The 144,179-nt window shown below is 40.2% G+C and overlaps 5 protein-coding genes across 10 annotated transcripts in view; 1 reads left to right on the forward strand and 4 right to left on the reverse strand.

Annotated features, from left to right (window-relative positions):
• Positions 1 to 21,842: 21,842 nt before the first annotated feature.
• nova1 (NOVA alternative splicing regulator 1) lies at positions 21,843 to 45,662 on the reverse strand. Of its 2 annotated transcripts, none has more exons than XM_047379051.1 (4): positions 45,408 to 45,662; positions 37,195 to 37,338; positions 23,466 to 23,632; positions 21,843 to 22,862 (listed from the first exon to the last, which is right to left on the reverse strand). In XM_047379051.1, exons 1-4 carry the CDS (start codon positions 45,595 to 45,597, stop codon positions 21,843 to 21,845), a joined length of 1,521 nt encoding a protein of 506 aa, XP_047235007.1. In that variant the 5' UTR covers positions 45,598 to 45,662. The 2 variants fall into 2 exon arrangements, with proteins under 2 accessions (XP_047235007.1, XP_047235008.1); XM_047379052.1 differs by lacking the exon at positions 45,408 to 45,662 and adding an exon at positions 39,763 to 40,119.
• Positions 45,663 to 51,010: 5,348 nt separating this feature from the next.
• On the reverse strand, positions 51,011 to 68,121 carry kptn (kaptin (actin binding protein)). The gene is made up of 12 exons (XM_047379948.1): positions 67,806 to 68,121; positions 67,641 to 67,723; positions 65,625 to 65,709; positions 65,483 to 65,537; positions 64,380 to 64,458; positions 63,952 to 64,025; positions 61,471 to 61,577; positions 56,717 to 56,821; positions 56,562 to 56,625; positions 56,349 to 56,484; positions 51,868 to 52,041; positions 51,011 to 51,490 (listed from the first exon to the last, which is right to left on the reverse strand). Exons 1-12 carry the CDS (start codon positions 68,005 to 68,007, stop codon positions 51,329 to 51,331), a joined length of 1,326 nt encoding a protein of 441 aa, XP_047235904.1. The 5' UTR covers positions 68,008 to 68,121; the 3' UTR covers positions 51,011 to 51,328.
• A 10,397-nt stretch (positions 68,122 to 78,518) lies between these two features.
• On the forward strand, positions 78,519 to 81,339 carry crx (cone-rod homeobox). Its single transcript, XM_047378483.1, has 3 exons — positions 78,519 to 78,945; positions 79,719 to 79,870; positions 80,086 to 81,339. The coding sequence occupies exons 1-3, from the start codon at positions 78,846 to 78,848 to the stop codon at positions 80,722 to 80,724; spliced, it is 891 nt and encodes a 296-aa protein (XP_047234439.1). The 5' UTR covers positions 78,519 to 78,845; the 3' UTR covers positions 80,725 to 81,339.
• A 6,897-nt stretch (positions 81,340 to 88,236) lies between these two features.
• Positions 88,237 to 92,283, reverse strand: h3f3c (H3 histone, family 3C). The gene is made up of 4 exons (XM_047379308.1): positions 92,130 to 92,283; positions 90,720 to 90,863; positions 89,547 to 89,700; positions 88,237 to 89,465 (listed from the first exon to the last, which is right to left on the reverse strand). Exons 2-4 carry the CDS (start codon positions 90,845 to 90,847, stop codon positions 89,337 to 89,339), a joined length of 411 nt encoding a protein of 136 aa, XP_047235264.1. The 5' UTR covers positions 90,848 to 90,863; positions 92,130 to 92,283; the 3' UTR covers positions 88,237 to 89,336.
• A 4,561-nt stretch (positions 92,284 to 96,844) lies between these two features.
• Positions 96,845 to 144,179, reverse strand: part of arhgap32b (Rho GTPase activating protein 32b) — a 154,972-nt gene continuing 107,637 nt past the window's right edge. For 3 of the 5 annotated variants that reach the window (XM_047379304.1, XM_047379302.1, XM_047379306.1), the window contains 20 exons: positions 137,423 to 137,509; positions 135,816 to 135,953; positions 133,963 to 134,055; positions 133,407 to 133,529; positions 131,775 to 131,852; positions 129,381 to 129,462; positions 128,246 to 128,296; positions 127,859 to 127,933; positions 113,962 to 114,111; positions 110,282 to 110,384; positions 108,863 to 109,007; positions 106,785 to 106,867; positions 106,236 to 106,343; positions 105,085 to 105,230; positions 104,793 to 104,994; positions 104,362 to 104,507; positions 104,212 to 104,286; positions 103,252 to 104,088; positions 102,379 to 103,043; positions 96,845 to 100,558 (listed from right to left, as the gene is read on the reverse strand). In XM_047379304.1, coding sequence (XP_047235260.1) covers positions 98,342 to 100,558; positions 102,379 to 103,043; positions 103,252 to 104,088; positions 104,212 to 104,286; positions 104,362 to 104,507; positions 104,793 to 104,994; positions 105,085 to 105,230; positions 106,236 to 106,343; positions 106,785 to 106,867; positions 108,863 to 109,007; positions 110,282 to 110,384; positions 113,962 to 114,111; positions 127,859 to 127,933; positions 128,246 to 128,296; positions 129,381 to 129,462; positions 131,775 to 131,852; positions 133,407 to 133,529; positions 133,963 to 134,055; positions 135,816 to 135,953; positions 137,423 to 137,509 — 5,604 coding nt within the window. In that variant the 3' untranslated portion in view covers positions 96,845 to 98,341. Of the gene's footprint in view, positions 100,559 to 102,378; positions 103,044 to 103,251; positions 104,089 to 104,211; positions 104,287 to 104,361; positions 104,508 to 104,792; positions 104,995 to 105,084; positions 105,231 to 106,235; positions 106,344 to 106,784; positions 106,868 to 108,862; positions 109,008 to 110,281; positions 110,385 to 113,961; positions 114,112 to 120,312; positions 120,464 to 127,858; positions 127,934 to 128,245; positions 128,297 to 129,380; positions 129,463 to 131,774; positions 131,853 to 133,406; positions 133,530 to 133,962; positions 134,056 to 135,815; positions 135,954 to 137,422; positions 137,510 to 144,179 lie in introns of those variants that run through there. The other 2 variants (XM_047379305.1, XM_047379307.1) reach the window with 2 other exon arrangements.

A 144,179-nucleotide genomic window follows, 5' to 3' on the forward strand; every position in this document is an offset into this window, starting at 1 on the left:
ATATTCCATTTTAAGATTAACCTTTTCAGGCAGCTGAACCTGCCAAAAGACGCTTGGGGATGGATTTTGCTCAGGGGGCAGAGAAGATGGACGAAGACAATCAACACTTAGGGTCTACATTAACTGATTCACATGATGTTAGACAGAATTTTCTGCTGTGCTTCAGACTGTTGTCCTTTCTCTCTCTTTTCTCTAAATCATACACATACAGGTTTGATGGGGTTAGTGTTGTCTCCACTAGGTGTATAAACTGTTGCTTAGACACAACCAGGGGTCTACCGGAGAGATTCCTCTTTGGGGGGGTGGGGGGTGGAACCACGTGACAGCTGGAAGGAGATTCCCTGGTCATATATAGGTTTAACACACACACACAGAGTTGAATGATTGTTTCGGGGGGTGGGTACCCAGTTGCAGGTGGTCCACTACCCAGTGCCTAGGGGGTTAACTGATCTAAATTAGTGAGGTGCCTTTAAATGACACCTCATCAGGGGGGTTGTTAGGAATAACCTTTATTAATATGACTCATAGCTGTTTTTCCCATTTATACTATAGTGAAATAAAGTATAAGTTCTAATGTTTCCCTTTTGTTAGAATAGGATAAGAATGCTCATCGACACACATTACAAGGAGAAATGGCCCAATGACCTGAGGCTGGGGCACTGGGGTTGATAGTGGAGCAACTGGTATAACTGGTTTGATTAGAAAGCCTCAACACACTTAGATTAAGGATGGACACCCGCTACTACACAATCTAACAGATAGACACCACAATGGTGACATAGTCTACTGATAATCACTGAGGGAGGGCACATCCATTGCATTGGAGTGCCAGATATAAAAAAACATGTGATCTTCTATAGGGGCTCTTCGTCATCCTTACTCAGACGGCGACGGTCTGAGACGGGAGCCTCAGCGCTGATCTCTGGTATCATTCCTCTGCCTTAATTTAGATTAAAAGAGCTAAAAGTTAGAAACTGGTTGAGAGTAGTTCCTTTAATAGTCTTTAGATAGAGTGAGTGACTGTTTCCGGGTTTCCAAAGGACCGGCGGGGCTCCGTGGCGTCTGACCGCCAACAGGGTGCGGTAGCTCAGACACATACAAGGCTTTAACCCCCTTTCCTAGACTAAATGCCATTTTAATCCAAGACTCATTGAAATTTCTTTCTCAGAGAAGGATTCAATGCTTTTAGTCTTAGTCCTAGTCTGGAGTCAAACAATATCATTTCTTAAAGCAAGCGTAGAATAATCTAGTTAACAAAGAGGACTGAAATTAAACTTGGCCAGAGGAAGGTGTACTGAAAACCTATTAGATAAAGTTCCCACATAGTGTTGCTCAGGCCACCTTCAATGTACCGGTTATGGTTATGGAAAATTATGGAAACTTCCCTGGAGTAATTAGCTGAATGAATGGATGTCACATTCCCTCTTTAAAAGATGGTGAGTTGTACAGGAATCATTTTTAATAAACATAGAAGCTATGTTTACTCCCACATGCAGTTCTCCTATATGGTTGCACAGTGTAAAGGTTTAATTCATGGACTCCAGGATTTTCCATAACTCCAATGTGTGTGCTCAGTTTAAAGCCTGACTGCACTTGGGGATTCTGCTTGGTGGTAGTGGCTATGCATTATAACCTCTTATTCATGCTTCACCTCGAGTTGTTCTTTTAGGTATAGGACATGTATTATCTGTGTGGTATGAGAAAGCACGCACACCTTAAAGTGATTTGTAAAACCAGGCCAACATAAACAAAAGAAATCAATCTGAAGTTTTCGGAAGATCCAGTTGGTTATTTTTGTGTTGGAGTTAAACTCATTCAAACCTGGAGTCCATTCAGATTTGGTCTCTGCGGTTAAATTATGCAATTTGTTTTCACCTATTAAACTTTTAAATAATTACAATTAAACATGTCTCTCTCCATCTTTTTCCTTTTTACGATCTGCGATTACATCACAGGTCAGACTCCAGTTCCACACAAACACTGTTGAGACCTATATGGAAAAACTCCCCTCCAGGTTTTCCGAGCATCTCTTGGAAATGTTAATGCACCTTGTTAATTTGATCCATTTTGTTCTTCATTACTTTAGTCTTAGACTCTAGTCTGTAAGTAAATCTAAAATTAACACCACAGAAAGACATTGGATTAGTTTGGGTTATTTTACACCGGATTATTTTAACCCAGACTTTATTGAAGGCCCAAATGTGAAACTCGCCGATAGAACAAGTATACACTGAACAGTGCAAAGTGTAGTGAAAAACAATAAAGGAGTGTAAACTAGGGCTGCATGATATTTGTAAAACATGTTATAATATTGGTGAATGCTGTGTTATCGTCATTATTTCCATCTCAGCGCCAAGGTTTCACTGAATAAATTGCTTGTTAGTTTCTTAAGGACTTAACCATTTTACTCCCACTATACTTTCTGAATAAGGTTATGTCATAAAACATAAAACATTTGGCAGTAAATATATTACAGGTATAGAGAGTTTGACTGCACGGTACTCAAATAATTACCTAACATTTATTGCAGTCCAAGCTATTTTTTTCATATTGTGTACGGTGATACTGCAATAATGCTAAATTTGTGATATATAGTTCATTGGCCTACACTTTAAAGTGGTCAGAAGTTTAATTAGTTTTTCTTTTAAAATGAAAAAAAAAGACTGGGTTTGGAACTTTAGTAAAACCCTTCCAAGCACTTACTTACAGTTAAATGGGCAAAGACAAAGCTGGTAACCTTGTCCAGTAGTAATGTTAACTTCCCTGGGTTCAGAAGCTCCTGGAACGGATCATCATAGAGTGAAAATGCAGATTGTGGGCAAGTTACTATTTGAGATCTTAAAGAAAACTGACATTGTGTAAAACCTAAATTGCTTGATGAATTGGTATCCTTACTGCCATGATGCATTTTAGGTGAAGCCATGGCAATGTAGTAAAAGTGTAACCATTACAACTGTTTCGCAAAGGTTTTGAGAACCTAAATTTAGGATTGGATGTCGGTTAACCAATGAAATTGTTGAGACAAAGCATCCCATACAGTGCCTTGCAAAGGTATACATAGCCCTCGAACCATTGCACATTTTGCGACGTTACAACAACAAACCTCAGTTTGCTTTATTGAGAGTTTATGTCTGCTTTTTAAATGTTTTAGAAATAAAATATATGAAAAGTGTTGCATGCAATAATATGGACTTCCTATTTACCCCCATACCCCTAAGTAAAATCTGGAGGGCATTAGACAACAAACAGTATAATGAAGACCAAGGAGCACAGCAGACAGGTAGATGTCATTTAGATGTTAGAAGTTTTATAGCAGGGTTAGTTTCTAAAACAACATCCTAAGCTTTGACAGGCAGGCTAAACTGATGGAGAAGCAGCCAAGAGCCCTATGGCAACTCTAGAGGAGGTGCAGAGAGTCACAGCGGATGTAAAAGAAGGTGCTCTGGTTTAAAGAACTGCACATTACCCTGAACACACCATCCTCTTGGTGAAACATAGTGGTGGTGCCATCATGCTGTGGGAATACTTTTCTTTAGCAGGGACAGGGACGTTGGTCAGAGTTGATGGAAAAATGGATGGAGGTAAATACAAGACAAGTTACGACTCCTTGAATCAGAGTCCTTGTAAAATTGAAAACGTTTTATTTTTGTCTCTGCATAACATGTGGGGGAAACAAGCAAAACAAAACAGGCCCTCAGGGACATTTATTCTAAATGAAACCAAAGAAAGAAAAAAAACCTAATATCCTTCTCTAAGGATATTACATTGATGGCACCAACCTACCTACCTGGTGCATCTAACAGAAAGAAACCTACGTGTGACAAATGTACAGGGTAACCCAAACTTACCTAGTCCTCCCACAACCTTTAAACAACACAAAATGCTCCAGAGCAGCAACCCAGGTGTGCCAAACTGTCATCAGCCATCAAAATTCTCCATCAAATCACAGCTCAAAATTCCAATTTGGCACGAGCCTGCATTCTGAACCTGAGGAGAAACAAAAAAGGGAAGGGGGAAAACACAAACAGTCTGCCAGACACAATCCTGGAAGAACATCTGTTACAGGCTTCAGAGGATATCAGACTGGGTCAGAGGTACACCTTCCAGAAGGACAACGACCCTAAACATACAGCCAGTTACAATGGAATGGTTTAAATCAAACCAAATTTATGTGTTAGAATGGTCTGATCAACGGCTTCACATTAACCCAGATGAGAATCTTTGGCAAGACTTGAAAACTGATCTTTACTGTCAGAGTCTGAGCTTTTTTGCTTAGTAGTTTTGGGCAAACATTTCAGTCTGCAGGAATGCAAAGAAGATAGAAAAATACCACAAAACACCAGCAGCAGAAAATGGTTCTTCAAAGTAATGAAGTCTCATTCCTTCCACTTCACAATTGTGCATAAGCTTTTGTTATAATCATAAAAGATCTCAATAAAAGTGTGATTGTAAAGTGACACAATGTGAAAAAGTTAAAGGAGTGAGGATACATTTGCTGGATAGTGACTGGATAGTGTATGTGTGGTTGATTTGAGTAAAACATTTTTTTGTCCATGTAACAGTGTTGCTAGATTTGTTGTATTCTAACCATCGCTGAGATCTACTCTAGGAGGATTCTTCCTGATCATCATTTGGCCTGAAACAACTGGATCTCCGTTAAATCAGAGCGGCTCTTTACGTTTCACTGGAAGTCGCTGCATCTGACAGCTGCAGCTCGACAGAAGTTTCAGCAGGATACCGTGTGTCATGGATCATTCGTTTTCATATCAAATATTTGCTAGGAGTGAAACATCTCTGTTACAATTTCTAGCAATTTTGCAACCAATAAATGAATCAACACAGAACATGTTTTAATATGATAGCACCACACACTGACTAATTAACTACATCTTAATGAGGAGAGAGAGCAAATTGGGTTTTCATTTATTTTGACAAAATCCTATTCTCTGGTAATTGGATTATATAAGCAGTGATTAGAGCGCACTTGTAATGGATTGTCCACAGTCTCCTTTTTTTGGACTTTGACATCTTAGGAAATTGCTCTGGTTCCTAAATGCCTTCATTAATAAAACTGTTACATCTTCATTGAAACTGAGCATCCATTCCTGACCAAATTTGAGGTCTTTGGAGTTTCTGTTTTGTCTATCCCTGTTATCAGTGTTAAATCACTCAGACATGTTGATCACAGAGACACATCAAACAACTCATTCAAGGAGAAAGATTCAATGCTGTGTAAAAGCATTTGCCTTCAAATTAGGTTTCTGCCAGCCGGCCAGCGTTCAATTTATTGTTGTCCTTTATCAGGGAAAAAGTCCAAAAAGCTCAGCTTATGAGAATGGGATGAGAAGGTAAATACTGGATACATTTGTGTGTTAATGAATTTAATGAGGTTTTGAGAGCTAAGTGTGTCTCTCTTCCTCCTGCTTAGTGCTGCCTCTAAAGTTGTTGCTGCATCGCCCTAGGAACTTTGCAAGTGCTGAATATATCCAGTAGGTGGAGCCAGAAAGCATTTGAATGTAAATGAACGTAAATGTAGTTCCTTTACCTTAATGTAACCACTTATAGCCACATCCCTGAGAACACCTGCTTTTAGCATTTAAATATTTTTTAAATAAAACATATTTTTTATCTGGAGACAGGAGACACAATTACCAATTTAAAAGATATAAACTAGTTTAACCTTTTTTCTATTTGTTGACAAATAAGATAATCTTCCACAAAATGTAGCATGATTAGTAACCACTTAATCTTGAGCCATGGTATCACTTACATTTTAGTGATCCACTTTTAAGTGCATCTCATTAAACCCCATCTCCAATAAAACTAACAAAAATAATTCCACCCTTATTTATCAGTCTGCTCTCATAGATTTTCCATAAATTCTTAATGCGTATATCTAGATAAGCATTCTGCCTTTAAATTCATTAACAGTAAAGCCTCTTGTGCCTTGTCTAAGAACAGTTCTGTCTTCATCATACATTCATCAGCATTGGTCGGTGCTGTGGTGGTTGCCTCCTCTTCTTTCTGCACTGTTAAAACACCTTAAAATTACCACAGAAACAGAAACATGGCTTTCAAACATCTTGTGTCTGCAGCTGAAATTCTCTCACAGTGAAAGGAAAGAAAGAAGTGTTGATGATAAGATGATTGTTACAGTTTAGATTTTCTTTCTTCACCTCAAATGAACCTTTCCATCTTACTTTTGTGTTTGCTAACAGAACATTTAATGTCAGTATGTATCTATTGCATTGCAGTCTGTTACGTTGATTATTGCTAAACAATGCACACATCTAAACTGTGACACATCTAGAATATTTGTGCTTGAATTCATACAGAGTTCAACATGACGTTAAAGACATGATAATAGCTGACATGGAGGGAATGATATGTTTCCCTCAGATCCCACTCCAGCTAAAATTACTCCATCCATGAAATAAAGGTATCCATGGTTACTTCAGGAGCCATGTTAAAGGATGCCTCAGTGTATCTCTATTCTCCAGCACTTTCCACCTCTTTTCTCATTCATCACTTGAAAGAAATCGCAGAGCCACCTCAAGGTTTCCGACAGCTACAATTTGGCTTTCGCAAATGAGATCTGCAGAGAATAATCTCAGCGATATTGATGAAGATAGACTGACCATTAGAGAGCTCTGAATTATGAATGCAAAGGACATTACATCTGCAGTTACCTGGCTCACTGTACGACAGTGAAATGCAGAGCTTGTGTGGTTCACTGCTACATAGGGCTGCTGGGGGAAATATTGTATAGGAGCATCGCCAAAGCGACATATTTGCAGTCTCCAGAACAACCTGTTACCTTGACAACGCAATTTTATCATTCAAGCCCACTGCTACCTTCTCTCACAGCAGGAATTAAATGTGCCTTAGACGTATACTGCTGCAGGGTTTACTCCTCATTTCAAGGGAGGACAGAGAAGTCCAATGGGTTGAGATGTGTGCAAATTCTTGAAATAAGATTACAACCCATTGTTGTCAGAATTCTATAATTATTTTCTGTCCTTTAAAATGTTTGCATAGTGTTTTTTTTGTGGGATGTGATTCATAAAAACATTGGATCAGATATGATTTAGTCATATCCTAAAAGGTAAGCTGATATTTCATTAAACTCCTAGAACATCATCTGCAGCGAGAACATTTTTAAAAGAGGGATAAACTACTGAAAGATGGGTTCATCCATTTAAACTTACAATATATGCAGTGTTTTGCAAATGTATTAATTCAATGTTTTATTTTTGCCCCATTTCAAATACAAAAGAAGCAAATGATTGTGAAGTGGTGAAGAACAAAAATGGTGCATGGTTTTCTGAAATGTTCACAAATTGTTTTTGAAAATTGTGGTGTGCATATGTACTCAGCTCTTTTGATACCCCTGAATAAAATCCAGAACAACCAACTGCCTTCACAATTCAACTAGCTAGTAATAAAGTCCAGCTGTTTGTTGTATTTGTTCAAATCATGGGATAATGCTGTTTAAACCTATAACCTATCTGGTATGTCTCTTTGTCTTCTAATGTTCTCTAACAAACCTTTGCTTGGAAAAAAAGTTGTCTCTAGATGTAAAAAACTGGTAGAGATAAACCCCAGAAGACTGTAATAACAGCAGGCGGATCTAAAAGGTATGACTCTGGGGGTCTAAAAACAAATGCACAGATTTTAATTGGCAAAATAAAAATCTACCCACTTCCAGTATAATTATGCACTACTTTGTGTTGGTCTGTCACATTAAATCTTTATTTAAAAAACCTTGAGGTTAGGATTATAAAATTAGATAATGTTGAAAGGTTCAAGGGGTACTGATACTTTTGCAAAGCACTGTAATTCACCAAATAGCAGTAGCCTCAGGTTTGCTTATTGTTATTGATTTACCCATAGTTGTATGAAAATGCCAGATTAATTAGGCATTCTGAAAGCTGTTATGCAAGCAACCGGACATGTAAAGATTTCCTGTGGTAATTCCATGTGCTTCTGTGTCTATGCTACAGAAATGTACAGGCGAATAGAAAGAAACTAAAATGCTGTACTATGTTTTTATTTGCTATCTTTGCTTTAAGTCAGAATTCAGAACCCTCCACTTGCTTTAAACAATATAATCTTTGCAAAAGCATAAACACCAAGGCTATCATCTCAGCAAAGCTCCAGCTTTTTATAAATGTGTGATGTACTCCTCATTGCTTGTGCACTCGAGCTCAGAAGATTAGGAACACATTCGATAATGAACAAGGTCAAACAGCGTGGGAGGAAGAGCTGGGTGCATGATGGCTCATGGCTGCCAATATGTAAGAGTCGTGTAGCCAAACTTGAACTGTACCAACTAACCCACACTGAGAACGTGCCCTGTTAGATTTAAAACCAAGCTCTCTACAAATAAGCACACTTGTGGTTGAAACAAACATGTTTGGTTGCCAGAGGAAGGACTGAATTTCACTTAGTAGGAAATATTTTAGCAAATCAGGCTCTTTAAGAGTCAGTATATAGAACAGACACATTTCTATTGGTTATAGTATAGACTAATTTAGGTTGTGAAACTGTATATATGTAAATCTATGTAGTGACTAAAACAGTTGAACAACAAGTTAAGGTTCTGCTTCCTTGTGTGAAATCATGAAAACACAGGGAATTTGTGGAACTCCTTAAGTCTGGTTCATCTGTGGGAACATGTTTGAGATGCCTGAATGTGGCATGTTTATCTGCTGAAGCAATTAGGCATATGTGCAAGCCCCAGAATGTCCTAGAGATGAACAAAAAGCAAGAGAGCTTGTTCAGATATTAGCAGAAGTTGTTAAGGCAGTGTTTTTATCTACAGTGTAATGAGAACCGGACATGGGCTGAAAGGTCACTCAGAGTGGAAGAAGTCATTTCTCCATAAGCAACATAAGCATAAGCAACATAAAAAGCCAGATTATAGTTTGCTAATGTACACAGAGACAAAGACCTTAACCTTCGAGGACATGTTCAGATATATTCTTCCTCAGAAACCTTTTTAACCAACTTTAATGACAACCTGAACCTGGCTGCATTGTTTTATAACTAGGATCAATTAGGACTGTGTGTATTGACTTTAAATCTGTCTGGATGTTTGGGCTGAATATTTTTTTATTTCCTGGAAGGTGCCACAAAACAGCATTTGTTGTTTTGGGGTTTTTTTAGATTTTTCTTGCTGCATTACTAGCCTTTATCTTTTCCACTATAAATGTTTTCTGAAAGTCGGCAGAGAAGAAATGGGGTGGAGAGACAACGAAGACATGCGCCACATGTTGCCTTGGGCCGGGACTCAAACCCCTGACAGCCATAATGACCATAATTACATTTGGATGAAAAAGGAGGAAGATTGCAAGCCAGAGAACACCATCCCAGCTGTGGAGTAAGGGGTTGGTAGCATCATGATGTGTGGGTAAATTGCTGCAGGAGCGACTGGTGCACTTCACAAATAGACTGCATTATAAGAAAATAATATTATGTGAAAATATTTAACCAACATCTCAAGACCTCAAGCAGGAAGTTAATGCTTGGGCACAAATGGGTCTTCCAGATGGACAAATCTGACTCAGTTACAACAGTTCTGTCAGGCGGAATGGGCCAAAATTTCCACCAATCATTGCCTGAAACTTATAGAAGGAACCCAAAACATTTGACCCAAGTCTTACTGGATGGATGGACAGACGGATGGATGGATTCATGAATGTGCTTCCTACACATATGGACAACATCATCCAATATTCAGATGTAAATGAAGTGACCCGTTGATCCATGATGGAAGCAGAAGAAAATCAGGAGGCCTGGTGATGTGTTCTGGAAGCAACAAGCTTTCTTCCTTTAGTGCTGTTAAAATTAAGGAGGGGATTCAGGACAGGTATAGCTGTAGGTCACAATGCCTCACCTTAACCCTCAGAGAGCTGAAGCAGAGATGACCGGCAGTTTACAAAGAGAGTGAGAAAACATCCTAAATAAATTCTACAGCTGCATCATGGAGAGCATCCTGACCATCTGAATTACTGTGTAAGGCAGCACCACCAGAGCCTTCAAGCATCTGCAGAAGGATCAGGCTTTCAAAGATAATTTTTGAAGAACAAGGTGTTTACGTGGAACACTGAATAAACATAGCAGTGTGGACAAAAGTGTTTTGCTCTGAGTGTTGGCTCAATGTATATTTTGAGTGACATTTATCTGGGCTCACTGAAAGACTAAGAAACAAAGGAAAAGCTTGAGTGTTACTACAGTAGAGAGAGAGTTGGCCACCAAGTAACACAACCAGACCATAACCCAGACCAGCAGGTATGTAAATGTTTTTATTTGGCCTGTGTAACAAGGCACGTAGAGCATTAGAGGTGGCATCAGGAGTGGAGCAACAGTGTTGCGTGACTCTGGACACAGAGAATGCATCGTAGAGGCTCAGTGGTCATTATGAGCAACTGCCAAGCATGTAAAGTGAATTTTGCAACACAGTGCTGGATAACAACATCTTTGGGGATGTCCTCGATGCTGGTTCCAGAATTTAGTCAAGGTGACATTTCTGTATGTCAGGTAATTGCGCAATTGAACCCACCCTCATACATGACTAACCTATTACACTCCATCTTTGTCTAGTGATCTTCAGTCACTGCTCTGACTGACTGTCAGATGCTCCAGTAACTGTCTGCAACACTACATCACTGATTATAATGGCACTCATACCCTCTGGTGCCCATTCTAAACATGCCTGCTATTTACAAATCAAGTCAGATGTAGCATCCAAATAGCTGAACTTCATGTGTACACAGTCATGTTCATATCATCACTAAAGGGTTTATGTCAGGATGTGTTTATAGTGGGTTCCTTAAGGAAAGCTTGTACAACCCATCTGAATATCTTTCCAGCATTGTTGGTGTTCACTGATCATCATACAAACACTGATTTAATTGGTACAAAATTGAATCAGAGTCAGATTTATTGTACCAGTATTAACTTGCAATTAATTATAGGATAATACCCAAACTGTTGCATTGGGGAGTTTCTCTAATTACAGTTGTAGAGATTACTTAAGAAATAACTCATTTAGTTTGATTAAACAATAAAGGTTTATTGGTTTGCAAAACACATTTCTACCTGGATAACTGCTGTAATAGACAATTCTACATAAACAGAGTGTTATTACACTGCAGGGTGTCGATTGAGAGTTTGAAGGTTTTCTGCCATGTTTGCATTTTGTCTGTGAGGATGGTATCAATCTTTTTTTTCCTGTTTTCATCTTTTCATTTCTACCTGGGACTTCCAGTACTGTGAAAACATATCTGTCTCTAAAATTTGTTAAAATGCTTACCTTATTAAATCATGTTGATTCCAGGAAGAGTTTGTATTGGTCCAATTAGAAAAATGTAGGAACAAATAATGTGTGGCAGTTTGATGAGTACAACTGCACATGCTACAACCAAGTACCCAACAGTCAGAGTGGCCTGGGTACCCGTGCTTACTTTTAGCCACCACTAAAAGTATTAACTATCATAAACGGAGGAGTGGGAAAAAAGGGTGTCTTGTTGTGAAGTCATCTAACGCTTACTGTTACCTGTTTACTCTACTTACCTGGAGAGGACAGGAGGCAGGACACACAGTTAAAAAGCAAGGCGAGCAGGCTGCCCAATATTTCAAGTTGTAATCTATTTGAAAACCTGAATGATATGCTGGACAAAAGCTAAATGAAACTTACAGGAAGTTTCTTATATCACCTGTCCTGGCTGAAAATGTGTTAAATGCTTACCTTATTAAATCATATGTTGGATGTGAGATAAACTATTTGGAAATGCTTCAAACTAATTTATTTATAAAACTTATTATTTATAAATATCTTACTGAATTATTTACATTTCTTAGAGTGCATCCATTAAAAGCGTCAGTTAGTGACACCTGGCAGCAATATCTGACTTAAAGGCATGGGAGATAGTAGCAGTCCACAAAATCCAAAATCCAGAGACCGAACTGTGGGGAACGTGCAAGGTATAATAAGGGACTGGGCCTCATTTAGGGAATAAAAGTGGGATTATCTCCCACAGGTAAAATAGAAAATGTATTGTTCTTTGGCTGACAAGAGAGGGGAAGAAGCAAACATCGGTGCTTGCCTGAATTAAACCGCTTGCAACGTGTTTAGATAGGCTCTAATAAAGAGCAACAAGATAATTAGGTACTGAATGAAGTCGCAATTAAATCAAAGCTTGCCCTGAAAAACAAACTCCATCAAATAAAATCAGTGACAAAAATGAAGCACCAAGTCAAGTCCCCAAATGAAAGAGATCTGAAATTAGTCCTCATAGTCCTCATTCACATTAGGGATGGTGATGTGAATGACTTGATGTCCAAGGAGCTGGCACATGTAGAACAAGCTCTGATGGACTGATTGCATAACAGGCAACTGCTGGAGCCTCTGGCAGTTTAACATGGATTGCCTTGTGAGTTTGTATGAAGCAAGTAGCATGGTGCTGTTTGTCATGTGCCTGTAATGCTGGAACTAGTTGATATGCCCACCTAGACTGACAGGCCTGGGAAAGTAGAAAGAAGAACCCCATTGCTTAAAGAAAATCACAAGTCCTGCTTTTCAGAAAGGTGACACAGCAAACATGTGAAAGAAGGTATTGAGACCAAAACTGAAGTTTTTGGCCTACATGCAAAATACTCCATGTGACAGAAAGCTAACCATAGACATGAGCCTAGACACACCATCCCCATGATAATAATAATAATAATCATCTTTATTTGTCATTGCAATTGTACATTCCAACGAACTTGTCCTCTGCATTTAACCCATCCCTTAAGGAGCAATGGGCTGCCATTGTGCGGTGCCTGGGGAGCATTCAGGGGCTAAGTCCCTTGCTCAGGGACACAGTGGCAGGCTGTGTGATTCTAACCAGGATACATGTGGCCTCTCCGAGACGCAAATGCGCTGCTCTCTAACCATTAGGCCGCCACTCCCCGGTACATGGTAGTGGCAGCATCATGCTGTGGGGAAACGGGGAAAGGAAAGCTGATCACAGTTGATAGGAGGATGAATTGAGTTATTTATAGGTGAAGCTACAAAAGACTTGGGCAGAGGTTCAACTTTCAACAGGAAAAAGATCTTAAACATGCAGTCAGAGCTACAATAGAAAGGTTTAGAGTTAAGCATATTTCACGTGTTAGAATAGTCTAGTCAAAGTCCAGACCTAAATTCATTTGAAAATCTGATGCAAGACTTGGACATTGCTGGTAACAGACCCTCCCCATCCTATCTGACTGAGCCTGAGCTAGTTTGCAAATAATGGAGAGCACACCAAAAGACGTGCAGCTGTAACTGCAGAAAAGCTGGTTTTGTTCATGGATGATGATGCACGGGCAAGCTACAATTTTCAGATTGTTGTAGGTAGAACATTTTGAAAGTGATGCATGTTGTTCACAGTTATGCACTTCTTTGTGTTACATAGAATCCCAATAACAAGCATCAAACTTTTTGGCTGTAACATTACATAAACTGTGAATTACTTGTGAATACTTTTTGCAAGGTACTACTGTATATGTAAACCAGGTATAAAATCTACAGTGATTGCAAACAAGATTGTTGTCCCCTCATTTTATTTTACTTCATACTATGTCAGCAATGTGTCTGTATAACAGCAGTGACGTATAAATGTGTGGGTTGCTGCTGCATACATCTGACCTTTCATATAAGACCAAACTGAGGACGAGAATAAAAGAAACAGAAGACAAGTGATGTTAAAATGAACATTTATAATGACTCTTTGTTGCTGTCGCAAAAATAATCTTTAAAAAACAATTCAATTATTAACACTGAAATGCTGACTTCACTGGTAATCCACGAGTCATAGAACACAACTCACTGAATTTCTTTTACAAACACAGTACTACAGTTACATTAAATAGTCATTACCGTTAAATCTATTATGAATGATGCTCAAATAAACAAACAGAAACAATGATGATTAAAATCCTCTTTTTCCCTCACCATAGTAGCTGTTGTCTTTTTATAGAAAATATCCTGCTTCTGAGATATTTCTGACCAAAGCAGAAAACAGACTGGCAGCATAACAATAATTGTACATGAGCTCCAACATTGCACAAATAGGGTGATGTTTTTTTATAGGGGAGCGGAACTGGGACGGGGTCATCCCACAGATCCAACAGTTATGACGGCTGGCTGCCTTTTGGCTCAGTATGGAATTATTTGGCACTCTGATTGACAAATACTTGCCACAAAAAAGCTTTCTCACTTTTTTTTCTTAAAATGGCACAAGAAGGCATATTCTCTTCAAACCACGTTCAAAAGACTCGTATAAATGCTCTCAGAGAAAGCCCTTTAAGTAGTTTACACTGCAGACTTTCACAGATTCTCCTTGTTTGTCACAACAAAAAGACAACTGTCCTCATTTATATCAACGAGAAATATACCCAATGAACAAAACATCACTTTGCTCAAGCCGGAAATATTTGATCTTATGCTGTCAGTCCATTTTTTTTCTGAGATGGAACGAACAGAGGTTAAATAACATCAAAGCAAAAAAAGAAAGAACATGAAAACATTTGCAAGGTACAAATGTGCTTCCTTACGTTTGCACATAAGCAAGCATTCAATCAAAGAAAAAAAACAGAACAGTCTTCCAGAATTTAATCTTCAACACACACATGGGCTCTGAAGATGCAGAAGGTCAAAAACGTTCATGGGAGGTTCCGAGGGTCAAACACAGAAATGGCCTCATGTCTGGTTGGCAAAGAATCCTATTTTTGTTTTTTCCCAGAAAAGCCTTAACCCGTTTAAAGGGTGGACACAGTTGCAGGTTCTCAGAGTAATGAAACACAACTCGTGGTATCGTGCAGACTGAGAAAGCGAGATTCAGGTAGAATTGGTTCAAAGAGAGGAGTGAGCAACCGTAGCCAGTTTTGTAGCGTTTCAAACCAATCCTGGACTTCTGGTGAAGGGACTCCACAGGGGGGGCGGATGAATGTCCAAAACACGTTTGGAGTGAAAATCAAAACCAACAAAATCACCCTTGGAATGATGCTGCCAATTGGTCTTGTGCTCAGATGTGAAACACAGAACAATGTAACAGATAAATCATTGATACAACCAGGCCTTATCCAATCACAGCTCTCCTTTGTGGTTTTCTTCCATATGAGGTGGCAGAGTCACTCTTCACATTGCTGGTGACAAAAATGTCTCTCAGATCTGATTGTAACATCAGCTAGATGTTTAACCCTTCGCTTCAGGGATTCATGCCAAATTCTCTGGCAAAACAAGAAAAAAAAACTAATTTGGAATTTAAAAACAAAATGGACACAGGTGTACAGTCAGTCCTTAGGGTCTCTGCTGTGGGGAACGTGGCAGAGAAGCCTTAGCGAGAGGAAACAGGTGCTACTTTTCTATTTTGTCTGAGATTCAAGCCATTCCCATCATTCTCGAGACCCAACACAGAAAAGAAAATCAAAATTAGAACAACAAAGGATGACAACAACATGGTTGTGGAAAGCCAACACGGTTTGCTTCATTTCCCACCCGGCGATCAATAAAGTGCATTTATGCAACACCAAACAAACAGGAAAATGTTGACAGCAAATCGGAAGTTGTGTTCGCATATCTGGTTCATGACTGTGGCCATGTGAGGCCTACCTGACTGGAGCTGTATTAACGTATTAACTTTACATGTAGTTGTCATTCCTGCCGTGAATTTACATTAAAGACAGATAGACATTCAACAGAATTTTATCAAAAAAAGAAAACAAGAAATGAATACATTCATAGGTTAGATATGAGCTTTCAAGCTGTGACAGAAAAATGTGGTTAAAGTATTTATGAGGTTCTAACTGAGATCCTAAAAACACAAAGAGCCAATGCACTGAGTAACATTTTCACGTTTGCTTGTTTCACATTTGTAATACTCCTCTGGATCTAAAAAATGAAAAATCTTCTCAGATGATGGTCAGAGAGATGAATTTGACCCATGAGAAATCCAATCTCAGATGTGTGTTCGTGTTTGTGTCTTTTTTTTTCTTTTCGGGCCAACATGACAATAATGAGCTCCTTCCCAACTCACAACAGAAAGATCAACAGTTTAAACATGAGGTGAGTTCAACTTAAAGAGATATACATTTGACTGCATGCAGCGTTTATGTCTCTGAATGTTGCGAGACTCCTCGCAGATTTTTAGACTTTTTTTTTCTATTTTTCCTCCATAATTTTACTTTGATACCATGCAATAGAAGACGTGCAAAAAGATAACACCGAACTCCACAAACACATTGTTTGATTGTTAATGGCTATGTTATGGATGCTTATAACATGTTATGCTTAGTCCATGCTGGCCTATAGAGACATTTGTGAGAAAACAGCGGTACTTAAGCCACAGGTTAAACAAACACACAAGGGATGCATGGAGTGTAAAACAACATGGATCCATAAAAATCACAATCTTTAACTCTTACTCTATGTACCTATGGGATAAAACAATGCACAAAAAGTTCTTTGTCCTTTGTTTTCTTAAGTAATGTATTTGATTATCTTTTCTTAACTTAAAAGATAGTGTTTGATTGGCACTTGATCAGCACTTCTAAACAAGTTATTGATATCTAACATTTGATCGCACATCTACAATTTCAAAAGCTGCGGAGGTCTAGTTTGGCACAGGTCATACTATGGAGTCTATTATTACTTTTACTATCTTACCGATAATGTATAGCATTCTATACACGTCAGTTTATGCTCCACCCTGTCGGAGCATGTCTCTAATCAACAGACCAGACATCTTTTCCACTAAAATATTTTGTATAGTTTACTTATCAAATAGCAGCATTTTCATAACTTACAAAAAGAAGTACATGTAAACCTATTCATTCAAAATCTTAGTAATTTCAAAGGTTCATACAACAGACATAAAACACAAAACAGGACAACATGCTACTATATTGCTTCCAATATTCTTAACATTTTTCTTACTGTCAAACTAAATCATCAGTGACAGAAATATGGACACCACCGCTCAATGATAAGTCATCATAATGCACAAACAAATTGCGAAGCTAATCTTAATCAGGCTTAGTTGGCGCTTTCGTCATCCACACAAATATAACATAGTTTCACATTTTATCGACAACGCTGGACTGCATTTGGACTACAAACTAGAATAGCTACAATAAAGTACATTTAGATCATATGACATGACATATTGTATTCCACAGAAATGAGCTCGTCATTTTCAGATAACAGGATATGCATAAAGGATGTCACTGTTTTGGCTTGAGGTCACAAACAAGTTCCACTTTTCTCTCTCTTGCTGTCTTATGCATTCTGTCCGAAATATTTTGTTTAGAGCTCGAGCTCGGCCATCATATACTCATTCTACCAAGATTTGCCTTAATGTGTTGAAAAAATAACAAACGATATTTTCTTCTTTTAAAAGGCCAGACCTGTCCAAATCTTTCTTTGTTCTTCCCGCTGAGGAAATTTTACACTTTGAGCTAACGTTGCTGGTTGGTCTCGGTGGGTGTCACAGTTTTGGAGGCAGGTGTTTTCTGTGCATTTTAGCTTTGTGAACTCTGCAGCCGGGAAAACATTTTCATACCCCTACGACCCGTAGTGCATAACTCCCACCCACAGTGCGTCCGACACATCGCCAATGAGACGACAAGACAAGAGGAAGGAGAAAGAGGGGGAGAGCACAGTGTCGGAAGGAAGGAGAAAAGACGGAGGGTCTTAGGGACACAGGGGGAAACTCAGAATGGAGAGAGAGGACATTTAGGGGAATAAAATGTTGAGAGAAAGAGGAAAGTTAATGAAAGGAAGAAAAAATGCATTTTGGCACAATGTATCGATCAGGGAGCTCTGAAGGAGAGCTCTCTGGAGTCCAACAGTCCCGTTGCATTGATAAAACACCCCCTTGTTTTGTGCTTATCTTATTATATGCTAAAATTTTGGGCAGTAAAAGGTTCTCTTATGCAATGATTTCACAGGTGGCCAGATTGTAGGTATGGATGACTGTAAGGCCTTCCAAGCACATAGTGAAAGGACGAGATTTGAGCTGGGAAGAAAGGCTCACTGCCTGTATTGCCACGCAGAATGTTGACACACAGAGTTGCTTGAAATACTTTGAAATCTGCTAACTTTTACACATGAATCGCAAAAAACATAACATCCATTTATCAGATTCTCCTAAAACCAGGAGTGCCTGAATTTTTTGACACAACTCAGCACCAACCCTCACAGCTTTGCATTAAGGAAGCTGATCATAGAGTTTGGGTTGATGGTGACTACAGGAAATGTCCTTAGAGCAACAGGAAAGTATATATACGAGGACTAGAGAGTAAACTGCAGGGAGGTGAAGTTTAGTTTGGATTGATAAATGGTCACTAATTTAGTTGATGGAAAGATCAAAAGACGTTGGAGTAATAAAAATGCATGTGGAGAAATCCCCTCTGTTGATTCAGTTAGGCAGAGCCGGCCCAAGACTGTATGGGGTCCTAAGCAGAATTTGATTTGGGGCCCAAGTCCAGTTAAGCCCAGCACCAAGGCAAGAAAAGGATCTTTTTAAACAGCCCAAGCTTGATTGTTTTCTTTTTGTTGATTTAACATCAAAATGTTCCATTCTTTGCTAATAAGGCTATAAATAAATTACCAGTTAATCACGTAAGTTTCATTCAACCTTCAAATGATGTACCTTATTCACGTTATTTATCTGTTAAACTCCAACATGGACAGAAGCAGGCAAAACGACTAACAAACAATAAACTAGCATCATTGAATTACGACTGTTAACTCGGGCTGGGACTTGAACATGCTCATTTTGATTAATTACTTACAGGAAGAAACAATCCATAAAAAATAATAATGCATTTAATTGCATATTTATAAGTTCCCTAATTTTGTGGAATACCGCTAACAGTGATGCACACACTCCAGTCCAGTAGGTGGCAGTAATGCACCTTAGGTCTAAAGCCAATGGACAGGAGGCATTGAGTGAGCTTGGTGAACAGTGGAGGATATGGGTTGGTTATTTGGACAAAAAGGGATTTTTGTTTAAAAAAAATATTTTTTAAACAATGGCAGCTTTAATAAAAGCATGCTTGTGTGCAAATTGTACAACAAAGAGCGTACTGAGTACGGCATCACCTCAAAGTGAGTTGGGGTCTTCATGTGCAAACACCACGACACCCCTGGTAAAAGCCAACGGTGCTTCCAGCCTACTCCAGCCCAAATGATGGAGTTCAGAGACAAAATAAGCAAGTTTATGTCTGATATGACCGTTTAAGTCCATGCATACATCTATTCATTGACTCAGTAATCAAAAAAAAAAAAATTTGAATTAAAAACCATGCTTTTTGTGAAAAATATTGCTGATTGAAAAAAATTTAATAATCAGTATTAATTACAAAGCCTCTAATTAATTTGAATATTCACGTTGCACCACTACTGTTAATATCAAAGTGCATTTTCCTCTATATGATTACAGTTACTAAAATCAATATTTAAAGCATTCATCTTCTTTTAGAAATTGCTATTTTTCTAAGCAATTTAACAGAGAGACTTATGCTTTATAAACATTTATATTTGAAGTTTGACATCTTTCTGAGAAGTCAAGAACTCTTTAGGGCCCTCTGCTGGCCTTGGAGCTCTATGCAGCGGTTTAGTTTACTTATGTCATCCATTCCCATAACAGTTTGTCGAACAGATGGAGAAAAGTTGGCGTTGCCTTGTATCTCGTCAACATGAAAATGTGGTTAAAAAGCTAAAGGTGAAAAGACATCTACATAAGGCTGTCCATTGATGTCTACACGTGGTTGGAAGGTTGTTAGGTCTTTGCTTAGGGCTAAAAATGTCCAAAATTCAATATTTTCTTAATAAGTTAGCTCAATAAAGACAAGGACTGGCCAACATTAAATAGCCATAAAAGATGTCCATGGACGTCCAGTTTTTGGAGTGTTGGGCCGGCTCTGCAGATAGGTTTTGATCTTATGACATTTATGCGCATAAAAAGATGCATTCGCACTCCTAGCAGGACAGACACACGTTACATTGTGGTCTAAATGCCTCACAGTGCAGTCTTTAGAGAGCCAGCAGACTCAGGATGTAGCTATGGATAGCAGCACAGAGGGAAAGCAAAATATTCTTCGAGAGCTTCAGACATTTGGCCTGCCACTTTCAGACAAACCAGCAGCAATAAAAGACAACAATTCAAAAACATTTTATGTTTCATTATATGCTCCACTTAAACATTAACGTATGTTGGGAACAATAATATTCTACTTAAATGAACTGGAGAATTGTTTTTTTTTCTTGTCTTGATGTAAATTGGGAAGCATGGCTCACAGACAAGTGACTCCAGAACCTCTTTCTGGTGTCATTCTGCTCTACGTTTGACTATTTGGTACCCTTACACAAAAGGCATTAGCTTCTTTGTTCACAGATATAGGTTCTTACAGCTCTTCTTATCAAAATGCTTTTGTAGTGCTTTGTTCTCTTCACGAACTGCCACCGCTTTCAGTAAGTCTGTGCCTTTAGTTAATTCTTGGATGTTACAAATGTCTGGCTAAGGCAAAAGTATGTCAGGTGTTATCTACTGCAGGATGTTCAGCTTGTATTACAAAACAATAGACTTGTATTAGAACAGCTGGACTGCTTTTAATCACAAAATTCTGAAATTAATTGTCATTAGGTAAGAAGCTGGGTCAGATCCAGAGAGCTACCAATGGCTGGACGACACATCAGCTACTTTCGATCAAGTAAAAACTCAAGTCGTGGAAACGTTTGATTTCCACAGCAAAAGAGATACAAATCCTATAGCACCAAGAAAGGGTTCTTCAACAACATATTTCTTTGTGTTTGTAGCAGTGGCTGAATATGAAATTATGTTCTGGTGTTTGTGCATTCATGGGAGCATTCTCTATGTGTGTTAAAATATAGTTATACATTCCTGTGTGTCTCCTCTGTCCTCTCACATTGATTCTTCTACCCCTGAACTATACCTGCAGACAGCAAGGACACAGTTCAGACTGGGTTTGAGTTATACATTTCTATCACTGCAACACAATGTTTGATCCCTGTAAAGAAAAATAGCAATAGGCTAAAATTGTTTCTACATTCAGATCAACCTGCATTCACAGGTTTAAATAATCTACTTGTGTTTGAATGAGACAATGTCAATAAGTTAAAGGATGAAAATATAAAATACCCAAATTTAGTCATTATAAGTATGAAATGAGCTAGAATTCAAAACATGTCAACATAGATGTGATTTTGTTTGTTTGTAAAGAAATTATACTTGGATTGCTGCCCTAAATAGCTGAGATGAGCTCAGGTGCTTGCCATAAAACCTCTCACATGTTAACAATGCCTTCTGCATTGAACACAAAGAGCAAGGTTTGTAAAACAGCTCAATTAGCTGGCCGGATCTTCATCTGAAACGCTCAGCTCACCGGGAGCTGAGGTCTCAAACTGATTTAAATCCAACAAAAACAACAACCAAAAGAAAAAATTAAAACAGTAATGAGGTTTTAGAGGAGGGTGAGACCCCGTGGCCTCACTCCTGAATCTGCAACTTGGCAGTGGACCAGTTCAGCTTACTTTGATCACCATTGTCAAAAGGCCTTGACACAAACTTTTAAAAAACATCAGGACTTTTGTCCTAAAAACACACTCACAATCACACATACTTATCTTGGTTGTCTCCCCCGCCTCCTCCTTTGTAATTCTCTCGTTTGATACTGAAATATTGAACATATATTTGGACATTTCTTTTTTTTATTCTATTCATCATGACTCTCTTAATGCCTTTCTATCTCTGTCTTCATCCTTTCCTTCTTTCCTCTTCTATTTCATTTTAGCCCACTTTTTGTGGGTTGGTAGCGCGCACGCCCTGCTCATACGTGATCCGCTGGCTGATCAGATACTGCGCTGCTTGTGTGGCGGCTGGCGACCCTGTTATGGTGACTTTACGGTTCCGAGTGCCGGGAATGAACTCCCCTTTTTTGGAGATCTGGATGCGGGCTCCTGTCAGCTCCTGGTACTCTACCAATGTTTTCCCTCCTTTCCCCAGGATGGCTCCCACCAGATTCTCCGGCACAGCGATTTCAACCACGTCCTTGGCCCCATCAGCCAGCTTCTCTGTTGCCAATAGGGAGGAAGCCATCAATGGGGATGAAGCATTTAGGTAACCATTGGAAGCTCCAGTAGCAGCTGCTAGTGAGCCCAAGGAGAACCCACCGAGGCCTGTAGCGGGGTGGCCAGCACTGCTGGAGGCATCATTAGCGTAGGAGGCCAATAGGTTAGCTGCAGCAGCAGCAGCTGGGTTAGCACTGGCTGCAACTGCAGCGAGAACTCCAGAGGCAGCTGCAGGGTTGAGACCCAGGCCCAAGGTGTTAGTGTTGTAGCCATAGCTGGCCAGTGTATTCAGGGCTGAGGTGATGGCCAGCAGATCATTGCCAGAGAAACTGGACATGGTGGCAGGGAAGGCACCCATTCCTGTCAATCCAGCCTGACCCAGAAGGCTGGAGGCAGTGGCTGCTGCTGCGGCTGCATTGGGCAGCACCTCGGCTGTGTTGGCATAAGGGGAGCCGGTGGGGTTGGAGTTGGCCACTGGGCCGGAGACGTTGGAGTAGCTGATATTCAGGCAGCTGCTGCTCTGAGGGTCCTCCTGGATTTTCTGCACAATGATTTCCACAGCTTTACGGTTCTGTTCTGGTTCCCCGCTGATGGTTACCACTCGCTCCTGCAAGTTGATGCCTTCTGGCTTCTGAGAGAGCTGCACCCAAGCGCCCGACTGCTCCATCACCGCTTTGACTGTGGCACCACCCTTACCAATGATCAGCCCAGCTGTACTATTGGGTACAATCAATTTGGCCTGCAGAGAAATAGAAAGATTGTGGTAGCAAAAACAGGAAATATAAGGAGGATTGAACAGCATTAATGATTAACAGATAGAGTATCTCTAACTGAGTCAGATTACTACACCAGCCCTCGTTTTACTCAGCGGTTTGTTAATCCCAGGGGTTTAGGCTGCAGCTGCCACACTGCCTCATGGTTCTGTCTAGCTATGGAAGACTGCAGGTAAAAATAACCACATACACTCACATTTTCCTGACCCTACCACACTGTAGGTCACAGACCACTGAACAAGTAGGATAGGTAACTGGTACACTGCTTTATGTTCCTATTTGTTACAAACATTTTCAATGGAAACCTTTGGGAAAGGACAGCTGCTTTAAATAACTGCTCATCATATATTTGGATGATTTGTTTGTATTCCAGAACTAAACTACAGTGAAATATTATTTAGTTCTCTGTGATTTTTGCCACAACAGGAACCACACCAAGGTTTTTTAGTGACTGCCATTATTCAGTCTCCACTAAGGATACAAGAATAGGGTTCCAGCTGTTTGTTTCTTTTCAAGGGTCCAGTTGTTCATTGATGTAAAATGACCTCAATGGCCGCACGGAGTCTTACCTGTTTGACGCGGTCAGGGTTAACCGTGGTCTGTGGTTGCAATATGCTGACAGGTTCTGGTTTCTGGGCACTCTGGGGCATCTCACGGACTTTCTCCGCAATGAAGTTGTGGACACTATTGAGGGCTTCGACAGTCCCCTGTATCAGACAGACTCTTTCAGTTGTTCCTGTGATAAAAGAAGCAGAAGAGGACAAGTATAAGCAGTGGATAACAATTAAGTCCTCTGAGTGGATACTTGGCAAGAAGATTCAAGGGATTTGCTTGTGGCTAAGCTAAGATCTACATTTATAATAGGAAGTCTTTGCTACAAATAATGGTCTTCTACATTAAACAAAGCTATTCTTCTCTCCCTACATTTACACAATCAACTGAGAAACAGCTGAAAGAGTAAACACTGCTTAGTTAGTGAGCCACAGGGGGGGAGAAGGATTCCTCTTCAATGATGTAACACTTACAGTGCTGTGATCCTGAGCCTGTCCTTGCCTTGAAGCGTTAATAGACTAAACACACATTTGTTCTTCCTCCAGGCTTTTTTCTACGCCCACATTGACAACGCAGCTGGCATTCAGTTGCCATGGTAAAGCGCCCAAGCCGAGCAAACAGGTGATGCGACACTAAGTCTTTTATATTGGTTAGCGTGATTTTTACAACACTCTCCTTTTCATGTAGCCATCTTCCTGTCTTGCTCTTGGCAGCATCTGCCTTTTCTTTGTGAGAATGGAAAATGTCTCCAGAATTTATTTTTTTTGTCAGCTTGACTTACAACTTAAATCTGTGTGCAACCTGAAAAAAAAGTTTGGATTCTGGGTGTGATTGAGTAAAATCTGTAAAAAGACCACCTGATGAGATGATATTTAAGAGATTTGCTCTACAAGTCTGCATCTATCTTCTATCAATTTACATGCACCAAGGATTGAACAGAGAGAAAATGTCAGATTCAACTTGTGTAATGCTAAAAATATGTTGGATATTGGATGTGGACAGACTGTTGGCCAGTTTAAGCATCACAAGAACTGATAAGAAAATGTCTGTTCAAAACTTGAAGCAACACACAAAGCATTTGAGTTAATTTCCTTATTAAGCTCTGGATGACAAGAGGAACATTATACACGTCAAATAATCTTTTCAGATCAGATCTAGTCTGCAGTGTTATCGTCCTTTCTGCAGGATCTGTGGACAGTCTCTCTTGTGTTTTTCTCTATACACCTGCTCACTAGCAGCTTATGACTCCTTGCCCAAGGAACATTTAACATAGAGGAAATGAATAGCCAATGTAAACGTAACATCCTCTGCATCACCAATCAATATACTGTCTGCAATAATTATCTGCTAAACAGTTACCATGGTGAGAAAAGAATATGCATGACTAAACAAGATTTTTTTCCCATAAATTTTATCGAGTCATTTTGCAATGACATGTGGAAGTTTTTAAACTTTCTAACTTCCTGTAGCAGTGCTGCAACTTCAATGTTGGCTTATGTGTAAGCAGACAATGGACATCAGTTTTTAGTTGTCTTAGTTTGATTTTCCTCCTCTCTTTGCAGAGCAATAATATACAGCTGAAACCATATGTTTACATACACAGTATAAAAAGACAAGTTAGTTTTTCTCACTGCCTAGGATTAAATCGAAATGTTTTAGCTCAGCAAGGACCAGCAACATTATTTTTCTTTGCTAAAGGCTAGAATGATGAGAGAGAAGATTAAAAAATACTAGGTCAGATTTTTTAGGCTGGTTTGCTCTCACACACAACTTTTAAGCTCAGCCAACAACTATTCTTTGGGACTTTGTGACAGCCAAACCTTAATATTGCCTCTGATGTTTTTGAAACTAATTTGGTGGTTTGCTTAGAGTCACTGGATATTTAGAAGACCCATTTGTGCTAAAGCTTTAATTGATGAGTTGTTTCATTATTTCCGCATAATGTTTCCTCTCATGAAGTCATGTGTACCATGACGTGCAACAGCCCCTTCCAAAGTGAAACACACAAAACATGATGATGCCTCCCTCGTACTTCACAGTCGGGATGTTATTCTTAGGTTTTCAAGCTTCCCCCTTTTTTCTCCAAATGTGATGTTGGCCAAACACTTAAATTTTAGACCACATGTCTTCAAAACTTTGTCCCTTAGTACATTCGCACACTGCAATCTGGCTTCGTATGTAGCTTTTAGAGAAATGGCTTATTTCTGTCAGTCCATATGGATGCAGGACTCATTCCACCGTCTTATCAGATTCAGCCAGCAACTTCACAAGGTCTTTTGCATTTCTTCTGGGGTTGATACGCACATTTCATACAACAATACATTCATACCTGGGACACAGAACCCGTCTCTTTCCTAAACAGTTTGACATTCACGTGATCTTTTTACTGTATTTGTTAGAAAGTATTTCAACAGATGACCATGGCCTCTACAGGCATTTGAAAATTATGATATGTTCTTTGCTGCGGTTTATTTTAAGTATACAATTTCAGTTAAGTTTAGTTACCTTATCCAAAAAGGGAAAACACTTACTGACTGCCACAATATTTCCTGTTTGTGTTTTAGTGTTCTTTTAGAGCCTTGTATAATCAGCAAAGTACTCTGACATAGTGCTGTCCCTCCCTGTCACTAGAAGTAAAAATGGAACTTTCATGTGCATACAAAGGTTCATCCACTAAATTACTACATAGGAAGCTCTTTAGATGTTGTGTTTTTTCACACCAAAATGTTTAAAATGTTGTGGGTTCTAGATTTTAAATGAATAAAGTAAGTTTAACACTGTTATTTTGTAAGAAAATGAATCATGATCCACTACGGACGGGGTACACCCCGGGTAGGTCGCCAGTTCATCACAGGGCAACACAGTCACATACAGAACAGACAACCATGCACACACACACTTACACGTAAGGGCAATTTAGAGAGACCAATTAACCTAACAGCTGTGTTTTTGGACTGTGGGAGGAAGCCTGAGTACCTGGAGAGAACCCACGTATGCACAGGGAGAACATGCAAACTCCATGCAGAAAGACCCTGGCCGTATAAAAACTACAACAAACATCCCTTTTCTATTAATGTAGGGTAAGAACAAAATGCATAAAGAAACAAAGCAAAAAAAAAATAAAATACATGACTTAGTAATTGTCTCACACTGAGCAGTGTGTCTCCATGCCCCCTTGGATGCTGAAGAATATGAATTGGGTCATCTTTAGCTAAGCAGCACAGAGAAGATGCATAGCCCTGAGTAATCTTGCTTATTGCTTTTCTTCATTTTTCCAGCACTAAATGCTGAGTGAGGAAGTTGCTTTGCTTGGAACAGTAATTTCCAGTTACACATCTATGCAACCCAAAGGCTTTCAAAAATGGACATTATATCCCCCCCCGACAATAAAAGTGTTCAAGCTGAAGCAGAAACTATCATATGTTTCAACAACCTTTGCCGTTGATGAGACGCATTAAGAGGACATGAAACTGTCTGGATCTCAGAATAATCTCCATCCGTTTTTCACTTCCTGAAATGTTTGCATCAGCTTTTGCCTTGCATTTGTCTTTAAGAGTGAGGAATTTTGTAGTAATAGGTGTGCACGTTGAGTCCCACTCAGAGTTTGCTCGTCCTTTTGCTGTCATGAGGGGGGAAAAATGTGTCAGGGCCCCAGAGAGCGCACATCTCTGGCTTTAGCTTTCCCCACAAGACCAAAGCCTCTCACGTTTTCTATCTTGATACCAAAGTGCAAAAGTTCCAACACTTGTCAGCCAGCTGGCAGACGGTCTCAGAGATGAAAATCTAGCACAGAATGAGCTTTGTTTGATTTATTAGGACTACTTACACTGCCACACAAAGAAAAGCCCCCATAATTACTGTCAACACAAACTGAGCTGAAACATTTTTATTAGAAATGTCAATGCTGAAAATATTTATCATGTCACATTGTTGTCATATGGCATATCTGTAAAATGTAAGCAGTCATTTCAAACTGTGAGACCTTATTGCAGTCTTCCATTTTCAACAAGTTAATCAGAAACATTTGCGGATTACATCACACCCTGGCCAGAGGTTTGCATATTTCATGTGACCTTCTATGAAAATGAAACATAAACCAGCATATTTATCATAGCCATTTGTTGTCACGTAGTCCAGTGAAATAGGTCGCTAAATTACAGATGGATTTGCTTTATATTTTCTAACAAATCGTATTTTTCATTCATAAACAGCAAGTAAATGGTTAAATTTCTTTTTTTTGGGACGTTTTTTTTTCCTGCAGGACAGATTATATCGATATCTGGTCAAGCACTGCACATAAAGGTTTGTATAAATCTGGCTATTTAAATTATATGTTGTATTTTCCATAGCTATCTTTGTGGTGTATAGAAGAGCTTTGTCTGTAAGATGTTCCTTAATCTAAAACTAATGAAGTCATAACAAATAACAGAATTTCTCCAATCAAGATGCTTTGAGTTCTGATTTAAACCCAATATCTGGTTATAAATATTTTTTACACGTACCTTCTGCTGTATTTATGTTTTTTGAATATGTATAATTACATAACTCTCAGAAACATCGATTTATGCCTACTTGACAGCTGACAAAACTGTAAATCCGAAATTTAAATTTTAAAGAGGAAGGAGTGGAACATGGGGTAACAATGACCTTTCAACCTTCCAAACACAACCGGGTAGCACTAAACACCACTTTCTGCAGTGTGGAAGTTATAACTAAGAAAGTAAGGTTAGTGAGGTGTATAAAAAGGAGCTGCTGCTGCTAATCCTTTGGCTTTTTGTTGTGTCAAATGTTAGTAAATTGGTCAGGAAGGTTGCAACAATTAGCAACAAAATTATTTGGTATTTAACAAGTCTTTCTACCATGACCAGTCTTAAAACATTTATGGGAAGACCATGCAAGGCCATGTGTTTGCGTACATGAGAGAAGTCGCACCAAATACTTAGGAGTCTATTTTTTACTTAAACAAAGCCAAGGATATACTTTCTTTAAACTGTTTAGAACATTATTAGTAATTAGCACCGCTAGGGTAGTTAGCATCACTGACTGTAACAGCAGCCTCTCCATGTATACTCTAGATTTAAAAGATTCACATGTTTTTTCTTCTAACAGACCAATATTTCCAGACCCTACAAATTCCATGGCAGTTAAAGGAAAGTTCAGAAGGAAAACACTAAATAACTTTCTGTAATCCAGCTAGCCTCCCTGTTGTTTGCTGAAGCTCCTTGTTGCTCATCGTATAACAAATGTCTTTTATTTTCTCTCTATCAACATTGAAATATTTCCACAGAAGGCCATGCAGAGCATCAAACTGTTCATTCTGTTATTTACAGTAATTTAAAAGAAACACATTTCTGCCTTGGCTGCTCTTTCACGCTGCTACAGAGAGCTAGGCTTCAGCAAGTGCTGGTCATTTCGCGCCTTTGTCGTTTTGTACCATTGCAGTTTTGGTCATTTTGCACTGACTTTGTTAGGTACAAAAATGAGCCGTCTGCTACATGATGTCAATTCGTACCAGTTTGGGGAAATTTTATTGAATTAGCAAAAGAGCTAATTGATCTGGAGCTGACTTCAGCAGATTCCAGGAAGGCTGAACATATTACAGCGAAGCTGCTTTGTTTTGTTCCTTTGGGCTCCAAACCACTCTCTGTTGTGAAACATACTGTCAGCCTTCTGGAAGTCTCAGAGTTAAGGTAAGGATGTACATTCCCTTGGGAATACACACAGAGACTGATGTTTACAGTTAGTTATGCCTACTGCTAACACAAGCCATTAATAACCCAAAATGACAACTTCAAATAATTTTGTCATTGTTTAAAATGAATAAAACAAAGTTCAACAGTGACTTCTCCCACAGATACAGTGGAACGTCACATTGCTCCTTATATAAATAATTAATTATATATAATTAATTAAATAAATATATTAATTAATTAATTAATTAAATTTTTAATCAACAGCATTTATTATTAAGGAATGCTGTTAATTAAAGTTTGTTAAAATAAAATGTGTTAAAATTGACAACAGCAGGAGTTTTACAGAGACAGACACCAGAAATTGGCCACAGACGTCTGATTGGTGTATCTCTAGATTAAACAGCTATATTGTTGTTTTTGCTGTTGCCTCAACTACTTTGTGAATGTCATCTTTCCAGCCTGGAACTCAGAACAAGACGTGAGGTATATTCAATGAGTGTGGTTAAAGTTCTCTTCTAAGAAGAAAATTGAATTCACCCTAATGTTGGAATTCCAACTTAAAGTCAGAGGGTTATCACCAACCCCAACCTCAAGAGCCAATATGGCTACAGCGAGCATAAAACATGGCTACAGTAATGTTTCCACTTTTCACTAAAACAGCCCCCCAGAGAGCATTGCACAGCCTCTGTTGGTGAACGTTTTGGTCTAGGGTTTGGGTGTACAAAATGTTAAGAAATATTTTCTTACGGTATAATGTTGCCATCAGCCTTCTCATTGAGAACAAATGCTGGCAATTCCCACAGGTTTCCTGACACGGTTAAACTGAGTATGACATCATTCTACAATCTGGGTTCCAACGTCTGAGGTAAAGCAAACACACCAACAACCCAATATAATACAGCTATGCTCCAAACTAAAGTAATTTCCGCTCTTCCTTCTTTAGTACAGCGGCTAATGGTAAATTAGCATTCCTAAATATCTTTATGAAAAACAGGACTAAAGCAGCAAAATCCAGATGTTTAAACTTTAGGTTTACATTAAACACTTTTCCTAACTCCACCATTCAAGATAATTTTATAAATGTTCTGTTAAAAAGTCATCAGGTGGAAACTGAATAATTTCCCAGGGGGATTACAGCTGCTTCTGTTTAAGGCTGTCACAATCATGTTATTTTAGTAGACACTTAATTGTTGTGCAAATTATTGCAATTAACTATTCAATTCTCTTTCTTGGGAGCCACTATTATGGTAAAAACCAACTAACAATTTATTGATTTAATTCAGCCTTATAAGAAATAACTGTTATTTACTGGAAATGTATCATTCAAATAAGTTTTTTTTTTTGCCTTTGAGGCCTTGTAGAAAAATAGCATATTCAGAGTAAAAGTCGCAACTACATGCCGTCATTGAAAAGGCAAAATGTAGAACTTGTCTATTTCTGGTTGTTTTATCCGTCTGTTGCTATGGAACGACATGAGGATTAATATGCTAATTAATATCTTGGCAATTAGTATTTCAGAAACGCTGGTGTTGTGTCACTTTAATCAGTACTTTACCAATCACAAAGAAAAAATCAATAAATGAAATAAATGAATCCCAGCAGTTAATGTGCTGAGTACTGCATTAAGCTCATACACCAGGTCAGCGGACAGTCTTTCTCTCTTAAACAAGATGTTAGCGTCTCTTGGAAGAACAACAGAAGGATGCAACAAAGTAACAACTGCTTCTGATCAAAGTTGGACCACGATTCACCGGAGGCCCAGACAAATGTGGGGAAGTAAAAGCTCGGGTTTCAGTCCATTTAAAATCCCTACCCATGACGTCCTCTTAGAAGTAAAACTGCACATAAATGAGCATCAAGACAAGCTGCCTTCGGAAAAATTTTTAAATAGCCCTCCTTTTTCTCTGCTTTGTTTTACAAAACCTCACTGTTTGATTGAGTTTTTATGGTGTTTTTATGACATTCCTACAACCTTTCTGAATGTTGTGCTGTAAAAAATAAATAAATGCATGTATTTGGCTGGTGGCAAACTGCAGAAGCCAAAAGGTTAAAGTTCAGTTTCTATGTTTAAGTGCAAATGCAGAACTCCCACAGCACTTTTTCCAGCTACTTAAATATGTGGATCTGTGTAAGTAGGTGTATGTAGGTGCTTGCATGAGCAAAATGCAGCGTACAAGTGGGTGAATGCGTAGTGTGTCATGTTTATTGCATCTCCAGTAACTCAACAATGCACCAGAGAAGATGGGCTCGAGCCAGATAATGAGAAGATATCAAAATTAGCACCTAGGTGCAAAAAGAAACCATGCAAAAAAGAAAGAAATAAAAACGTAGGTATGACATCATCCCACTTGGCCCAAACTCTGCTAACTACTAGGAACCAAATCTAAGCAGAACAATGATCAGCAAGAAGGAAAGAGGAAACTTGGCATGTGTTCGAGCAGCTTGAGTACTGCTCGGAGAGGCTATTTCTGGGCCTGCCCCCTGTCCCCTTACTCTCCTCATGCATCATCCACTCCCTTCACTCTGTCCATTCATCCATCTCACTAACTGCAGGACCCAGTTGTACACTTCCCCATTATGACATTTAATTCATGTTTGATTTCTTCTCCTGATGGGTGGGTGATGTCAGGAGGGTGGGAGTCTAACTGTGAGCCCTCATAGAGAGATTTCAGGAGAAAATGGCTGCATTGCTTTTTGATCCTTGATTGGTTTGGTCTGCTGTCATGAGAGTGATCGGTCAGGAGTATGAACCCTGTTAATATATAATTAGAATGTTTGCTTTTAATGCCAGAGATGCACCAACCTAACTGGCCTATTTTTCCTTGATAGACTATAATCATTAATCAGGAGGTCAAATACTGATATATGAGAATGTTTACCCTATTCTTCAAATACTTAAAAAAAGAACTCTGACAATTTTCAGTCTATTAACACATAAACCAACAGCCTGTATTTTGACGCACTGTTTTGAGTTTAATAAAAGTCAAATAAAGTTGACGGACATGTGCTTTGGTGCATGAACTGGGATAATCTTGTATTAGTTCATTTTGTGGTGGTCTGTCTTGTTCTTGGTCCCTCTCTAGCAAGCTTTTAGCTTTAGCCTCCAGGACCAACTAATCTTGATTTATACTAAATGAAGAGTTATCGACTGCAGGTAAGATTCTAACTGCATATAACATTTTAACAGCAACTCTTTTGAAAATTCTGATCTATCCCTTTAACTCTGAATTTGTATTTGCAAAAAGTTTTCCACACTAGAGTTTAAGTTATTATAACTCATACACCTGGTACACGTCTTTCTTTTTTCTCCCAAAGTTTTCAAGCTGCCCATACTTGAGACAAAAAGGTTTAGCCTGCACTGACTCCCACAAAGCAGTACTCTTCTGTACAGCAGCAGCTGTTTCATTTTACTTGTGTGGGCCAGAGTAACCACCCAATCAAACTCCCGCCAGCTCCCTCTCCCTGAACTCCTCTTCTCACTCATCACAATAATGAGTCGGGGGATGGTGGTGAGCAGGTGGTGGCCTATGAACAACATTCATGGCTTAAAGTGGGAAATAAGGATACATACGACTCCTTTTATGTGTTCAGTATCCGTGAAGCCTTCCCTTAAACATAGCTCTCCTCCCATATGCATAACACCCTTCATCATGGCGAACAAAAACATTGTGGAAGATAAAGTAGAAGAAAAGTATCTGCAAGCACATAGCCTTCTTGTCCTCTCCCCAGTGATTCCTTGTCGCAGTCCAATCAGTGCAACAAATAATGCGCACTTTCTGAAAGAACCTGCCAGATTTCAATTATGTTGTTTTTTTTTATCCAGTAGGTACTGTTATATTCTTTTCCTGCAGATAATAGTACAGAGTAGGGATAGGCCAGTTACTCGTATCAAGGTATACCAAAGTTTTAAAAGGTAAGGTGTTAAAACCAATACAATTTCCTACTGTTCTGACAGTGTAAGGTACTTTTAAGGGATTGCTAGATAAAGTGCCAGAGCTGAAGCATTGTGATGCTGTGCTGCCACTTTCCGAACCCCTGCTGCGCACTGCCAGTCAGCTATCTGAAAGAAGGCACTTTCTCCTGGCTTACAATAAAGAAAATATGTGTAGTTTGTAAATTAGGATGGTCACAAATAACACAGAGAAAGGAAATTTTAGGAGCAAGACATATCTATCTTAATAAGACACTTATATTGGTCTCAGAATGTTTAAGAAATGTAAGAGACAATCTTCTTTTGAATATAACAATCAATGTGCTATTTGATTTTAACAGCAGTAGGAATAATTGTTGCCTTTCTGCTTTAAAAATAGCAAATGTATCATTCTTATTTTGTGTGTAAATACTGTGATGCTGTCATATTTTTATCACAGCAGCCCATGCCTACTACAGAGGTTCATTACTCAAAGCAGTCATTTAGAAGGCAGATTGCATTCTGGGAAACAGTGTTTTTTGCCTTTGTGACCCAGTAGCAGTAGACATTTCATAACATGAAAACATCTGGATTATGTCCTGAATTGATACCTCATTTGTTAGCATGGTAACAAATTACAACTACTTATTTCTCACTTTAAGCATCAGTCTTGCGTTGTAAATGTACATACAGTTAAAAAAAGTCTACTACAACATAATGATTATTTGCTTCTATTTGTTATACAGAGAACATCTGGACCTAATAAGCAGAGAGGCGCTTAGCACCTGTTATTTTCAAAAGACTCACAAGCCTCCACTGAGGCATGAAGGACGAACTGGCAGGCTCCTCTATGAATCAAGTGTTTGGTGTTTGGAGGATAAGATGTATCGGTAATGACCTCCACGCTGACAGGGGTCACTGAGCTGGGAATCTTTCTCCTGCTGCCATATTTGAGTGATATTGTCAGGTAAAATTAGTCCTTTGGATATACACCTCTGCATAGCCAAACAGTGACTATATTTAGAGCAGTATACAGTAACACTCAGGCACAGATATTTGGTGGATTGTCAGGCAGCTCTTTAAAATGCATAAACTCTGCAACCTTGATGTAAAATTACTAGTTGTCTTGGAAGCTTCATGACTAGGTCACAAGTGTGACAGCAAGATTAACAGTTTGATACATGCAATAGTTCTCTTGCTGTCAGGACCCACATTCTCTTTGTTGAGGAGTTCCTTTTTTGGACCTTAGAGTCCTAACATGGACTCATCAGTCAGTTTAATTAATGGCCTTCAGGCCCTCAGACAGTGGTCATGTGTGTGTTACAGTTTCTCAAAGAAGCAATTGTTAAGGAAATCATGGAGAAAGCAATGGTGCAGGATTTAGCTATCAGGCAGTACTTCAAATAGGCATAGGCGGGATTCTGATAACAAGCATTAAAAAGGTACAGTTTTACAATCAATAGAATATTCCATCATACTTTCCCAGCAATTTAAAGTCACTTTTAAGAAAATGCCAGAGCAGTTTTTTACATTTATGTAGATTATTAACTCCCCTTCCCCCACCTGTTGCTGAACACCACCAGTCAACAGGCTGGAAGAAGTCTCCTGAATGTCTCCCTTGCTTACAGCAAAGACAGTTAAGCTGTTTGGTAATATTTCTTGCTGCAAAAGACAAACAATCATGGTGATGTACACGAGGTGCATCTATTTAAGGTGCCAATTGCAAGCAAGCTACCCGACCAAATAGCCAGACTAATTATCTGTCTAACATCAGCTCGTTATGCTTGTGTACAAGAGTATTAGGGTCATTGTATATAAAAATATAAAAATAAATAATGTGGCCACGGAGTAAATTTCTGCCAAAAAACTCATCTCTAGATTAATTTCACATATTTACAAAACAAATTTGGAGATTCTCTAATGTCAATCAGTTATTTTCTACCACTTATTCCATAGTGGGTCGCGGGGGAGCTGGTACCTATCTCCAGCAGTCTATGGGCGGGAGGCGGGGTACACCCTGGACAGGATTCTCTTATGTCAAAAAGTAAAAAATATGCAAGAAAAAATTGATAATCTTCTATGATTAAAGACATTAGTTTATGCATGTGGCGCAGACTTGTTGCAGCTTCTTCCTCACAGTCTCAGGCGTGTATTCCGGACCTGGCTTGAGGTGTTCATGGCGAGTCTGCACCCAGGAGGTATCTTTCTGATGCAGGAAAAATGTGGATGCACCACATACACTTTGAAAATAATCCAGGTGCACATTTTTGGCGGACATTTACTCTTCCGTGGCTACATTATTTTTTTTCTTGTATCTACAATAGCCCTAATGCTCCGTCATACTTGTGTTACTCTTTAAAGAGCAGAATGGAAAAATGTTTTGTCTTTACAAAGACATTTCTACAAAATTTAGTAGGTCTTTATTATAATTATATTAATATCAGGTGTATGTATCAAAATCAAGATAACAAATATATGTTACAGCCACAATTATTATCACTGTAATAATCAAAATGGTAATGTGTGCAGCCACAGGAATACTGTAGATAACATTCCACAGTAGAAAAGACATGATACTTTAAAACCATGTAATTTTTACATCATATATATATGTCAGATGGCTGTTTGAATATATCCGTGGTGTGGAAGGTAAAGGAGTGCCATTCATCGCTATTACTAAGGTAACACTGTTTTGAAGCTGCTGGCAGCTTAAACGAATACATAACCAGGCTAACAGCATTAGTTTGTTATGTTTTACTTCATAAAGGGCAAAAATAAAAACAAAAATATTTACCTGTAATATTTAATATTGGGCGGCACAGTGGAGCAGTTGGTAGTATTGTTGCCTTAAAGCAAAAAGGTCCTGAGTTTGAATCCCTGTCTAGAGTCTTTCTGCATAGAGTTTGCATATAGAGTTTGCATATAGTTTGCATGTTCTCCCCATGGATGTGTGGGCTTCTCTGGGTACTCCAGCTTCCTCCCACAGTCCAAAAACATGACAGATAGATAATTTGGTCTCTCTAAATTGCAGTTAGTCTTGAATATGTGTGTGTGCATGGTTGTTTGTCCTGTGTGTCAATGTGTTGCCCTGTAATGGACTGGTGACCTGTCCAGGGTCTACCCTGCCTCTCACTAAATGACTGCTGGAGATAGGCTCCCCCGCCACCCTGCAAGGATAAGCGGGGAGTATAGAAAATGGATGGATTTTTTAATTTTTTAATTGTTTTAGCAGCAGTATAATTAATTGTTGCTTTTCTGTTTTAAATAAAACACATTAGCTCATGTCATACATTTTTGCTTTGAATTTTTCATCAAATACACTGAAACCGTGATATTTTTACTTAAAGTAATCATACTTGGAGAACCTTATACCACACAATGCCTGGATTTTGTTTGCAATTTAAAGGAAAATTAATAAGCAAACCAAAGGATATTACTGATACAAATTATGTTGAAAGTTGATATTAGGAGTGCAATACCATGCCATGGTATTTCAGCTCAAGGTTTGAACAATGGGCTCAGCTGAAATGAACACCCCTCCACTTATTGTTTTTGAACATATGATAGATGATTAGATGTTAAGAAAAATGCCATGGCGCTGCAACAGACTGTCACTGGTGAAAGCGAAGAAAATGAAGCGGCCTGTCAGATTCCCTTGAGTAGCTGATCACAAGTCAAATTAACAAATCTCTACTGTGTGTATCTCTCTGGTAATGTTACGCCAGCAGTTCAGACAGTTGATACACATTTGAAAGCGATAGATAGTTGCTTCTAGATCCCAGCTGGTCAGATCACAATTGTAAATTCATATAATGACACCAACATGTTGAATTGTCCCCAGATTGATCGGAAGTCAACATACTTTGTACAGGTAACACATGCAGATCCATATTTAGTCTCGGGGATGTGAAGATGCTTGGGTTTACATTGTTTATAATGGCTGTTGCATATAAAAAAAGGCTGCCTAGGCTTCCTAGTAAGCTAAATGATGAGAAAATATTTGAGGCCCTCTTTTACCAAGGCATCACTCGCCCAGCTGCCTGATGAGTTGGAGGACTCCTATATAAATCCTGTATCCTATATCTTGTATATAAATCTTTCTGATTTATCAGTTTAAACGAGCGAGTGAGTGTTCGTTCTTACCGGGGTAGAAGTCTTTGGATTTGGACAGCTTAATGGTGGCACCCGTCTCTTTCTGCAGTTGTACGATGGTCTGGCCACCCTTGCCAATTATAGAGCCGGCTGCATAGCTGGGGATCAGCACCTTCAGGAAGTACTCACCCTCCTCTGGGGAAAAGACACACAAAGTGAGAAAAGGGCCACATCGTCTACAGCAGCTCTACACATGATCATATACATCATGTACATAAATAAACATAAAAGACACATTATCTTCAAAATATGTTTAATGTCATGCATGAATAAAGGTAATAATATATTCATGTTTTTCTAAAGAAGAAATATTTTCAAGTATTTTGAGCAGGAGTATTTGTAGCTTTTACATTCTATTAGCGATTGGTTGCATGTTCTGCGTCCTGTCCCAGATTTTCATGTAGAGTAAACGATGACCTCCTTTCCAGTTTGCTGAGGTCTAATTTTAACCATTTTCAAGGAGTTTTAGTAACACTGAATAAATACCCGTCCGTGCTTGGTGTCAGTAATCCTGCTTTATGCTGGAACCAAATCCCAGAAACCAAAAAGTCGGAATGTAAAAAAAAAAAATATCATTAGATGCAAACTATCAGGACAAAACACAATCAAATGCAACTCTTCTTCAAGCGGCTCATGAGTAGTCACAAAGAATTATCCGTTGTAATTAACCGACGTGTGGAGAACATATGGGGAGCAATCCTGCAGATTTGTTCAAAGAGTATAGAGCCAAAATGGTTTAAATCTCCTCCATTTTGGAAGGGCTTTTGTGGTTTAAAGTGGCTTTTAGCAGTCACTGATTGACAGTGTCACTGTGCAGCAAAATGTGTTTCTCGCCTTCGCTTGGGAGAGCTCCTTTTTCTGCAATCTTCTGCATCCCACTTAGAAATCAGTAAAAACCTAGAAACTCCTCATCACACTGAGTGCAAACTACGAAGGAGCAATCAGCCACATTTGGCACTTGTGCCCAAACGTTATTGATTAACTTGACAAGAGGGCCATAAAACCAGATAACATTGTGAGGTCATGGTGAACATTCGACAAAGGTGCACACTTGAACTCCAGCACAGACACAAACAATCTCCTCTGCATGCTGATATGGATGCAATGACGTCATGTTCAATCTTTCTTAACTGCCAAAAGGGTTGACGTCAGTAGAGCGGGCAGGGATGTTACAAAGCACCGTCCACCTTCCTGACCACATTTCTCCCACCTTCTCTCCAGTGTTACATCTGACATTGAGTCGTCACAGTCTGTCACCATGTTTTGTACTTTTTGGAATACATTGAACACGGAGGCTCAGCGGGCGTGCTGGAGACATGGAGGATGTGGGGGGGATGGGGGTTGGGGTGTGTAGGTGGACTGACACAACCTGTTGCCTCAATAATGCACTCATTAGATCTAGATGTGAATGAACATGGCACTGTGACATAGGGAAATTTCACAGACCACATAGCAGATCTTCTTGTTGCATTAATATGCTCCTCATGTTTCATTCAGATGCAGGTTTGGTTTCGTGATCACTCGTAATTACTGGCTCTGACAAATATTCACATATTCTGTGCCATGATTGTTGGTGGAGTTTTAGTTTGGAACTAGAAAAACTTACCAATCTCAGTATGACAATCTAAAATAGAACATTTTTGGGATATTTCATGTGTGGAGAAAAGCTGCTAAATCGTTTTAATAAAACGAAAAGCAGATACACCTAAATGTATCTGATCAGATTTCTTGCTGTTATCATCCTTGATCTCTTTTTGGATACCTTAATCTTGTGCAGTGTTGCAGTCAGCTCTTTCTTTTTCTCTTAACATAAAACACAAAATGACCTTGATGGAAAAATAAAATAACAGCCATTCGCTGTCACTGAAAACCTCCCGTGCCCTTACTCCTATTGCAAGATAAGTGATGGCTTGCCAGCAGGAAAAAATGTCATTAAATGATTCTTGTTACAAGATCCCAATATTCCAAGACCTGTTGTTGACAGACAAGCCCAAACCCACTGCGTAACTTTCTGCTCATCTTCAGCCGGAGTGAACCCAGCAGGGGAGAAAGCCGCTAAGATTCCCTCTTTCACCCTAACAGCGACGTTTGGTGTCATTAGTCAATGATTATTTCTGTCCCAGTGTCTGAGATCACACTAACAGGTTTTAATGGCGTCATGTGGTAGAGTAAACATGGCAATTTGTCGCCAGGGAACGAGAGCAGTGGGGCACATTGGGAGGGTGAGCCAGTGGGGTGTTAGTTCAAACCCTTGCTTTCAGTACTGGAAGGATGGCTGGGAGGAGAGACACGGTCTCTGAGCCAAATGCATTTAGTTAAGTCACTCAAGGGGGGTGGGTCAGGAGGAAATGCCTTGTGACTGTCCTCCCCTCCTTCTCACAACCCTTCCAAGTACCCATTCTGCATTTCAATGGACTAACCTGCTCCTGACGGGGAGCAAAGACGATGGAACAAAAATGAGTCGTAACGAACAAATGAGCCTTAAGATGTATGAAACTACTCATGGTGCAGCCTGATGGATAAATTCAACAAGTCAAACAATCAGAGTTTGAAGCTTACCCATTCTGAGATCTGCTGCTTCTCAAGTCCTCTGTCAGATCGCCATCAATGCCGGGGCACAGACTCTAATGGGGTTCCTAACATTAGCCTAGGCATAGGTGCAACGGTAGTGTTGAGGAATGCGGCCAGTCGACCTTTTTTCACCGAGGTCTTATTCATCAGTGGGTGCAGAAAAAGAGATTTCACCGCAGCATCCAAGCCATGCCTGCAGCTGGCCAGAGCCTCAGTTGTCTGAGAAAATGCTAATGCAGGCTCAGAGTGTTTTCAGTGAAAGACGGCACGCATTGTTCAAGCCTGCATCGGTTTGAAGGGGGGGGGGGTCTTCCCTGCCGCATCACCCTTTTCACTGCTCTCATCCATATTCATCGAGTAGCCTGTCCGTCTGCAGCAGCATGCAGGACTGACAACTCAGGCAGCCAATGGCTGGCCCCTATCTTCAGGACGTCATGTCCCCACCCCCCCGACGCCGGTCCCAAAAAATTGAATTTTCTCTTCTACTCCGCCTCTTTTGACGCAGCACTATAAAGTACAGCAGTCCATTCAGTCATTCTTTTCAGAGAAAAGTAACAAAGGTGAAGTGGCTGAAGGAGTGGACGGCAGCGGCGAATGAGGAGGCTCGCACAATAACCTTCAGAAGTGGCTGAAAAGGTGCATGGAGAACATAGCCAGATGATGGAGGAGGTGAAGGAGGAGTGATCTGAGACGGCGTGCTTTACGCCACCCACCCTCCATTCCTCTTTTCCCCCACCCCCAATTCCTGAGACGGCCATGTTTGAGAGGGCGGAGGGGCTCATCAACCATTGCAAATGGCAGTGCCGCAGAATGGTGGTGGGGGGTGATGAAGCCAATCACTACGCCTATAAATCTTACACCGAGAGGTATCTTAAGTGACTGAATGAGTGTAAAAACTGCAGTGTGTTGTGTGCATGTACCTGTTAGTGGACACGGGGGTCCGGCTTCGTTTAACAGTGGATTCCAGGGAACCTTCACACAATGAACTCTCTCCTAGTGGGTGCTGATCAGTTGTATCAAACCTTAACATTGTTATCCATTTTTTTGGTGTTGAAACAAACACCTTCCAGAGAATTCTAGCAGTCTTACTGACAGAGAGATGCTCCTCTACATAGCCTCAGATTCCCTGTGGACTCCACTTTGTCTCAGGGTCTATCTGGCTCCTCTTTTCTCTTTGCTTTGCTCTGTCTTCATTACTTTCGCGTCCTCCTATTCTCTGTTTTGCTGCCACCTGGCAAATTCACAGTCTGCTCACGTCACATCGCTCTACAAGGGCACCTGTGTCCTTCCCTCCAAAAAAAATAAAATAAATAAACAAATACAAACACAGCTCACATTACTGTGCCAGACTTTCTATTAGCAACATATCGAGATCATAGCACCCCCAAGCAAACAACCTTTCGGTAGGCGCGTGCTTGCCAGCAACGTGGGCTCACAGTATGGATAATTTAGAGAGAAAAAGAGTGAATGAAAGATGTTCATTTTGAGGAGAGAAGGGCGTAGCTGATAAAAGAGGAGTCATTTCCCTTATTCAGTGTCCATGGCTCCTAATGCACTGCGAGGGGGGCTCAGCTTTGAAAGAGCACAGGCTTTCGTCTCTTTGTTGTAACTGCCAGTCATGGTAATGATTAGTTGGGTTGGAATAACGTGATCAATATCAGACGCAGTCTTGGGGCTGGTGATTACAGGGGTGGCTGAGGATTAGCAGGCTGTCTAACACTGTTGTCAGACAGGCTGAAGAAGAGCACGGCCGCATTAAAATACAATACAAAGATCACTGTATGAAAATGATTTCCTTTTCTTCAATTTGTTTTTTACTAAATGACAAATTCCAGTAAATATTTAAAAATTTTAGGACTGCTCCTTGTAACTCTTTATTCTATTGTTAATGTTACACTATATGCAAAATATGCATTTAAGCAACCACCTGAAATACCAACTCCAAATTAATTTAGATGTTAAAACAGAACAGGAGAAAGTTTCTGACACTCTGTACCTGAGCACAGGCAAAATGTTCCCTGTTAAATTAATAGCATGCAAGTTAGGGAAGAATAAATAAATACTCATCAAAATGAATTTGAAAAGTTTTTCAAATTTTGAAGCTATTGTAAAATTATATTTTAACTTATAATATCCACTCATCCTCCAAACTTTCTACTGTGCAGGGTCACTGAGGGGTTGCAGCAGTCAATGGGCCCAACAGGGAGTACACTCTGGACAGGTTTCCAGTCAGATACAGGGCAATGCAGAGACATCCGAGACAAACAACCAAGCAAACACATTCACACATAAGGAACGTTTAACCCAACATGCATGTTTTTGGACAGCTGAAGGAAACTGGAGTACCTAGACAAAACCCATGTACACACAGGGAGGACAAATTCTGCACAGAAACGCCCAAACACATTGTTTGAGTCCCAGGACTTTCTTGCTCGGAGGCAACAGCATCAAATCACCAAATATATGGATTATTAAGGTCTTTTCAGTTTTAATGTCAGCTATATCTGTGATTTATTGTTGTTTTGATTTTGATACATAGAGTATTACTCTTTTTTTATGAGGGTCACAAGTATAACAATCTGATTGCTAGTTGATTAGTCTGGCTATCTGCTCAGGTTGTCAGTTTGTAGTGGGCTGCTTGACAGACATGCTGTGCCACAACATGAATGTCAGTGATTTTTGTGACAGTTTAGGCAGTTTTGAACATTACACTGCTACTGCTAACTAGCCCATGCCTATTGCCTGTTGTTCATGCAGACATGCAGAATGGGCTGATAGGTGTCAACAACCAGAGTTGTCTGGTGATATGGCCATGATGTACCCTGCCTCTCACCTCTGGCTGCTGGGATAGGCAGACCTTCTGTAACTATGAACATGATTAAGTAGATACAAAAAAAGGAAGACTAGTGGACATTCCAGAGCAGACCTGTTCTCCTGCAGTGTCCCCTGGGATTGCTGCCAGGCTCCTTGACTGATCTTCTATTGAACATACTGTAGGATAAGACCTTGTTCTGGAAACTGCTCTCTCTTTACCCTGTCATAATTATGCAGCTTGAGGTTGTGAAATGAAAGTGCTGCTAATATTCTACAGAAAAACATGAAAGTGGCAAGACCAAAAAGCCAATAATATATGTGTGAATTATGTTTTATAACGTTCATCAAGCCTTTCTAACACTCACATCACCTGGTAATTGAATTTGAAAATCAGAGCCGAGTGTTGCAGGTAAATGCTGAAAACTCTCTGAGAAGCAGAAACGCCACATAAATTCTCCTTCCGCAGCTGTTTAAGAGGTGTTAATGGATGACATATGGGGTTTGGAAATGTTCTAAAACACTGGCTGGTGCCATCAGGGCTCCCATCGTGCCTTGCTGAAATTTCATTTCTGAGGAGCAGTGAAGTGCAGAAAGGATGCACTCACACTGTCAGAAATATGATATAATGCTGCTGTCACCGAACAAGGTACTGCTGGTGCAGAAAGAGAGAAATCTTAATAACATATGGTGAAAAAAACTGAGTGTTTCTCTGCAGACATCTAATTAACATTAAGTTGTTGAGTAAGTGTTCCCTGTGAGCTGCAGAGCATAACAGCCCAGCATTGAAATAAGATGTAGAGTAGCTGGAATCAACCATCATCCTCTGACTGCGGCTATCTGACATCATACTGAAAAATTAGAACTCATGCAGTGGTTCTTTGTGTTCTTTGTCACCACTAATCCTAACCATTACCTGCCAGTGCATGAAATAATTCCCTGTTTGTAATATCCTCTGTAACAAATGGCTGTCTATTTTGCCATACATCTTCTCTCACATCTTTTTAATAAATATTCCATGATTTCGGATTGGAATTTACCCTCTTGCCCTCTTACCAACAAACCTATAAATAACCATACTTGGATAGAGATCTGCACTACAACCTGTAATGAGTGTGCACCCTGAAGGCTTGTATAAATTGTACCTATTGGTTTTCCTGCTTAGCTGACCTTATGATTTAAGTTTTCACATCGTAAGAGCACATCAGCACAAAGAGTAACTTTTGAATTCACAAAGACCAGGATTTGCCTGAAGTAAGCAGCAGACCTCTGCTGCTCCTCATCAATGCTGTTGGAAAAACTTTTAAAAAAGAAGCTCATTTGGGTATGATTGTTGCACTGAGTAATTATCTTCCATGGGCAAAAGGAGAATAACCAGGACTGGCGCTGACAGGTGAGACCTTCCTTCTAAATGACATGATCCGGTGTTCCGGCATATTCCTGAACGCCAGCTTCACTATACCTTTAGCAGTTATCTGTCAGTAGTAGGGATGCTCCGAGAAATGGTCTGGTGACAGGTTTTTTTTCTGATTAGTAAACACACACCTCAGCTCTAATAGGTCATGCTGACATTAACAACACTATTTGGTGTGGAAGGTGTTACTGAGAGAACAACTCAAACTTTCAGCACCTGTGTTGTGTTTAAAAATGAAGTCAGTGAAAGCAGAAAAGCTGTAAGAAGCTTTGATTAAGGACACTATGTTTTCTATGCAGGCATGTCAGCTGTTCCTTCAGACTGCTACAAACAGGAGTTAGAACTCAGTAGATAATAGAAATATGTATGCATTACAGCAAACTGAGTCTTTTATCCTTTTGAAGAGTCTGATTGTTTCTGTTGTGGAACACTCTGGATGCCTTTTTGAAATCTCACAGCTAAGGGAATGATCTACTGTCCAGTATTCAGTTAATAATGCTAGGCATGCCGGTGACTAAAAGAAGATGATAAAACCAGTTTAAAATGTATATTTAGTTTCTGTATTGAACCTTTTGTGAAATCCTGTATAACTGCAGAGCTGTACAACACTGAAGAGTCTGTTTCACACACAATATGATGAGGCCACTTATAAATGAAAATAATTACAACAGAAAGACTTCTTAAGGCTTCTCTATAGTAACATAAATGACTAAATAATAACCTGACTAATCTACCTATGTGGATTATTATCAGCTCAATATTATTTCAGTTCTTAGTTCTAAGTTTCAGAATGAAAAGGTGTTGGGTATTTTGGCACTTCCCTGGGTGAGTGGGTGTATTTATATTTGTGAGGAACTCCCATGCAAGAATCGCCCCGTTTCTCTGTATTCTCTACGCCTCCAACTCTTGCTGTCAATAAGCAACGTTGTTGTTTTTTTACTTACATTGTTGCTTTGAGGAAAAACAGAATAAGAAAGTTCAAGAAAGATTTCAGTGAGTAATAAATTTGGGCCTATAACAGAGAGAAATCTTATGAACAAAGCTAGATGATTAGACCAATCAGTTCTATGATTCTCTACATATCTCCAGCTCCAGATGTGGAGCACAGGAGCTTTTTGGGATTCAGATTCAAAGCTGACCTGAGCTGAGGAGGCCGTTCTCTGAGTCAGGCAGCCTGTCCTCCCTGTTGGGATATGAAGCAACAGCCATAAACACTGGGGAGGCTTCCAAAGCGCACAGGTGCTGCGCTGGAAAAGCCAACAGTAGGACCCAGCCTGTTCTCCGAGCTTACATGCACTCTGGCTGCTGATACTGAGGGGTTGACTTTAGCACAGATTCCTACACCAACCTGCGCCTTCATGTGGAGGAGACACGGCGGACTAGCTGATTTGTGCTGCGACGTTCTTACCTCCGGTGTTGGTGCGTTTGGTACAGCCGGCCTCTTCAGTCGGAGTTTCCAACGGGCGTTTGCGGGAGTCCGGGTTATCCGCCTCCATTTGGGTCTGCTGCTGCAGGTTGTGAAGGTTAGGGTCTGTGTATATCCCGTTGTGGTCCATAGCTGCTGCTCCACCACCATCTCCACCACCGGCCATCATCATGTTTCTACCGATAAAATGTTCCCCCTGCAACCACCCTCTCTCTTTTTCTGACACAGACAGAACACGCAGCGCTCTCACCACCACATCCCCCCGGCTGGACCGCGGCCCCGACGCTGTCCACAGGGTCTCTATGGGGGTTCAGATGTTAAACAACAACGGGATCAGGGTCTCCTCTCTCCGCCGCGCTGCTGCTCCCTCACAGAGCTAAATATGAAACCCCAAAACGCACTGGTCGTTAATCCCGCATTTTTGCGCCTTCAGATTAAATAAAGCAGAAGCGCAGACGGAGAACAGACCCACGCAGCTTGTAGAAAAACAAGCTTTTTAAACTCTTCCTCACGACACATGTATCTTCTAAGTCCGCTGTGATGAGCGCAGCAGCTATTATTGTTGCCTTTGTAGTGCAAGAGGGGAGAAAATAGTTTGGGGGCTCCAGTGATACTACAGTGCCACTGACCGGCCAACAGGCGGGATCCTGCTCTATTGGCTGCTTTAACTCTGCGTCCGACTGTCCAAACTGATTAGATATAGAGATTTATTTGTTTTGTTTAAACCTTTTTGATGGAAAAATAGCAGAAATCTGGGAAAGTATGCTATTTTTCCATCAAAAAGGTTTAAACAAAACAAATAAATAAATATATATATATATAAACAATTTGAAATGTGGACTCGTCAGACCACGAGGGAAGGCTGGGGACGGGGGGAACCGTGTCCTGTCTGGCAGAGTAGCACTCAGAATTACTGTCTGATTATTGTCTGAGTGCCAAGAAAAAGCCCAACAGATTTACTTTCACAAGTGGAGCATAATAGCTAACGTTTTAAAGCTCTGCTCGATATTTATAAGAGAAACTTTATTAGAAACTGCTTTGGGTTTATTTCAACTGTTACGGAAACAGAAACGAAAAGGAAAAAATAAGAAGCAAGAAAAAGAGAAAAGGGGGGAAAAAAGGAAAAGGGGGGAGAAGGAGAAAAGACTGGAGGAAAGAAAGAAGGATGAAGAGATTACAAAATAACACCCTAGAATACTGCTTCTACACCTGCAGAATCATACATACCACATGACGTCGGTTTGCAGCGCCTCCTGAGGGATCAAAGGTCACAGGCATTCAATGGTGGCTTTTGGCCTTGCAGAGATTTCTCCAGATTCTCTGAATCTTTTGACATTATGAACTGTAGATTATGAAATCCCTAAATTCCTTGCAATTATACTTTGAGAAATATATATATACACGGTACAGACTAAAAGTTTGGACACATCTTCTCATTCAAAGAGTCTTCTTTATTTTCATGACTATGAATATTATAGCTTCACTCCGATGGCATCAAACTATGAATTAACACATGTGGAATTATATACTGAACACAAAAGTGTGAAACAACTGAAAATATGTCTTATATTCTAGGTTCTTCAAAGTAGCCACCTTTTGCTTTGATTACTGCTCCGCACACTCTTGGTATTCTGTTGATGAGCTTCAAGAGGTAGTCACCTGAAATGGTTTTCCAACAGTCTTGAAGGAGTTCCCAGAGATGCTTAGCACTTGTTGGCCGTTTTGCCTTCACTCTGCGGTCCAGCTCACCCCAAACCATCTCGATTGGGTTCAGGTCCGGTGACTGTGGAGGCCAGGTCATCTGGCGCAGCACCCCATCACTCTCCTTCTTGGTCAAATAGCCCTTACACAGCCTGGAGGTGTGTTTGGGGTCATTGTCCTGTTGAAAAATAAATGATGGTCCAACTAAATGGAAACCGGATGGAATAGCTTGCTGCTGCAAGATGCTGTGGTAGCCATGCTGGTTCAGTATGCCTTCAATTTTGAATAAATCCCCAACAGTGTCACCAGCAAAGCACCCCCACACCATCACACCTCCTCCTCCATGCTTCATGGTGGGAACCAGGCATGTAGAGTCCATCCTTTCACCTCTTCTGTGTGGTTGGAACCAAAGATTTCAAACTTGGACTCATCAGACCAAAGCACAGATTTCCACTGGTCTAATATCCATTCCTTGTGTTCTTTAGCCCAAACAAGTCTCTTCTGCTTGTGGCCTGTCCTCAGCAGTGGTTTCCTAGCACCTATTTTACCATGAAGGCCTGACTCACACAGTCTCCTCTTAACAGTTGTTCCAGAGATGTGTCTGCTGCTAGAACTCTGTGTGGCATTGACCTCTTCTCTAATCTGAGCTGCTGTTAACCTGCGATTTCTGAGGCTGGTGACTCGGATGAACACGGATGAAAGGAAAACTCTTGGTCTTCCTTTCCTGGGGCGGTCCTCATGTGAGCCAGTTTCTTTATAGCGCTTGATGGTTTTTGCGACTGCACTTGGGGACACTTTCAAAATTTTCCCAATTGTTCTGACTGACTGACCTTCATTTCTTAAAATAATGATGGCCACTCGTTTTTCTTTACTTAGCTGCTTTTTTCTTGCCATAATACAAATTCTAACAGTCTATTCAGTAGGACTATCAGCTGTGTACTGTATCCACCTCCTGCACAACACAACTGATGGTCCCAACCCCATTTATAAGGCTTGAAATCCCACTTATTAAACCTGACAGGGCACACCTGTGAAGTGAAAACCATTACCTCTTGAAGCTCATCAACAGAATGCCAAGTGTGCGGAGCAGTAATCAAAGCAAAAGGTGGCTACTTGATACATTGCTGATTTTGCAGGTTTTCCCACTTGCAAAGCATATAGACTTTAATTTTTATCATAGGTTCTCTTCAACTGTGAGTGACAGAATCTAAAGCAAAAATCCAGAAAATCACATTGTGTGATTTTTAAGGAATGTATTTGCATTTTATTGCATGACATACGTATTTGATCACCTAACAAAGAGTAAGAATCCTGGCTCTCACAGGCCTGTTAGTTATTCTTTAAGAAGCCCTCCTGTTCTCCACTCATTACCTGTATTAACTGCACCTGTTTGAACTCGTTATCTGTATAAAAGACACCTGTCCACACACTCAATCAAACAAACTCCAACCTCTCCACAATGGCCAAGACCAGAGAGCTGTGGGAGAACATCAGGGATAAAATAGTAGACCTGCACAAGGCTGGGATGGGCTACAGGAAAACAGCCAAGCAGATTGGTGAGAAGGCAACAACTGTTGGAGCAATTCTAAGAAAATGGAAGAAGTTCAGGATGACGGTCAATCTCCCTCAGTCTGGGTCTCCATGCAAGATCTCACCTCGTAGGGCATCAATGATCATGAGGAAGGTGAGGGATCAGCCCAGAACTACACAGCAGGACCTAGTCAATGACCTGAAGAGAGCTCAGACCACAGTCTCAAAGAAGACCATTAGTAACACACTACTCTGCCATGGATTAAAACCCTGCAGTGGAAGCAAGGTCCCCCTGCTTAAGCCAGCGCATGTCCAGGCCTGTCTGAAGTTTCGCAATGACCATCTGGATGAATAAGAGGAGGAATGTGGCCCGATGAGACAAAAATAGAGCTTTTTGTAAACTCGTCTTGCTGTGCTTGGAGGAAGAAGGATAAGTACAACCCCAAGAACACCATCCCTACCGTCAAGCATGGAGGTGGAAACATCATTCTTTGGGGATGGCTTCAGTGTTTCATGATATTAATGTTGCGGTTTGTTCTCTAACAAACCTCTAAAGCTTTCATAAGACAGCCGCATTTACACTGCGATTACATTTTTCACAGATGGACTCTACTTAATATTTAGGTGACTTCTGTAGGCAGTTGGTTGCACTGAATTTTATTTGGAAACCCTAGTAGTTGAGTTGTTATAAGTCTGTAATTAACCAGTTTGCATTTAATTTTATCCACAATGTTTTTACTTGTCATTAAAATATTGTAAATCATAGAGTACCCCTCCCTTTTAACATCTATTAGGAGCTATGCAGAAACAAATGTCTAAAAGCCTCTATAAATTCATGCAACAGCTATCATAAAAACAGAGTGTCAAAGAAATCCACATTGATGTGAAATTAAAAAATACCCATTCAGCACATGTCAAGCTGTTGTTAAAGAGGGTTCTACAGTCTACTAACATTGCTGCAATAACCAGCGTTCTTACACATTTGTCATAAAAAAAAAACTCCAAAGTTTTTCAGATTCAGTTTTCCAGAAGGAAGAACGTGAGTGATGGAAGAAAATAAGTATACATGGTAGGTAGGAGTGGTACAAGGAAAGAAAGAAAGGGGGGAATACAAGACAAAAGAAGGAAGGAAACAAAGGAGGAAGGAAGAGAAGACACAAAGAGAATAAATTAAGGAATAAAGGGGCAAAGGAGAAAGGAAGCAAAGGAGGAAAGAGTAAACAAGAAAGGAAGGACAACCTGAAGAAAGAATGAAAAGAAAACAGGATATAAGAGGAGTGACACAAAAAAGAACATCAAGAAGGAAGGAAGGAAGGATATAATCAAGGACGTGAGAATGAACACGACATTGGACAAATGGATTGGGAATAAAGGTTTAAAATACTAATATTTTCCCTTTTTAACCATATCTGGAAAATTCTGAAATCAAACCCAACAGTCTTTCAGGCTTTTATGGACTGTGTAGGAATGTCTTGTGAACTGAGATGTCCACACATCTGGTTATGAGTTTATGTGTAATTATAAACAGACCTTATTACCTTAGGACAACCAGGTGATCTTGACTGATTTATTACTGAAAACGTTACCTTTTATAAAGTTGTTTTAGTTTTTACGTTACCTCTGCAGAAAGTGTTCAAGGTCAGATGATCCTGAGGGTCATATTAAGAAGCGGTCCCCAACTTTCTGCAGCCAATTGCTACAGACCTGTAAATCTCATGTGGTCATCAGATTGACTAGAAAACAGTGCTTAAGGAGCTTCATGGAATGGGGTTTCATGGTGTATTGCTGCTTCCAAGTCTTACATCATCAACTGTAATGCAAAGTGTTGTATGCATCGGCCTAAAGCACTCTGCCCCTAGACTCTAGAGGAATAGAGATGTGTTCTCTGGAACAGAACATTCTCTGGAGTGACAAATCATGCTTCCCAGGCTGGCATTCTAATGGATGAGTCTGGGTTTGGCTAGTTGTCAAGAGAACAACATTTGCCTGGCTGCATGGTGTCAGAGTTAAGTTTGGTGCAGATGGTATTTTGGTGTGGGGCTGTTATTCAGGGCTTGGGTTCTGCCCCTTACTTCAGTAAAATGAAAGCTTAATGCTTCAGCATACCAGGATGTTTATGCTATCCAAACTTTGTAGAAACAGTCTGGGGATTCCCCCTTCCTGTTCCAACATCAGTGTTTGACCTCATGCTTTCAGTAAAGTGGTAAATGAAGTGAACAGAGCAACACATTACTTTGGCATCTCACACTAGGAGTTCAGTTTTTGGCATTTTTCTATCTCCACTGACAATCAACATTCTTTCTGCAAGCTGTCACCGTGCAAAGAAACAAAATACACAAAGAAGACCAAGCATCCTTAATACAAATTTGTAATTTATTTTCTGTAAAAACTACACACATTCACCATCGCATGTTCACATCACTTTATTCAAACTGTACTGATTTAGCCTTTTGGAAGAGTGCTCCCTTGCTTGTTTTGCAGCTCACCTGCAGCTACAGAAAACAACATATGAAGGTTTGTCTACTGAATACCAATGTGATGTTAAATGAATAATCAGTCCTCCTAAATCCAGTACACCCCTGAGGTAATCCTTACGACTGCACATTTAATTACAACAAACATTCCACTGTGGTCCACTGGGACTAACATGTAAATATACCACTGGATCTTTGTTAACAAGTAGGAGTCTGATCACCTTCCTGGATCTGAGCTGGAGCATCGCTGTCCTCATTGTCTGCAGCTTCATCTGGCTGTAGCTCAGAGCTGGCAGCTAACGCTGAAACCTTCTGTGAGAGCCTCTCGAGGACCAAATCAGCAGTGCAGGTGAGACTGTGCTGAAGAGACGACCCATAACAACATGTCAGATACATAAGGAGACAGCAGTCATCTTTGGTCACGCTGCTGTGCAGGGGTTTAGATGTGTGAGGAGGAGAAACATCTGCAGTGCAATATTTGTGGTTCAGGGGTAGATCGTTACGGCAAGGAATAACAAAAAGGACTTCATCTTTCAAATAAGAAAAAAGCATATACAGTTTTTAATGTAGCAGAAATATGGACAAACAGCAAAACATATTCCCCTATGCAGCAATTTATGTTTACAAACAGTAGAGGTCAGCAATTATCACTTCTGCAACAATATATTTGACACTGAGCTGCTATAGTCTGACGGAGCCTGACAATCCACAGGGTGTCCTTGACAACAGTGAGCTACCTGTAGGATGTGCAGTCCTTTCAGTGTGAGGACAGCCAGTTCTCTCAAACCGTCTCCGGTCAAGTCAAGATAGATAACGGACAGCAAAGGACTCATGAAGCTCCGCCTCCACTGCAGCTGAAACTGTCCGTCTCGCCCACTACCTACCGGCTGGAATTTGTAACAGAGAAGTTCCTGAAAGATGGAGAAAGAGAGCCTTTATTATTAAAAGCTCACAGTTCTTATCCAATGAATAAATGAGACAATGACTTATCCTGTCTTTTTTCACATTGTTCAGACCTTGGTAAGGTTAATCAGGATAAGAACCATTTCAGCTCATGGCCAAAGGTTTTGACACCAATATTTTTTTCAAACTTTGAAACTCATTTTTTTGTAGTAACCAAACCCCCTATTTTAGAATATTGTGCAGTGTGATTAGATGTATATTAAATCATTTTAGGTCTGCATGAAATGTGCTTAAATCATTAATTTATTGTGTTAGCTAAGGTTACTTCCAAAGAAAAGCATGCAGCCAGCATAATTTTACATTAAAATGGCCTCATGTATGAGAAACCTGCTGCTGTGACTAATGGCATGGCAATAAACACAATTGGGATCAAAACATCCTTAAAGACCAACTTCATCCAACAATGGGGGGATAATCTGTACATCTGAGATACAGAATGAGATAGTAATGAATCAAAAAGTAAAAGTGATAAAGAACTGACTCAAACATTAGTACACTGAAATTTTGACCAGTGGTAAGAAAACTAGAATAGCAAGTTATGAAAAAGAGTTGTGTTGGAGTCATCCATTAGGTCGCACAGTCGAACATGCACAGCTCAACAGACATCGCAACTCTGACGTCACCCGGGACTGTAAAACAGACAAAAAAGTTCGCAGGCAAACTTTTTCTCCACAAGACCATTCCCGGAAGAGCTTAAAAGCTGGAAATCTGTCTGATACAAGAAGGTCAGAAGATTCATATACCGATCGAAGACCCCGCCGATACCCGGCGCAGGTGAAAACCCACAGAGGTTTTATTTCCAAGGAGATGAGTTTCCTCCTTGTTGATTCAGTCGACTAAACGGTTCTTCATATTTTCCCCGTTTTGGACGGATGAGAAGTTTATCGTTTTTTTTTTTTTTTGAGTTGATCATGGACGCGTGATCCCTCCTCGTTCTTCTTCAGACCTACAACCCATCCTCAACCGGTGGAAAGAAGAAATCAACGTCAGCGTAATTTCGCTCTTTTTATATTAAATTGGATAGGTGCATTTAGAGGTCTGGGCAGGATGAAGCCTAGTGAAGGTGATTTAGAATCACTAGTAGTTAATCCAAGGTATCAACTTGTTGCACACAATACTGATGGAAGTATTTTATGCTGAGCTGTTTTGATTTGGCGCGCAAGCGCTGATGAATCGTGTGTGTTTATGTTTTGTCCGGCTCATCTCAAATCAGCCAGAAGTTAGATGTTGGACTTTTACAGTTTTCCATTGAAAACAACTGAGGTCTGGGCCTCGCCCAACCACTCTTTGTTCCAGTTTATTTCTGGAGTTTTTCCACTGAGTTCCTGCCTCAGAGTTTTATGACTCTTTGTTCGAGATTTGGGGCAATCAGCTGCTAGAGGCTAAAGGGGCGTGGCCCTACCATTTACCAGCTGATCACTGCAATCGAGACATCAGCCCACCAGGAGGATTTCTTTCCATTTAACCCAAATTACACATTTTGTCCATAAAACTACTGGTTTGATCTTCATAGACACTCAATGCACATATATGTTTTTCTTTTATTATCATTGTTAGGTAGTCATTTTTATTCCCTGTGTAGAACGGTGCTTGTTAGTTAGGTGAAGGTTTTTGGACCAGAATTATGGTATATCAGGATTATTTGGCTTCAATAATTCTTCATATATATATATAATTAAGAGAAGCGTTTGTGTTTATTTCGTGCAAGAATGATTTATCTGTCAAAACAAGGTCAAAGTTCCCCCAGCTTCGGTGCAGCGGTTGAATAAACAGTGACTTTTTGTGGTTTTGGTTAATAATTTATCAATTATTAATGATGAATAGCTAATTGTAATTATTAAAGAGCTTTGAGCTCATAATCACAACACCAGAGGACATCTTTGATTTCTATTCTTAAGTAATAATTTTGGGTTAAGAAATAATTTTTTTTTTCAAATTATGATTTTAAATTATAATTCTTGATAAATATTAATTTATCAACAATCATAATCCTTACAGTTGGCACTGTAAATAAGAAAACTAATAATTATTTAATCTTGTAAATTTGTCTGTCGTTAGTTTATCATAGTAATATTAAAAAATAAGTTGTATTACTGCGATGAGACGAGGATACTGAGGGTTTTCTTAGAGGTTCTTAATTTTATGAAGCATCTTTCTTTGAACCAGCCTCCTTTATATATATGGTTGTTGAGCGTTTTTAAAAAGGGGACATATCATGGAAAGTCCACTTAGCCTTTAAATACATTTTGTTGTGTACCTGGACTCTGTAGGAGTGCATAAAAGTTGAATTTAGTTTCTCCAGGTGTTGTGGAGACAGCTCTATATTCTGTTTGGGTGATATTTTTCAATCTGTTCAGTTTTCTCTATCATCCGTTACATGTTTGGAACCTTTAGGTCACTTTATATGCTGAGGAACAGCTAAACAAGGTCATGGACTTCTGGCTACCAGTTTCAGCATTTTTATTTCTCTCTGCGATTTTGTGGTTCAAGCTCAAGTATGCTGAAGGTGCAAGTTCGGTTTGGTTATGGGGTGTATTAACGCACACAATTCATACACCCAGCATCAGAACCTCTTCAAAGTGCCAGGTGTTTTTTTTCATGGAAATTTCTGTTTCCCCATTTCAAAGACAAGTGCCTTCAGCAATTCCAATGGTATCAAGAAGGATTTGCTGAAAGACTTAATCTGATTAAGGGATCAGAACCATCTGTCTAAGGAAACGACGGACACATCAAAGTGGTAAGCTGCAAATAACAACCTGAATTATGTTAAATACAATGGAGAAACCAAGGAACATGATCCTCACAGTGCTGCTGGCTTTGTCCAGATGACAGTGGGTTTGTTGAAGCAGGTGTATGATGGCATCTTCAACTCTAACCCAATGATGTGGGATGTCAGGGCAACAGGTCTATAGTCATTAAGGACTGATGGGTGAGTTTTCTATGGTACCGGAACAGGACAGGAGGTCTTCCACAACACTGGGACCTTCTTCTGGGCCAGGCTAAGGTTGAAGAGGTGCAGAATCCCACAGAGCTGCTCTGCACAGGCCTCCAGGACTCATGACCTGCAACATCTATCTGGTTCAGCCTCTTCACTTGCCTCTTCACCTGACGTCTAAAGACACACAGGTGGGAGGGGTGACGAAGGGAGCACCAGCGTGTCCTCATTTGGTTGAAGACAACAATGTAGAAGCAGAAGGGTCCATGACCGAATAGGAATGGTAAAGGAACTGAATTTATAGTATAGTCCACAAAGAACCTTATATAGCAGGTCACACACTCACTCATGGTATTGATGTCCCAATACCATTTTTTTAGAATGAGTACAAGTATGAGTACTTCAGTTTGAGTACTTGTCGATGCGGGGTATATAATAGGTTAGTGCTTCAACATTACACAGAGACTTTTAAAATGCATGTCGTTTATTTAGAACAAGGTGGCTCTCTTTCCCTAAAAGCCTACAGTCCCTCTGACCTTATTAACAAGTCAAAAACACAGCATGTGCTGCTGTATACCACTGAAAACTGCTGGTCATCTGGAGAACTGAACTAGGTAGGAGCTTCAGTTATCCGTTATCTAATCTATTCAGTTATCTAATTCTGCTTTGTGTTTCGTCTTCAAATGCTTTACTGAATTACTTTTGTTGAAAGAGGTATTGTTCACCCCTCCTCTCAACAGTTTAGCTAAGCACAACAGACGGCCTATTTCTAACTTGAAATGTCTCAAAGCTACAGACATTTTCATCCACCACTTTAACTGGTGCATTATTGCCACCACCTGGTACGGAGTGTGGTTCATGCCTCCAGTTGCAGCTCAGAAGAAAAATCAAACATAAAAGTGGTATCGATCTAGAGTATAGGGTTGTTTTTACGAGTAACTGACACTGGTATCGGGTCTGATACGATATCTGGACACCAGTAATTGCGGTCTTCATGTGGTTCACAGAGAGCATCCCAGTCTGTAGCCTCAAAGCAACCTAAAAGGTCTTGTTCCGCTTCCTGTGACCATTTTTTCACAGCTCTTTTTTTACATGTCGCCTCTGAACACAGGTTTATCAACCAAGCAGAGAAAAACAAGACTGTGTTCTGATTTACCAAGAGGAGGTCCTGCATGCATCCCTGACATGTGCATGAAACAAATCTAAAGTTTTTTTTTGGTCTGGTACAGCAGATGAGAAACTGTTAAAACATTGGAAGTTAAGCAGAGATGTGATTAAAATCACCACATTTACTGTATGTGAGTAATGAGTGGTTCTGACCTGTCCGTACGTTCCCAACAGCACCTCCTTCTGCCCATCAAAGTCCAGGTCAATGACCAGCGCACAGAGGACTGCATCCCACTGATCGCTCCCTAAGAGACATGTGGAGCGGGCCAAACCACACTCCTGGACATCTCTGAGGAAACGCATCCAGAATAGTCTCAGTAAAACTGATGATTTCAGGAAAAAATACCCAAGCTCCCTGAAACAAACCTGTAGACCACTGCCATCTCTATGTTACTGGTTATCAGAAGGTTGTAGCCATCAACTTCCTCACCTGGGAAAAGAAACAACAACAAATAAACAAAAAAAACTGCAACAACACTGTGGATTTTGCAAGTCAATCTGCAGCACCATTGGGGACATACTTTTTTCTCCGCTGGCCTCGCTGGACTTGGTTTGGCAGCTGAGTGGAAACAAAAGCACGGTGGAAATCGGACTGTCAAACTGCACCCGCCAGCTCTGCAGAACCTCTAATTAAAACACAATAAAATTAAATAATAGTGAACAACTGAGTGTTCAGCTTCAGATAGGCGTTTCCGACTTGTAACTAACCAGGTTCAGTTGGCTGCTTATACTGAAATCCTGATTGTGAACATTCAGTCAAAAGTTAAAGCAGAATAAATCAAACTGTGCGTGCCTTCAAATGACCAACTTCACTGTGGCAACACTGAAGTTTATGTGAAGTACCTAAAGTTTGCATTACCTCAGGCTTGTCTTAATAATTTGAGCAAAGGATAAACCATTTCTCTTTTTACTATTTGTCATAGATTCAGCAAATAGCATCATGCTGATTCACTAAAAAGCAACTTGCTGGACTGAAGTCTTGTAAATAATTTCTTCAACTAATCCACTAATAAATTGTCCAAAAAGTGTTTGAAAATCCAGTTGGTGCGGTTTTATATTCCAAATCAGAACAGACTATTGTGCTTTACTTCCACTCTGTAATTAAAATAACTCAGGGGATATTTTTTAAATGAAACTGGACCAAGGCAAGAATAAGGTCTTTGCAAGGAGAGAGTGCACAGCAAACACTACTGTCAGGGCTAGATGTGAAAGTGAAAACATTTAATCAGAATCAGCTTTATTGCCAAGATTGTACAGACAAACAAGGAATTTGACTCTTTGCTCTCAGTGAAGATTTTGTTTTGTATATATAATAGTGGAAGAATATCTTTTTAAATGTACATATGTACACAATTGACTTTACAATAAAATTTAATGTGAGATCAGTCTAAGTATGCATGGTGTTCTGGGGGAAAATACTGTCTGTGTGGTGGGTGGTTTTAGCAAACAGCGCTCTGTGGCGCCATCTGAAGGTAGAAGCCTAAACAGTTTGTGTGCAGGGTGTGTGGGGTCTGCAGAGATTTTAGCGGCCCTTTTTCTGACCCTAGACCTGTCTGTATAAGTCCTGGATGGAGGGAAGGTCAGCCCTGAACATTCTCTCTGCAGTCCTGATTATTCGTTGCAGTCTGGACCTGTCCTGTTTAGTGGATGAGCCAAACCACACTGAGATGGACAAAGACAGGACAGACTGAATTATGGCAGTGTAGACGATGACCAGCAGCTCCTGTGGAAGGTTGTACTTCTTGTACAGTCTCTGCTCGGCCTTCTTCCAAACATTGTCTATGTGTGAGGACCATCTCAGGTTTCGAGAAATGGTGGTTCCTAGGAACCAGAAGTGGTCCACAGCAGACACAGTGTTGTTGAGGATGGCCAGGGGGGTATGGGGGTTTGTTATTCAAAGGGTTTGTTATTGGGGAAGCATCTCTCCATTCTGGTGGGGATGATTTTATCCACACAAAAGATTATATAGACACTTGCGTGTCCCAGTCTGTAGCTTCAAAGCAACCTCGCAGAGCTTCTTCAGCTTCCTGTGACCATTTTTCCCCAGTTCTCTTAATTACAGGTTGCCTCTGAACAATGGGCAAGCAGAGAAAATCAAGATTGTGATCTGATTTGCCTCTTTGCTTTGTTTTCTCTGATAGAGCAGTTGACAAACGTTGAAACATTGGAAGGGTAGCAGAGAGTGAAGCATGGTTAAAATCACCAGATATTACCACAAATGCATTGGTGTGTTAGGTTTGTAGCTTAGCAACAGCTGAGCTGATGCATCACATGCACTGTTGCCAAAATTACACTGGTGAATTCTCTGGGTAAATAATATGGACAAAACTTACTGCTAACAGTTCAATATCTGGACTGCAGAGACAACACTTCACAGTAATATGTCCTGGATTACACCATCTGTTGTTCACAAGTACTGCTAGTCCACCTCCTTTATGTTTGCCGCGCTTCTTTAAATCTGTTTGCTCATATGGTCAGAAAGCCTGGCAGAGAGACGCTGGAGTCTGGGATATCATACTGAAGCCATGTTTAAATCACATAATACTGCACTCCCGATACTCTGGCTGGGCCCTTTGTAGGGCTTGGAGATCATCCAACTTGTTTCCCAATGATCTAACATTGCTCATCACAATCGATGGAAGATGGTTTGAACTTCCTCCTTCTATCTCTTCTCTTTGCTCCTGCTCTGCATCTACAGCGCCTCCTTTATAACTCATCAGGGATTTGCGGTTGTAGTTTAAGCATTATTTGAGCTTTTGAGATATTAATCAGCTGTTCCCGGTTGTAAAAAAACAAACCCATTGCCATGGTGATGCATTATAACAAATGTCAGAAAAAATCCTTCCATCCGCACAGCATTCAATACCAGAGAGGATAATCATTCAAAAGCAGTCTATTGAATCCACCATAAGAGGAATTTTGGTTCTTACTAAGAATTCGTCAGAATGAACAGTACCAGAGCTACTCCTGGGAAATTAAATAAGGTTCCCCATGATTACAATCTAACAGATCATTCTCAGTATACTTAAAATCTACTCCTAAAAATAAGTAATCAGTAACATTGCACTCCTTTAGCTTTTCATTGACTGTTTGGAAAAAACGTGTCCGCTCTGCTCCACTGTTGGGAGCAGAGATAAAAATAAAAAAAACATTACATTACAGAGCTCGAAAACAGCAGTAACTAATAAAAGGTCTTCCCTGCACAACTGTCTCCACTCTTACTGATGCTGAGGTAAATGTTTTGGAGAATAAAATCACAACTCCACCACTAAGTGTTGTCCTATGATTTAAGAAGACCCTCCCTTTCCACTCTCTGTTCCGGTCTACAGTGTTGTTTAAATCCCTGTGGGTTACCTGGACTAACAGGACATCTAATTGTTTAAGTTTTGCCGTTCCAAACAACACAACCTTCTTTTTCCATTCTTTAGGACCATTTATATTCAGACTCCCGACTTTCAGTACGTTCATAAAAGGCTGAATAATTTTTAAAAAACAGCAACACCCAATAAAATGAGAAACATAGGCCTGATTAGACTGGTGACCATCATTATCAAAGTTGTTTCTTGATTTTTGCCAACAGTTTTCTTAACCTGTCAGCTTCCTGTTTTGTTAAAACAGACTGAGCTCTGTTGGCACTGTGAAACTTTGCTGAACTGCAGAAGGCCCGTACATCAGGAAAAAACGTCTCCGTGTTCAACCTCTTCAAATTTTTTTGTTTCCTGAAGATTTCTGACCTCTGAGTGCATGATGCCTCACTTGTATCAGAGAAACAGCTTTCGCTGACACTGTCAGAGAGGTCAGCTCTTTTTCTCAGCTGGCTGACACTCTGCCTGATAATTTTAGCTCCAACTCCTGCAGCAGCCTCACTTTCAACCCTGATATTTATTTTCCAACTGCGCCACAGTCCGGGTGGCGCAGGATCCTCATGCTCCATCTCGACAGACTGAACTGCACCATCCACCTCACCAGCACAAACAACAGTTTCCCCTGTTGCCCCTTCCTTTTCACCATAATCCACACAAGTCAGTCTGCCTAACATGTTTGTCACCATCTCTCCCCATCTCCCCCATTTTATTGCCACTACTTGTGGTCAACTCCACCACCTCACCCTCCTACACAACAAATTCATCTCCTGCTCCATCTGCCACGCCCACTAAACCATCTACACAATTTTTGTATTTTTCACGCATCATATTTTTCTGGCTCCCACTTCTCATTTCGGGCCCATTCCTTCCGCTTATCTGTCTTCCACAGCTACCTCCTCATCCTGGCCTTCTATAAACTCCGCAGCATTCAGATCCCTGTTGCTGGGCCTCGCCCAGCACAACTGGGCTCCGCCATGCCAGGGATCCTCGCTAGCAGAGCTCTGGTCCCCCACACCGGAAGATGCTGGAGCAGGCTTATTAGGACACACTTTAAATCATGTCTCCAGCATGGAAAGGCCGCTCGCACCCAAAAAACAAAATGCACAAAAACAAAACTATTCGGCTAAATTAACTAAACTGAGAACACCCAAAAAGAAAAAACCAAAAGAAGGACACAGAAATGTATAAAAAATTACATATTTGGGTCTGTCAGTAAACCATTTCTCTCCTTTGCTTAGTTGTGTTTGTTTCTGGTAAAAATTCATAGGTAGATGGTGAAGGCAGGAAAGAAGTTACAAGTGCACGTTTCTCATATTGCTGCCCTCGGGTGTGTTTTGACCAGTATACCATTAGTGCTATTTGCTTTGTAAATCACACACAGCAGACACAAACTATGAGGATAGTGAATGTGGTCCTGTTTCTTTAAAACAGGGTTCTACTTACAAATTTCCTAAAGAAACTTGAGGAAATTGGTTCTTGTTCTCTTGCATATGCAGATAACAGATGAATACTTTGGGGGTTGGGGTCTTTTTATGCTTAAATGATTGTGTGTTAATTTGTCAGACAAGAAAGCACTATTCAGTAAATGATCAGGTACAATAATTGAACTCCAAATGAACAGGAAAGCAGCCAGCTTTCAAACACCTTTAAAGAGCCCAGAGAAATATGGTTTGCAACAGCTTTAAAAAGTAAATAAAGTTTAGCAGAACCTCAGGCAATGAAGATGTGGTATAAAGTACCACATTGTACCACACTGATGGGGCTTACCAATGCATAGCCCGCATTGGTAAGCCCCATCCTTTCAACATATCTCCTACTGAAATCATCTCATCTACTCTCCATTTTGTTAAGTGCCGTTGGCTTCAGAGCTGCATGTTTCTGATCTGAATTTACTTCCCATTTCTTCTCACCTGGTCTGGTCTGGTTCACCAAAGCCAGTCCAATGCAGCCATTCTGACAGCCATATGCTGAGAGCCGCTGTCCGACTGCTACACTCACCATATCTAACCATAACACACTGCACAGAAAGAGAGGAGGAAATTAATAGTAAACACAAAGAGATGTACACAGAAATCAGCTTGTGAACAGATGGTTTTTAGCTTGATTGTTAAGGAGGCTTTAGGAGATAGCAGGAGGGCTGTACAGCAAAGTTGCTAGGTTTAATAATTTTGAATATTGGCAGCCTTTTGGAAATTACAGTTAAGGTAAAGACCTCCAATGTCTAGGCAATACAAACTAAGATGGATGTTTACAATTACCGTATTTTCCGCACTATAAGGCGCACTTAAAAACCTTTAATTTTTTCAAAAAATGACAGTGCGCCTTGTAATCCGGAGCGCTTTATATATGGATCAATTGGTTAATTGGTTGATCCATACTGGTTGTACACGGCGCTCTGTCAAAATGTTTCAGTACGACTGGTAAACTACAAAGCCGCACCGCTTGCAGCATTACGGCTACCGTAGTCAGGGGCGTCGCCGAAGTAATAGCAGTAAACACCTGTACTGTGCTTAATCCTAGTCCAACACCACTTGTGTGTGTATAACGACCCCAAAATTGCACCTTTCAAGAGACACGCTTACGATGCTGAGTTCAAACTCAAGGCTGTCAGCTACGCAGTCGAACATGGGAATAGAGCAGCAGCGAGAGAATTCAACAGTTAACGCTACTATATTGTGAATGTACTAACGTTTGATTTAGTGCATCAAACTGTTTCTTTTACGTGTTTACTGAATCAGGGAAAAGTTCCCTTTCACGTTTTAACTAACGTTTGATTTCAACTTCATCTTCATAGACTCCAATGCATTCCTAACGTGCGGTTGGCTCTATTCAATAGAATTCTATGTAGAGGAGACCTTACCATGAGAGTGAATGGAGTTATCAGAACGCTGGTTTGTAGTGTATTAATAAAGTTTGACTGACTGACTTATCTGACTGTTTTGTTGACATTCTCTTTAGCACAGCTCCATCTAGTGGATGCATAACGCAACCCCAGTCAAACATTTGACTGCAGTAGCTTCTATTCTATGCGCCTTATAATCCGGTGCGCCCATATATGAATAAAGTTCTAAAATAGGCCATTCATTGAAGGTGCGCCTTATAATCCGGTGCGCCTTATAGTGCGGAAAATACGGTACCTATTTAGTATCTACATGCTTCCCCTAGCACAGGTTATAACAAATAACATGATAAGTTATCATAACTATGCAGATGATACACAGCTCTACATTACAATGTCACCAGGTGACTATGGATCTATTCCAGTGTTGGCTGGATGCACAGAACAAACTAATGCTTGGATGTGCCATAATTTTCTTTAACTGAATAAAAATAAAACTGAAATAATTGTTTTTGTACCAAAAGGAGGAGCGATCAAGGATCAACACAAAGCTCAAGTTACTAAAGCTAAAAACTACTGATCATGCATGTAATCTGGGCGTAGAGATGGACTCCGACCTGAATCTTCTGAGACACATAAAAAGAATCACTAAGTCACTGGCTCCCTGCATCTCAGAGAATAGACTTTAAAATACTTCTGTTAGTTTATAAATCACTGAATGGTTTAGCAACAAAATATATTAAAGATTTATTGCTGTTGTATCAACCCTCCAGACCACTCATGTCTCCTGGTTCAAGTCTACTCAGCATCTCCAGAATCAGAACCGTACACGGAGAAGCAACATTCATTTCTTATGTACTACTAATCTGGAACAAACTTCCAGAAAACTGCAAAAATGCTTAAATTCTGAGTTCTTTTAAATCAAGGTTAAAAACCCATGTGTTTAGAGTTGTCTTTGACTGTTCTGTTTAAACTTTTAAACAAAACATGATTAATTTCACCCTGTAGTCCAACATTGCCTTCTTTTCCTTTATTATGCCAGTGTTATGTACCTTTTGTATTTTCATTTCTCATGTTTTCATCATGTAAAGCACTTTGAATTGTCTCGTTACGGAAAGTTAAAATGTCAACCCTGTAATCACACTGTCTTCATTTGAAAAAAGCAAAATCCTTTTTTTAGTGACTGCATTCTCACACACATGGCCTGGCATCTCCTCTGCTATCAGTATAAATAATTAGTGACCTCTCATAGCTGGAAGGCTATGAAAACTTAAAGACAAATTGAGAATGGACTAAAAATTACAAAAACCAAACATTGGAAATTTGCCACAAAACACTGATGATGCGTATCTAATTGTTATCCATTTAACTGCCCTCAATGTACCTTAAGGGCTCCCACTTAGGTTGAATGAGTTAACATAATGAAAATAGTGATTAACATAAAGTAGAAACCCTGAATAGATCAGTAATAAAGAATGAAACATACATTACATGTAATAAAGTAAAATGACACATAGGAAGAAACAGAGGATAGAGGCTTAGAAGAACTAACTCGCTGGGCAGCTGTTGTAGTTCAGGGAACAATTTCTCTACTGGTTGCTCTTCAAACTGGTGCAGGGAGGCGTTCTGTGGAAGAACCAAGAGTCAGGCTTAATGTAGACTGCAACACATAGATAACATCATTAGAGGAAAATGTTATCTATCTATCTATCTATCTATCTATCTATCTATCTATCTATCTATCTATCTATACCCTTTTTCAAGAAGATCCTAAAATAATCCAGTGCACTAAATAAAATGGGTCAGATAAATGTTCTTTTGTGACAATTATTTGGAAAAAGAAACAAAATAATATTTTTGAAAAGCTAATTACTTGTATTTTGAAACTATTTTCCACAAAAGTGTGTCCCTACTCAGACCCATTAATGAGCATTAAAGAAATGTTTTTCAGCGTGATCTAAAAACTGGGGATGATCTAACCTCCATGTACAGGTGGATCCTCTGGTCATGGCCGCTGAGCAGAAAAACCGTTTCAAGTCCTCCATCAGCACACTGAACTCTGGCAGAAGGAGGAAATCGTACTCCCATTCAGACACTCATGCATCCATTAGAGTAGGAACAAAGCTGCTCACTGAACCCATTCAGTTCAGTCAGTCAGTCAGTCATTTTCTACCGCTTATTCCATAGTGGGTCACGGGGGAGCTGGTGCCTATCTCCAGCAGTCTATGGGCGAGAGGCAGAGTACACCCTGGACAGTTCGCCAGTCCATCGCAGGGCAACCCACAACCTTCAGCTGGAGTACCTGGAGAGAACCCACGCATGCAAGGAACAACCTCCATGCAGAAAGACACTCGGCCAGGTTTCAAAACCAGGACATTCTTGCTGCAATTCAAAAGTATTAATCAATGTTCCACCATGCAGCCCTAAACTTCAGTTCAATTCAGTTTTATTTACATAGTGCCAATTCACAACATGTCATCTCAAGGCACTTTACAAAGTCAATTTAATCAAATCATACAGATTTCATGTCAGGTACATATATTCCAATTATTCCTAACTATCAAACAGTGCAGTCAGATTCAGTTATTTATTCAAATTGGTAAAAAGTTTTTCTATCTCAGAAAACCCTGCAGATTGCATCCAGTCAGTGACTTGCACCATTCACTCCTCCTGGAGGAGCATGTAGAGACAGTGGACATTCACTACATGTCGCTACATCTCAAGCTTTGAAAATCCTTAAACACATTAATGAACTCTTTTATATGATTTGATTAGGAATTAATCAGTCCCACCGGGAATCATGAATATCTGCAGCAGGAACGTAAAGATTATATTAAAGTAACTGGGTAGTACAATGTAGTAATACCATGGATATACGTCACTGGACTTTTCAGGTGTGCAAAGTAGTTGATTGTTTTATTTTGTTCTGATATACGTAGAAAACCTGAACCTTACTATTCAATTGTTTACTAAATTCCCATTTAGGTCAATTCATGGACTGAAAAGTGTATTTAAATGATTTTGTTCCTTTATGCTGTGATGTCATAACCTGTAAGAAATGTCCCATTTGGGGACAAACTTACTCTGTGTGGTAGAGCTGGAATGGGGTGAACTGCAGTTCCAGATTCAGACAGCTTTCTGTTCAGCAGAACATGTTTACATCAGTTCACATCATCATGAGGAAATGTGTTTGGAGCAAGCAAATATGGACACAGCTTCACTCACGTGCAATAGACTCCAGGTTGAACTCTGAGCCGGGCTCATAGTCACAGTAGATGTTGAGGAAAGGTGTTGCTTTGTCACCAGAGTCCTGCAGTGAGTCAGGTACAGGAACTATTCATACAACGGAAACCTTTTCACATTTTATCACATTACACCCATAAACTTTAATTAGGATTATTAGGATTCTTTGTGATAGACCAACACACAGTAGTCCATAACTGTGAAGTAGATGGAAAATGATACATGGTTTATTTTGTATTTACAAATATAAATCTGTAGAGTGTGGCATTTCTACTCACACCTTTTTTACTGGGATACCCCTAAATAAAATACAGATCTATAGAAAGGCCTTTATAAGTCACCTTGTAGTAAATAGAGCCCAAATGTGTGTAACTGAATCTCAGTATAAATACAGCTGTTCTGTTTCTGTCCCTAGAACATTAGAGAACAAACAGCATCATGAAGACTAAGGAACACAGCAGAAGGGTCAGGCAGAAAGTTGTGGAGATGTTTGAAACAGACTTAGGTTCTAAAACTATATCCCAATTGTTAATTATTGAAACCAATAAATACACCAAAAACAAAATTGTACTAACTTTTTGTCTATATCACCCAGCTCCTGGAAGAAAGTGCTCAGATCAGAGCCCAAGAAGAGACCTAATGTAACTTTATGGCCTACATGGAAAGTGACATGTTTGGAGGAAAACTAACACTGCACATCACCCTGAAAGCACCGCATTTAAACCGTTCTCCTCACAGTGGACCACGGGGGTGGCAGCATCATGCTCTGGTATTGCTTTTTTTCAGCAGGGCCAGGGAAGCTGGTCAGAGTTGATAGGAAGTTTGCGGTGGCCGACAGGTGCAAACATGCAGCCAACGTTTAAACGAGCTGTAAACACATAAATGATGCAAACACACAAAAAAAAAAAAAAAAAAAACACCAAAAAGTACAAAACAATTGCAAAGGAAAAATGTAAACGTTAACTTAAATGCCCATTTGAAACTTGGACAGAAGGTAGAAAAGAGCCACTTTTCCATTGCCTGCAGAAAGCCTCAGGCTCTGTAAAGCCCAGACTGGTCTAGCTGCTAAACTAAGCTAAGCCAACCGGGCAGCTGGACAGGGAATACCCCACTAACCGCTGCCTGATCTCGCCACTTTGGGATTTCCCGCTACCCGTTATCCGTTTGTGGTTGCTGAAAGTAAATATATAGCGTTTAGTAGGTATGTGGTGAATAAGTTCCAGAAAATAAAAACTGAATATTTTTCGCTGGGGACATTTTAAGTTATTGATAGCATTAATTAACTATTTTGCAACAGTTCTGCAAGACAAATGTTTTATTGCAGCGCTGATGATCAGTGCAGTTTAAATTTTCCATGTAAACAAAAAAATACACATTTCCCTAAGATTGTCTTTTCATGTAAACCCAATTTTAAATCTCTAATATTTTAAATTTTTCATAGTTTTATGCAGATGGCTCTGAAGGAGGAGACCACAGTCCCAGGTTTGGATGCAGAACCCCTGTTCATGTCCTGCCATTACAATATTATAGAACACCAGCATATTTACATCCTTAGTATTAGCATTCAAGAGACTCTGATTTATAATAGTTTGCATTTCTCTATTTTCTGTAATAGTAACGTTAAGCACTGTGGCAATCTTCATTGAAACCCATGTGTTGTGATTGAATTTATCTTTAGTTGTTCTTGCTATTTGCAGCATTTTTCTTTTGCATTTGTTTTGTAACTTGCAGTTGTTTTTTTGTGTTTGTAGCTGTTTAACCATTTGCTGCGCTTTTGCACCTGTCGGCCACCGTAGACGATGGATGGAGTACATACAGGACCATCCTGGAAGAAACCATGTTAGATAATCCTAGCAAAATTTTACGGGCAGATCAGAAACAAAAAGAAAACATGTTCTAGTATGATTACTTTTGTAGGGCAATGTATCATTACAGTAACTTTTTGCACCCATATTCACCTCGACATGCGCGTTATAGATGTTTCTGGTTTGTTAATACCTTTATGAAAGTGATCCCCACTACCAGGCCTCTTTTGGGTGAAGACTTGTTGAAGGCATCAATTGATACGATTTCTGCATCAACTGCATAAAGAAGTCAGGATTTAATCCGCGCAGCAGCAAGCAGCCATTAACAGAACACAGGTTTCTTTGTTAGTACCAGTACCTGGTATATAAGTGAACTGGACCTCTTTGGCCACCGGCCGGACTTTATGCTGCAGCTCCTGGTACCTGAAAGACACTACCTTCCCTTTGAGAGTGGCCGCCAGCAGCTCCTGCTCCCCGGCCTGACACAGCCCGTAAATGTTGCTCTGCGACGGGAAGCGGCTGAAACTGTCCTCCACGAAGGGGTAAGACTCCCGGAGCATTCTACAGGCTACAACTAAGCCCTTTTAATGCTAAAACACACGTGGTTAATGGAGCCTGTCTGTTTATGTTTGAGCAGTTCCTCAAATACTCAACTTCAGCTACACCATGTCAAGTTCCGTCATACAAGAACAGCGTATCCGGGAAGTAACTTCAAAATAAAGCCCATACATCAGTATAACTTTTTTTTTTTTCGACCACAACTGCCGTTTTATTTGGAAGAGATTACATTTATAACACTGTGAGAGGTGAGTAACTTGATTCTTTCAAAGCCGCGTTTGCTGTTGGGGAAAACCGCATCTGTTCAGGCGATGGATACTTGAATACCTTGATTTTAAAGTGGTTTTGTGTACCCTTAATGTCCCCCTGGCTTATTTGTATTTATTTTTTCTTCAGAGTTCGTATTGTAGTGTAGGTGCTGGATTTATCTATAGGGGAAGTTGTTTTATGTTGAAGATTGTTATTCTGAGACATTCAGTCACTGAAAATAAGCTCTGTACTGACTGGTTTAACTGGTGTTTGCCAGATGTGATATACGGAAAAATACAGTCCAGATGCGTTCATGTACCTTGTGCTACGATAGGTTAGTTGTATTTACGTGAATGGTGATCACTTAAAGAGATGTTCGGAATTGACAAGGTGTCTAACACGTTCATTAAATGCATCTCATCACTGCAGATGTTAAACCAAATTCTTACTCCAGAGGGCGCTGCTGCCTATGTACTTATTTACTTTGCCCTCAAATCACCAATGAAGCCAGTCTGAAATACAGTCACATATTCTAACCGCTATTATAAGAGGATGGGAGCACTTTAATAACCAAACCTGTTATTATCCCGGTTGATTTTCCATAGTATAAAACAGAGAATACCGACAGACACAAGAAGCTGCACCAACATGTATATGCTCAAATAAAAAATGGAACTTAATGGAAAAGGCTAACATATGGAGTTTTGTTCATCTTGTCATATCAATGGTGACGAGGTTTTGTATACAGGAGACAGAAAAAAACCAAAATAGTTTTTTTTTTATTTTAGGGTTCAAATATTCTTGTACAGCTATATTTTGTGGTAACAGGTTCTTTTAATGCCATTTCTCTTTTTTCATCTCTTAAGAAATTAACATGAAAAAGTTCTGTTGAATAAATATTTAAGGTAATGGTATAGTTAAAGCCAGTTTTCCAATAATAGTTAATATGTGACCAGTAAACAGCAGATCTTACATATTTACACCGTGTCATGATTCATTGGTGTTTGGGATTTTGGTTTTTATTTGTGAATGTTGTTCTGATAATTTTTGGGTTTAAATTATTGTTATTTATGGCTTTCCATATACAGTTAATTTCTCTATTCATTGTTGTTTAGGGTTTGCCATATTAGTTCATTCGTTTGTTTTTAGCTACTTATTTTGGGTTGTTGTGCATTTTAGTTTTTCTCTTGTGTTATCGTTAGGCTGGTAGTTCTTACTGTTATTTGGTTCAGCTCTCTCTGTGTTTTTTAGGTAATCTCCTTCCGTGAGTTCATTTGCTCATACTCTCCCCCAATGTTTCAGGATCCTAACAACCTCTGGGGAGGGGAAACATAATTTGGGTTTGCTTTACTTTCGTTAGAACCGATGTTTTTGTCAACGTGGATGAAGTTATGAATAGTTAAAAACACCAGTCTGCTTTGGTCCGAAACCCTCAGATGTCTGCTAGAACACTAAAGATGAAAGGTCTTTGAATTTTTCAGCATCTTTGTAAATTTAATTATGAATCCAAATCAACAAAGAGATGAGTGTATTAGAGGAAAAAATAAAGGGTTACAAGAGTCAACAATTAAATCTGTGGGTTTACTTAAAGAGAGCTGTGGACAAGAGATATCAAAGCAAAGTGAGCCAACATTATCAAGTCAAGATGCAGGACAGTCAGACCAAAGAAGGCTTAACGTTGAAATTGATCTAAAAGGTGCCTTAACAAATTATTACTTTACGAGTGAACTTTACAAGTTAATGATCTTTCATAGTAATTTCCTCCTTCTAACAGATTTGTTTTTCAGTTGAATTCTACAAGATACACATTGCACTGTCTGTGAAAAAATGTTTTATATTTCTAAATGACAAAAAACTGCTGTTATAACAGGGTACTGTAGCCTGATGAGAGCAATTATCTCTATAGTACCCTGTCTATTCTCAACATGGACAAGAACGAAACTGTGCTTCAAATTTCAATGATTATCACAAATTTGTATTATAAATGTTCTAATAGAATAACATCAAAAATGGAAAAAGCATCAACATTTATTAGAAAGTGAAATAATCAGTTTATTTTAATCCAAACAAAAAAGAAACAGAGTCAATCATGGGAACAAGATTCAGTTTCTGTCCATCAGAGACAAATTATCTCTCTTTCCTCTCCATTTTTTTTTTCATCTACGTGACTTAACTATGGGAACTTGTTAGGCAGACTTGTTAGACTGCTCCTTCCAAGATGGTTCCATCTTAGCAGTCTAATGGTAGACACCTTCTGTGCTGCTGTCATTAGAACCCAGTTACCATCTCAGGGGCCTCTGTCCTTGTCTGACCAGTGCACATCGTGTGAGTTACCTTGTCCTGTACATGTGTCGCTGGGGGTGAAGCAGACGGAGGCGAGGCCCTGCGAGCTGCTGCTCCATATTGTTACAGTTCAAAGGTGGCAGTGTGCTACACCCCCACTTCTCCTAATACCACCTGCTAATCCATCTCCAGGATTACTGTCCACAATAATCAGTCATTCTCTATACTGACACAGTGCAACTCCAGAGTCATTACAAACACCCACACACACTAATACATGAGCATATCTTGCATAAGAAGTATTATGGTTGGTACGGTACAAGAATTCAAACACTGTTTCTTACTTTAACAACTTCATCAGGTGTGAGTTTTTCCACCTTTACAGAGGTGAAGCAGAAAGTGTTTGACATGACAATCACAAGCAAAAAAGAAACAGTTTTCCCTGATGATTCAGATGTTTAGGAAATCCAGATGGAATTCTGCACTGGAATAGTTTGGAGACACGTATCAATTGCACTTGTGTAAGAAGTAAGAGGAAGAGTAGCACCACCAAAGAAAGTCCGACCTGCCCTGGGTATCAGTCAGCTGGGAAGCCTTTCTGCGTCAACAGAACATATATTTTGGTCAGCTAAAGCTCTGCTCTGTCCAGGGGCCAATCCTGAACTGTTCAACAAGGATTTGAATCAAACTCATAAAACTCATTCATACGAAGCAGTAGAAGGACAAATACCATAAAATATTACTGAGCCAGAAAACCACTCCCCATGACAAACTGGTTCAAAAGAAAGATTTGGGTGAAAATATACTATTTTTACAGATCATCTACAAAAGGAAAGCAAACATCTGTCTCTTTACTACAAATATTTAAGTGTTAAAATTCTTATCTGACTGCTCAATCAGTCTCAAATTTGTTTGGCTTTTTTTCTTTCTTCTTTTTTTTTAATTTTTAATTTTAATCTCAGTAAAGCAGCTGTGTTGGGTTCGCAAGGAGATCAGAAAGCTTAATCTTGGTTTCATCTGACCAAATGTTCAGTGTCACCTACATGACTTTAAGACGTCTTGGGATTTTCAGCTGTCTCTCAACAGATTCACCCACAAAACTGTGAATATCTGCTGCTTCTCTAGAGTTATCATGTGGCTTTTGGCTGCTCTCATTGCCTGGTCTGTCAGTTTATGGGTTCGCAGTTGCACCACCCTATTCCATGTACAGATGATGGATTGAACCGAGCTCTGTGAGATGCTGAAAACTTAGGATATTGTTTTCTAACTCAACTAAACGTCCCCACAACTTTTTCCCCGACCTGTCTGCTGTGTTACTTGGTCTTCAAGATGCTGTTTGTTCACTAATGTTCTCTAAGCTTGTCATGGAATATCTGCATTTATACAGAGATTAAGTTACATTCAGGTGGACTCAAGAACTTGAATGAATTAAATGACTTCTGAAGGCAGTTGGTTGCCCTGGATTTTATTTAGGACCATCTGTGAAAAGAGTTCAGGAAACCAAATGCATTATTGGTAAAAAAAAAGAAAATGTTTAGATCATATATTTGTATATTCTTGCCGCTTCACTGTTATGCATTACTTTCTGTTGCTCTAAAATCCCAATAAAATATACTGACGTTTGTGGTCGTGTATAGCTTGACACTATGTAAAATGTTTCTTCTCCTAAGCAATTTCTGGACCCTCTGTGCTTGGCTGGATCATTGTAATTCTCCATTATCTCAGAGTGAGGCGTCCTCAGTTGTTTACTGCTGACCGTAAACTGTTCCACTTGGTCTGCTCTTCACCTGCTGAAGCAGTTGAGTTTGTTCTGTGGTTGCAACCTGATCTTCTCACAGCTCTTCATTTTCCTTGTGGAGTCCTGTAACAGATGTTGTGAACTGGCTGCCATATAAAGAACTAAATTAACCTGAACTGATTAAAAAAGTTGTTTTTATTCCCGCTGGAGGGGGCCAAGATGCCAACGTGGTGTCCAGTATATTTTTCATGTGACGTAGGCAAAACCTGCAACAATGTTATTAACAGAGCAAACAGAGCTTTTTAGACTTGTGGTTTCACCGGGCTGATGAATCAGGGTGACCCTGCTGACAGTTGTTTTCTTTGCTCTACAAATGTCAATAGAGTTTTTAATGGTTTAAAATTGTGACCCTCTCAGTGTACCCTGGAAGCAGGTGAAGTTGTGCCAGAAAGTTCTTAACAAAAAGCAAGCCCATTCTTTTCAGTTCTAAACTTTCATTTTCAGGATACAATAAAAATCATTTGGTTCTCTGCAGGTTAGAAAATTATACAACCCACAACCTTCAGCTGGAGTACCTGGAGAGAACCCACGCATGCAAGGAACAACCTCCATGCAGAAAGACACTCGGCCAGGTTTCAAAACCAGGACATTCTTGCTGCAATTCAAAAGTATTAATCAATGTTCCACCATGCAGCCCTAAACTTCAGTTCAGTTCAGTTTTATTCATATAGCGCCAATTCACAACACATGTCATCTCAAGGCACTTTACAAAGTCAATTTTATTGAATCACACAGATTTCAAGTCAGGTATATACATTCCAATTAATCCTAACTACCGAACAGTGCAGTCAGATTCAGTTTTTTATTCAAATTGATTGAAAAGTTTTTCTATCTAAGGAAATCCGGCAGATTGCATCGAGTCAGAGACTTGTAGCATTCACTCCTCCTGAAGCAGCGTGTAGAGACAGTGGACAGTCACACATATAGTTAGTCACAGTCGAAGCTCAGCCAGTAGCTATGTCTAGGAGAGAGACAGGGTTAAACATTGAAAGACAGGGCCAAGTGGATCATCTGTATAAGGTGAGCATTAAGCTGTTGGCAGCAGAAGCTCAGTCGATGTCCCCCTCCAGGAAGGTGTCACAGTCAAACACAGAGCCAGGTCAGAGGTAGCTTTTAAAAAGAGAAAAAACAGAGAGAGAACATGAAGTTAAAAGCTGAAATACAGGACATAATGCAAAACTGGAGAGAAGTATGAGAATGTAGCAGAGAGACTGAAAGTGGTCATTATGTCCTCCAGCAGCCTAAGCCTATAGCAGCATAACTACAGAGATAGCTCAGGATAACCTAAGCCACTCTAACTATAAGCTTTATCAAAAAGGAAAGTTTTAAGCCTAGCCTTAAAAGTAGACAGGGTGTCTGCCTCACGGACTAAAACTGGGAGCTGGTTCCACAGGAGAGGAGCCTGATAACTAAAGGATCTGCCTCCCATTCTACTTCTAGAGACTCTAGAAACCACCAGTAAACCTACAGTCTGAGAAAGAAGTGCTCTGTTAGGAACATATGGACCAATCAGATCTCTGATGTATGATGGAGCTAGATCATTAAGGGCTTTATATGTGAGGAGGAGAATTTTAAATTATATTCTGGATTTACCAGGGAGTCAATGAAGGGAATCTAAAATAGGAGAAATATGATCTCTCTTTTAATTTTCATTAGAACTCTTGCTGCAGCATTTTGAATCAGCTGAAGGCTTTTAACTGCATTTTGTGGACATCCTGATAGTAAAGAATTACAATAGTCCAGCCTTGAAGTAACAAATGCATGGACTCCTATCCAGGAGTGACACTGAAAATAATGTTAAAATAATAATAATTTTGGCAATATTCTGGTGGTGAAAGAAGGAAATCCTAGAAACCTATTTAATATGGGATTTAAATAACATGTCCTGGTCAAATATGACACCAAGGTTTTTTACTTTAGTACCAGAGGTCAATTTAATGCCATCCAGGTTAATCAATTGACTAAGCAGTTTCTTTTTCAAAGATTCTAAATTTAGAAGCAGAACATTTAAAGTCATCCTAGTTTTTATGTTTTCAAGACATGCTTGTAGTCTATCTAACTGGTTGTGCTTTTCAGGATTTATGGATGAGTAAAGCTGAGAATCATCAGCGTGACAGTGAAAATGAAAACCAAACATTGTGTAGACAAACAAGGTCTATCGGTTCTGATTCTACAGAGAAGCAGAAGTCAAGTGCTGCTAATAAAATGTACTGATTGATTAACTGATCGTCAGTAAGTGTAAAAACCTTCATAAAATAAGATGTTTCTGCAGTTTGCTCACCTGGAACATACAGTTGTGTGTTATAACAATGCCAAGAAGGAAAGACATTAGCAATGTTAGTTGTTCCTGCCTGTGAATGTGGGAAAGGTTGTAGGACCAATAATGAACCCCAATTAGTTTCATTACTCTAAGGTGGAAAAGATTATTCACAAACTCAAACTAATCAAGACTGTTGCTACTTTTCCAAGAAGTGGATCTCCCACTATCTTCACCCTGAGCTCAGACAGGACAATGCTTTACGAAACTGTAAAAATGCTAGAATTACAAAAAACTGTTTGGAAGCAATGCTAGTGGAAGTCTTTTCAGTCTATAAAGAGTCTACAGATTATTTGGCCATAATCCATGTCACCACATCAATGTTCAGCAAAATGATGTAATCCTCAGAACTCCATTTTACTCTACATGCCTCAGTTTGCATAGATAGTTGAATGAAAGGACTGGAAGGAGAAGCATTCTCTCTCTAAAAAGAACAAGGCAGCAGAGCTTAGGTTTGCAAAGTTAAATTTGGGCAAACCACACAATTCTAATAAAAAATATTCTCAAAGAGAAGAAGATGCTGCATTTGCAAAAAATATCAGAATCTCATACTAACTACCAACCATGGTGGCAATGGGTTGATTAATTGGACTTGCAACATAAGACATCAGCACCTTACACAAGCCTGCAAACATAAATGAACTGAACAGCAACCCTCTAAACTAAAAAAGGGTTAGCCAAACATACTTCACAATGATGTCACACTAATCAAGTCATGCACCAGATCACTACTTTCATGTATTGCTGTGAAAGGTAAGCTCTTGAGTCATGAGGTGTACTTTCTTTTACAGAATGCACAGAGGCCTGGGAACAGTTGTAGGGCTGAGTATGGTGCCAGCCCTCCAGAAGTGTGCATAAAAGAGTTGATGGCTGTACGTCTGTAGCTTCTCCCTTCATGTGGATAGTGGTAAATCTTCAGGTCATGTTGAGATTTTTGAAGAATCATCAGATTAGACATGCAATGGGACATATTCATCAACATAATAATCTAGTTCACCACATTGCGGGAGTGACTCTCCATTTGTAGCTGTCTGCTTTATAATGCTGCTTGCTGGTAGCTGCATCAGAAAAAAGGTCTGACATGCGCGAGTTCTTCCTGGGCTGGATGGGGGAGAGGGGGTTAATGGCAGGCTGTGGGTGGCACCTGGCTTGTACAGAAGAGATTATTACTGTGTGTGTGTGTGTGTGTGTGTGTGTGTGTGTGTGTGTGTGTGTGTGTGTGTGTGTGTGAGAGAGAGAGAGAGAGAGAGCGCTCTGAGTGATTGGGGCAGACAGCAGCCTCTGTATTGCTGGCTGGCCTGCGGATTTAGCCGACCTGTTTTAGACACTCTAATCTGGATTAACTGCAGCAGTGTGTCAGTGGGGAGGCGGACCAGAGGCCCCCACCCCTTCCCATCCAACCGGCCACCACCAGCCTCTGCCCCTTCACCTGCTTTTCCTCTATCCCTCTCACTTCCCCTCTCATCTATTCTTTGTACCTGTTTTGCTCCTCCGTCCCATCCTTCCATCAACCTGGCAGCCAGTGCTGCCTGGCTCTGAACGTTTTCAGGCCTCAGTCAGTCCCTTGGTGTGCGGATCACACAGTTTGGTCTTAAAAACAAAAATGCTTGGTTGCATCATTCTGATTGTGTCTGTTTGAGCCCAGTTTTATGGGGGAAGGGCGGTTGGACAGGGATTAAACCAACTCTGTCCTCTCGCCTACTTCCCCATTTGCTGTTAAGATCTATTAAGCATAGATTTCATTGGTGTAATCAAAGTGCTTAGGGTTTTTATGATCATTTTTTATCAGAGAAAAATAAGTTTAATAAACTTTATATTTTGTTTTTCAAATATCATCACACTTGGACCAGTAAATAATTCATAAAAAAAAATTAAACTGTTCTAAAATTTTAAAGCAGACTGAATTTAAACAGTACATGCATGGACCTCCTGCCTGCTCACACACACATGCATACAGTACATACAGTAAATTCACTCGTGAGTGATATTTTCTCACTTTTCAACACTGCACCGTTCCTATTCCTTATCCTGCTTACAGTTTCCCATCTACTGTGTCTTCACCCTGAATCCTTTTTCCTGAACTCCTTCCATCCACAAATCCTTTTCTTATGCTCTGCTTTTCCCTCTGTTTCTTCCCGTTCGTTCTCCACTCTGACCATTCCGTTTACTCTTTGTTTGCTGCGGCTGCCATCATCCTTTCAGCTCCACCAGCTGAATGGATTGCTCTGTCCTTTCTCTCTTTATCTGGAGATAAGATACTTAGTTTTCAGATAAATCATATTATGATAAATCAAATGAGCTTTATCGCTTTGGTGCATCTGGGTGTTTGTGTGCATGTTTGTGGGAATTTAGCATGTGCAGCTGTTCTGGAGATCCATGTTGGTGGCAAGGAATGTGTTGAGGTGGGCTGGCATGGCTGCAGATGTGGAACAGGATAGTTGTCTAGAACTATCAGGGAAACCCGGAAACGAATATATAATGGAGGGTGGGGGGCAGGGGGTATGTTGACACCTGAATTCTTGATGTGAACTGATATTCATTTATACTTGATGTATTTGAAGATGTGTTTGAGAGAACTGAGGTGCTCTGTAATCTGGATGGACATTCTGTGAGTCTGATGTCTTCTGGACTTGCAGATTTACTGGCATCCCCGGTAGAGAGGAAAGGCTTGACATTAATTCAGATTCTATTATAGCATCATCTTATACTGAAAGACATTTAACTTGAGAACATTTACTGTAGGTAGTGGAAAGGAAATCCCCATTAACAAATAAATTATTTGAGCAAAATCACTGGATGTACAATTATTGGAACCTTTGCTTTTAATAGTTTGTACAACCTTCTTTTGCCAAAATTACAGCACCTTGGGTTCTCCTGTAACAGTTTGCAGGCTTGGAGCATACAGAAAGAGGATCTTTGACTATTCATCTTCGCACAATCCACACAGGTTTTCTCCTGGATTTAGGTCTGGGGCTGATATGGTCATTGGAAGAAGGTGTTTTTTTGTATTTGGAGAACCATCTCTGTGTGGTTTGTTTTGTTTATATCTTTTGGATCATTATCCTGCTAAAAGATCCTGTTTTCAGTTTTCTGTCAGCTACTGGTAAGATTTCATGAAGTCATGCATTCTAATAATGTTCCCAAGGCCTTTAGAAGCTAAACAGGTCCAAAGTGTTATAGATCCTCCACCGTACTTAACAGTAAGCATGAGGTGTTTTTCCAAATATCCATCCTCAGTTTCATACCTTAATCGTACTCTCATCCGATCAAAGCACGCAGTTCCAGTTAAAGTTCCAGCAGAGTTAACCAAACCCCATGTCCATGCTAGCGATGGTAGGGCCAAAAAGGCTCTTCTCTGGCATGTGGATAGCTTCCCAGAGCTCCAGATGCCACTCTTTGCTGTAGATCTCTGACAGTAAGATTTGGAGATTTCTTTACCTCCCATACCAGGGATGGCTAATTAGAAGTTTTTAGAAACTTTGATTAACTTAAAAAAAAAACACATTAATTTAAAAATTAGGTATTTAGGACCTTCCGATAATTTAGTAAAAATTATTAATGTGGATTTTCTCATACTGAATAAATGCAATTAAATTTCAGGTCAGATTTTCTAAGTGTGGGATGATGCCACAGAAAATCATTTATTTTTGAACATCTTTACCAAATGTGCCAGTAAATATAACCGGAGTTCCGTATCTAAGGAGTGAAACGTTTGTTTATATCAAAACTGAGGCTGAAACAAACTTTTGGGTCTGGGACCTGGGGCACTTGGTCCAGTTCTGCAGCCTGTGTGCCACCTTGTGCGCGTATGGTGCGCGCGTGTGTGTAAGGGTGGGAGGGGTTTCTGCTGTCACTTGCTCCCTCTAATTAGCAGCGCGTCCTGGAGAAGAAACTCAGAGCAGAGAAGTGTCCAAGGCGCAGAGGCATCCGGGGGCCACTTCACCTGTGAGGTGCCTCTCAATCCGGATGTTCAGCGCGACCCTCCGTCCTCCGCTGCTGAGTCGACGCTCAGCTCAAAGTACAGTTTAAAAAGCAATTCCTGTTTGTTTCTCCTGCGCGTACTCGCATCGCCTCCTGCGTGGGTCCCAGCAGACGCACCGACTGGTTGGTCGCGCTGCTCTCCGAGGGTCCCACAGCTGCCGCGCTGCGTGAACTCCAAGTCAGCGACAGGACTTCAAAAGCCTGCTAGAAGGATGATGTCCTACATTAAACAACCCCACCATTACACTATGAACGGGTTAAACCTGCCTGGTCCAGGGATGGATGTTCTTCACACCACCGTCGCTTATCCCCGTAAGTGCAACCTGACAAATTTTTTTATATTTTTATGCTTTCTCACGTTTGAAATAGATTATCTGTTTGTATTACTTAGCATAACATGTCCTCCACAAGATGCGTAAATGCGCACAGGATGTTTAATTGTTTGTGTTGACGGAAGGTCTGTCTGAATATTATACATGTATGTGATTAATATGACATTGATTTAGGGAGAAAAAAAAACCTTTCAGCATTAGTCCTGGTGGCTTGAGATGATTTAGGAGTCTTCTCCTTTACAAAGTACTCTGCTTTGGAACACAGGCTGTTTTTAAACTTATAAAGGCTAACTTTACTCTCTTTTTGTTATTTGTTTTTAAGGTTCTTGCATACTGAGATAAGCATTAGATATAACTAAAACAAAGTCCTCTGACTTTTTAAGTATTCTCTTCATTAATGTCACACGAGTAAAATGTGGAGGGAACAGCTGAAATGGTCCCTCTGAGTCAGCTACAAATAAAGATGTGCTTCATGGAGAGCAAACGGATTAAATTATAAAATACCTGAGTAAATATAATGTATGTTTTTTTTCCTGCTAAAGGAAAACTGCTTTCTGACATACTTTACACATGATTCAAGTTTATTCAACTTTGTACTGGTAGAAGTCAGTGCCAAAAGGGTTTTTTACGTAATGTGTTAGATTGTTTCCACATATAGTCACTTTAATGCATGCTGTTTGTAATGTCAAGTTCACTGAGTTATGATGATATTTAATGTTAACATAATTGCATCTGCATCTCCTGGGTTGGTAGCCACTCCACGGAAGCAGCGGCGGGAGCGCACCACCTTCACTCGGACACAGCTGGACATCCTGGAAGCCTTGTTCTCCAAGACCCGCTACCCGGACATCTTCATGAGGGAGGAGGTGGCCCTGAAGATCAACCTGCCTGAGTCCCGTGTGCAGGTATGCAGCCATACTAATCTCCTTCTGTTCGGTCTTCCCTGACTGCAATAAGAAAAACTAACTGTACATTTTGTGAATGAGGTTACCTGTTTGATTGTATCAAACCCAATCTAAGTAACAGTTATCTTCTTAACCCACATAACTGACAATCTACTTAAACAAACATTTCCTAGACTGTTGTTTTCTAAATGTTGGCCCTTTCTCTGGACCTTCAGGTTTGGTTTAAGAATCGCCGTGCCAAATGCCGCCAGCAGCAGCAGCAAAGTAGTGGCCAGTCCAAGCCCCGCCCTCCCAAGAAGAAGGCCTCGCCAGTGCAGGAGTCCAGTGCCCCTGATCCAGTTCCCAATCCATCTGGTTCCTACAGTCCCTCTTCAGCTCAGTCAGCCGGGCCCAGCCTGGCCTCCAGCTCCAACACAGGAAACACCGCTGTGTCCATCTGGAGCCCGGCCATCTCGCCGCTGCCCGACCCCCTGGCCTCCTCTGCTCCTTGCATGCAGCGGCCCTCCCCTTACCCCATGAGCTACGGTCAGCCGTCGGCCTACACCCAGGGCTACCCCAGCACTACTTCCTACTTCACGGGCCTGGACTGCAGCGCCTACCTGTCCCCCATGCACTCCCAGCTGTCAGGCACCGGGGGTGCTCTCAGTCCCATCACTGTTCCCTCTATGGGGGGTTCTTTGAGCCAGTCCCCAGCTTCACTGTCTTCGCAGGGCTACAGTACCGCCTCGTCCCTGGGCTTCACGTCTGTGGACTGCCTGGACTACAAGGACCAGCAGGCCTGGAAACTGGGCTTCACAACAATGGACTGCCTGGACCACAAGGACCAAAACTCCTGGAAATTCCAGGTCCTCTAGGAAGCAAGGAACAATGTCCTCCATGAGCGTGTTGAAGTGTGTGACTTAGTCCAGCATGAGAAGATTTGTTTCTGCTGATTGTCAGTTTCATGTTTGTAGGCTGTTTGTATTTTTCTCTCTGAGGTGAGCTCTGTAATAATGGACTGAACTGGAAGGATTTATGAGATGGAGGAACCTGTGTCTGAGCGATGCCGAATGACCCATGAGTCTGTACTCCTCATACTGTGTTAAATACAAAAACAAAAGCCTTTGAAGAGTATGCAGGGTTAAACATTACACACACATAACACTTCTTTTGTGTTTTAAACTGGCATTGTGTTAAGAGGTAAAGGGAGAGTCATTTTAACATGAAGGAACTATAGGCTGCATCCTCCTTCAAGGTTTTTCTCAACTATTTATTATAATTATTTTATGCTGCAATTAGCACATATTTTGCTTTTATTTAGATACTTTTGGGTATTTGTGTTAATTATAAGTGTTAGAGTTTAGTATCGTTTTAATCTGTTTGATAGAGGAAAAAAAAGATGACCAGTTTTAGCTGTGTGATATATTAAAGTGGTTTATTCTTTACACATGTGTGCACTGATACTCATTAAAAAGAATTATAGTTTGGAAGTCTTCTTGTTTCTCAGGGGTTTGGCTGACAGAGATAGAACCTGATCCAGAGTCAGGGGTCAGCTGAAGTGTGGTTCTGTCCAGAATGAAGCTGTCATGTTTCTCATACAGCCTGCATGCCTCTCTCTGCTCCATCTTGGTTATTTTGGTTGATCTGATTCTGGGAGTGTCCCAATCCTCTTAGCCTCCCTTCAGCAGTGTCCTAAGTGAATTAGTTAGGATTACTGCCCTATCCCCCTCTGTGTCTCACCCACCTCAACCTTTTCCACCTCATCCACCCCTGGCTTGCTTCCTTTATCTCTCCACCTCTGTTACTTTTTCCGTTTTGCTACAGTTTTGGCTTTTCCACGCTGCCCTGTATGAACAAACAGGCAGTGATGGAGTTAAAGAATAGACTGTCTTTATCAAGCATCCAGATCCCTGTTCAGGGTTTTCAGTGGGTACCCTTCTCTCTGTCGCCCCCTCCACCATCCTCCACAGCTCTTCGGACAACTTGGTAATCCCCTCATGACCTGAATACTACATAAACGTAGCTATGACCGCAAATATGCATAAAGATTTTAGAGCAGTGTGTGCAAAGATCTTTGTTAAAGGTCAACTTCATTTAGTCCATAATGTTTTTTAAACTAGTTCACTGACCTTAAAGGCTAGTTTGTGTTTTTAAATGTAAAGATAATCTTCCACACTATATCAAATATCATAAAATTGTCAATCAATTTAATTCAAAGGCTTCAGGTGTGGCTGTTTATAATGAGAAATATGGCATAAATAAATATAGCCATTTTGTAATATAAAATATTTATTCTAATAAAAATGTTCAGACATTCATCTTCCTGTAGATGTAGATCTGATCACTCTTCTGAACTATTAGAAATCTGCTGCGTGGTTGAAGTGAGTGTTTAACCTAATACATTTCAAAGCACTTTTCAACAGCCCACACTGACCTAATCCCACTCTGTGCTCTGTTTAATCCCTCTACCCTCCCTCTCTGTGGCACGATTGGTTAATCCCTGTGTCTGGGCGTTCTGATTGGTTAACCCCTCTTGGAGATGGCAGTACACTCATAATCTCCCCTCTTAGCACTGTGTTTCAGACAAACATTTGCACTGTAATCCCAGGGAGGAGCAGATGTGATGGGGGATGGAAAGTATCCAGCAGACCTTGGTGAAGGTGGTTGAAGGGGAGAACAAACATAACATGCCGTGAGAGAGGGAACATTTAGAGAGGAACAGTCTTAAGACATATTTCTTTATTCTCTCATAAAGGGGATTACATAACATACTCATGAGTTGTCAGTGTTTTAGCTGCAGAGGAATTTTGACTTAGCTATTTTAACTCATGTGCACTACTCACAAAACGTTAGGGATATTCAGTTTTTGGGTGAAATTCCAGGATGAACCTAAAATGCACTATAACCTTTACATCTGAATTTAATGTCACCTTCTCTAAACGTCTGAATGCACATATCCAATTGTTCAGTGTTTCTATGCTTTTTGTAAAACTTGCTGTTCTCTAACAAGGAGCTTAATAGCAAAATTCACAACAGGTGTTTGATCCATGAATCAACCAATAACTTTCCTGCTTCAACCAGAATTTGTGTTTAAATAGTCCTCCTCATCATTTTGTTCACATTTTAACAACATAAGACCAAGACGGCACCCAACAACAACTGTTCACCAGCAGCTCTCCATGGCAAGGCTTCAAACAGGATGTTCTCAGATGGAGGTGGCCACTGAGCTTAGAGTGTCACAGAGGGTCATCAGCAGGTTGTAACAGAGAGACTGGAAGAGTCACAGAAAGTAGAAGTGGACGTCCTTTGGCCACATTCCACACTGATGGCCACTTCATCGTGAAGAGCGCCCTGTGAAACCAGATGATGAATGCTACTCAACTCCAGGCACATTTAAAGGAAGTGAGAGGCACCCAGGTGTCACGTCAGACCATCTGAAAGCAGCGTGGTGTGTGTGCTAGACGACCTGCAAGGGTACTTGAACAGACCACCAGGCACAGGCATCATCATCTTTCATGGACCAGGGAGCATTTACACTGGATGAGGGACCAGTGGGCCTCGGTGCTGTTCTCTAAAGAAAATAGATTCATGTTGAGCAGAAATGATGGCCGCCAACCATGTTAGAGACGTTAAGGAGAGCCACTGTTGTCACCAGAGGAGCCTTTGGGTGTGGTGGTTTTACAGTGTAGGCAGGTATATCTAGTCAATACCGAACTGCCCTACACTTTATGAATGGTACTATCTGAATGACATCATTGATCCAGTACTTGTGCCCCTGCATGAGCTGCACAGGCCTAATATCAACTTCATGGACGACAACACTTTAGATGGCGTTCTCTGGCTTGCAAGCTTCCTTCTTTTTCTTCCAAATGTAATGATGGTCACAGGACAGGAGGACATTTTCAAACTGTAACTGTAAGTGTGGGTTCTCACTGGGTGGGTACTCTGGCTTCCTCCCACAGTCCAAAAACAAATGACTCCTACGTTATTTGGTCTCTCTAAATTGTCCCGAAGTGTGAGTGTTGTTGGTTATTTGTCCTGTGTGTCTCTGTGTTGTCTTGTGATGGACTAGTGACCTGTCCAAGGTGTATCCCGCCTCTTGACCACTGACCGCAGGAGATCCTGCAAGGATACGCGGGTATAAATAGTGGATGTATGGATGTTGCTTTTCAAGTAAGAGCTTCGTTACTAAGAGGCCTTTCAGCCCATCTGTACAGGTCTAGTTCCTCTGTACTGTGCATATCAGTCTGCTGCCATATCAGCTTCAGCCAACACAAAAGTCTCAAAAAAGGAAGCAATAAGAAGACCAGATCGGATTAAAATGATACTTCTAAACACCATACGTGGCACATCGGCCTAAACATACAATACCCCATTCTGAAACATAGTGGTGGCAGCATCATGCTGTGGAGATGCTTTTTTTCAGTTAGGACAGGGAAGCTGATCAGAACTGATGGGAAGATGGATGGAGCTAAATGCTGGACAAACCTGGAGGAGAACATGTCAGAGGTTCCAAAAGACTTCAGTCTGGTCAAGAGTTTCACCTTCACTTTTAAGATTTTTATTTGTAAAACAAAATGTAAAACTTTTCTTGCGCTTCTTTATCGTGCATTAGTTTGTGTTAGCATGTTACATAGAAACACTGAAGTGGGAGGTTATGATGTGACAAAATGTGAAAAATGTCAGTAGATGTAGCATCAGACACACTCATAGGGAAGATTTCATCTCTGAATGAAACGTGAACATAAAAAAAGAATTATTTATTTTATGGAGATGTATTTGATGTGTGTCCTGTTTGCACCCTGTTATGAAGCAAAGAAAACATTATACATCAACCATGTTAACAGCCATCATGGATGCCAGAAGGTCTCCAATCAGACAAACACCTGCTGAGCGGTAACTATGGTGATTCCTGCCCAATCAGAGGCAAAAGATGAGGAGCAGAGCAGCACAAATCCCAAATGATCATATATAACATAAAACATTCTTCCACCGTGGGAATCAAAACACTTCACTAGGTTGAAAAAGCTATCCGAAGTTGAATGGAGCTATTGTTGTCAAATAAACCCTGATAATCCATCAAGACATTATTTTTATTGGTATTGCCTGAAGGATTTTAGCAGTTGTTCTAAATATGTTTCAGGACACATTGTAACAAAGTCAGAATGCATGGTTTCTACAGGTGTTACTTAGCTTTAAGACTTAAAAACAAATGTAATGACCCTAAAGCTGCAAACACTTTTCAGACATGATATCAGCCAGGAAGGGAAATGTCAGTAAGAGCAGAGGAGCTGCGCTGCTGGTTGGCAGAACAGACTGTAAGAACTGATCCAGAAACTTGTGGACCGTATGGACTGCCTACCAGAAAGCCTAGGACCCTAACCCCAGGCCACACAACTTGACCATTCACCAGAACACTAAACATATCAAAGAACTAGACAAGAGGTTAATCAAGAGGTTACCTTAAACCTGGTTTAGCAGTTTATTAAGTGACACCATGGTGTCCGACTACGGTTCTACAAAACCCTAAACCCCCAACAACTTAGTGCTGGGGTGGCCCACTAAAATCAAACCAATGATTGACTTTGAAAAATCCTCTGACGTATTACTATATAATAGGAACTACAGAAATCCTATCATAGACGATACTATTGTCTTTAGTTTGTTTTTACACATTAATATTTCAGACTGACTAGAAAGGAGAACCTAATTCTTCCATAGTGGGTCGCGGGGAAGCTGGTGCCTATCTCCAGCAGTCTATGCTGGACAGGTCGCCAGTCCATCACAGGGCAACACACAAACAACCACGCACACACTCAGTCACACCTAAGGGCAATCTAGAGAGACCAATTAACCTAACAGTCATGTTTTTGGACTATGGGAGGAAGCCGGAGTACCCAGAGAGAACCCACGCAGGCACGGGGAGAACATGCAAACTCCATGCAGAAAGACCCCTGGCTGCAAGGCAACAGTGATGCCAACTGCGCCACCGTGCAGCCCTATATTTATAATCATTTCTAAATATTATTTATGGAACTGAAAACATAAACAATAATTCACAATGTCAGTCAGTCATTTTCTACCGCTTATTCCATAGTGGGTCGCGGGGGAGCTGGTGCCTATCTCCAGCAGTCTATGGGCGAGAGGCGGGGTACACCCTGGACAGGTCGCCAGTCCTAATTCACAATGTATAAACTGAAAATAATATGCTTTAGGTAAACTATTGACTAAACACTGGGTAACAATGAGAAATATCAATCAGACTGTTAAAATTAATTCAAAAGTACACACACAGCCTGGCCAAAGAAAAGTCGCCACCAAAAAAAAGGCCTTTAGCTTTTATTATGGCAAGCTCGATGAGATTCTGCAATGTCACATGATTTATTTCCATCCAGTGTTCCATTCATTTTTCACCAATATCTTGCATCGATGATGGTAGAGTCTGACCGCTCCACAAAGCCTCCTCCAGCACATCCCAAAGATTCTCAATGGGGTTGAGGTCTGGACTCTGTGGTGGCCAATCCATGTGTTAGAATTATGTCCATTGAATAACCTGGTCTGTCAGTATATCCAGGTAGTCAGCTGACCTCATTCTTTGAACACATACTGTTGTTGAACCCAGACCTGACCACCTGCAGCAACCCCAGATCATAGCACTGCCCCCACAGACTGGTACAGTAGACACTAGGCATGATGGGTGCATCACTTCACCGGCCTCTCTTCTTACCCTGATGCTCCCATCATTCTGGAACAGGGTAAATCTGGACTCATCAGACCATATGACCTTCTGCCATTGGTCCAGAGTCCAATCTTTATGCTCCCTATGCTCCGGTGGGCCTCACTGATTAGTGGTTTTCTTAAGGCTACACAGCTGTTCAGTCCCAATCCCTTCGCTGATCACAATCATTCAGGATTTTTCTTCTGCCACATTTCTTCCTCAAAGACGATGGGTCCCCACTATCCTTCCACTTTTTAATAATGCGTTGGACAGTTCTTAACCCAATGTTCGTAGTTTGTGCAATCTCCTTAGATGTTTTCTCTGCTTGATGCATGCCAATGATTTGCAGTAATTATCCAATGGGAGGCTTGTACCCATTTGCTTAGTTAAATCCAGGTGGCAACTTTGCTTTTGGCCAGGCAGTGTATTTCAGACTTTTAAAAGTACTACTACATGAACAACAGTGCAAGAACAGCTGGTTAAAGGAAACGGCTGGTGCATTCGCTGACGCGTGGACAACTCAGCTTACCACATCTGGGAGGCCACACAATAAGACGATGTACATTTGAACAAAAAGTGGCAAGTCCAAAATTATTCATACCCTCTGCAAACTGTCTATGGGAAAATCCAAACTTTTAATACTGTTCTAAAGCATCCTAATTACTCTGATTCACTGAGGACAGCTGTTTTAATCAATTCAACATGTGAAAATCAGCAGCTCTCTGCAGGTGGTTTGAGAGCAATCATGCTACCAGAAAGGAGCTCACTGAGGACCTGCGGCTGCTCACTAGTCAGGAAAGAGCTATAAGACCATATCTAAATGTTCTCAAGTTCCAGCAGCTACAGTGCAAAGTGTTATTAAAAAATACAAGCTGTTTGGCACTCTGGGAAATCTTGATGTGGTTGGAGACCAAAAGTGATACCTGTGCTGACCAGGATGATAGTGAGAAAGGTGAAACGGAATTCAAGGATCACCACCACGGCCATCCTGGTGAATCTGGGCTCCGAGCCAATAGACCTGGGAACCTAATCACAGTAAACAGCACCATGAAAAAAAGAGCAAGAGCACATCAACATTCTCAACATCAGACAGTCTGCAAAGAAACAGCCGTGGGCACCAGTGGACATTTCAGCACAACAACCCAAAACACAGAAAAAGTGGTGAAGAAATGGTTAGTGTACAAAAACAATGTCGCAGCAGCCCAGCCTGAGTCCTGACTTGAATCCAGTTGAGAATCTGTGGACTGAGCTAAAGATCAGGGTGATGGTATAAAGAGCTTTCAATGTAAAATAATTAGAGCTTATTGTTAAAGATGAATGGGGAAAAATACCAGTGGTGACATGCAACAAGCTAGTTCCCAGTTATAAGAAGCGCTTGATAGCTGTAACAGCCAATAAAGGCTTTTCTATTAACTGAGAAGGGTATGAATAATTTTGAACATGCCACTTTTTATTAAAATTTTAAATGCTGAGAAACATTTTTTCCACAATGATACACCTTGTACATTGTCTTATCTCCTGGGAGATGTCTGTGTTATTTCCAATCAAGAAAAAAAATTGCTGGTTGAGACTGAGTCAAAATTAGCCAGGGGTATGAATAATTACAGGCTTGATTGTATATGGAGGTGCATTTGTGAAATACTGTAAATAACACAAAAACTCAGATACATTTGTTTTAACATCTATTTATTACCACCATAATGAGAAATTTGGAAAATACAAAGATCAGCTTATTTATATGTCTGAAAATCTCAAGGAATAAGAAAAATATTAAAAAAAAACAATTATGAGGTTATATTCTGTATCAGAAATTTCATGACAGGGATAGTTTATATGCTGAGAGACTGCAGGAATGACAAAGACCCGAAACATGTGCAGAATAACTTTCACTATGTCAAATCTAATGCTAATCTATGGAAAACAGGAAAGGGTAATGGTGATCTAACGCCCCCATGTGGTTGGGATGGGAATAAACGTTTTCTGGGAACAAAAAAAACCAAGCTTCTCCAGAACTACTACAAAACAAATCACTGCAGATAACATTTGACATTGCAGCAGAAATCAACTATTTTTTTATTTTTTATTTTGATAATTTAGAAATTGGTATAATTAGACATACTCATGAAATTCGTGTAAAAAACCTGACACCATGGCCACGATGTTATTCCATAGTGTAAACCAACCAAGACATTGTTGTTTGTCGGGTCCAGTTGGTTTGGAAGATCAGGGCTTGCAGGTTCACACAAACAGAGCAGCACTCCACCCACTCCCAAGCTTGTTCCAGATGAAGGAGCTGGGAGTCAGGGGGGTGGACTGGGGGGGAGGGGAGGTGATGTTTAAAGGGGCCACAGGCCTCAGGACTAGTTTTAATAGCACCCTGCTGTGGAAGTTGCAGCTCCCCTTAAGCAGACTAGTTCCTTGGCCTGGTCCCTCTGCTTCAGCTGACACCAGAACAAAACAGGTGAGCTCATGGGTGGGCTCCATGTTAGGAAGCACCAGCAAAATCCAGTGATACACATTTGAGTATGTGTGCACATGTGCATCTGATCCACAAAACTTTTTACATGCACAAAAAAAGTACCCCAAAACATTTTATGAAGACAAAAAACTTCTAAGAGAGACCAGACTTCAACATGTTTCTATCTGCTCATAATCAGAATGACCCTAATGTCTACAAAGAAGTTGAGCAGGGTGAGGAGTGTGAGGGCTGGGGCAGGAGGGAGCAGTGAGGACAGGGAGGGGAACCGCAGAGAAACACCCGGAAGGCATTTAAGCACGCTCTCCACGGATGCGGCGTGCCAGCTGGATGTCTTTGGGCATGATGGTGACACGCTTGGCATGGATAGCACACAGGTTCGTGTCCTCGAACAGACCCACCAGGTAAGCCTCACTGGCCTCCTGCAGGAACAAAGAACCACATCATGTGTTAGCAGCAGGAGTTCCACGGCTGCAGCGTTTCTAAAACGTTTTCTCACACACCTGCAGAGCTCCGATGGCTGCACTCTGGAAACGCAGGTCAGTCTTGAAGTCCTGAGCAATCTCCCTCACCAGGCGCTGGAAGGGCAGCTTCCGGATCAGCAGCTCAGTGGACTTCTGGTACCGACGGATCTCTCTCAGAGCCACAGTACCGGGCCTGAAACACAAAGCCAGAAGCTCATTAGAAAGAGTTCTTTGGTTCTTGGTGAAACTAACTGACCAATGATTGCAGACAGAACCACCAGCTGCTTTATTACACTATGCTCACATAGAATCATCTTCAGAGTTTTGTTATTTTCAATCTGATCTAAGGGGCTCTCAATCAGAACCAAGCCTGGGTCTATATTTTCACTGCTAAATAAAGTTCTTTTCTTCTTCTTCTAAAATGCATAGAGAGCTGAATAAAGTCTATGTACAGAATATAGCCTACCTGGGCCATGTTCAGCAGAATAAATTACTATTTAGTTTCAAATTAATTAGTTGCAAAAAACAAATTGGATCTTTTTCTGGTCAGTGAATGCATCAAACCTAAGTGTTCTCAGGTCTCGCCAACAACCACACTACGCTGTGAAGAAACACTCAAAGACTCAGTTAGCTAATGTCCATCTCACTGAGAAGAAACTAGTTTCTGCTGAGACATGCTGGCTGTTCAACCAGGCTTCCTCAGGGAAATCTCATCAAACTGGTAAAAGAATAAACAAAGCCAGGAGTCAGACTAACGCAGGTCTTAAATGTGGCAAAGAAGCGGAAGTTAGAACACTGCAACAAAAAGGGTTGACCAATCATTGCTGCTCAGCACATAACCCCACCCGTCCACATCCTGGGGTAATCTGTAAGTCCTACCCCCAGATCAGGACGTTTTACCTGGTCAAGCGTGGACCTGGGAAATTTGAATTACTCTGGTAAAACTGTGTCAAAACACGTGGAGGGATTTCAATATTCCAGCGAATGGCTGCAAGTCCCTGCAACGGAAAAGTGGCTAACAAAAAAACTAAGCAAATAGAAGTGACGCTGCATGACTTATCATATTAAGCCTTATTATAACACCTATATATTAATATATTTAATAATCAAGTGAAGCTGGTCCTCACTGCATACTCTCCAACGGCAAGTCAACGGTGTTGGGGAGCCATCGTCACAGATAAACACACACAAACAGCTAGAAGTGAAGGTCACCTGTAACGATGGGGCTTCTTGACACCACCGGTGGAGGGGGCGCTCTTGCGGGCGGCCTTGGTGGCCAGCTGCTTACGAGGAGCTTTTCCTCCAGTGGACTTACGAGCTGTCTGCTTGGTACGAGCCATTACGACAAAGTTTCACCTGAAAGGAAAATATAAATATAATAACTGTACCTGGAATATATTGTTCTGTGTCGACATCATTTGATGTGCAGTGTATTTATGTCTAATATTTGGTGTGACCATTTAGGTTTGAACGAAGCCTGAAGCCTCACCTGAACTTTATTGTAAGTATTCTTTAGGAACCTTTCCAGGCGTTTTCTGTTGGTACCATTTTGGTCTGGACTTTGTAAACACAATATGACAGGACCCTATTAGCACCTATCAGGTCCTTTTTCATATTGTTTTCACTTGTCCTCTATTGTCCAGTTTTATTGAGCATGCAGCACACAGTGCAAAACTTTAACAACTTTACAACCATCATCTTGCTGGTAAAAATGTTTTTTTTACTGTAACATTATTTTGTTAGATCTCTAGATTCTAAGAAGTTTATGCAAATGATTTGCCTTTGTGAGAGGATGCTGGTAACTAAGGCTCAGAAGATACTTTGAAAATTGTTTCTTCACATTGTTTACCGCTACTAGATCCTATATGTAGCTGTTATGTTCTTGCCAAACAACAAATGCACGTAGCTAAAGCTCAAAGTCAAATCATGTTAATCAGTGTTTTTATTCCCACCAATTCTACTTGGTGTGTGTGTTTTTTTCTTCCTTCCAGTCCCGACGAAATTTCGGTCCCCAATTGTGGCACCTACATAAAAACATCAAGGCCAGCCAATCAAAAACACGAAACCCTAAAACCAATAAGAATTTCAAACGAAATAAAGTTATGAAAATGCACCAATCCGGTGAGCTTCTGCTGTTTTTCTGGACCAATAGTCGCTTAGACTGCGGGGTGAAGGCGGGACGAACAGCTCCAGCCCCGCCTCATACCGCAAGATTATGGCCGCAGACTGAAAAGAACCCGCCTACCAATGTACAGCCAACGAACAGGATCTAAACTTGAACGATCTTCTATTGAAACTCAAAACGTGGACACAAAAAACTACCAACAAATCTTAGCAAACATATTTAGGCATCAGAACACTGACTGTGTCGTGCGGGCGACGCTGTATTAGAGAAGAAAGCGAGATAGAAACTTCTGAAAGTGGAGCAGCTAGCTTGGCGGTGGAAGTAATGAGCCGTGTTTCTCCCCGCCTGGGCATCGAGACAGCGGCTTTCTTTTCTCACCTCAGCGTCGAAATTAAACGCTATTTAAGCTCCCCAAAATACACTCGCCCGTCCTATTATAACACAAAACGGTGAATTATATTCTAATGTTTCTAAAGAGTGTGAAAATGTTTACTTACCGGGGCTGAATTTTCAGCTTTTACTTCGCAACGTTTCAGTGTGTCGTGGTTGTGTGGCAGCGTCAGATATTTACTATCTCTCACACAATGGAAGCAGAGCGAGCAGGAGCAAAATGGCGCCGGTGTCAATCATCTTACTCCCACAATGCAATGCCAACATTTGTAAACATTAAAACTTTTTTTTTTTTTACTTATATCCGGGCAAACAGGGTGGAAAACCTACGATTTCAATCATATAAGTTTAATTTAGAAAATTCTAGTTTTTTTATTTATATTTTTCACATTTTCAAACGTCGTTTCAAAAGGAAGTGTGAAAGTGCATGGAATGGCTCCTAAAACAAATAATCTTACGTTATGATGATAAATAAGCAGGTTGTTAACTTTTGAGTGGAGCATGGAGTGAAATGGGGTCTCGTTGGTGCCAGTTGTAAAGTGGGATGAACATTTGGTTTTGCCATATAAAATGGGAAATGACAGATACCAGCAGATTTTCACTGAGATCAAACGTGGCTGAACGATCCACAAAAATTACCGGCCCAGTTTTATGTAGTCTGTATGAAAAGTTGTTTAATATCCTGGGCCGCCTATTCTAACATTTCTGGGGCCTATTTCACAAAATCAAAACCAGGGATTAAGCCGGGACTTCCAGGTTATAACCTTTAATTTGGTCCTTTTCAGAAAATCAGTCAGACATAAATTGGTGACATATTCTGGGGTATGCCAGAAAGCGCCTTATGTGAGTACATTAACTGTGGGTTTTCCCTTTCAGAAATAGGTCTAAGCAGCTGGCTGACATGACATTTTCACAACTGTGTTGTTGTGTGGAAAGGCTCTAAATATGTAGGCACAAACCTCTTTTATATCAGACATAACTTTCAAAACTTTTCAGCAAGGTTGGTGATGTAAAAATTAAAATGTAGATATTTTATATTAGATTAAAATGTGTTAGATAATCTGATGCATCCTCAGACTAAGATTACACACCTGTTTAAATTCATTTAGCAGATTTCTGTGACCTGCTTGAATGAGAATCTTTTCAATGCATCAGTGTTCATGTATGTTAACCAACTCATGAATAAAAAAACATCTCACTGCTTTAATTCACGTCATTGTCAGCACTTTCACATATGTGAGGTAGACCACATGATGATTAATGAGCATGTGTTCAGGAACGTAGAGCCTTCTACATATATTCCTTTTCTTTGCCGTTCAGTAAACACAAACTCACTGTGGTTACAGGATGATGAGACTTACTAGAGGACAGAGCATGTTCCTCTCTGCTGATGTCTTATCCTGACCCAGAGCTGGGACCTCAGCAATGCTTTATTGTGGCTACTCAACTGTGGTTACAATATAAGAATACTCTGGCCCACTTCCCTGATCGTTACAAATATACACATATTTATAAATATTCCATGTTTTCCTCATGTACTGGGCTGGGGGAACTTGGGAACATGTGGATATTTAAAAATATGATATTTCTGCCTAATATTTTTATGTGCAGAATTAACATGGAAAAAAAAAAAAAAAACCCAATTAAAGGGTAGAATGGAGGAGTCAGGATCATTTCCACAAACCGAATTTCTCTCAAATAATGCAGAAAAACAATCAACTGCTGACTGATTCAATGATCCATCTTTCAACAGGATCAACATTACTACTTGGATGGACGGTCACTGATAGAATCATGACTGCTACTCTCCAAAAGAAAAGGAAAATGTAGGGCTATTACTTTGTGATCTTAAGCTGCAACGCATTTGAGGTATGTAGCATTACAATGACCTGAAGTACACCAGCAAGTCCACCTCTGAATAGCTGAAAAGACAAAATTAAGGTTTTGGAAGTGGCCTAGTCGTCTGGACTTAAACGTCTGGACTTAAATCGATGAAATTCCATAATGGCTGGGTTAGGGTTACATATAAAAAGTGTTGAAAGTTGCAGGAACCTTTTTTTATTTGCACCTTTGGCAGTTTGAATCTGATTAAATCAGTTATAGAAGGCATTGTGCAACCTCTGTTAGAAAAGATATTCCTCTATTCCATGAATGCATTGAATGTTCAGAAGTAGTTATCAGTTTGTATTTCTCAAGGTTTTTGGAACACATCCCAAGGCCCTTCTGTCTTGCATTTGGAATTCAGTTGCATTTTGATATCAGTCTCAGATCCAAGTTCAGATTTTAGGGTCAAATGGAGCACAGCAACAATGTGCCATTGATTTGTCCATATGGGGCCCCCAGCCATTTACCTTAAGGTCACACTGTAAGCTTCCTTCAGGAAAGCCCAAATGAGCCATTTGAAGGTTAGCTTATATAGGCTCATAGCCATCTTTGGCCCTTTTGCTTCCATGAGTATTTTCTTTGACCCATATGTGCTGTATGGTAACCCTATCAGGTCTCATAATGGCCTCTCTCTGTTTTGATTGCCATCAAGGGGTTTTCTATGGGTAGCACTGTGGGCTTACCCACGGGACCCACAGCAGTTTTGTCCTTCTGCACACCTGTATGGATGAGGCCATAGTTTACCCTGTTCAGCTAAGCCATAAAGGCTTTTCCCATATCCATCTCATTCTGATAAAGGTTAGATTGTTGTTTAATTTATTTTGAAATTCTGTCATGAATAGAAATTAGAACTGATGGAACCAATAATGATGGCTACACCTTCTTAGCGGAGGTAGTGAAAGGAGTGAGGTTGTTCAGTAAAGGTGGTTACATGGACAATACTTAAAGTAGCATCAACATGTATTGCAGAACCAAAGCATTGCACTACCTTAAATGGTATATATATATATGTAACTGTGATGCACATGTTTGCTGAAACAAATTATTTCAGTAATTTGAGCTACAGTAGCTCTGCTGTATCAGCCAATCTCATTTCTTCTACCTGCAGAAATCAATGAATTTCTGCAATTGGCATTTTTACTTGAAACACATTTGGTAGGGCCTTGACATCCGCAGACCCAAATTTTGGTCCAACATTATTCATAACCCCAGGCGGATTTAAGTTTAAATTCATCTTCATGTTTCTTCTGAATGGAAGTGATATGAACTTGTTGGAGTGGCCCAGTCAGAGTCTAGACTTAAATCTAATAGGGAATCTGTAGAAGGAGCTAAAGACTAGGGTGATGGCAAGGAGACCTTCATACCTGCAAAGACTTCGAACTCATCATCAAAGACACACTATACTGCCATAAGTATTGGGCCACACCACCAACTCAATGAAATCTGGTGTTCCAATCACTTCCATGGCTGCAGGTATATAGAGTTTGGTGTAGAGAGACATGACTGGGTTGCACAGTCCTGACCAAAACTTAATGGAACACCTTTGAGAGAAATTAGAGTGAAGGCTGTAATTCTGGTTCTCTCATCTAACTTTGAACACCTAAACCTTGCACAATGTTTACAGAACAGTTAAAGCTGCTATTACTGACAACGGTGGATCTATCAACATATTGGACCTTAAGAATAGGATGCCATCAAAGTTTGTTTACATGTAAAAGTAGACAGACACATACTTTTGGCAATATAGTGTAAATCACGAGGAAACCTGTAAAAAGCTGCTCAATTAGGAGGTGGCTTTGATCCCTGGTATACAAATAAAAGATTTCCATTGACTGAGTAGGATTTAAATAATTTTTAACAATTACGTTTTCAATAAAAATAAAATCTTTTTTTAAATTTATACTTCTTTTACACATTTCCTATCAGAAAACATTTCCCACCCTTAGTTGCATGAAAATGACTTTAAACTTGAAAATCTCAGTGGCAGTATTCATTTCAGGCTTAACATGAAGCCAAGGCTGTAGTTTTACAGGTTCTGTCCTGCCGTCATAGATTGGCTCCACAAAGTTGCTAAAATCCAACGAACCAGAGGGGCTATGGTTGAGACACCTGAGCCTAAACATATATTTACCAACGCTCAGCATTGCACCGTGACTGTTTTCACGCAGCTTGGTCACATTGCTAGTTGAGGTTATGGGCCATTGGACTTGCATTTCACATGGACAGGTTGAGCTTTTCTTTCTCCTGCTAATGGAAACGTACAGATTACCACAAATGCATTTAGATCATGAAGACATTTAGCATTATGTTCAGGGTAACTAATGCTGCATGTAGTGCAATCTGTGATTCTTCAGGATTTTGTTTAAAGATTCAGAGAGAATATATGTGCTGAAATTTTAATTATTTCAATCTGTCAAGGTGAAATAATGGTCATAGTGGAAAGCGTGGGTGTTTGGATGAAACCAGTGAGTTATTGAGGAGTAAACTCCCTCAGACCTGATATGATGAAAGAATCCATCAAGCCCATGTTTAGATTGGACCTCAGGTTTGACTTGTTTAGAAGCACAGTTTTAGACCATAACCAGAAGAATAAGATCTAAGATGTTGGCAGCAGAAATGGTCAGGCTCAGCCTCAGAGGCAAGGTAGGAGCTGGAGGTGCTGAGGTGGTTCCGCTATCTGATCGAGATTTGCTGGGAAGACTGGGGGACATTTGCAATTGTAAGCCTAGCAGTATTCATACTCCTGGTAGATTAAGAAGTTATTCTTATTTAGGTGTTGGTTTTCCTCCAGGGCCTGATACCTCTGCAACCCAACCAGAGACAGCAGAAAACAACTCAAAAAGGGATGGTTTTTTCTGACCTCCTTATAAAACTCTTCTACTGAATAAACATCAGTAAAGGAAACAGAATGTATAAACGTCTTAGTAAAAACCATAAATCTGGGCAATTCCTGAACACCTTTATTTAATATCGTACTTTAGACTCCTCCAGTTTGAAATGAGTTTTTCACATTCAAGTACACAGTGCCTTACTGTAACAGCTCATCTGAGAAGGTAGAGGCTTTAGATAAGGCAAGAGGGGCAAAACCTGCAAGCAATATAGAAGTTAAACTGTTACAGAGTACACCTGGATTTAAAATTTGTATTGGATTTATACTGTATTCCATCCTTTATGCTGACCCAGAAGGCCTTGTATTACAGTAATGGATGGATGTACTATACATCTACCTCTAGCCTAAAAAAAATAGACCCACACACTATTTGAAGAAAAACAAAGTAGAAAGAAAAACCTTCCCTTACTATATTAAATCCAAAAACAAATATGACAGAAAACTAAATGTCCTAAAACAAAACCTGCTCCATAGTGCTGAAAATCCTTTCTGGAGTCGACGGTATCAGTAAACAATGTCTGACCTCCAGGAACTAAATTTAAGGCTCATCAACAAGTTGGTTTTCCCACAAAGCAGCGGCAACATTTTTCATCATGTTGTATGAGAAGACATTTTTTCAGCTTTATTCAATTAGTCCAGTACTTGAAAGTACCATAAAAAAAGAAAACACCCTTTTACACTCCAGAAGCTACAGTTTTCATTCACTTTCCCATCTTTATCTCATATGTGCAAGAACTGTGCCAAGTCTTTGGTCCCTCTTCCAACAAAAACACGTACAAGTACTGAAAGATTCCAATAAAAGTCACTGAAAACAGTTTATAGTAATGTTACCAAAAAAATGGCACAGTAACAGAGAGTAAGACATTTATAACCACTGCAACAACCCAAGTCCCTCCGATGTAGCTCCAAGTCAAATCTTCCACTCGTCAAAGCTGACATGGACACACAGAACCGACTTGTGTTGGTGCCAGGAGGGTGTGATGACCTCATTTTACCCTCCTTCTTAGGTTGTGCTGTAACATCTAGACAGAACACAACAATAGATCTACGTAGAACTGATCTGTGGGAGACAGATTGCATGCATTTTTAAAATGCAAACCTTACTTCCAGTTAATTCTCATGCCCAGCCCCACACCTAAAAAAACTCAACAAATACAACTAAAAATCCCTTTTTACTGGTGATTTCATTTGTAGACATATATTTATATATCTATATAACTATATATATATATATATATATATATATTTAGTATATATTTAACATTTTTGGAATTCCTGCTAGAAGTACCATACGTCTGTCTTATATACATTTATAATTGGCTACAGTCTCAATCAATCACAATAATGTGACCTCATGGATAATAATTTCAGGTACACTCTGTAAAAAGACTTGCAGTATTCTTTACAATTCATTAAAAATACAGAAAAGCAAAAATATTTGGGTTTAGCAGTCCGCTGTCCTGCAGAGGCTGCTCACCCATACCTCAACAGTTTTTTCTTCTACACAGTTAGAGAGACTTATATGCTCCTTCCCACCCAAATGCTTTACTCTGTGCGAATTTTTGTCTCTGGCCTTTGCAGGGCCAGGTCAGTCTGGATGAAGGCTCCCTGGCCCAGTGCTGTGGAGTAGGCCCTGCTGCTGGGGTTTACTGAGAAACCCGGGGCCGGGTATAAGCTGGAGCCTGCTTGATTTTGGACAGTGGCCTGAGGCTGAGGTACCGGGTGGTAATCATCCAAGTTGTCATAGTGAGACTGCACAGGTTTGGTGCTGGGTTTCTGATAGGTGTAGTCCCTGTCCAAGTCTTGTTTGTTCTGGTTGAAGTGCGGTTCTTCTCGGACGCTGTGGGATCGCTCTGGTTTAGAACGTGCATGTTGTTCCCGAGGAGGCGGCTCGTCTGTACTGTGGTAGCCACTAGGGGATTTCGGTTTATTGCGGTGGTGATCAGAATCAGGGCACTCGTATCGTGGTTGGAAGGTCTTCTTGTTTGGATACTCCTGCCAGTGTTTGGACCTGCTGCTGTCTCCACTGAGCTTGTCCTCTCCACTCTCGTATTTGAGCTCATGTCGGCTACTCTCTTGCTGGTGAGAAACATTGTGGGTCAGAGAGGCAGAAAGGGAGTGAGAAGATTGGCATTTCTTGGAAACACTTTGCTTAGAAAGAACATCTGACTTGTCACCCACTCCGCTTCCATGGACCTGCTTGTCGGTCTCCATGTACACAAGCACATCAGGATCAGACACCATGTGTCTGGGAAGGTAGCGTCCATCTTTGCTCTCCACAGGTACCAGAACAGATTTACCTGGGTCAGACTTACTCCGCAGGTGCATGGTTTCGTAGCCTGATATATCTGCTGGTGTGAAAAGGCCAACATTGTCATACTGTGAGAGGACAGGGCCTCTCAACTTAAGTCTGGCTCTGCTCTCCCTGCGGATTGAGTGCATGTGAAGCCTTTCTGCCTCCTCTGGGTCCCAAGGCAGAAAAACGGCAGCTTCCTTGCTCCCATGACCAGGGGGCATGTCTCTGCTGACAAAGCTATGCTCCTTCCCAGGTGGAAGAACGTGGCGGGAGAGGTAGTGGTACCCAGCTGCTTTCCCGCCTGGTCGCCCTGCAGCAGCTCCAGCATCCCGACTTCCGTAAGAGTGGTAGTGTCTTACTCGAATTGTGCCATACGGGTCTATGTCATAGAAAGGTGATTCCAATGGACCCGAACCAGAGTATGGGCTGTAGCGGTACTGGACTCGGCCATTCTCAAAGTAAGGCTGCAGCTGGGTGACGTGGTAGTCAGTCTGGGAGGACTGCTGAGGAGGCTGCTGGTAGGATTTGCACTGATAAATGGGTCGATGGTAGAAAAACATGTCATCTTCTGGTGGAACTTCAGTCCTTTGAATGGGCACAGACCGAATGGTGGAAGGAACATGGAACGAGTGCACTCTGCGGATGGTTGGATAGCCATGGGTTCTATCATGGCTATAACCCTGATGCTCTGGCCCTGGAGACACATGCATACTTCGGGGGGTTCCTCTCAACTTCATGGAGTGGTGGTACGACCTGGGACCTAAAGTGCTGTATCTGTTGTCTGCTCGGGTGCTGTAAGTAATCTGAGGTTCAGACTTGGACACGTAGGAATGTGGAGTGACGCTTTCTGGTCGGTAATGGTGAGGAATGGACTGTGGCCCCAGAGGAACCGACCTCTGGTGGTAATATGATGCTCCGGGAGCTTCAATGAGGACTGGCTCCCCTTTAACATGATAAATGTAGGCAGGCTGGTGTGACGATGATTTATGAGGAGAAAGAGGATGATGGGGAAGGACTTCTGCTGGGTGGCTAGCTGAAGGGCCTTCTTTGAAGATCTGACAGGAAGCTTCACTTTGACTGAGAGCTGCTGTGGCCAGTTTGCTCTCCAAGGTGCGGACTGGGGGAACAGGAGGTGTGGGTCCATATGAGTCATTATGTTTGGCTGACTCTTTACAGGGCTGTACGGGTTTGATGGCTTCCCAAGGCTTCTCAACAGGTTCAGCTGAGGTGGGTGCTATTCTGGCACTGGCTTTAGACAGATGGGCCTGTGGATGGATTTGTGTCTGGGAAACTGAGTGAGGCTGTGGTGGAAGACGAGGCTGTGTTTGAACTTGATTCTGCAGCAGAGTTTGTGGCCGGTTCTGGGGAAGAGAGACTGGCTGCTTAATGGGTTTCTGAACTGTTGGAGGAGGTTGCTCTGATAGTTTTGGAAGGACTGGATGCGATCCAGACTCATCAGGTTTGATCTGAGGATTAAAAGAACACAGAAAGAAAGTTTGGATTTGTTCTAGTTGGCAACAGATTCACCAGTCAAACACAAGTCTGATCCACATACTGTACTACGCAGTGTTACAATGCCTTGTAAAAATATTCATACCCCTTGAACATTTAAAAATGATATATAATGTCAAGTTACAACCACACACTCAAATGTATTTTCTTCTGTATTATAGACCCACACAAATTAGTGCATCTTGTGAAGTGGACAGAAAATGATGCATGGTTCCCAAAATTGTTTGCAATTAAAAATCTGACGTGTGCATTTGTATGCAGCCCCTTTTACTCTGATAGCCTAAATGAAAACCACTACAACCAACTGCTTTTAGAAGTCCTCGTATTAGTGAACAGAGTCCAGCTGTATGTAACCGAATCTCAGTATAAAGCAGTTGTTCCGTTTCTGGCCTCAGAGGTTTGTTAGAGAACATTAGAGAACAAGCACCATGAAGACAAAGGAACACAGCGGGTCAGATCAGGGAGAACATTCTAGAGAAGATGAAATTAGGTTCTAAAACAATATCCCAAGCTTTGAACATCCTAAAAAGAACCATTCAATCCATCACCCACAAACAGTAAGAGTATGACACAACAGGAAAGACAGGGCTGTGGATTTAAACTGACAAGCTGCAAGGACAGCATTACTTCATGAATTAGTAAAACGGCCTACGGTAACTCGGTAGGAGCTGCAGAAACCAAGAGATCAGGAGGAATTATCTGTTGACACCTGAGCTGCACTCCTGAAATCTGATCTTTATGGAGGAGTTGCAAGAAGAAAGACATTGTTGGAATAAAGTCAATAAGAAGCCCCAAGCCATGTAGGAAAAACAGCAAAACAGAGGAGTTCAGTGCTTTTGTCAAATAAGCCCAAAACTGTATATCATCCTGAAAACATCACCACCACACTTGGTAGTGGTAGCTTGATGCTATGCGGATGCCCTTCTTAAGAAGTAAGAGGAAAGCTGATCAGTGCTGATGAGCAGATAGATGAAGCTAACTAGAGGGTAATCCTGCACAAAAACCCGTCAGAGGCTGCAAATGCACTTGAAGACTGGGGTGAAGATTAAGGTTCCACCAGGATAATGACCCTAAACATACAGCCAGAGGTATAACAGAGTAGTTTAGATCATTCATATGCTAGAATGGCACCGGTCAAAGTCCCGAGTTAAAGCTAATGGAGAATGTGGCCCAAAACATGCTGATCACAGATATTCTCCATGTGATTTGATTGAACTTCACCCAAGCTGTAATTGCAGAGAAAGGTGATTCTGCAAAGTATAAACTCAGAAAGCATGCCACACCATTCAGATTTTCATTTGTAGAAACACATTGATAACATGAATGCTCTGCTGAGAAAACTGGCTTCTAGATGATACTCTAGATGCTTCCCACCTGTATGGACCCTGATGTAGACAAGAAAGAGAAGAAAGACCACAAAAAACCAAGACCACACTATTTAAGGGTTTTCTTCTTACTTGCTGTTTTTACAAACACATTTACAGCTGCACTTTGAGCCAAATGCTGACCGTATATCCAGGTTGAGCCAGTTAAGTCTAATCTGAACTCTGAACACACAAGGCATAGATGTTCACCAGCTTTCAAACAATCTGACATGAAATTCAACGTTAACTTTTTTGGGTCCACATGACATCAGAGATGGGGAGTTCCTACAATGCAACTACATTTTTTTGACAAACTGAAGAGTCTAGCTCTGTCTGCAATATACATACTGTAGTATAGGATCATGACAGAATCACCCAAAACTCAATCTACATGTGGAACTAACATTTACCTCAGAAACAGATTGCTGTAAAATTCTATCATCTTTGCTGCCGGCTCTTGGGGTCGTGGCTGGAGTGGCACCGGATGAGCTGCTGTGACCAGGGGTCTGTCTTGAGACCGGCTGTTGTCTTTCAGGACTTTTCCTAGTTGGAGAGGTCAGGCTGGTTGAACTGGGAAGTTGGGCACATTTATAAAGTGGAGTGTTTGGTGGGGTGGAGTCTGTCTCTGGCTGAGTTCTAGACAGGGCTGTGGAGGAACCGAAACACTCTGATGGCTTAGTAGTGGGGATGGTGAACTCTGAAGGCTGCAGGTTGGTTGATGGGCTGGAAGTGGTTCGATCAAATGAGCTGGTGAAAACAGTAGTGTTGTTTGGTGGTGGGGGACTACTTGTTCCCTCTCCTTCTTCAGATGCAGTCTGGAACTGTGGAGCTAGTGGAGGTGATATTTCTTGAAAGTTTGAGACCTCCTGTGGTTGAATAGAGGACACTAGCGTGGGAGGCCCAGAGGAGCAGGACTGAGACTGAACAGATACCTGCAGGGCGGACTCAGCCAGAGCTAGGGCCAACATGCGGGCAGCATTTTTAGGGGGTGGAGGGGGAGGAGGGGCAGAAGTAGGAGCTGTAGAGCTGAGGGAACGAGGGGTGAGGTCCTTTGAAGAGTCTGGAATTTGGGCTCCTACCAGGAACACAAAAACAAAAGGGATGTGCAGCTGAATCATCAACAGAACAGTATGTGAAGATAAGAGCAAGGAGGCAGGTTTAAGGTGCTTCAAGACAAGGAGAGGAGAAAAGAGAGATTCATGGTAAATCAATAAAAACTAAAATGATAAAAATTAGAAGCATGGCTTAAACTGCAGATCGGGAGGTCCTTCTCTGCTCCTTACCTGGATGCTCCTGGCTGCTGGCACATGGTTCCTGCTCCACAGCATCCTCGACTCCAAGATCTTTACCGTCCAAACTGTCAAAGGTTGCCAGCTTAGAGTGCAGCTCCCTTTGAAAAGCTTCACTGAGTGATGGCTCGGCCTCTCTAAGCAGCATGCTGCCCATTAGGGAAGGCGAATCCTTGGGCATTAAAGGAGGAGATAATGGCTGCTTAGAGACAGGCTGTCCAGCTCCATTCTTGTCAGACATCTCTGGAGAGAAAAGCTCTAAAGTTGCAATTGGTGTCAGACTGGTGGCCTTTCCACATTTAATAGGTGACACAGGCTGCATGGGTTTATCAGTATAAGAGTAAGAAGTGGTCAGTTTCTTGCCTTCTGCCTTTTCTGCAGCAGCAGCCAGGCTGTGATCTACAGACAACAGCGGGGAGGTCATGCTGCCTGGGAAAGGAGGAATAAGGAGGTCAGAGCTGTTGCTCTTGCCATGGAAACTGGTGGGGCTCCTCTTTAACGTGGAGCCTTCAGCACCAGTTGATGAGTCATCTAAGGGAAAGGCATAGGTGGTGTCTGGGACGCTGCACTGGAAGGACATTGGGTCAAAGTCTAACGAGGCCATGCCGATGTCTGGTGGGCTGAGGTCCACATCTTCACCTGCTGAGCGGGGAGGTGAGATCAGAGCAGGCACACATATGGGCCCGTCGTCTCCGTCACTGTCTTCTGTGGCATCAAGGTTATCGTACGAGTCGCAGTGCTGCCGGCTGTCCAGCAGCTCTCCGTTGAAGGATGCTGACAGAGCATCACTGCTTGAGCGAGGACGTCGAGGACGGTACACTTTGGACTCCCCTAAAGGAGGAAAAGAAATTAGCGTAAAATAAAATTTCTCTGTGCAAAAAAGCCTGAGTATTAAGTTGTAGGTAGTACAAGCAGCCTCGGTGAGTCAAAGTGCACTGGGTGACAAATAATTACCTTCAACATTGTGCAGTGAACTCAGTGACTCTTCACTTTTAGCTGACCTTAATGTCGCTGTGTCCCCTCGGCCTCCTGAAACATGATGTAATGTGAATAAATGTACTGTTCTTTGTTCATACAGACTGTGTCTTCTGTGTATGGACTCACCAGGGAGAGCCATAGCCTTTAACTCACTGGGCTCACTGGGGTTGCGTTGCAGCTTACGTTTGGACATAGAAGACGATTTGCCAAGGTTGAAAAAAGAACGCCAACTACCCACAGGAGATTTTCTGGATTTGATAGGGGGCCTCTTCCTGCAACAACATTGTGCAAGATGACCAAAGATTAGGATGGTGTGATTTCACATCAAATATCTCATACAGATGTTTAAAGATGATTTAATGAATCTATTCTGAGCCATGTTCAAAAAAGAAAGACGTAAAAAACCTGATTATAGAGAATGAAATGTGAAAGCTAATATCAAACAGGATTTCAGCAGAGGGAGATCCAGCACAGGGTTTTATAGCTTCCTCCTAAACTATGTTTATTTCACATTAGGGACTGACATTAAGAGGAAGAGAAGGACTGACATAACAAACCTCTCAGTGGGAAACTCGATGACAGTGTGAAACTTTCCCTGCAGGGCTGCTGGACCTTCGCCCACCTCAATGTACTTGCTGTCTTCAGTCACAGGAGAGTTGATCTGAGCCTGCGTCCTGGCCTGGGCCTCCTCCAAGCTCAGAAGTTTGGTGGAAGGTGATGAAACCAGGAGGGATTTAGGTCGAGATAAGGAGTTGTGTCCTGGTGATGTAGTTATTAATGGACATTAATGGCAGTAATGTTTTTATGCAGCCCACAGTGTATGATCAATAGTCAGATGTTTGTGTGTACCTGTGCCCTCTCTTATCAGTGAGCTGAGTTTTGTGCTGAAGAGCACATCAACATGGTTGAGGATGAACTCCACCACTACAGACTGAATTCGTACTTCCATGAAGGCTGCTGTGCCACTGAAGCAGGCAGATTCAATCTGCTTTGACCTGAAACAATAAGTACAGAATGAGCCTGTTTCACTAAAGAACTATAGTGAAAGAAGCCTTGTCACACGTTGAAGCACATCCTCTCAAAAACAACCTTTTGGGTCTGCATATTGCTTGGTTGGATCCAGTTTACAATCCAACAGATATGATAATGGACTGATGGCAACTCGAGGGGCCCTTTATTAAAAACATGTTGAAACAAAGAATAAGGCTGCAAGTTGTGATCTGTGTAAAGATTCTGACTGGTGAATACTGCCCTGTAAGTCCAGGCAGCATATAAAAGACTTTAAAACAAGACAACCTAAACTGATCATTGAAGGAAATGCAAAGTGTCTACAGTTTAAAATACAATCTGATCTATATTTATTTTGTACAGTTAATGAACCAAAATGAAAAGTTTTTTTCCGTAGAGCTTTGTGTACAACAACACAATGACCACCTACACAAACACGGAAAATGACTTTTTTACAAAGTCAGCAGATCCAAAAATAATTACTAAATTCTGTATTACAGGACAGAAATGATTACATTTCAAACTGCACTCCGAATGAACAAGCAGCTAATTTAACCTGATGTAGTCTTAAGTGTGGTTATGACAGAGGACTGAGGAGCCCTGCAGCTGACAACTACTTACGTGTGAGTGAATGAGACGTCATTTTGTCACATCAAATGTAATTATTTTTCATGTAAATAGAAATTCTATTCAATCTATTTATAATCTCAAGGCACTTTACAAAAAAGTGAATTCCATCCAATCATGCTGGAAGATTCAGTCATTCACATACATTCCAATTTGATCCCAGTTATTAAACAATGCAGTCAAAAATCCAACTTTAAATATGACACTAAATGCTTCCTGAATAGACGACATTATTACTAAACACTACTTATTGAACACTTAATTTACTAGAAAACTAAAGAATAAGTAAAAAAAATTTTATGCAGTAATGCATTTACCACAACAAACACCACCCTAAAGAAGGTATTGAGCAGAACGACTCCTACCTTAGCAGGTTGGGTGCCCAGACGATGGCCAGGTTTTTTGTGTGCATGTTAGTGATGTAGCTGAATGCTGCCAGGTGGGAGAGATGTCTCATGAGGAACTCCAGGGTCCTAGAAATCCAAAAATATTGTTCAGAGAATAAACTGGTGATGTTTAAACTAATGATGATAACAGAGCCAATTCTCAACCACTGTATTACTAGGTCCCTAAATCCTTTGAAATCTATGGAATAACTTAAGATTTAGGTCACACAAAGAACTGGACGTTTCAGCTAAACCATGTACAGGGTTCCCACACCTTGGTTAACTTCAAATTCAAGGACCTTTCAATGACTTTCCAGGGACTTGAACTTATTTTTTCAAATTCAAAAACATTCACAAATTTCAAGCACCTGTGGGTACCCTGCAAGTTATAGTAATAATGATAGCTAAGTGTAGCAAAGTATTATAAGTTTCACATCAGCAAACATACACTATTGTGAAAATCTAATGTAGCTTTAACCAAGCTTTTACTTAAACTGCCAACAGGTGGCAGTGTGCTACCACACTGACCTGTAATGTGGTGGAGGAAGCTGCTGGATGACATCATGAATTTTGATGAGTCGCTCTTCATCTGTTGCTGCTGATACAGCCTCCTTCACAATGAAAACAAGGCCAGAGATGAATGGTAGGATAAAGGGAAAAAATAAAGGGAACACGTAAACAACACTATATAACTCCAAGTAAATCAAACTTCTGTGAAATCAAACTGTCCACTTAGGAAGCAACACTGATTGACAATCAGTTTAACATGATGTTGTTCAAATGGAATAGACAACAGGGGGAAATCTTTGGTGATTAGCAAGACACACTCAATAAAGGAGTGGTTCTGCAGGTGGGGGCCACAGACCACTTCTCAGTACTGATGTTTTCTGGCTGATGTTTTGGTCACTTTTGAATGTTGGTGGTGCTTTCACACTCGTGGTAGCATGAGATGGACTCTACAACCCACACAAGTGGCTCAGGTAGTGCAGCTCATCCAGGATGAAACATCAATGTGAGCTGTGGGAAGAAGGTTTGCTGTGTCTGTCAGCGTAGTGTCCAGAGCCTGGAGGCGCTACCAGGAGACAGGCCAGTACACCAGGAGACGTGGAGGAGGCCGTAGGAGGGCAACAATCCAGCAGCAGGACCGCTACCTCCACCTTTGTTCAAGGAGGAACAGGAGGAGCACTGCCAGAGCCCTGCAAAATGACCTCCAGCAGGCCACAAATGTGCATGTGTCTGCACAAACGGTTAGAAACCGACTCCATGAGGATGGTATGAGGGCCCGACGTCCACAAATGGGGGTTGTGCTCACAGTCCAACACCGTGCAGGACGCTTGGCATTTGCCAGAGAACACCAGGATTGGCAAATTCACCACTGGCGCCCTGAGCTCTTCACAGATGAAAGCAGGTTCACACTGAGCACATGTGACAGACGTGACAGAGTCTGGAGACACTGTGGAGAGAGATCTGCTGCCTGCAACATCCTTCAGCATGACCGGTTTGTCAGTGGGTCAGTAATGGTGTGGGGTGGCATTTCTTTGGAGGGCCGCATGGCCCTCCATGTGCTCGCCAGAGGTAGCCTGACTGCCATTAGGTACCAAGATGAGATCCTCAGACCCCTTGTGAGACCATATGCTGGTGCGGTTGGCCCTGGGTTCCTCCTAATGCAGGACAATGCTAGACCTCATGTGGCTGGAGTGTGTCAGCAGTTTCTGCAAGATGAAGACATTGAAGCTATGGACTGGCCCGCCTGTTCCCCAGACCTGAATCCGATTGAGCACATCTGGGACATCATGTCTCGCTCCATCCACCAACGTCACGTTGCACCACAGACTGTCCAGGAGTTGGCGGATGCTTTAGTCCAGGTCTGGGAGGAGATCCCTCAGGAGACCATCCACCATCTCATCAGGAGCATGCCCAGGCGTAGTAGGGAGGTCATACAGGCACATGGAGACCACACACAATACTGAGCCTCATTTTGACTTGTTTTAAGGACATTACATCAAAGTTGGATCAGCCTATAGTGTGTTTTTCCACTTTAATTTTGTGTGTGACTCCAAATCCAGGCCTCCATTGGTTAATAAATTTGATTTCCATTGATGATTTTTGTGTGATTTTGTTGTCAGCACATTCAACTTTGTACAGAACAAAGTATTCAATGAGAATATTTCATTCATTCAGATCTAAGATGTGTTATTTGAGTGTTCCCTTTATTTTTTTGAGCAGTGTAGCCACATTGTCCCCTCTCTCGTCCTGTGCTGCCATGGCAACCAGAAAACATTTATCTCACCCTCAGGGATGGTTTTGTGCTTGGAGAAGGTTTTTATTCCAAGTTACAAAGTGTGTTTGCAGCATTTATAATGACAAGGTGTGTCAGATAAAATGCTAATGTTTCTGTGGCTTACACTCCCATCACTTTTTAAACATTTCTTATGTTTTCTTTTACAAATAATACAAACAATTATACAGCGATCAGAGTAATAGCTAGTCTGAGTCTAGAGGCGAAGCCAAAGGCATTACTGTTACACACAGAAAGAAGAAAACTTTGCAGTATGTCTCAATAACACACATGAGAAGACAGTGAACCATGGGAGGATGTCGCTTACAGAGAATTTCTCGTAGAGCTGGTAGGTGAGCAGCGGATTGGGGAGCTCTCTGAAGTACAGCTTGCACAGCGAACCAACACAATGGATGTCCTGGATATAAACATCTTTGGTCAGGTCAGGGATTTGCTCCGAGTCAAACTCATGGCTGATGGAGGAGACAGAAAAAGCAAAGCAACAGTCAACAAACTAACACTAAAGAAACATGCACCTATAAATCATTTATGAATAAAAAAAACTTGTATTCCTCTTAAGAAACAAATATGAAGGTCCTACGACGCAGTTTTAAAACCACAAACAGGTTTTGTCTAAACTCTCTTTAAGAAAGGTGTACATGCCAAAAAAGCATTGAAATGGTGCTTTTTAAAGATTTTATATGCAAACTTACTGGGGGTTCTCTTACTTAGTAACTCTGAAAGGAGGCTCCTATAAAATCCAGACTATTCTTTTTTCAGAATCAGTTTTTTTCTATTTAAAAACTTTCCTTTTAAATTGATTTTTTTTTAAATAAATGTGGTTACATTCTAAAATGTAGAATTTAGAAATAAAATAACTGAAAAATGTAGGGGAGGGCATAGATTAAAATAAATAAATACACAATTTCATTGACCAAACCTAATCAATGTTTGACATAAAATTCTAATTCAGCTGTGATCATTCAAACAGATGTAAATAAAATAAATCTATGTAAGAAAAATATTCTTTAGAAATGTTAGAAACATTATCCATACTGTTTTCTTATTCAGACCCAGAAAATGATAAAAACAAATTGCAGACTTTTCCAGATTTGGCAAGACTGTGAAGGAACCCTGTAAAAATGTACAGCTAATAACTTTTTGTCACATATGGGCAAAAGGACAAAGAATGAGCACAACCCATGTTTGTTCTAACCAAAACAAGAACAAAATAAATCTTCTGCATATTGATTTCCATGAGTACATTAGACTGTTATGTAAATATGCCAGATTGAGCCACAAGGGCTAATTTTCATCTGTAGTCCCGTGGCAGATAGCCTGTCTACAAATTCTAAATTACAGCACAGAATATGCAAACGTGCCACTGTTCAGACACACCGTCATACATTCAGTTTATATTTATAAATGTTAAATAGTTGCTCTTTATAGGACTCCAATAAAAACACTCCTAGGAGTGAACCCTGTAAAGACATATAGCTTCTATAACCTGAAATATGGCAGCTGGACAATGATACCTAATGCAGAGCTCCATTCTCCATGCTTGGATACAAACAGATAATTACTCCTAGAAGCCTTACGACATATATTTAAACTTCCTCCTTATCAGCCGTCGTTTGGATGAGGTCTATATGTTGGTTAGAAAGTAAATACTTTTCTGGAGCAGCCTGGAAATCTTTAAAACACTTTCTGTGCTAAACTACATTCGGCAGGAAATGTCTCTTCTTACCGCAATTTCTGGATATTTGAAGCAATCCCAGAGAGGCGGTAAATGCCGTCCACCACGCCATGCTTCTCAATGAACTCTGTGCAGCTCTTGAGGACTTGGGGCACTGCCAACAGAAAATAGAAGACCACCATTTTCAATCATTTTTGTCTGATTTGAGCACTCCAGACCCATGAACAGAGTGCTCTGTAGTTGAGGTTTGAGAGTAGAGAATCATGAGACAAGAGCACTGGTGCTTGCTGGAAAAGGTTTGCTGGCTCTTAAATCAATGCCAAGTCATAATAAACTCTTGTTTATTCAGTTAGAAAATGAAAGTGGAGACATTTTAAATCAAGTCAAGTTTTCAGCAAAGTAAAAAAGCCGACAGACATTTACAATGTTTCTAATTATTGGTAAATCTGATTTCTGGATAAAATAAGAGACCTGAGACAACACACAGGTCGAAAGCTACATGTCTGTGATTGTACACCAGCAACAGGGAAAAAATGAGCTCCTCCATTCTGCTACAGCAACCATGAATCATGCAGACATGTTATTCTTCTATATGTGTTCAATTTTTATAAAAGAGATAAAGTAAGCGTATGTACTGTATGTGTGGAAGGAAGTATGAAGACCTCCCACTATCCCACATCAGTCAGAGGTGACAGAATGAGATGTGTAGGTGATCAGCTGTTCTGGTAAAGTCCACACAGTCATCCATGAAACGAGGATCTTCTCCATCAGACAGATGGATGGACAATGATCAGCTGTAACAGCAACAACGTGACTCTCCTAACAAAATATGAAAAACCTAAAACACCAAAGGGTGGTGGATGAAATCCATTCGCTGACATGCAGGATTCAAAAAACGATGTACAAATGCCAAAACTAGAGCTTCACAATATCAGGAATACATTTAATAATAATAGTAATGCATTTTATTTATAATGCACTTTATATTTAAGTCAATCACAAAGTGCTACATGAGAAAACAAGTGCTACAAAAATATTAAAACACAAGAAGAGCATGAAAACGAGGTGAGGCTAAAGAAAATGAGTTGAGAGTTCAATCAAGAGCTTTCCTAAAAAGTGTATTTTAAGGCCAAGTTTAAAGTCATCCATGGTCTGTGGTGTACCCAGGTGACCAGGGAGAACATTCTACAGAGAAGGAGTTTTGTTTGCCCTGAGGTAGAGTTGAGTGTCATCAGCATAAATTTCATGACTGGTAATGACACGGCCAAGGGGGGGCATGTAGAGAATGAACAGGATGCGGCCAAGTACTGAGCCTTGAGGGACACCACAGTTTACATTGTGTGTCAGGGATTAAGCTGCTCCCAAGGCGACTTGCTCAGTTCTCCCAGTGAGGTAGGATGAGAACCACTCAACAGTCAGAATGACTGATGATGAAGGAGGATGTGGTGGTCTACAGTGTCGAAAGCTGCAGTCAAGCCCAGGAGGATGAGAAAAGATGGGGAATCAGTGTCTGCAGCCATTAGCAGGTCATTTGCCCTGACCGGGGCCGTTTCTGTGCTGTGGCCAGGGTTTCCTTTGTGGTTTCCACTATAATTATAATTATAATTATGATACTATTGCAGAATAATACAAATTATGATATTGATTATGATTAACCCACATTATCCTTACTCTCTTCTTGATTTTTCTTTCTCATAATGTTTCACTACTCTTGGTGAACTACATCATGTCAACCACTAAATGAGACAATGAGTGCAGTTACAGTTTGTCCAACAAACCAAAAAATACTCGATTTATTGCCTGCAGAATTGGAATACATGGGACTTCAAATATAATACTACCAAATATTTTATCCAAACACACGTGTGTAATATTGTACACCTGGATATTGCAATGATGGCCTCAATGGATACATCATATCCTATAGATATTTCATTGGCACAGCATGATCAGGTTGGGTCAATACTTAACTTGAAATTTCATCCTTGACTTCTGAGTTTTAATTGAATCGAGAAGTTCCTTAAAGACTCCCACCCCTACTATGGGAAGGTGGAGGGAGGCTTTTGACTTTGCTTAAGGATTGTGTGTTGTGGTAGACTAGGGTTGTCACAATACTGGAACTTGATACAGATACTAAGAAAAATACTCAAAACCATTTTCAATATTATGGAAAACATTTTTGAAGGCACAATGTTCTTTCTGGTTAAGAGCAAAAAATATTATTAATTAAAATATGACAATATTTTAACTTCCATAGTTAAGGCAAAACCTATAAATAGGAGGTAATTCAGCCCTTCTTTAGAAAAAAATATAGCATTTAAAAGTGTAACTTCCCTGCTTGGCAAAACTATATACAAGATATCCTTTATGGAAGTACATACATACATATGATTCAGTCATGCAATTATTTTTAATAATTGCTTTTCTTTAGTGTGCCACTGTGTGCTTCCATTTTCTGTCAACATGAAGTTGATAAAAAAAATGTTGGTGCTAAGGGACAAATAAAGGGTCATTCTATATTAAAACAAATTGTGTTTTAATATAGAATATTTAAGATCTGGCGCATACAAAACACATGTTTTACAGTGTATACAAGGATCAAATGTATTCAGCAGCAGTCCTGTACAATTTCTGTCTTTCTGGTGATTTTGCCTGATAGTTTCTTCAGTGATCAACTACAGCAGCAGGGTAGGTTGCTACAGGTTCCTACTTTTTTCTGCTTTAATTGTCAGCTTCAGTCTGGCTGCACCATCACCTGTGTTATGATTAGCCACGTTAGCCTCCAATTTCTTTACAGTAAGCAGAGGAGTAATGGAGGGTGGTTCCTTAGATAGAAAAGCTTTTAACCAATTTGATTAATAAACTGAATCTGACTGCACTGTTCGATAGTTAGGATTAATTGGAATGTATGAACCTGACTTGAAATATGTATGATTCAATTGAATTGACTTTATGAAATGCCTTCAGATGACATGTGTTGTAAAGTGGGGCTATATAAATAAAAATGAACTGGATTGAATACACTGGTCTTATTTCTTGCTTCACTATTTAGTAGCCGACTGATCTGTCAGCTGATTAACGTTTTCCTTCGTAAATTTGTACAGCAGTAGAACGGAGTGCTGCATGGTTCAGAGCTGCACACCTGGGAAACGCGTTTCATGATAGATGATCACCAACACAACAACCTAAAGGTATAATCATGTCTACAATGTGTGCTAGTTACGCTTTGTTGAATTATCAGTCAATAAAAAAGATTTCAGTCTTATATTTTAATAAAGTCAACTTTACATTTCAGAATTCTGCCCCTTTCTCCATGAATGTGTGCTATGGCTAGATCTTGTTTTATGGATGTGCAAGTTCTGTATGGAGAGACAAGAATAACCTAACTTAACTTAAGTTTAACTGAACTTAACCTGGGTTATTGAACATGGCTCCACGGCAAACCTAATGTCAGGATAATCAGAGATGGTCTGAGTCCAAACAGCACTCAACTTTCCTCCTGTCCATCACGTCAGCTCACCTGCAGAAAGCTCAAACATTCTGTACTAAATGAATGTACAGTAAATATTGATTCTCCTGCAGCCTAAGCAGAAAGACATGGTAAAGCTGATGTTTACTCATATCAGGTGTATTAAATTAACTATTCACTGATATTTTCTTGTATTAACCATAACAAAGACACACATTTAAACTGGAAGGGAAAAAATGAAACTGCTAACTGCAAGCATTACCATCATGTCCTGAGTTGAGGAGGTGTTCTCCCAGATCACAACCGAACACCCGTTCCCGGAGGATCCCTCGCTGCTTCAGCTTTTGCTTCGTGGGCCTGGACTTCATGAAGGAGCGCAAGAAGGTGATCAGTTTCCCGTGCTTCTTAGATACTGAGGAGTGATGGTGGAGCGGAAAGAAGAAAAAAAAAAAGATGACACATCTTTAATAACTTGAACAGCGTTTCAGTGCTCTTCAGTTAGTGTGGGCTTGACACACACACATTAAACCATGCACAAGAGTGAAACCCCAAACTGGTTAAGGCTGTCCCATTGTGTATTTGAGTTTCTTTCTCATGCAAACTTGTTCTTTATGCTTGTGCAGTTTCCCTTTTTGCAAAGGACTGATTCCCGAATACCGGCTCCCAGGCAACAACAAAGGAATCATCCACATCCAACACCAGCGTCGTCCTCGCCCCTTCCAAACAGAAAAGGGAACACACCTTCCTAAAAACTCAGCCAAAGTTCACCAGATAGCCTGTCTAACAAATGTCATAAACTCCTTATTCTTCTAGGAAAAGGCTATTAAGTGCATTAAATGATCTGCATATTTAGAAAAAGCAAACAAGTTGTCCACTTCTCAAGACAGATTAAAAATCAGCCAGTTGGCCACCAGTAAGATAACAGTAGCAGAGTGTTTTTGCTCTCAGGGTTCTGTTTATTTGACACAGCTGCCTATGAAGAATCTTTCCGGACTCACCGCTTTAAGCAGCATAACTTACCACTGGCTCTGTTTCTGCTTTATCACTGTAAGTGCTTCACTGAGGACATTCATATCTCAGATTTCACTTTTTCAGTTTCATTAAACTGTCTTTCACAGAGTTTTCTCACCCTTCTGTTAAATCTGCAGCTTCAACCTTTAATATAAATGACTCTGGAACACTGTGCAACAGTGTTCAAGTAAACATAGTCAATAAAACATCTGTAAATAATTAATTGCTTTGTTGTTTCACTTAAACTAATTCTGAAACTACTGCGTACCGTTTGGCCCTCATCTCCTGTCTTAGTGGAAAAACACTGAGCCGCTGAGCTACATCAGCCTGATGCATTCCTCCAGCTGGTATCATTACTTTTGTAAGTCTGTAAAGCAATTTAATTATGTAAAGTCAACTATTATCAGAGCTCCTTTTGCTTTCTGCTGCTAAGCAATGTGGTTTTCTCTGTGTGAAAGCAGTTAATGGGTGAAGAAGACAAAGTTTGCCAGTTTCAGGAGTAGTGAGGTGATTAAAACTATAGTGGAAACCACAAAGGAAACCTGTCAGCTGTTTACTCAGAAGTCACAACAGAGAGTTAGATATCAGCAGATAACACAGCTGAGGGGAATTAGTTGAGACCTAATGTTTACAGTCACAGTCTGAAAAAAACATTTTTCTTCACCGATATTAAATCAGACCAAACTGTTCCTGTTTTAAGTCAATTAGGATAACTAACACTAATTTTATTTGCTAAATTCCAAAACATTTGACCCAAGTCCTGTTAAAATATTCTGAGTTTAAAAGGATCTGTGTCTCTTCTGTCATTAAGCGAATAGAAATCATTTTGGTCATCCTAACTGACCGAAAGCAGGTTCAGTTTAGTCTGATTTAATGTCAGACATTGAAAAAAACATGATTTTGTCCCGTTTTATACAACATACATTAATATTTGGTTTCATCTGAACATCAACAAATGTGCTCAGTTTTATCCTTCTGAAAAGTCAATGTTCTGTGTTTCGGCCTCTGGCCTTGCAGTCTTTTCTTTTATGCAGATTCAGCTGTGGGAACACACTCAAATGATTGGCTGCCTGGATGCTGCTGAGGAACCTGATTGGACCTGCTGAATCACCAAGCCAATCAGTGGATGATGAGACCCACCTGCATCCTACAAAAGGCTCCTGGATTCATTCTTTCAGTGGGGCAGCTTTTGGAAGAGGTTTTGTACAGCTGACCCCCGCTTTGCTTTGTGTGGTTTGTTTGGAGACTGTTTTGGCAGCTGCACATTATTTTGGTGCTGCTGATCCTCCTAGCTCTGCTTACCAGTTTGTTTAAATGCTTGTTTGGGTTCCAGTTCAATCTAGAGTGTTGTGTTTGAGAAGATTGGGCTGGATTTGTCATTTTCTGTCAGCCGTATTGTATGTTGGAACCCTGCTCCTTGTAATAAATCCCCTTAAATGTTCTCCTTTTAACTCTGGACTCATTTTTATGTTACCACCCCCTGATCCCCTAGACCTGGGGTTGTAACATTTTGTCTATCAGGTGACATTCTGGGTTAGGGTCAACTCATTCTACAGGAAAGATGCAAAACACAGCTTAAAATCTGAGCTCAAATCACTATTATTCTTTGTTTGTGAAATTGCTTTTAACTGCAGGGTTTTCTGGTTATAATAAAGCAATGGTTTACCAAATAGTAAATCTGAGCTTTTTTTCATTCTAATATTAAATTGGACATAATGACATAAAAGAAATAGAAAGTATAATTTTTTGGCACCAGATTTATTTTATATACCTCTTGTTCTATAGCTTGGAGGATTTTTTAGAATTTGTGGCTATTTAGTGACGTGGAGAGAGACAAATCTGTAACTCCGGCCTATATTTTTATTTTCATTTTTATTGGTAAGACAATTCAGTTTTGAATTTATCCAAAAGGCAGATAGAACATTTTAATTGAATATCCAGTTCTGAATGAGAAACCTGAAGCAGCTAAAATCTGTATCAGCAGGTCTGAGCTTTACTGAATCTGTTTAAATCAAGCAGAAAAACTCAGCAATGGTAACGGCTGGACAAACACAGCCTGCAGGCCTCTCCTGTAACTGACATGAAAATGATTATCACATTATTATGCTATTATAATTATATCTTTAAAATACTAAATCCATCAAATGGTTGTCAAATCCTTACAGTTAGCTTGCATTTACCAAAGGAAACTCTTATAGCCAACGGCTATATAATTCCCTCCCTCGTCACAGTAAGAAAACCCATGTCTGAAAACAAGTATGGAATCCTGATTGTGTTGTAAAGCAGCACAGTCAGCTCTAAGACCTCAGCAAGCCTCTGCATAGCCATGCACAAAAAACAACAGCATCTCCCATGTCAGGGAAACATGGAGCTCCAAGTTTCCTCCTAGAACAAATTCCTTTTGTGCTACTAGATGAACACAGAACTGCTGAGAGATCACATATGGCAGGACGAGAAGCTGACGGTGCAACGGTGTGAGTTTATACTGACACGTCACAGACTGAGAGGAAAACATGAGTTCAGTGACAGGCATGCTTCAAAAGCTGGACTGAGACTCCCATCTGTTTTTTGTCATGGAGGATGACAGTCCTAAAGCTCTGAGGTAGCAGCTGAGTAAAAGGCTGGGAGGGATGGATGGAAGCCTAGCAAAATCTGATTATAGTATAACATTCAGAGCATGTGGCATAAACAGAGCATTTCTACTGGGCTGTCTAAGTGAAGCCATAAATATTTTCTTAAACAATGTAGATGATGCTGAGTATTACTCAGTTCAAAGTTAACATTCTTAATTCATACAAGGAAACCCAAGAGGTACTTTCAACTCAACCCACAATAAAAACAAAAGTCTCTTTTAGGGCTGAAACAATTAGTCAGATTAATAGTGATTAATCGATTATTGAAATAATCGTCAACTAATTTAGAAACTGAATAATCCTTAGCTGCAGTATACCAACATTAAAACATGCTATTTGCTGAAAGAACAACCCCCTCAGAGCAGCAATTAGGCCAAAACTGTATAAAACTATATACATTTGGATTTTAGATTAAAAACCTTTGTTAATATGCTCTATCCAGAACTCCTCAAGTGGCATTGTTCTAGCTTCACCTGGTTCAAATTCTGCAAAAAATCTCCTATTAAGCACCTTTTGCTATCCGATTATTAATCGATTCATTGAAAAAATAGTCAACAGGTTAATCGATTTGCAAATCAACCGTTAGTTGCAGCCCTAGTCCCTTTTAAACCCTCCTGGCAGTCCAGGGATAGACATTTAACATACTAAAATGGACACTTGTGATTTAGAAGGGTCCCAACAATCGAAGTCATCTTTAAATAGTGACAAATCAAGCATTTAATTTAGATGACTGCAGAGCAACTCTAATTTTACCCTGCATTTGAGATGGACGGGTGCTTAAGGAGATGTTTTTCTAGAACTAATACAGGTTAATAGAAACTGTTGGAACAGAACGGTTCTTGTTTGCAAACATCATAAAACTACTTTGGACATATGAGACTCCAGAAGGTGCTGGGGGACTCACATATTTACAGAAAGAGAAATGAAAGCCAACAGTCTAAACTTATTGTTTCCAAACCTAGGCAGGACAGAGACAAAGACAATGGGATGATTATAAAGACTGAGGAAGTGTGCAGGACACAAATGAAGCTCTTAGCTGACCGCATACAAATTAGTGTAAGGCGAATATATGATGACCAACATTTAAAAAGAAACTACAGACTTCAGGACAAACATGTTTCTTGCTAACCTAATGGGACTACATCATTCCTTTTAACAACATGGGAACTTTTTGCAGTCAGACTAAAGGACACATCCAACGTTACAGCTACAAGACAAGTATCAGAACTAAAATATACACAGCAAGCAGACCTTTTACTAGAGATGTACCAATCAAATGGCCAGAGACTGCAATTGGATATTTTTTTTAAGTTAAATACAAGGTCAACTAATGAGAAACCCAATTTTCCCAGTTCATTAAATACAAAATCTCAGCCCATAAACACATCAACCAATAGCATGTACCATCATGCATGTCTTAGTAACAATCAGATAAAAGTTATCTACATATGCTATGATGAATAAATGGAATCATTTAATTCATTCCTTAATAATCTGTTCAATTCAAAACTACTAACTCTTCCAAAGATGCTGCAGCTTCTCTTATGTGCTTTAGTCCTTGCCATAAAGAACTAGAATCAGTCAACACTGGTATTAGCCAGGAAAAGCCTGACTGGTATGTCTCTACTTCAGACTGGAATATCTGATGCTCCGACAGCAAGTCTTTGCTGAATGTTCGTGGACATCTAGACTGCTGAACAGGAAATTTAGACTGTTCCCTTTATTGCCTCCGGGAATGCATTGGGATGTCCACATGATTCAGCTCAGAAACCTACTTCATGTGTTCATGTGTTCTGGCAGCCCAAATATTATTTTAACAGAAAATGTAAAATGATGTTTTTTTTCCCCAGACAATCGTGGTTGACTGTTTATGTATGATGGATTTATCAGCAACGATATAAAACACAAACATCCAGAAAAAGTAATTTGTGTAGCTCCTTGGTGGCAGCACAAAAACGAGAGCAATGCAAGAGAAGAGCAAAACCAATGTTTGAATTGCTTATACTAACAGAAAAACAGCAGACCATGTAATGTTTCCAGCAGCTGACATGGTGACATCTGCACTGTGCTAAATGTGTAAACAACAACATAGTGTCTACCAATTAAAATGCAGCCATGACCTTCAGTGACCTCTGTTTAGACAGAAGCCCAAAGTGTTTAATGACAAGGACAGCTAAATGACTTATGGTTTCACCTCCCTGCCGAGAAATGATGTCAGAATGTTACAGAGATAGGTCCTCAGAGCCCCAACCCCCCACAGTATAACTGGGAAGAAAAGTCTATTCAACTTAATCAGAAAATCTATTTTTTTCCCATCAACCCTGAAAAGAAGTAGGGAAAAAAAACTACCTTAAATGCAACATCGGCACAATCAAATGAAAAGAGCTCCTCTATTTTGGTTTGGTTTGTTTGCACCGATTTATAACTTGTAATTTTACTACTTTATATTAATATAAATAAGATAAATCTGTTTACTTAAAGAGATCACAAAGCTGCTGTTCAGGCTTTATAAACGGTCAACTTTGTTGAGGTGGAATTCGTGAAGGAGTTATTTAAATAAATAGCAAGCTATTTCCTACCTGTTCCTTACAAGGTGCTATCTACGTCTGGATTTACATTTTAGAGGCAAGCGCCGTGTTTTCTGCGGGTTTTATCTTCGGTTTTTATTACACCCTACTAAACTAAGAACAAACGCTCATTCTTGACAGGAAAAATGACTGCCATATTATAAAAGTCGTTTTGGATGTCTACGATTAAAATTGACCAACAAATAAAGGTACTTTCATATGTTTTTGCTAAAGTTATACTAGTAACGACATTTTCTTTTAGCAATTAATCCCCGTTTATTATCAAAGTGACCGTTTCTGTCCTCGAAAGTTGGTTCAAGATGTTAATATCCATTAATATCCATGAAGGGCCACCGTAAAAAAAAAATCCGAACCTGACCCAATCCAAACCCTGTTTCTTACCTCCTCTCCATACCGCCGGGCTTTCCTTTAAGCGTTTACAAGGGGAGCTCAAGTCCAAAGAACAACCCGGCTTCGTTCCGCTACGTCTGATCCAGAATGAAGTCCAAACCGGACCTGTTCAGATAACAGCGAGCTGTCCTAATGCAGGGTAAGAAGGGTTTAAAGGTCGAACAGAGCGCGCGCCGGAGACCCGTTCACGCGCTCCGTCTTCACTGCTTCACTGTATGCTACCTTCAAATGCACCCGGAAATCCAGAATTCACAAACTGTTCACTGCGTACTACATTCATGTAATTTTGATACCAATATTTAAATTAACTCCACATGAAGTAAAAATGAAGATAAGCTAGAATGTAAACGTATGTTTTATTTATAGCGGTTAAGTCACCTTAAATGAACAGTTAACGTTTTAACTGAACACTTCTCATAACAATAATCAATGTTTTGTTTTGCTGTAGGCCCGACAGAAACCGGTTTTATTTTTGCAACAACGTGTAATGTGAACAAATCCCTAGATGCTACGCCTCTTACTTCTCAATGCACTTCCTAGCAGATATTTACGAGTGCAATAGAAGGCATCATTGAAATCAAAGGGACAAATGTTCCCTTGCAAATGGCTCCACCAGTGTGCACCACAATGTTATGCCGTGTGAGACTAGCACATGGTTTACTTGTACCTAAAAATATTTGTGAGAACGTCTACAGTGATATTTCAAATAATACACCTACCATCAGCTGAGAATAGAGGATAATTCCATGAGAGTGGGTGTAGTTTCATTCTCATTCCCCATAGCCTCACATTGACTCAGTGGCCGCTAGAAGCCCAACAGTAGAACTCTGAAGGGTCTGGTTTCAGTATGGAAGGCTCATTAGACCTGACTTTCAAAAACAAATGGTGACCATATGATTGACTTTAGGGCTGGCCTATTCTCTGAAGGACACTGGCCAAATTTACTCTTTATAGAGTAACAGGTTTTAAAGCTGATATAGGATACCATTAAAACAAACTTTAAACCATAGAAACTGTCTGATGGAAAATCGAAGTTGTTTAGAAACTATCTTTTTCAAATGGCACCAGACCTTGGTATACCTTGATACCAATTACCAACCCAAGTCTACCCCCTGAATGATTTTGTTTTGAAAACAGGACCCAGACACAAAGATTAAATTTTCCTCGATAGTTTGAGACTCTCCTGTTGATGTTCGGGAGTCTTCCTCTTTTTGAGATGACTCATTGATCTCATGACTACTTCAGATTTATCATGTTGTTCTTTAAATAATTAACTTGTGAGCTTGTTAGCAATTAAACAACATCGTATGTAAAGAGTGAAAAATACCTCAGTAGTAAGCAGACACTACGTTACAATAAAAGTATATACCATTTTCAGACATAAGAGCTGCCGACAGAAACCTAATACTGCTCATTGTTAAACAGATATATACTTACTGTGTATTAGCTGTCCTGATGTTATGTTCCATATAAAACCATAAATGCTGTGTGCTGGATGAAGTAACCTGCAGCAGGTATTTTTGCATAGATATTTCTAATCTATTAAACTTCTGGGAAAAGACAGGAAGTGTGGTTTCAGTTGGATGCACAGTACACTGGACAGCGGCAGATGAAAACATTTAGATGGCAGTAAATATGAATGCCTACCTGCTGGGTGCATGCCAGCATGTTTTACGACTGCAGTGGAACTGTGAGAACGCTGTTTATTTAATGAGGAGCAAGTACAGATGCAGTCAATGATAAAAAGGTGAGCACAGCTTCGTTGAGTGCTAAAGTTTTACATTTTAGGACATAAATCTCACCTGGTCCTTACAAGGTTCTAAAATGTGGGTAAAGACAAACTCCGACGAACAAAACCACTCAGCATATTACGACATAATAAACTGTTTCAACTCTGTATGACCTGATATCTAAACCTTTAAACTGATGGATTCAATGCTTTCTTTTTTACATGACTGCGGTTATGGAAATGATTCAGTCACTGTAAAATGAGCAATAGTTGAAGAGTCACTTGTTTACAACAGAGCCTGACATGTTAGTAGAGTGCCTTGCAAAAGTATACATACCCCATCAATTGTTTTTTTACAATTTGTCAAACCACATCTACAAACAAAGTAAATGAAGTTGAAGGCAAAGGATGCATGGTTTTAATTCTTTTTGACAGATATATATATGCTGATACCGTGTAATTTTTCATACTTCCATATATTACAAACACATTATTTAACCATAAAAAGTATCTAATCATATGGTCGATGTAATCCCTTTTCACAACTCAATAGAACATTTTGCAAAGCTCCAAAAAATTATCTGTCAGTTATCTTTAAGTATTTTTGTTACAAGATAGTAACATCGTTAAGTAAAGTAGTATTTGACTCTTTATAGTCAAAGTATTTGAACAGGACAGTACAAATACCCTATGCGTGAAAATAAGTGGAGTGAAGTCCACTGTGGTTAACTTGCACTCAACAGTGGAGGGTTAGGGGTTAAACAGATATATACTTACAGGGTAAAATGGGCTGGGGTTAGGGTAGGGTGGTAAAGGTTAGGGTTTGTCTGCAAGACAAAACTGAGATATGTCGGCACATATTGTGGCACAACCTTCCTTTTTACAATCAGTAGATCAAAATTAATCCTCTATTAATTTTGGTCAACACATGTAGACCAAAGAAGCAGAGAAACAGAAGCCAACAGATTGAGATCAACTCCAAAAATTAGGTTGATTACTGGTCACCATCAATCCGGATTCTAAAATTTGAGATCCAGCAAGTCAAAAGAAATTACATGATGTAGACCAAGCCTCCAGAGCTTGGTCTACATCAGCAGGAGTTGTTTGTGAAGGCTTTGGATCCACACTAAGGAACATCGAGGACAAACTGAAATTCTGTAGGAAGTAAAAGGATGGACAGCAGAAGGCTGAAGCTAAGTTTAATTCTGTAATGAATCATCCTCGTTGTTGTTTAGGAAGGAGTTAGTACCCATGTTGTACCCATGCTTGGCCACAGTCACACATCATGGTTTCAGATGTAAAATACAGCGTAATCTAGGCTGTATTTTACAAACAGTAACCTATTTGTCGAATAAAACAACTCTATAGATATGAATTCAAATTTCACACTTTCAGTGTTCCAACTTGCACATAAACAATGATGTTCAGGATGTCTTTTTAGTTTTATTTCCAGTCCCAGTTGTTTTATTCCTTCAGAGTTTCTGGGCAGCTTTCTTTGCTCCAACACAGAGTTAACCTGGTTTTACCAAGCTGTTAAAATAATCGAACAACACGTCACCTAAACACGGGGAGCTTTATCGTTTATTTGTAAATGACAGCCTAAATAGGCAAATACGGCTTAAACAAGTTAGTAAACGAGCATCTCGCTTTTCTTAGGATCTCTGCAGAGGGAGGAGCTTTTAGGACAGGTTACTGTTAGCTTGTTTTCCCCCTGTGATGACACAGAGGATCATTTGACCCAAAACATGTTCAGTTTGCACTTCCCATTGATTGTATGCAGTGCAGACAAAACGTAACAACAGGACTTTTTTCCTGCTTTATTAATGAAGTATTTTGCTTTGTAAGTCATAGTTATAATCGAACACAGTCCTGGTGCAGTCAGGTCTGTATCAGACGGCTGTTGGGCCATGCGGACCTTCTGCTGTGGGTCACAGAAACGACAGGCTGAGAGAGAGCAGGAGATAAGATGTGCCCTGTTTTAATTCTCTTTCACTCTGAACATTTGCGTGAGGGTACACTAATATGACACTTTGATCTTCGGAGATCACGCTTTATGCGTCAGTCTGCATTTTCCAACAAGGCTGGTTTAGTTCAAGGCATATTCATGTGCTAGGATGGCCCAGTCAAAGTCAAGACCAAAATTCAATTGAGAATTTCTAGCAAGACTTAAAAAGTTGATATTCTCAGATGCTCTTTATCCAATCTAATTGAACTTGAGATATTGAATACTGTTGTAATTGCACTTAAATATGGTTTTACACAGCATTAACTCAACTCAAGGGGAGGGAAATACCATCTGTAAGTGAAAGATCTTTGTGACCATATCAAACTTCCTGGAAACAAAGGTGAAACAACATCAACAGTCCCTAGCTGAGGCTTTAGAGCAGCATATTACTCAAGGCAGCTTGCATACTTGCACAGCAACAGGAAATGATCTGAAATTCTTGGGAGCAGGAGGACAAATCATACTGTCTCACACATTCCCTCCCCGTTTCCCTTCCTCTGCCTCACATAAGCAGCTGTCTTGGCTCAGATATGCTCACAGCTGCCCACATTGTTGGTCCCCAAACATGATGAAGAGGGGAGCAGATAGGAGCAGGCTCTGCATCTGGGTCATGTCTACTGGGTTGTCTGCAGAGGAAAGAGATCTAATGACCACTATTTATCTAAAGTTTCCAACTTTCTCATTTCAAATTGATGTAAAACAATAAGGCCTTACTTTTATTGTACAGGGAGCAGACTCTAATCCCAAGTTTCAACACAAAACAATCCAAGAACCCGGAATAAGAGATTAACAGCCTTGAGCTTGTATGCTCTTGATTTTAACTGAAACTGTTGCATATTAACAGTTTCCATTCAGCAATGGTTGGTGGTGGGGAGAGTGGGTCTAAGCAGAGAGAGGTTTTTCCAGTGCCGTGTGGTTCTCTGAAGGAATGCGCTCTTTCAGTTACCATGGAGAGGAAGACAGAGATTCCAACTCTTGCAGGACAAAGCTTTAACATCCCTTGGATGGGTTTACAGGGACCTTTATTGTTAATGGATTAAATAAATCAAGGCTGGTGGAGACCTAGCACCATGGCATTCCTGCAGCGGCCTTTCACCTTCAACCAAGCACAGACAGAAACACATATGGCCCTCATCCAGACATACAAACAGCTATGTGTGACTCTGAAGGATCAGGATTCCCCCTCTAGTCATTTACATACACCAGTGCAGGAGAAAAAATCTTGTTCCCTTCTAATATGATGCCTCTGGGTAACATCTCTGACAACACGTACACAAAAAAAATACAATATTCTATTTCTTTTTTTGTATTTACAATCTTCCATCCATCTGTTTATTTTTATTTTGTGGCACTAGTGGCCTTCATTTTGCAAGTTGGCCCACAGAATAAGGGATGGAGAGAGAAAGGAGAAAACATGCAGCAAAGGTCAAAGGGACAGGACTCGAACCAGTGACGGCTGCCTCGAGGACTGTAGCCTCCATACATCCTCCATGGGTCGGGTGCTTTACCCCGGCGCCACCGCCACGCCCTTCCTTCCATTTCTTGAAGTAATGTCAAAGACTGACATAAATGTTATGCCTTGCAAACTTTGAGGTTATAGGTTTGTTAGATTATTTTGCAAAATAATCACATCTATATTATATCATGGTAAAGAGCTCCATTAGCTTTTAAAGGTTATTTTATAAGGAAAAATATTCTCATGTCGTTTTTGTCCTGGCACCAACTGATCTTTTAACTTGGTATAAGTAGATACTTCATTAGCATAGGTGCAGCTGTCACAGAATCCAGCTGAAAGCATCTAATTAGCAGAGTGATTGCTAGAATAGTTAACTTCACAGAAAACTGTGCCACCATCATCACTTCGCTTCAAAAACAATGTAAGTTAACTGTTGTTAAGAATATTGCCGCTGAAAGAACAGTTTTGGATTGACAATAACTTCAAGCTGAGACCTTTAGCTGCAATGATGACGTTTTTACGACATCCAAGAGTGTCCAGCAAGAAACTCCTGTCACCTGCGTGCAGAATAATTTTGCCACGAGTGCAGAACTTGCTCTACATCGGCAGGAGGTGTTTGTAAAGACTTAGGATGCACACTGAAGAACATTGAGGACAGACAGAAATTCTGTAGGAAGTAAAATGATGGACAGCAGAAGGCTGAAGCTAGGTTTAATTCTGTAATGAATCATCCTCCTTATTGTTTAGGAAATAGGGAAAATATTTATCTAGAAGAAGAAAAAGGTGGGAGCTACCATGGGTCATGTGTTGTACCCACTAGGGCTGGGCCATAAGGTCCAAAATGAATATCATGATATATTGAGCAGTTCACCTCAGTAACGATAAATGAACGGTAACACTAACCTATCCACTACCAGCTGTACCCGCCACCGCAAACCCCTCCAGTCCCTGAGACACTGGGAACCAGAGCATAGTTCTTGATAAGAAGCTGAGAAACAGAAGCCAACAGGTTGGGATCAACTGTTAAAGCTAGGTTAAGTACTGGTCACCATCAGTCAGGATTCAGTCTAAAAGTTCAGACTTTGTAAGTCGATAAATTATAAAGAAAAAGATCAACTATGTAAACATTCTACTAATACATTTGATGTAAATGCTAATAAAATGCTTTAAAACGTCTGAAATGTTCTGTTGTTCAGTACACCTGAGAAACATGTGAAGACACAGAAAACTGCTGAAGATTTGTTTCACTGCCACATGTTTGCCCATGTCTACAAGAACTGAGGAAAAAGTCTGAAACTGTCCATGACAGACCTGTACTGTAACAATGACGTCAGAAAGCATGTGGAGCTTTTCATACATAAAGTGCTATGGAAACACACAATTTACTGATCGATCATTCAGTGACAGATTGATTTCCGTGCGATGCATGTCCATCACTGCTACGTCCACTGACCTATATGTGGCTCTCTTACTAGGACGGAGTTTCCTAATTTTCTCTTTTGTTTGTTTGCAGGCCTGCTGTTACTCCTCATGCACAAATTAAGTCAATTTCTCCTTATCAGTGGACTGCATAAAAGCTTCAGTTACCCAGTGTTGTGCCCCTGCTCTGAGGGCATCTGACTTTGGTTAACTGAGAAACTCAATTCTGTGTACTGATTGTCTGGCAATAATGCTGTTGTTAATCCTCGTTATAGTGAACTGTTGGATGTTAGAGATCTTGTGTTAGATGGGAAGTTTGGAAGGGAGTTTCCGCCATTTCCTTTGGGCTGTTTTCTCCTGTTTTATGGCCAGCCAGGCAGTTTATGGATTGTACTTTATTTTGATAGATGAGATCTGCTTTTATTTATTATCCAGAAGGGCTATGTTTGTTTGTTGTTTTGGCCTTGGAGACCATGATGTTTATTGCTTCCCAAATGTTTAAGTCCTGTGTGAACTCTGATTTGAGAAAATAAATCCTTTCTTTTACTCAGAGTTGAGTTTTGTGCAGTAGTCTTAAGTTTGTTAGTTGATGAATTTACTTCGTGCTACTCCTAGCCTTTCATTTCACAAAGAATGTACAACTAAATGTGGTGCAGATGCTGAATAGTCTATGGTCAGAATGTGCAAACCCGGTGTGCTATAAATTTTTTAAATGTAAAATACAAAAAAAAACAAAAAAACTCAATAGATCAGAAAACTTTCCAGAAGGTGAAGAGTTAAGGTAAGACCCAGTTAAAACACTGTGGCCAGGTTTAATGTTAGAGACACACAGTGACAAACACATCTCTCAGGAGGAAGGAGTTAGTTTTTGAGAGTTGCTCTTTTGTTAGGAAGTGGTGGTACAACACGCCGAGGGGGTTTTGTCTACCTGAACTTAGGTTGTAGTGGTTTAGTGGGTCGGCCACCCATGCACTGTCCGGCATTACACTCTCCATCTCCAAGTCTGCATGCAATCCCATGGACAGATGGACCAACAGACATTTGGGTGGATGGATGTTATGATGGATGATGGAGGCATGAGAGAATAACAGGAAAAAAAGCACTTTAAGTCAGATAACAAACACCCTGTGTACTGAGGAAAATCTAGCTGAATTAACTACGCAAACGCTAGTTAAGCCACACTAAAATCGAATCATTTTTTACATTTTAAATAAAGTCATTAAAATCACTGTCCTACTGGCTAAATAAACAACTGTGTGTTGATATGCAGGTGAATATTTAGACAGGCAGGTGAGGTGTGTATACCAACACGCACAGGGAGGGAAGAGACTCCATGAAGCTGGTTGCAGGCCAGAGGGGGGGGAGGCTGAGGCAGAGTCACAGTCAAAGGCAACAAATCAAGACATGCTAAAATCAGCAAACATTATTCATAATGCAATGAAGCAGTGCAGAGCAAACGTGACATTCAATACATGTGCAGATGCTTTTTACAGTTCATGTTGGGTGATCTGCTCATTTAGGACACAAGATTATGACTCAAGTAAAATAAAAAAACGGAACTTTTAAGGAATGCAAATGATGCAACTGACCTGCGATTACTTTATGACAAAACAGATTAGGACACGCAAAAATCGAAGGAGCCCTGAAACACTTAAAAGAAGGGAGAGGGCAAGCAGATGAAATCAAACTTGAGACTGAGGAGTGTTTGTGGGGGTGCGCTGCAACAGCAAAAAAGCAATCTGGTTTAGTTAAAATAGGCGTTGAAATTAGCAAACCAGATAACTTAAGCCTAAACAAGCCCTAAAAAACTCAAACCTATGAAGACATTCCTGTACTCTAACAATAACAGTGGAACTTGGATTGTTTTTATTTCCTTTTTTATCATTTTATTTGGGCCCTAAGGGTGGGGGGGATTCATTCACCCATCATAAGGCCTTGTGGAGTCATGGATTTAGAAGGTAAGTTGCAGATTTATAGAAAACACTGAGGTTTGATCATGCATGGATTGATATTTCAATGGAGCTCTCAGCAATTCTAGGATGATCTTATGGTAATCAGATACTGCTGACAGAGGGGTGCCAAAAGATCTGCAGGGATTTCCTATATCTGAGTCAATTTGACATAATTAATTGGCTGTTTATGGTCTATAATATTGTCAATAAGATGGAGACCTTTGGTTTCATCTTCAGGAAACAGTCCTAAGGAAACCTTGCTGTGAACACACAAAAAGAAACTTCTACCTCAGATGTCCTTCACCTTTTCAAAAGCATCAAATATTAAACATAAGCTTGTAGCCCAGGACTGTTTGGCTGCAAACACACATCTTACGTAGCAATCCATCTATCACTGAATCACACTGTTCCGGAATCCCCCAACACACAAACACACACAGATCAGCGAGCTCCCCTCTCATACATTGCCTCAGAATGGATGGAGAGAAGGAGCAGTACCTGGTTTTGGCACAGAGTTGGTCATGGATTGTGGCACTTTATCATTTATGAGCTCCACACACTCACTGGGAAAGAAGCCAACCTGAAGGGAGGGAAGCAATGAGAGCTGGAGTGAGAGAAAACACTGGAAACATGCATGGTGATGGAGCATTTATATTAACATAAGATTTAGAGCTCATTTAAACAATTTCTGCAATTCATCTGTTTTAAGCTGTCTAACAATTCCCATTCAGGTTTCCTCTTGTGTGTTACACAATTACATTACAATGTTTTAGTACAATAAAAACAGACAGCACATATTGTGGCACAACCTAAATTATTTATGTTCAACTTAAATTCTACCTTTAGTGTCCACTCAGAAGGTATGCTGTGTGTATGAAAGTCAGACCTCAATAGATAACAGTCTCTACAAGGGCGTGGCGCTGATGGTGTAGGGGTTAAGCGCGAGACCATGTACGGAGGCTACAGTCCTCGAGGCAGCTGTCCTGGGTTCGAGTCCTGGCCTCGGCGACATTTACCGAATGTCTCCCCCTCTCTCTACTCCCTTTCCTGTCTGCCTACTGTCAAAAATAAAGGCCACTAGTGCCAAAAACATATCTTAAAAAAAAAAAAACAGTCTCTGCAAATGCTTAAATGAAGAAGGAAATGCAATTTCTGTCTAATCTAAAACACAGATGGAACCAACTCAGTTCTGAAGTTCCAAGAAACTTAAGGTTTTCAAAATGCACCAGGAAATTGGCTCATGACCAACTTTCAGAACTTTCAGTTTGATCAGCCCTGACCAGTGACCTATGGGTCAGAAACTCACAAATTCAATCATTTTCCTATCAGTAAAAGCAGCATATGTTAGTGCTACATGTTCATAAACCATTACTGATTACCATTAAAGAAGATTCAACTGTAGCTGGTTCCAGTCATTTTCATGAAACACAGAGACATAAGAAGCTAATTAAAAGCTAGCTGTATTTTGGACCACATGTTGAGACATGTCATTGGTTCATCCTGGCTGCAAGTGAGCACAATTTTAAGCAGATAACAGGAAGGCTGAAAGAAATACAGTAAAGTTCTTCAGTTTTAACCTTCTTTGCTTTCAACCTGTCGGTTATTGAACATGCTGATACAGAAATGTTGACAGCCTTTTGGAAATCACAGTGAGTGTCAAACTCTATGGAATACATACAGAAACTACAGTTTTAGTAATAGCAGCCAAGCTAATCACTACACTAGATGCTAAAGACAGTTTAAAATGTTAACTCTGTAGTCTTTTAATGCATTGTTTAAAATATTCAAAAACTGTTTTACAGTAACTAGTCCCTCCCAAACACAGTGTTATGGCTCCTCTGCTGCTGGCGTAAATGATGACGACTCACTAGAGGAAGGGTAGAAAAAAAGATTTTGAATGCTGTTCTCATGTTTTCCTATATTACAGCCCTAAAAAGGAAACCTGAACTGGTATCTGCAGGTCAAAGCTTTCTGAAAAGCTGAAAATTGGAAAACAGCCACAAAATTCAAAGACCTTTATTAAAGGTAAACACCCACACACACCTTTAAAAAAATATTTAGCTCATCTTCTATTTAGATTTTCTAAAATGAAAAGATTAAAGTAATCTGGCCTGATTCAGTACAGGTTCTGTATTTCAGCAGGTACCTGCTCTGTAGAACATGAAAACAGACATACATCACCATCATCAGGTCTGTTCTTAAAGCAGAGTGGGAAAAAGTCATAATGTTGTGGTGGATCAGCATGTAAACAATAGTACAATAACAGCCTATTTACAATTATTTTGAAAGTAGCCCAATTGCTGATGTTAAATATAGTTCAGTGTTATAGCATTTGTCTGATAGCATCAAACAGGTTGTCCTGTGTGTGCCAGTGTTGCTCTGTGATGGACTGGTGAACTGTCCAGAGACTACCTCACCTTTCGCCCAATGGTATGCAGCCTGAAAACTCCAGCGGATTGCAGGAAGTTCTGCTGTCAAAGGTTTTAAAAGGTACAGTCCTGGGGGTTCACTTTATAATAGGAATTTCCATTATTTACCTTTTAAGGCTTGGAACAGCAAGCGATCCAAAAGCTTTTTTATTTTTTCACAGAAAGATCTGAGCCTGATTAGAGAAACAGGCCTGAACAGCATCTGCCTCAGAACTGAACAGAGAGCTGTGTAATAATATGAGTTCAGTGTCACAGGAGAGGCAGGTGCACCAATAATCTCTCTAAAAGCCTCACATAAGGTGGATTTGCTTCTAGCTTTGGTTTTTCGACAAACCCTGAGAACTCACTTTGAAAAGCAATGTTCCATTCTTGTCTCCTATAATCCTCCAGTAAAACAGTAATCCCAGGTTTTCAGGGTGGTGTAGAGACTGAAAGACATTTCTGCAATGTGGTGTGAGAGTACCTGAAAGCCATGCTTGCCCCTCCACCACGTGGTGTCCTCTTTAGGGGGCATGTCAATCACAGACACAATATCTCCAACCTGTTGAAAGCAACAGACAAGAAGAGGATCAAGACTGTGTCCAAATAAAACATGCAAAAACTCATTGTCCACATAAACCTCAGGTTCCATAATGCTTGCTATCATCTTTCACTATCTGTCATTAAGTGTGTTCATAAATCCTTCTGTGGGAAGCTAAAGGATTCTGGGATAATTCTTTTTGCTTATTTAGACACAGAAGTAAGAACCTATGAGATATATTGATGAATCATTTCCACATGTAACAACCAGAGACCTTACACCTCTTAGTTTTTAGCACTCAGGTGCTCCACAGAATTTGTTCCACTGTCCTTTAAATGTTTAATCACATAGAAAGAAGTTGATTCTGTACCAGATACAAAAAATACAGAACCTTCCACAAGTATTCACACTATTTTTACACATCTTGTCACATTGTGACCTGAAACACATTTATTTTCTTGAATTTTAAAGCAATTGTCTAAAATAGTGCATGTTTGTGAAGTTGAAGGAAAGTAATATATGATTTTAATTTTTTCAAACTAATAAAAATCTGAAAAATGTGGTGTGCTGAAATTCTTCTTTAGAAAATAGCTCAAGCTCAATCAGATTGAACAGAAAGGTGTCCCTGCCACAGGTTCCCAATTAGATTTAGTTCTGGACTTTGACTTGGCCATTGTCATATATGAATGCTTTGATCTAAACAATTCCATTGTAGATCTGTCTGTATGTTTAGGTCAGTTATCCTGCTAGAAAGTGAACCCACTCAATTCTATAGTCTTTTGTAGCATCTAATAGACTTTCTTCCAGGTCTGTCCTGTATTTAGCTCATGTCCATCTTTCAGTCAACTCTGACAAGCTTCCCTGCTAAAACAAATCGTTCCTACAGCATGGTGCTGCCACCACCATATTTTTCTGTATGGCTGGTAAGTTCAGGATGATGTGCAACGGCCATGCCATATTGTCTCCAAAATGGCATGGGGCAAAACTTTCCACAATGGCTTTCTTCTTGATAGTCCTAAATAAAGGCCAATGTTCACAATTTCTTTTTAAACCAACAGCTCAGGCCTTCAAGGCACAGCTGTATTTAAACTGAGATCAAATTAAGCGTAGGTCTGTTCTGTTTACTAAGTAAGTAACTTTAAATGCAGTTGGTTGCAAAATATTTCATTTAGAGTGAAGGAGGCTTAATGCAAGGCACACCACACACCTGTAAAAAACATGTATCCTTTTCCTTTATAATGATGTGCTACCTTGTGTCACTCACGTTAAGTCCTAATAAAACACACTGAAGTATGTAGCTGTAACAATTCAAGCAGTAGGATAACTTTTGCACAGTACGGTATATAACAGTGGCTTCTGTAGAAATCATTAATATAGAGAATCACGTGCAGCCATGTGCTGCTGTAGTAAAGGCTGACCTGAATGAGAAGATGGAAAATAAACAGCACGAACACCATTCAGTTTTTCCAGAGAAACAGCTCCATCATGTGATGTCATGAGTTCAGCTCTGTATATTGATTGGATGTGGAACTAGTCCACTCTGCCTATTGGTTTACAAATGCTTTGTATTGTCACCTCAAATGACAGCTCATCCGAGGCCTGAGCAATGTAGCGCTTAATGACATGAGCAGCAGCGATCGCAGGAACGTTGATGGAGGACTCTTCATGAACCAGCAGGTGATTCCCTTTATTATCAACCTGGTCAAAACACACACACACACACACACACACACAATCTCAAAAACAGCATAAGTGCACGTCTGTCTAATAGATCAGTATAGGGGACAGACAGTAAAGTAGACTGTAAGGCAACCTGAAGCCTTCTGGGAAATAAACCTATCATGATAAAAACAATTTTTTCAAGTGGCACATTTTTAGTGGTCGATTCTTCACGTGGTTTCAGATGGACTATGTTATTTGGAAGGGATATCCAAGGACCACAGATTTTTGAATTTTCTCATTGGAATTAGTGCATCTAATCTTTGCCAGAAATGAAAAAAACAATGTATAATGTCACCAGAAAAAGCTGAAGAAGAAACGTTTTGGCCATGACTGTAAAAAAAATTAACCTGGTGAAAAAACATTTCAGAGTCAATCTAGATCTTTAAGACAGAGCAGAGTTCAGAGTTACCTCCATCCATGTGAGGGCAGGGCCACAGTTAATCTTGTTGTCAGCAATAGCTGAGAGTCGTGAGAGGTAAGCCAATAACATCTGGGAAACCGACTGAAGATGCAAGAAAGCAGATGATTACTTCACTGTCCCATTCACTAATGCAACTTCAACTGTACTATTTAATAAAAACGTTAACTAAAATGGGTGAACGGCTACATGTGAAGATGTTTCACTTCAGTAAATGTGCTGCAGGACCAACAGGACCCGGCTCTGTAACACTGAGCTGTCTCAGTCCAGGTGCTTTTATATTTGCAGGGACAGATGATGTACAAGGCAGACTGGCAAATCTGCTGAAGTGTGCTGCTCCTCCCTGAACAGAGGCAGTTCCCAGTAGAGGTTTTGAAGTCCCACATTAACATGTGCTGTGAGAGAGGTTTTATATCCTATTTACAATCTGTAAATCAAACAGGATGGTCCCTTCTTGGACTCACAGCTGAAACTCTCATTGTCTCAGGACATACACTTACACCCACTACACACACCACTGTGAACACAGTCTTTCCTTAGTTACAATATAGACCTTTTAATATATGATCGCCCTAAAACTCAAACCATAAATTTGTTGATGGAAGAAACTGACCCTAGTTTAGTATTTTCACGCAGTCAGCTGACCTCTTTCTTGCACATTATGTTTAACTGTGTTTTGAATTAGATGTCTCTAAACCCTGAAATTATCACAATTATTTCATCTTTTTACCACTGAAATTATGAAGATGATGGCTCATCCACTACTATTTTAGAATGCACTCAGCATTAACCAGGTTATAGTCATTTCAGCAATCTCCTCAGCTGCTTTGTTTACTTGCAGTGAACCAATAATATGAACCCTCTGAAGGAGAGAAGCCACTTTCCCATGTAATAAAATGTGTCCTAGCATCAGATGATCCTGACGGCTCACTAAACATACGCTTTATTTCTCCTAAAGGATGATTCAGCAAAACTGTTGACAAATGCTTGCCTGTGTGCATCCAGGTAAACACAGGAAGTTGTTGAGAGGACAATTCAAAGTCAACACTAACATTTTAATCTCTTTCTAAGCTTTTTCTTAGAGCATAAATGCCTATTTATATTTATGTTGAAATCATTCTAAATAGTATAAAACAGTATTTAGCAGTTTTTACAAGCTGAATTAAATGTTAAAAGATAAATGTTAAAAAATATCAAAAGCATGAAGGATAATTATTAACTGTTTATCCAATAATTTAGGCCTAAGGCTTTAGAAGCCTAACCCACAGTGATGCAGGGTTAGAGGTAGACTAGATTTGATCAGAAAATGTTTATTTCAGTCATTGCAGACTTGACTTGGAAAAAATGACTTGTCTCTGATGATCTCTGTTATTATTCTGGAAGTGTCAGTGTAGTGGTAAAGCAGTTTGGTTTCATAACTGTATTCTTTTCAGAGCCTACAATAAAGTTTAATCCGGCTCAAAGTAGAGAGGGAACAACAAGAACAAAGTATTAATTATTGAGAGTATCAAGTTGTAAGAAAACATCCTGAATATTAGAATTATGTAATGACTGATACCTTACTGTGATTAAAAAATGGCAGCAAATATTTGTGTCATTCTGGTTTTTAGTAAGGAGTGGATGGATCAGGAACAACATTTAAAGGTTTTAGAATTCAACCTTCACCGCAGGGATCAGTTTAAACTGAGAAAACTGACTCTAATACGGATTTATTTATTTACAGTCCTGAACACCCCATTTGTCTATAATAGTTTGTCTATAATAGTTTGTCTATAATAGTTTGTCTATAATAGTTTGTCTATAATAGTACACCATTTATATAAATCAAGACCAAACAATCTCACCTCCGACTGATCTGTCAGACTGTCCAATCGGGGAAGCTCAGGCAGCTGGGAGAAACGCCGGTCGTAGATACAGAGATGGAGGTGCTTGTCCAGAACACGGAAATCCTCATAGCTGCGCTTCACAATCCAGCTTCGACACTTCAGGAATAATCACACAGCAGTAAGATCCACTAAAACAGCCAGGCTGGGTTTGAGAGCTAATTGCATCTGCAGTTCTCATACTAATAAAGACAAGTGCATGCTATGAGAAATACACTCAAAGCAAAATCTAGGTTCACCATATTTTATTAATCACCACCTGTGACATTAAAGGAAGAGACAAAGTTGATTCTGATTACCCTCCTTGTGGAGGGCGTCTGCTGGATAACCGCCAAGGCCATGGTTGTGTAGGCCACGATGTAATATTTCCATGTTAAAAGTCCTATTTTAATTTGATCTTATGTAATATTCTAATTTCCTGAAAAACTGAATTTTAGTTTTTTATTAGCTATAAGAAACAATCATGAAAATAAACAAATATTTACAAATTGCATTCCAAGCAGTACTATGTGATATCAGTTTTGTGCACACTGATAAGTAGCCTCATGGAGTGGTGGAAATGAAACATGTCGATAGGTCATGCATATAGTTGGCAACAGAAGCAAACAGCTGGTCTTACATCATTTAGTATAGTACATCTATTGTATCTTCTCCTACAAAAACTGCTGGAACTGGTCATCTAGATCCAGAAGATCTCCACTGGATAGATGATCTGACTGGTGACTGGAGGAAGTCAAGATAATGCAGGCACTCCACAGATACATATGCTCCTGGCCACACTGTTGTCTCAATAAAGTCTTATTTTTACAGCAAAGCTTTCTTACTGCTTTCAAACAACAACTCTAGCTCTCCAGTGGAATTTCATACTGGGATTCAGCAATTGTCTTCATAAATAAAGAACATTAGCAGCTTACTCAGCCTTTTCAAGCTGAATACAGAGACTTCAAGCCAACAGCACAAGTGCAAACCCAGTGTTTCATTCAATCCACTCCATCCAGTGTAACCTATTTTTTGTCAAAACAAAAATGGGATTTGTTCATTTTGATCCTATGAAAGAACCTGAAACCCCCACAGAGAGAAACTAGAGGTGGAAAAAGTCCTATGCTTTGATTTGCTACAGACAGACCTATCTGAACTGAAGCCAGGGCTTGTAGGACTGAAGCTGTAGCACACAGCTCAACCGACTGATTCTGGTGCTGTTTTAAAATGCTGGCAGGGAAAGATGCCACAGGGAGGACTCTGCGGGCTTTTCTGCCTCACTTTCATATGGTGCTCCTGGTTACTCCTCCTTTTTTGGTTTGTGGCACTGAACGCGTCTCACTGTGCTACTGTCAACGTGCTGAACTCAAGGCCATGTTTATGCAGGATTTTTTTTTTCCTTTTCCAAATAGAACTGAGGTAGATTTACCGGTTTCCTAAAGGGTGTAAGAATTTAAATAAGCAACAAATGTACGAAACCTCTGAACAGAATGTAATGAAGGTCAGTAGCTTGCAGCATACATGTACACTTTCTCATCAGCAGGATGTCATGTAGATGAGAAGTAACACAGTAAGGTCTGCTGTCTTACCTGGCAGTAAATATGAACCAAATACACCAGCTCTTTAGATTCAAAACCATTTCGTGTCACTTCACACTGCTCATCTCCGAGTGACAACTGAAAGACAAAATGAAGACAGATGCTGGAGCGTTACACATCTGGATCCGAACAACAAAAACACACTGGATCAAATGACAAGAACTGAATTCATTTTAAGCCATACAGTGTTTGACAGGTCTGTAAATACAACTCTGGATATAACCAATACTGTACAGTATAGGATATACCACGTGATGCTAATTACACAGTTTTGGCAACAGTATTTGGTTTTATCTGTGTACATGATAAGAAGCACCTGCAGATCTCAGGAAGAACCACAACAAGCTGAAGCATACACTGATATTTAGAATGGAGAGGAGAGACAACATCCTCCAGAATAATTAAACCATTTCATACCCATGTACTCAAACCACTGTACATCAGTTTGTTGTTCTCTTTAAATGGTAAATGGCCTGCACTTGTATAACACTTAACACTACAATCAGTCACCCACCCATTCACACACTGACGGTGGTGCCTTTGGACAGACTGACAGAAGTGAGGCTGCCATACAATTGGCACCACTGAGCCCTCTGACCACCATCAGTTCAATATTTTGATGATTTATACACATAGCCATATCTCAGGTACTATTAATTTGTTTATTATGTACTGAAATATTTTTCCAATCCCTATTTACTGCAAGTCAACCTTCATGAAACATGACACATTATAACCCTGGTCCACAATACCTGTCAGCGTTCTGCTGGTAGATATTAGTTACTGCAGTCACATAACCCCATTTCCTTACTGCAGTCTTAGAGCAGATCCTAGAAAATTACTTTAAATTCTCTGTTTTCAAAGCAGGTGTGAACATCCCCCTAGCTGCTATGAAAGGAAGCGTGGTGGGAATGGAACGTCCCGTCAGATGGCTCCATTTCGTGCCCAAAAACGTCAAGAACACTGTGAAGGGCAACTCTGTGGTCAATTAGAACCCTGTGAGTTCGATTCCAGACCCATCTGCTGCAGGACGCTTCATACCAGTAAATATCTATATTGCACTCTTAGTAGGTTTGCAGTAAGGAAATGTAGTTTCATGACTCCAACAAATAAAACCAAACAGGAGGTAAAAATTATTTTGGTTTGGTCAGTGTCATAATGTGTCATATTTTATAAAAATCACAAGCACAAAGGACAGAAACAGGGTGTAATATGGGCACGGCGGCACAGGGGTAAGGCATGTATGTCCTCGACGCAGGTTGTTGTGGGTTTGAGTCGTGGTCCATTGATGTTTACTGCATGTCCTCACCCTCTCTCCACCCTATTTCCTGTCAACTCACTTTGAAAATCTTTTAAAAATAACGGCCACTAGTGCCTAAATAAAGGGTGCAATACAAAGTTTTCAGATTTACAATTAAATAATCTGTGAAATTTATGAATCTGTATGACTACCTATTTATTTAATTATGATATACTTAACTAATAATACTTAAGTAGATGACAAAATAAACTAATACACAGTGTTTTAAGTACATGGGTAGGAAATAAGAATAAGAAAGGGACCGAATGAAAGCACCAGTTGGTGAGGACCTGAACTGACCCAGATCCTCTGCAAGACAATGTTTGTGTTTGTGTGTGTGAACGGGCGGATGTGACTTGTAGTGTTCAGTAAGACTATGCAAACAGCATCTAAGAGCAGACCATTTACTATTCACATTGTGTGAATGTGTGTCTGTGTGGGGGAGTACAGGGAGTGTGCCTGCCAAAGTCAGGGAGGATAAAGACATTTGTGTGTTTGTGCTCCCATTTCAGCAAACCTCAGCCAAGACAGTTGTTTGTGGTGGATATTCAGTAAAGAGAGCCTTCCCATAGCTACAATGTCCTTTCAGTGGTTTCTTTCTCTTTGCTTTGACACAAAATAGCATGGCAGCAATTAGCCAATTATCTCAGTTTTGTATACATGACTGAAAGTCTTCCTGTTTGCAGAGAAAATAGTGGAGCGACAAAACAAATCGATCCAATAATAAAAGGCGTTTAAGAAGAGAGTAGCAAATTGTTCTCTAATTTTATTAGAATGAATGCTGGGTATGAACGGAGCTAGAATCACCAGGATGTGGAGACATGTTATGAATACAGGCCTTGTCCTTGGTTAATTATTGTGCTTTTTTTTTTTAGAAATGAACTGAGAAATCAAGCTTGATAAGCTCCAATCAGTTACCAACCAAGCACAAAAAATATCTTTCTCCAAGCAACCAACGTCTCATAGCTTAGTGGTACCAGGTTGCAAAAAAGCAAACACTCTTCAGTGTGGATATTGTTACAGACAGAAAGAAGTTCATGTACATGTAAAAGTAGACAGACATATAATTTTGGCAATATAATGTATTCTCTCATCAGATGGACGCTGGAGGATGATAGCATGTCTTTGTTCTGTGCGTACTGCAGACAGTGCTGCTGTCAATTTGCTTTGTGTCATTTCACTATGTCAAACTCATTCTGCACACCGCATTAGCCCTTATAGTTCACAGTGGTATTCTGTTTCGGACTACCTCCTCAGGTGGATTGGGGGGTAATTCTGTGACAGGACCTTAAGGCTAATAGTGAGGTATAATAAACACATTACATTACAACTCTGCTGCTGAAGTAAATAATTGACTGTTTACAACAAAAAACATTTTGAATGCTGTTCTTATATCCTGTGATACTAAGTTTCTTGGTAAAAGACATTTTCAGCTAAAGTCAATATCGGCAGGTCAGAGCTCTACAAAAATTAGAGATCAGGGATCGTAAATCAGCCACAACATTTGGATTAATGCATCTTTTCCTCATTCTTTATGAACCTCCTGTGGAACTGCTTCATATTCTTGTGATGTAGCCCCTTGAATGGAGAAAGCTTAAAGACATGTTGGACATCCCCTCATGAACTTTTAGGTGAGCTGCAGACTATAGGATGTTGATGGAGTTTTTTTTTTAACTATCAAGGCAAGCTACTGAGTGTCTGCTGGCAGCATTTAGGCATTAGAGATCCCAGGAATGTAGTGTTGTACTGATTGGCTCTCAGAAAAACTGTTCTAAGGTTGAACCTTGAAATGACACAACACTAAACAGTTTCACCATTTTAGCAAATCTTTCTCTGCTTCTCAGTAAATTACTGGCAAAATGAACATAGATTGATTTGAACTGGAATCTGATACAATATTCAAAAACATAATTACATGGATGCATAAAGTTCATTTACATTTTGGTATGCTTTTGTCATGTTATAGCCTTATTCAAAAATGGATTAAATTCATTTTCCCTAAAAACTCTACGAACAACACTCTCTAATCATGTAATCATGTTTATTAGCAAATATATCAAAAATAAAAAACTATACAATCATAGGTATAACAGCCTTTGCCATGCAGCTCAAAATTGAGCTCAAGTGCATCTTCCAGTGATTATCCATATCTACAGCTTGATTGGAGTCAACTTGTGGTAAATTCAGTTGAATGGATTGATTTGAAAAGGTACACATCTGTTTATACAAGTACCTAATGTTAACCGTGAATGTCAGACCACAAACCAACCATGAAAGTCAAAGTAACTGTCTGCAGATCTCTGAGACAGGATTGACTCAAGATACAAATCTGCAAGAAGCCTCCAGTAATGTCCTGATGGTCACTCTGTCAGAGCTCCATCATTGCTCTGTGAAGAGGGAGAACGTTCTCTACAGTAATCCACCAATCAGGCCTGTATGACAGACTGGCCAGACGGAAGCCACTTATTAGTAAAAGGCGCATAGCAGCCCGCCTGGCGTTTGCCAAAAAAAACCTTTAGGACACTCAGAGATGTGACAAAAAAGTATTTGGTCTGATGAGACAACGTTTGAACTTTTTGGCATATATACCAGCCATCATGTTTGGAAGAAATCAGGGAATGCTCCTCAAGTGGTCAATACCATCTCTACATTAAAGCATGGTGAGGGCAGCATTATACTGTGTGGATGTCTTTCAGCTGCAGGAACTGGGACACTAGTCAATATAGAGGGAAATATGAATGCAGCAATTTATCACGATATCCTGTTAGAAAACCTGTACCAAAGCACTCAGCCAGAGCGCAGACCTGAATCCAATATATAGAGACCTGAAAGAGGCTTTGCACTAACCTTTCCCATCCAACCTGAGCTTGAGAGGTTCTGCAAAAAGTAATGGGCAAAACCCCACCAAAGATAGGTGGGCCAAGCTTGTGGCATCATATTCAGGAAGACCTGACACTATAATAGCTGCAAAAGGTAAATAAAGTATTCAACAAGGGCTGTGATTACTTACATAGATGTGATTTTGTAGTATGCATTTATAATATATTTGCAAAAAAAAAATGTTTTCACTTTGTCATAATGGAGGGTTATGTGTTCAGTTTTGAATAAGGCCATTACATAAAAAGTGGAAAAAGTGAATAGTTGTGAATACTTTTGGGATTCACTGTATTTTCATGGTATGTCCGGTATTCTGTAGCAGATCAGCAAGTCAGAACAAGATTTTCCTTCAACATTACATAATGAGCAACCAAGGTATCGAAAACCAGCTGCAAACTGAACCTGCATGTCTAATATCTAAAGATATGGAGGAAGTCTAACCAAAATCACCGCTTACAAGTACAGTTAGAGATAAGGTCGTGCAGGTAATCAAATTTATTGTTCAACTTCAATTTTGGTGCCGAATAATTACAAAAACAACTCAATACCCAAATAAAGATAATTCTTATTTCGAAAGGTGTCTGGGCTGATGTGCCATTCCACATGTTTCAAAGGTTGAACCCAGCTGAAAAGTCAACACCATGAATTGATGCATGGTCGGTACAAAAGTCCCAGAGGTAAACAGCACCATTTAGTACCGGAAAAACTCAAGAATGCAACAACCAAAACTGCAAATGTCAGAAACAGTGTAGGAGTGAAATTACCAGTTCGTGCCTCCTGGCAGCGACAGCATCAGTGAGATGTTTAGAAATGACATCAGAGGAAGCAGAAAGACAAGATTTTTAAAAGGAAAGTATTTTCTACGACATGTTGGTGGGTCATCCAAGATGATACTTATAGAGCAGCGAGCCAGCAGGCCACAAAGTTTATCTGTTTTATCTTCTAAGCCTTTAACCTCAGTCTGCCGTAGAACATGGTGGACGTGGAAATGTTGAGTATTTTGGTAATTTTAAAATAGGGGCCATAATTCTCTAAGGAAGTTACTAATGGTAATTGAGCCAATTGCTAACATGAGATCCTTAGGAAAAGAAATCATAGTAAACTCTAAATTCATGTTGTCCTTGTTTTAATATGGTAAATTTGCTTTCTGATGCCACTTTGGCTCCTAATATAAATAATCATGCTAGAAAAACATACTTTCAATTGTGCTAATGTCTGATCTTACAGGGAAATCAGAATCAGGTGAAATTGGTATCAGGATGTTAAAGAAGGTAAGCATTTCTCATGATGATTGTGGCTCAGTGGGAAGAGTCAATCCCAAGATTGTGGGGATTTGATTCCATCTTCCTCCTGCCACGTGTCAATGTGCCCTTGGGCAAGGCACTTAACCTCATGTTGCCTACCAATCTGTGTATTGGTGTATGAATGTGTGCACGTTTGTGAATGTGATTGGGTGAATGTGCCACTAGTGTAAAGCAATTTGACGGGTCGGTATAACAGGAAAAACACTATAAATTCAGTCCGTATACTAGTTTACCATTTAAAGCTTTCCAGAAACTGAAGATCAATAATGAGCCAGAAAGCTCTGATCAGTGTATCTCTAGTTACTGAATGCTGAAATTCTTGGCACAAGAAAAACAACATACAAAATAAAAAACAGACAGAAGTGGTGGTTTCCAAAAACAACTCTGTGTGTTTAGAGACAATTAGAATGAATACCCAACGACCATTTTAATAGGTTTTATGAAAGACCTAAATGCTAATCCTATTTTAGCTTATCTCAGAATTGGCCACTGTGAACTTGTGTAGTTCAACATAAAATCTGGAAAATTACAAAATATATACACTACTGGTCAAAGGTTTTAGATACACTTTCTCACTTAATAGGTCTCCTTATTTTCATGACTATTTATTAACATTGTAGATTCTCACCAAAGGCATCAAAACTGTGAATAAACACACATGGAATTATATAGTTATATTTATAATTATATAGTTATATTTTAGATTCTTCCAAATAGCCACTCCTCTTTGTTCTGATTCTGCTTTGATCTCTGGGCATTCTCTCCATGAGTTTCATGAGGTGGTCACCTGGTTTTCCAAAGAGTCTTGAAAAAACCTCTCAGAGGTTCATTGAGAGACGGCCAGAGGTTAATATTTCACTCATCACGGCAAAGGGCAGCTACTTTAAGGAATCTAAAATATAAAACATATTTAAAGTGTTTTTTACAATTTTTTGTTTGCTACATAATTGCATGTGTTTGTTCACAGTTTTGATGCCATCAGTGAGAATCTATGTACAATGTAAATAGTCATAAACATAAAGAAAATCATTAAATGAGGAAGTGTGTCTAAAACCTTTGACCGGTAGTGAATGTCATTATTAAAATTTTTGACATTAAAAAAAACATCACATTTTTTTTGTCCACTTCAGGATATTGCCTGGTAGCTTGGAAAGAAAATACACAGAATCACCTGATCTTTTCATCAATGTTTACATTTCTGGAAAAAATGGTAACGTTTTATTTTATTTTTTTACTGTGTCCTGTCCAGTAGAGTAGCACTAAGAAT

The sequence above is a fragment of the Girardinichthys multiradiatus genome, chromosome 11, assembly GCF_021462225.1.
Source record: "Girardinichthys multiradiatus isolate DD_20200921_A chromosome 11, DD_fGirMul_XY1, whole genome shotgun sequence".
Lineage (NCBI taxonomy): Eukaryota > Metazoa > Chordata > Actinopteri > Cyprinodontiformes > Goodeidae > Girardinichthys > Girardinichthys multiradiatus.

Coding starts and splice junctions, on each gene's coding strand:
- nova1 (XM_047379051.1), bottom strand. CDS start 45,597: ATGATGATGGCCGGTGGTGGAGATGGTGGTGGAGCAGCAGCTATGGAC. Junction 37,339..45,407: donor CAAACGCACCAACACCGGAG/GTAAGAACGTCG, acceptor TCTTTTCCCCAG/AGGAGGGTGAGTACTTCCTG. Junction 22,863..23,465: donor ACCCTGACCGCGTCAAACAG/GTAAGACTCCGT, acceptor ATTTCTCTGCAG/GCCAAATTGATTGTACCCAA.
- kptn (XM_047379948.1), bottom strand. CDS start 68,007: ATGCTCCGGGAGTCTTACCCCTTCGTGGAGGACAGTTTCAGCCGCTTC. Junction 61,578..63,951: donor CTACAACAGCTGCCCAGCGA/GTTAGTTCTTCT, acceptor CTTTCTGTGCAG/TGTGTTATGGTTAGATATGG. Junction 56,626..56,716: donor CGAGGCCAGCGGAGAAAAAA/GTATGTCCCCAA, acceptor TTCTTTTCCCAG/GTGAGGAAGTTGATGGCTAC.
- crx (XM_047378483.1), top strand. CDS start 78,846: ATGATGTCCTACATTAAACAACCCCACCATTACACTATGAACGGGTTA. Junction 78,946..79,718: donor CACCACCGTCGCTTATCCCC/GTAAGTGCAACC, acceptor CTGGGTTGGTAG/CCACTCCACGGAAGCAGCGG. Junction 79,871..80,085: donor TGCCTGAGTCCCGTGTGCAG/GTATGCAGCCAT, acceptor CTGGACCTTCAG/GTTTGGTTTAAGAATCGCCG.
- h3f3c (XM_047379308.1), bottom strand. CDS start 90,847: ATGGCTCGTACCAAGCAGACAGCTCGTAAGTCCACTGGAGGAAAAGCT. Junction 89,701..90,719: donor AAGAAGCCCCATCGTTACAG/GTGACCTTCACT, acceptor TTTGTGTTTCAG/GCCCGGTACTGTGGCTCTGA. Junction 89,466..89,546: donor CAGCCATCGGAGCTCTGCAG/GTGTGTGAGAAA, acceptor TTGTTCCTGCAG/GAGGCCAGTGAGGCTTACCT.